This window comes from Botryllus schlosseri, chromosome 2 (assembly GCF_051294905.1).
Source record: "Botryllus schlosseri isolate E-star chromosome 2, Bs_hap1, whole genome shotgun sequence".
In the NCBI taxonomy this organism is placed as follows: Eukaryota; Metazoa; Chordata; class Ascidiacea; order Stolidobranchia; family Styelidae; genus Botryllus; species Botryllus schlosseri.
In genome coordinates this window covers 37,660,250-37,786,360 of record NC_137237.1, presented here as the reverse complement: position 1 = coordinate 37,786,360, position 126,111 = coordinate 37,660,250, and the positions used below count along the sequence as shown (strand labels likewise).

General features: G+C 39.8%; 3 protein-coding genes and 1 long non-coding RNA gene across 5 annotated transcripts; 2 read left to right on the top strand and 2 right to left on the bottom strand.

Moving 5' to 3' along the window:
- The first annotated feature begins 11,034 nt into the window (after positions 1-11,034).
- LOC145459898 (uncharacterized) lies at positions 11,035-88,003 on the top strand. The gene is made up of 55 exons (XM_080338408.1): positions 11,035-11,306; positions 14,165-14,275; positions 24,828-24,974; positions 25,037-25,127; positions 32,109-33,653; positions 34,658-34,737; positions 35,449-35,559; positions 35,859-35,999; positions 37,595-37,682; positions 37,748-37,795; positions 37,960-38,150; positions 44,292-44,405; positions 44,463-44,609; positions 45,733-45,820; positions 45,879-45,938; positions 47,841-48,043; positions 48,818-48,928; positions 49,005-49,151; positions 49,265-49,352; positions 49,959-50,012; positions 50,319-50,461; positions 51,282-51,392; positions 51,448-51,594; positions 51,655-51,742; positions 51,808-51,855; positions 52,683-52,757; positions 60,103-60,165; positions 62,078-62,143; positions 62,946-63,023; positions 63,163-63,225; positions 63,381-63,475; positions 63,736-63,849; positions 63,913-64,059; positions 65,754-65,838; positions 66,356-66,415; positions 68,318-68,511; positions 71,722-71,820; positions 72,751-72,897; positions 74,464-74,551; positions 74,614-74,682; positions 74,831-75,318; positions 75,543-75,653; positions 76,574-76,720; positions 78,366-78,453; positions 79,749-80,134; positions 80,914-81,027; positions 82,735-82,881; positions 83,586-83,673; positions 83,737-83,778; positions 84,776-85,080; positions 85,583-85,690; positions 86,854-87,000; positions 87,067-87,154; positions 87,217-87,252; positions 87,766-88,003. Exons 1-55 carry the CDS (start codon positions 11,157-11,159, stop codon positions 87,852-87,854), a joined length of 8,079 nt encoding a protein of 2,692 aa, XP_080194534.1. The 5' UTR covers positions 11,035-11,156; the 3' UTR covers positions 87,855-88,003.
- On the bottom strand, positions 53,712-57,204 carry LOC145434590 (zinc finger MYM-type protein 1-like). The gene has a single exon (XM_080311930.1). The coding sequence runs from the start codon at positions 56,883-56,885 to the stop codon at positions 54,810-54,812; it is 2,076 nt and encodes a 691-aa protein (XP_080168056.1). The 5' UTR covers positions 56,886-57,204; the 3' UTR covers positions 53,712-54,809.
- A 3,493-nt stretch (positions 88,004-91,496) lies between the features above and the next one.
- On the bottom strand, positions 91,497-96,194 carry LOC145434599 (uncharacterized). 2 transcript variants are annotated; one of them, XR_013913481.1, is made up of 4 exons: positions 95,977-96,194; positions 95,794-95,909; positions 91,924-92,012; positions 91,497-91,727 (listed from the first exon to the last, which is right to left on the bottom strand). It is a non-coding gene; the product is annotated as an uncharacterized LOC145434599 (long non-coding RNA). The 2 variants fall into 2 exon arrangements; XR_013913482.1 differs by lacking the exons at positions 95,794-95,909; positions 95,977-96,194 and adding an exon at positions 92,114-92,263.
- A 3,702-nt stretch (positions 96,195-99,896) lies between these two features.
- LOC145434588 (uncharacterized) lies at positions 99,897-125,852 on the top strand. The gene is made up of 21 exons (XM_080311927.1): positions 99,897-100,103; positions 101,137-101,259; positions 102,054-102,200; positions 102,270-102,357; positions 102,541-102,633; positions 103,838-104,046; positions 104,316-104,426; positions 108,189-108,338; positions 108,419-108,509; positions 108,571-108,630; positions 108,766-108,872; positions 110,123-110,239; positions 110,312-110,458; positions 112,486-112,576; positions 113,259-113,294; positions 114,658-114,758; positions 115,424-115,534; positions 118,394-118,543; positions 123,794-123,881; positions 125,146-125,223; positions 125,650-125,852. The coding sequence occupies exons 1-20, from the start codon at positions 99,939-99,941 to the stop codon at positions 125,217-125,219; spliced, it is 2,259 nt and encodes a 752-aa protein (XP_080168053.1). The 5' UTR covers positions 99,897-99,938; the 3' UTR covers positions 125,220-125,223; positions 125,650-125,852.
- The last annotated feature ends 259 nt before the right edge of the window (positions 125,853-126,111 follow it).

The following is a 126,111-nucleotide window of genomic DNA, read 5'->3' as shown; positions in this document are numbered from 1 at the left end:
CAAAGCTCTGCGTCAGCGCGGTTGCAGCAACATTGCCAAGACCGTCGGCATCCGAGCGATCGGAAAATATCGGTTAGTGATACGTGAGCCTACTATACGACGAAATAAAGGCACTCCAGAATAGCAACCTTTTTTTGATTATGGCCGACCTAATTAGTGAAAGATAGTGTTCAATGAAAGGCACCGAGTTTCAACAGTAAAACAAATCGATTTTGGGATCAAGTTACAACTCTTGCAGATTTAGACTCGAATAAAGTCAAGTGACTCAATTTTTGAAGGTAAGTCAAGTAAAGTCAAGTCTATTGATTTGAGAAGGTGACTTGGGAGTCAAGTCAAGTCAAGCCAAGTCAAGTCCCTGCATCTGGCGAGATGATTGAACTACAGATTGAGTTGCCATCATGTCTGAATCGAGTAACGAATATCGAGTTGATTATGCGTTGTAATGCTCACATATACTGCTACAGAAATCCTTGCATTCCTCTTCTGCAATTTTGCTGGAGGCTATAGACCAGTGGTTCTCAAACTTTTTAGACACCCCGCTATATGATAGTGAAAAATTTCGCATCCCCCTTATCTCCATATCACAAAATGCAACCAGAATGCTGGCAATACCAACGGATAGTTTGATGGCATAGACCAGTGGTTCCCAACCGGGGAGGAATTCCCCCCTTGGGGGGAATTTTGGAATTTCTAGGGGGGAATTTGGCTTCCCGATGAGTCAAACTTACACGGTATATAAAGTAAAGTACGAATAGCTTGTGAAATGTACTGCATTATTTAAGAAGCTTGGGTTTGCAGTTTGTCAAATACCACAGTTTCAAATTATACTCAGGCGAAAAACTGAATGAGTTTTGCTTGCAAAAACAAAGTTGCTGTCATGCTGACCAGAATATCACACGCGAATTCCCTTCGCCCGAGCCCTCTGAAATGAATCAAGGCTTGCGCAATGTCTTCTCTGCTTCCGGAGAAAAGCAGACACTATACGGCACCTGTATGACAATCCAGTGTTCAAATCGACATTGTCTTCGCAATAATAGGTGAGATATGAACTCCATTGGCCTTGGAAGTGACAATCACATTTACAAACTCATATTACCAACACAACCATTCACATTCGCGATTGCTAGGTAGCTCGCTGAGCAGTGTCAGTTTAGCGCAGCGGTTATTACCGCGGAAGGATTTCGTGAATAGTAACGGTAACCAATTTACAATTTACTCTGTTGCTGAAATTGTTTTCCCGGTTAGTAGGAGATGATTGAACCATGCCTGGCTGCCTACAGAACAATTGAGGTATTCATGGGCAGACGCCTCTGTATTTGCAATTGGTGGTCGTGGTTGGCTGCTCCTACGCAATTAAATTTGGCTATGCGAGAGTGCGCAGTTGTTATTGATTAGTTACAAATCAAATCTTGAGAAAACGTTAAAACTGGCACCAGGACGTCTTTGCTTGCTCAATACTTGATAACGACGAAACATATAGATCAAAGTGAACCCCCTTTGCTTTCGTCTGAAACGCCCTTGGTTGAGAGTATCGAAAGGTTATGAGTATATTGAACTGGGGTTTCACGATTACAAATTCATCGCGAGCTCCGTGTCTTGTCTTGGTCATCATCTAATCTTAATATTACCAAACTTTGAATGTTTGTACAAGTACACATTGTAAATAATATGATCACGTTTCCAACTGTATTTGTGACAGCTTTCAATTTTGTGCTCATTAACAATCATTGTTGTGTGTTCCAACTTTCGTTTCTGAATTTTCATTAATAGGAAGTAAGCCTAATATTGTTCAGCAGCGTTAAAAAGAAATATCCCTTTTACGTTTTATCTAACATGAGTATCAAAAAGAGAAAATACGTCAATTCATATATTGAATATGGCTTTATATGTATCAATAAAAATTGAGAGAGACCTCAATGTGTGTTATGCGATAAAGTTCTGACAAACGATTCTTTGAGACCAACAAAGTTGAAACAGCATTTACAAAATGTTCACTCACAACACAAGGATAAAAGTAGAATATTTTTCGAGCGTCACAGTTGTGCTTTGAAAAAGATGAGACTAGATTCAAATGGGCCATACTGAAACAAGCAGAAATGCAGTGGAAGCTTCTTACTATGTTGCTTTGGAAATAGCGAGGAATAAAAAGCCTCATACGATTGGTGAAGATGTGATAAAACCTTGTGCATTAAAAATTGTTGAACTTGTGCTTGGAAACGAAGGGAAAGAAAAAGTTGCTGCCGTTTCATTATCAAATAATACAGTTCAGAGAAGGATCGAAGACATGGCGTTAGATATAAAAGATCAAGTTATACAGGAGATCAAGTCTTCTGCGTTTGACGTCTTTTCGATTGAACTGGATGAATCTACTGATGTTGCATCGTGTTCCCAGTTAATGGTATTTGTAAAGTATGTCCATTCAAATGCATTCAAAGAGGAGCTTCTTTTTTGTTCCTGTCTGGAAACAACTACTAAAGCTGTTAACATTTTTGAAAAAGTTTCTTCGTTCTTTGAATCCGAAGATCTTTTGTGGAAAAACGTATGTGGGTGTTGTACAGACGGAGCCCCTGCTATGCTAGGATCCCGATCTGGATTTCAAGCTCATGTTAAAAGACAAAGTCCGAATGTAAAAGGTATTCACTGTATGATTCATCGTCATGCGCTGGCTTCTAAAACGCTTCCTGCTCCTTTACGCGAAGTTCTTGATCAGGTAGTTAAAATGGTCAACTTCGTTAAAGGAAGTGCTCTTAACTCCCGATTGTTCAAGAAACTGTGCAATGATATGGATGCAGATCACCAGGTACTTCTTTTTCATACGAGTACTCGTTGGCTTTCAAGGGGAAATGTTACCCAACGTGTGTTCGAGCTGAGAAACGAGCTTAAATTATTTTTTGAGGTTCAAAAGAAATCGGAATTTGTTGCATTGCTGAATGATGATGAATGGATTAGACGTCTTGCTTATTTGGTAGATATGTTTGGTCAATTGAATAAACTAAATCTGAAGATGCAAGGGAAAGCACCAATATAATACTATTTAAAGACGGTTTGAAAGCTTTCACCAGCAAACTGGACAACTGGAAGAGAATAGTTCGATTGAGCAATGTTGCAATGTTTGAAGTATTATCATCAGTCCTGGTTGTTGATGGCAAGGAACAAATTATTCCACAGATGGAAAAAGAATTGATTTTGCAACATCTGGCGTCTCTGGAATCAGAATTCATTCGATATTTTCCCGAAATTGATGACGATGAGCTTGATTTAATCCGATGTCCATTCACATTGCCGGTAGAAAAAGTTCCTGATAAGTTGCAGGATGAATTTTTAGAACTCAAAACGGATTCTCGCGCAAGAGACTTGTTTAGGGAAAAGTCAATTACCGAATTTTGGCCATTGATGTGTGATTCATATCCCAAAGTAGCCGAGAGAGCTATTAGAACTATCCTTCCGTACGTCTCCACTTACCTATGTGAATCAGGATTTTCAACGCTTTTACAAATGAAAACAAAGCAAAGAAACAGGTTAAACGTGGAGAACGATATTCGCTGCGCTCTGTCCAATACTCTTCCACGCATTCATGAGTTGTCGAAACAAAAGCAATCACAAGCTTCACACTGATTGTTATATGGAATGCCTCTTATATTTTGCACACATTCCTTGAATAAAATTCGTTTCAGCAACGTTCATGACCATCAACTTTAGAACAAAGAGACTAAAGAGCTTATAACCACTGAGAAATACATTAAGATATTCAATGCCAACCACATTTTAGCAAACTAAGTTTTTAGGGGGGAATTCCATTCGAATATTGCCGAAAAGGGGGAAAACCACAAAAAAGGTTGGGAACCACTGGCATAGACGTTATGACTGTTGATGACCGAATTCTCAAATATGAATTCGGGACTATACACAGAGCAATAACTATGAATTGGAGGTAAGTCGATTTTTTTTGCAGTTCATCGCAGTTTCGTGCCCCCAGTTTAAGAACCACTGCTATAGACGATAGCAGTGAGCAGGATTTGTCAGCATGAACATCACGCGCGTAGCACAATCTAAACGTTATGCTCAACGGGAAAGAAAATACTAACTTTTACAATCACGACGTTGGAATTTGTGCTGATTTGTAAATATGACAAGAACTACTGGATCTAGAATTCAGTCATGGTGACACCATCTTAGAATAGGGTACGACATCTTGAATCGCTTTCTGGGCAGATTATAGTTCATCTTGCCAGTCGTCAACCACTTGCCTAACATCAACACGAAATGGATTTCTCAGTAGTGTGGAATCATATTTGCCTATCTCTGTAAAGTAAGATCTGAGCCCAGTTTGTAGTGAACCAAGATGGTTTGCTACAATTTTAGGCAGACCGAAGTCTCAAACGAAACATTGGGTCAATGATGTTTACTATTTAACTGTCGAAGTCTTATACTATCATAATAACATGATTTCAGATATTACTGTCTACCATGCTCTAGGGCCGGGGTGGCCAACTTGCGGCCGTAGAGGGAAATTTGTTCGGCTGTGGACATACGTAATTCAATTAGTATGACTTGGTGGCCGTCCTCATGCAAATTGTATTTACGTATTCACTCCCGAATATATCTTGAAATTTTCTTAGCGCCACGCGACTTCATTTTTAGTATTTAATATAGTAGCACCTTTTTCAACGTGGGCCACACAATACATATGCGAACAGCAGAGGGAAATGATGCACCCTATATAGAATTACCAACTTGGAATCGTGTGCTCCTCAAGAAGGAATTTTTTCCTGATTCACTTGGGCGATTCTAATATATTTCCATTATACCGACCATCCTGATGGGAGGTCAAGAAATAACAACATGCAGCAAAGTGACTAATAAAAATTGGTCCACCCGAAGATGCATCATCATGTATAACCGAATTGAATTAACTCAATTTACACTTAATTTTCGAAGATACTCTTTCCATCAATTCGACCGGTGAATCTGATCAAATCGACTGAGAAAAGCTGAATATCTGGTAGTAACATGCGAAAGTCATTTTTGAAGTTAAAATCTTTATCGCTTCGCGCGACCATAACCGATTCCAGTAACTCTTCATTACATGAACACTAGCGACATCTGTGCGTATAGTAAGTCGATATGAAAAAGTGGCTTAGTCTGCAGTTCGCCGGAAATGGACATGGACAGTTTATCATGAACATTTGGCGTCCAGTTAGTTCATTACGACTATGACCTGGAATGCGGCCGTGAATAACAAAAAGGTTGGCCACCCCTGCTCTAGGGCCTCTGAAAATAGCGCAGTGGCCCGGTACTGGGCCCTGGACAAAGGATTCAAAAGCCATGACCTATAGAAAACCCTTATGGTGGTGAATAATTGCTATGCGGTTACTAAAAGTCAATTCTGTCGCATTTCTCTCGTCAGAGCGCCGCGATCCGACATGCGAAAAAAACTGCGTTTTTACTTCCTCCGAGGTAGCAAATATATTAAACTTGCATTCGATCTTAATTACTTCATTACTTCATTACGTCATTTCACTACGACATGATACAATACGGGATTCTTTGCTGGGTTACTGTCGGTAGGAATGCAATTGGTCGACTGCAAAATATACCATCGGATTCTTCGTATCACCTCCAAACGAGAAAACCCATGACGTCAATACAAGGAATATATTCGAGAAAAACAAAAGCGACAAGATTCGCAGTCAAGGGCGGGATATTGATCACTAATGATAGGCAAGCCGTAAAAGGTTTTTTTTATCACTGGTCTACTTGGTAGTGGCCGCAGTTGCACCATCCGCACATTCCGCAGTAGTCTGCGCAACAGCAGAGCCGAAACGCTAGGTAAAGAACTCGCGCGCATTGCTCTTCAATAGCTTCACTTCCTTGTTAATGTAGGCAGATGCGAAATAGTACAAAAAAGGGTTAACACATTCCGTCACACGGAGCACCGCGTGTGGCACGAATATCAAAGCAAAGAACGTGTTCTGGTGGTAATCAATTTAGAAAAAGTACAATATTAGCCCGCCGTAACCTATCAGAAAATTAATAACCGTTGCCTTTAGTTGGGAAATGGCTTGGTTCTTCTCCTTTGACGACTTGCTGACAGAATCGGCGACCGAGGATATTCTGCGGCGTATTAAGACGATTACTATCACTACGGGCAGACTGACAACCGTAACATCGGTATTATTATTCCTACCGATGCCGATATTCCAGCTGGCAATGCCAGTCACATGGATCCGTGTTTCCCGAAAGTGCACAATACATGCTACTGCCATCATCATATACGTGTTCAGATTGAACGATAATTGGAAATATCACGACGGTATACGATAGAAACCATGATCATATGATCAGTTTGCGATACGACTCCACAATAATACAATCACCTCGAGAATCGGGAGCATACACTATACTACGGAACCGTATTACTCTCAGAAGCAGTACGTGTTGTTCCGTCACCATTGTGGTCGCAACGTCACAGGTAATGATCGTGTAGCAAAAAACAAACAAACACGGTAATTCAAAACTATCTCTGTATGTGGACTGATATAGCCTACATAACAGAGGCTGTTGTAAGCTGATAGAAGATCACAAAAACATAGTCCGGTCACGATCACGGTGAATATACTGGACTTGATTTTAAGCAGGACAATGACCATCGCTGTGTTGTCAAGCAAACCTACAATCATCATCGTCATTGGTTTATTAGCAATTTTATCAGTTCAATACACCACAAAAAATGCGATACAATGAAAAGACAGGAAGATGTCGAAGCGACTATAGGAGTTGTCTATGGAATCAGACACCCACCTTGGCCTAGGCGATGTAAAGAGGAGGCATGCACACGGAATGAAAGTAAAGAAGATAGTATAGAAAAAGGAAGCGACAAGAAATAGGGCGGCATGTCATAGGAAGCGAGATCGATAGGTCAGTCGTGGTCCGGTAATCTTGAGGATGGACTGTATTTATTTAGTAATTATTGCTTGTATTTCGACTTGAATGTGGACATGCTCGTCGACTGCCGGATGGCCATCGGGATACTGTTCCACACAGTGGTGGCTTTTGGGGTGGGCGAGGTGGGCGGTCGCCCGGGGCCCCCCTGGTCGAAGGGGCCCCCCCTATTTGGATTTTGCGCTTTTTTCAAGGAGAATGACGAATAAACATGGAAATCCGAGTACCAAGCAAGAATATGATTCAGTACAGATGTGTCAATCATCATCAAATCACTGGATTTGTTAGAAAAGTCCCGTATCCCGATAATCATCACGCCTCTGCATGCGGTAGAATTACTTAGTTTTGATGTAGTCTATCCTTGCACACATGCAAAACAGACATGGCCGAATCCAGGACCTGGGCAAACCTTTTGCGGTGGTGAAAGATAGATAGCTAATAATAACCGATGCGGAAGGTGGGCGGAGCCCCCCAGAAGTTACGAATAGATACTTATAGCCCCCCCCCGGTAAGTCTCGCCCAGGCCCCCCCCGTTCGTAGGGCCACCACTGGTTCCACACATCAGGTCCGGCATATTTGATAGAGCGATGATCTTTTCGGTCGATCATATGATATTTGGACGACGTGGACTCGTCAAAATCTCAGAAATACTCCATACTACAGTAAGCGTAGTCAGGCCGAGATCGAGGGATGTTTGATTGCTTGATGGTGTTGCTATGTCTTGAGGAAACGACGAAGGTAGGCTGGCCATGATTCCCAGGCGTGGCTGATGCACGAACCTACAGCCTGCTAACAGATTCTGTTAATATAGAATTACTGACATTACGGTGCTTCCAATCAAAAAATCTGGGGAGTAAAAATACTTACGTCAGATTGATCATAGTTATCCCATCTTATGCCATGCGTATATAGTAGCCCACCCGAGTTTGAGATACAAACGAGGGAGTCTTCGACATCGTTGCGAGCTTCATATATGGCAAATCCTCACTGGAGTTAATGTAAAATCAATCACAGAGAGCTATCTGTTGAAATGTTGATATGCAGCTGGCCCAATAAATACTAATGCTTTAAGATTGATTTGGAAAATGCATAAATTGTCAGCTCCATTAAAAGCTAATGTGGTAGCCTATATACACATCTCTTAATCCCATCAGAAAGTTCGATGGAGTCACACTTCCATGATTCGAATGAGATTTTGAGATATCGACATGCTAAAATCCTTTCAAGCTAAATATGATCACACTTGTTCTGTTGCATAACATTCGTCGTCGCATGTCAATTGGTGCCCACTGCCCAGTTTCCTGGCCATGTATTATACCTTTATAAGGGCGGTTATTAAAGTATGGGTCGCGACCGCGCGATCGCCTCATAGATAGGTATGTAATATTTTCTGAATTTCCTGTGAATGAAGATTTTTCTTCACGCATTGCGGGATCTCCTGATGATAATTTGTCACATATCCTTGTGAGGGGGGCTATGGTACTATAGTCAAATCAAGCAAAATAGTTGGACCAACTAATCACTTAACAACAGAAACACGCCTTCATATATAGAGGCCGCAAATCATAATTAGCTGTGGTGTTTTATCGCTATAACGAGGTATTTGAAAGTCAAAATGTCGATTTACGGATAATATGTATGTGCCAATAATTGCATAAGTTTGGGCGTAAATCGAAACGTGATTTTGCGCCAGAAGTTGAGTTAATATAATCCAGTTTATTCTTGAAGGTGGCGACGAAAGAGCCTCCATTGGCTAGCTGTAGCTTAGATGACAGTACACAACAAAACAAGATGAATAATTCGAGTTTATGAGCGTATGTCTCATAGGTCCCATGGTCGTGTGCCTTTAGACCCACCGGGTGGGGACCAATGATACGTTCAAGCAACAAATTTGGAACGTTCATAACTGTTTCATGAAAATGCGGATATTCATGTAAATATCCGCGATGGGTAGAGCTCGGATCAAAGTGTTGTGAGCCATCAAAAGATCTGCTATTCTTGGCTGAATATTTGAGGGGCAGATATCATTTTGCAATTTTTGATCCATCGGTTCCACGTCTCTCCATACACAAATTTCAGCACGACAACATGGAATGGTCATGGAAATGCACTGATATTTTTGACAAATGTCATTCATCTATACTTCGAAACATTTCGCTCTTTGCGCGACTAGGCAGTTCATGCTAAATGATTTGAAAAAAAAACATTGATACTTGCAATGTTTGTACGTAGTAAACCTATTGAAACAAACAAGTCTTGCGTTCGCCGTTAGGCACACTGAATCGCATCTAGAAGTCACGCTGATGAAATGACTAGAAAAAGAAATGAGGTGAGGAAGATGAATCTCCAAATAATTTTACTTGATTCCTGCAAGGGGATGGGAAGGCACGACAAGCGCTTTTTGAGGGTGTGATGCAGTGGAGACTGACAAAATATTGTTTCGAACATGGGGTCAAAGTGACAGTGTCTTACTTTCTGGTGTCTAACCACCGATAATACGGAAATATTTTTCAACTTTACATAAGTCACAAGTCATTACTCGAGTCGACCTATCACTAACCGAGCGTGAAACAGGGGCTTCCCACTCAACTGTGCTAGCGGGCCAATTTCCTAGCTTCTGAAGGCGCCGCGCGCCGCAGCAACAATATGGGGGTATTATATGTATTACCAAGTATGGCTTATTAGAAGGCACCTTGCAGGCTGGCATTACAACACGTGTATAAAATGTCATTTGCTATTGTGAGTTCACGACAGATATCATATTTCTAAATATTCGAATAAAATTGTTGGCATAGTTTGTCAAAATAATTAGTTATAGAGACCATGCAAGGTTACAAATGCATCGGGTCATCGTAAAAGCTGTCGCGTCACAATTTCACAGCTAGAGAACATTTGACGTACCAATATTATAGGTAGATGTTTTAGAATTTAACAAAGATTGATCTGATATCAGATCATTTGTGCAGTGTAGCCTAATCCGGGTCTCAGGCATATACCGATAAGTAGGCTATTGACCATGTCATTACGAAAATCAAATTAAATCAGCGTTAGATTTACTTTCGAGTATTGCAACAGATCAAAAACAAATTTGATATATTGATCAATGTGCCATAGTAATAGAAATGTCGATTCGCCGAGGAATCCATTGGTGTTACAGCTGTGAATCGTGAAGCGTGTACCACTATACCTACTCGTCACCTTTAATTGGCAATAATAACATGGATAAAGAGTGCCAATATGACGCAGGTTGTAACTGACCAGGGACTATACATCAATAGGGTTAACAGAATGCCAATGGTTGTCATACCGACCTGCTTAGACAGCTTAATACGCAACTCAAGCTACGACCTTTTGATATATTACAATTCCCCATCCAAGTTTGATAATAATGTTACGTCCGTGGATGTACGAAGTCACGGCGTTCCAAGTCACAAGTCCGTTTCTGATTATAACGGGTGGCCCGACTGAACTCCAGTCATTTTTATTTTATCACCCATTCAGTCCGAGTTCGAGTAATTCTACGAAAGGTCGCGCCGTCATAAACAGGCAATGCGACGCAATTGCTAATCTTCCACCGCATGGTACCGTTGCTGTGATAGGAGACGGACAGATATACCAGTGAATGGGAATGTCAAACAATACTGGCCCAGCACCAAATGTTCTTTTTCCATATAATATTCTCTCAATTTGATTCAGTACGTCACCATACGTGACAATATATGTGAGTTGTGACGATATTTGTGGCGTATTGGTGCGAAAAGGATAAATGTCACTTCAATTGTTTCAATAATGGTAATATTTTCTTCGAAATTTATCCTCGCCATTAAAGACGCACATTCGGAACGAAGTGGAGAATCTGTCATGAACACAGTTTTAAATTTTGTGTGGTGTGGTATCAATTATGTCATTAAAACTTATTCGATCATACATGTCGCGACAAAGTATGGCCTTTGGTTAGTAAAAAGGACGAAGTCTATGACGGCTTCCGCATTGAATTCTGCGTTCACGCTCATTAACGAACGATTACTTAAAAATTGCTAGAATTCGACGCCTATTAGGGCATATTTACGCAGTTCGATTTACAAACTTTGTACGTCATCAAAACGACTCCACCAAAGTCCAGGAGTAAGATATTATGGCATTGTGATTCCTACGGTGAATAGCAAAGCGCATCGGCTAAGGAATATACATGATAGATTTGATATCGGCGCAGAATGATTTGGAGGTGTATTTTTTTATTGATATTGATAAAAGCATGCGTTGCAAGACAAAAGAGTACGAGTTCTACCTTTGAGTATATGGAAGATTTGAGTGAAGATGTTGCCATACATTGGATAGTCAACCGCAATGAATTGCTCATTGAGGTAAGTTTGTTTGATTTCTTCGCTCAGCCAGGAATTACTTTCGTTACATATTTGAGCTAGCGCAAATTTCCTTTTGACGCTGTTTTTATCCAGCAAAATACACCATGTAGAGACCTATATCATTCGTAGAATGTACATTGTTGTTTTATACTCTACTGTTACATTTTGATGTCCTAGTTTGTAATATTTGTGAGAGTGGTACGCGACCTCAATATATATATATATATATATTCGAAGAGCTTCTTGGAGGTACAGAACTTCAATATATTGTAATAGTATATTCACATTGAAATGAACCAAAATACTTTCGGCTGACACTCTTTAGGGAAAATCGTCCACAATTAGTAAAGGATAGGAAACAATTGTATATCAAAAATAGTATATTTAGAATCGAAGGTGAGTAAAATTCGATTAGCATTGCGAAACTACGAGCTTTAAATTTAATTGACATTGTCAACTTTATAGCAGTTTTTCACCTTGTTTAACGTTTTGTTCAAGGGGTCAATGAAATTATTTTAAAATGCATCATATCTAAGTCTACTCCATTAAAACAACAAAAAAATTATATTATAAAAAACAATGGTAGAGCAATCAGCTACTTCTTGATCTTAACTTTTCTTTCATCCTTCCGCCTCCAAACCAGCAAAACAAGATCAACCATCACTTTAACTGAATACGTTATAGCTAATTAATCTACAATCATGTTTATTAGTTGTTTTATCTTTATCATTTCATCATTTTAACTACTTGTTATCGTAAAACTATTTGTCTTATTAAAAGAACGTTTCTTAATTCTTTTTTAAATATTGAAAATTGGGGCGCAATTATTTTTCGAATCTTTTCAAAGGGAGATACGGCGTAAAAATGTTGGATACTCGTTGTCTACAGGCTGTCACAAATTTGGAAGTACGAAACCTATTAACCTCTCCGAGATTCTGCATTAGTATTTATTAAAGATAAGCAGTGATCACTATTTGTAATTGGACTTGGACATGAAATTTGTAATTTTGTTTTATTGAACAATTTTGGCGCTTATAGCCTAATCAGGTTATTTGAGCCATGATAATGATTGTTCTAATGTTCATTGTCTTTCGCGTTCTGTACTCTATTCGAAAGACTTCAAGCCACGAACCCATTCATCCTCTATCTCTCTTGCTTGCATGCGCGCTCGTAAGTGTATTTTGGTGCCGATATTCGAAGCTCGACTTCGCTTTATCATCTGGGCTTTTCGTACTGTATATGCATTGCGGTCAGCGATGAGGAGCCCAGATCCTCTAACACAGAGGTCTCAAACTCAAATGTGCTCGCGGGCCAGTTTCCTATTTTTGATGGCGCCGCGGGCCGCAGCACCAATAATTGGGGAATTCAATGTATTTCCAAGTAGGCCTTATTTGACGGGACCTTGCAGACTGACATTCCACACGCACGTAAAATGTGATTTACTATTGTGAATTCACGCCTGGCACGAAAATTAACATTTTTAGATATTTGAATAAATTTGTTGCTGTACCTGGCACAAGTTGCCAAAATAAGTAGTTGTAGACACCGTGCGAGAGTACAAACGCATCAGGACATCGTAAAAGCTGTCGCGTTATAATTTTGCAGCTGGCGGTAGAATTTTAGAATTTTACAAAGAGTGATCTGATATCAGAGCATTGGAGCAGTACAGCCAAATCCGGGTCTCGGGTATACTCCTGATAACTAAGCTATTGATCATGTCATTACCAGAGTCAAATTAAATCAGTGTTAGATTTCCCTTCGAATATTTGAACAGATCAATAACAACTTGAATATAATGATTACTGTGCCATAGCAATAGAAATGTCCAATCGCCAAAGAATCCATTTGTGTTACAGCTGTGAAGCGTAGATTACGACTACTTTATGCTCGCCACATTTAATTGGGGATAATAACATGGATAAAGATACCCAGGATGACACAGGATGTAACCAACTATACACCAAGAGGACAAAATCATGCCAATGGTTGCCATACCGAGCTGATTAGATATCTAAATAAGCTACGAAATGCAAGCTACGACCTTTTGATAATTTACTATTTTCCATACCAGTTTGATAGTTTGTAGCGTCCGTGGTTGTACCAAGTCACGGCGTTCCGCGTCACAAAATTCCTTCTCTGATTGTATCTTTTGACGCAACTCAACTCGAGATATTTTTATTTTATCACCCACTGAGTTCGAGTTCGAGTAATTCTACAAAAGGTCACCCCCAAATCCAAATCACAATTTTCAGTACGGATCATCAACGGGTCATGTGTAACCAATAACCACCATAAACAAGTAATGTCACGTAATAGGTAATCTTCGACTGCGTCGTAACTTTTGAAAGTGATGTAATAGTGAAGTTGATGAGTAGTTTCTGGCCTCTGGAGTAGTTTCAGATCGAAAGTTCTCGAATCAAAAAATAAAATGGTAGATAAATGTTGTTGAAGACTACGAAATCCAAAATGCCGTCGCGGGCCGCACAAAATGGTCTCGCGGGCCGCGTGTTTGAGACCTCTGCAGTCTAACACATAGAAACTTGGCAGAGCCGTTACTCGAACAACCAACCAATGCTGTCGTAACCGTGTCACTTAGCACACTCCGCCAATCTTTTCCCCGAAAATTTGAAAACATTAACAAAGTACTATGCGATATTGCAATGAATCCTGATTCATTATTTATGGATTCGATCTTGGATTTTGGTGTGATAGTTAATGGAGTATAGGATCTACATTTGTAGTAGGACATTAAACTTACCCTTAAAAATTGGGAATACATCTAAAAATATATATACGATCATCTCTATTGTAGTTATGCTTGATGCACTAGATGTTATCTGAATTTGTGAACACTTTAGATGACTGCTCCCACAAACGGATGGATGGGTTTGGGTTTCGCCGAGTCAGGGACGATGGAAGAAGCCGATATCATCGTTACAGGCGTGAAAGATGGTGACATTTATTTAATTGTGAGTACTGATTGATATCCGCGTTTCGGACTTATGGGCAACAACAAAAGAAATATTAATCAGAGCATAATTCGATCACATATGGTAGTGATGTATGTTGCTGATTTGGATTGCGTGAAGTTTTTCATACTAATATTCTGTACAAGTTTGTGTTGCGTTAGTAATGGCAATGCATTGTCTGTAAGTGAAGCTGATCCTCGCGATATATGAAGCGCATAATGTTAACTTCGACATTAGAACAAATAATCCGTTGGAAATTGCCACCGTTATGGGTAGGAAAATTGTGAAGCTTAACAGTTGTATGTACCTTCATATATGTGGTTTAATCGGCTAGTATCCGTTAGCTACACACACATATACACGCCGTATCGTATGCCGACGTAGGGAATTTGAGAAATCGGGTAAAACAGCCAGTAAATTGAACTGCATCGATGCTGATAAATCATGCAGTATAGGATAATGCTATACAGGACACAATAAAATTATGAATTCATTATTATATATAAATAAATTTCTGGAATGTTACCGCGCGCCCACAGCAAATATCAGATATTATTTTATTGACTATTCATATTTTTCGACATAAATTATAATTTTACAGCAAACCAATACGAGCACGGTCAACTGCCGTTCTAAACGTACTAGCAACCCATACATCAATTTAAACTGAACAATCCTTCAATCCTGTGACTGTAGTGACTGTTTTCCACTTATCTTTCGTACGCAAAACTAAGACGGATCCAAATACATTGCAATGAGTATATTTATGTAAAATGAAAGAACGAAAGAAAGCTCGCAATATGCAAATTACATTGAATCGTACTTTATTTAAGGTTATAAGAGATACGATTGTTGATATACAATGTTTTTTCCAATTAATTACTAGTTGCTGACGATTACCCGTCACGAGTGTCAGCTGAAGGTATTCGGTTTCATTTCAATATGAATATACTATACAAGGTTATAAGCACAAGCCTTATAATGAGCTGGGAGTTTTATCATATAATGGCTTCATTATTTTCGACCATACAGCATGATCATGACATCTACGTGCTCTAGAAATAGCGGTAGTATGCAATATGGTAACCCAAATATCCCTGGTTCAAGTTACGCAACAGTGACGTGTCTTCATGGATTCAAATCGACATAATCAACACATAACGTAGGCTAAAAGTGGCATAGTTTTCAGTGATTTCATCGGAATTGACAATTAAATATATCAAATTTCAGCAGCTCCTTATTGACATCAGCAAAACTATCTTCAAAGTCATGCAGTTGAACGACGGATGTGACTTTGGTCACATTCAACATTATATGAACCTTACTACTAAAACAACGACACGTGTCGATTTGTGATATCATAACATGGAATAAACCTTCGCGAACTACACAGGTGCACCTGTGATATCTAAACAGGTATTATCATCATCATTATGACACATTTGGAATATACACTATGCGTAATAACTCTCGGTATCTTCTCATGATGCAGCACAACCGTTTATAGATAGCAATAATATAGATAGCGAGAGAAAAGCGGTTCTCAACCGGGAGTTCGCGAAGCATTTTCAGGGGATCTGCGAAGCCTCTAAATTTGCAAAATGATTAATTACTTAATTTGTATTTCTTTAAATTGGGGAAATCACGAGGCACTTTCACTTCATCGCTGCTAAACGACTCACATCAACAGAATGGACATTTTGCTGGGCTTGTAAAATATATAAGTCGCAGTCGCGCAGGTCAATCAGGGTGACTTCGAAATGTTTGCAAAACCCATTTTCTCCTGTGATAGCCTATACGTAGCCAATATTCCGGAATAACTTATAAAGATGAGCTACATCCTTGACTATCATACCCAAATGTCTCGTCGGAATCGGAAGCGTTCGCGTTATTATTATGTTCGCCATCATATATATTGGCGGAAATGTATTTTCGGCACTCGTTCATATCAAATCGAAAACGCAGATTTTCGAGACAAAATCACGGATTTCAAGAAATGCAGCTACACTGCTACAGAAATCGCCTTCAAATAATAGTCCACCCAATTTCTACATAAATAGTATGATGATTTTTGAAGAAAAGACATTTTGCTGCTGTTTATCACTAGCCTATACGGTTAATATTTGCACAAGACATATGATGGTTTCGCGATAATTGAGCAAGACGTGCTCTAAAATTTTGGGGGTCCGGGGGGAAGGGGGGTGTCCGTGAAGGTTCAAGAGGGGTCCGCGAACACAAAAAGGTTGAGAACAACTGAGTTACAGCTTAGTAAAGCTCATGTTTATTTTATCACGATAAAATATTTATTTATTACAAGGATAGAGTAACTTACGACGATTCTATGTCGTGTATGTATACATAGATAAACCAAATATTGTAGTTGTGAATGCTATTTTTATAAAAATGATTGATTAAACACGGTCACTTTTCATCTTCCGTGTTTTAAATTCAGCCATGGACAGAAAAGAGCCCATTCCCGTGGTTCAAATCGATCATTTACGAAATAACTAACTTATCTCTGTGCTACTAGCAGTGGCCGTAGTATTAGAAGTGTTTGCAGCAGGATATATCCCAGCGCAAATGAATCGTTTCCTGAAGAATTCGATCGCGCTACGTCTGCAGCGTTGCACTTCCTTCTTAATTTCGGTCGACGCAAAATAATACAGGAACGGGTTGAGACATTCGGTAACGCGAAGAGCTGCGTGCGGCGCGAAAACCAATAACTTGAACAAATTCGGCCCATGACTTCTATCGACGAAGAAGGACATTTGTACACCATAATTAATGCCGTAACCCACCAGAAAGGTAATGATAATGGCTTTTAGTTGAAAAAGGGCGTGACTTTCTTTTCTCTTTGACGACTTGCTGGTAGATTGGGAAATGCAGGACGTTCTGCGGCGTCGCAGAAAGATTACAATCGCTATGCAGATGCCGACGACTAAAGCCATAGGTATTAATATTCCTATTGTCACCGAAATTATAGTAGCCACATTCAACCACACTAACCCCTTCTTTCCGAAAGAGCACATGCTGCCATAACTATCATATATGAGCTGCGCTTGCAAGAACATTGGCAAAATCATGACTGAAAACGAAATAAACCACGATCCCAGGATTAGCTTGCGACACGACTGTACAGACATACCATCACGGCGAGAATCTAACGCGTACACTAAACTTCGAAGTCTGATTGCGCTCAGCAGTAATACATGTTGTTCCGTGACCATTGAGGTTGCGGTGTCAAAGGGAAGTGTCGTGTAACAAAATATCCACGGCAATTCGTACTGATGCCAGTTCAGATTAGAATATACATAGAAAGGACTGTTTAATGCAGATACAAGATCAGAAAAACTGAGGCCGGTTACGATTAACGTAAAGTTACTGGCTTTGATTCTAAACAGGATAATGATCATTGCAATGTTTGCAATCACTCCAGCGACTGTCAGCATTCCAAATATACTCCATACTACAACGAGCGCATGCGGGCTAATGTCTGATGATGGTGTTTCAATGCTCGAATTTGTCGTGATATTTTGAGGTAACGAAGGCGAAGTCGTCATGAATCAGCCACCAAGCGGAAGAACGAATCTATAATGTGCTAATGGAATGAGAAGTTAGCGCCTTCACAGTCAGTACCTTGCTAAGTAGCCTAATCGAAATACTCACACGATATTCAAATTTATCGCCTTGGGCCGTCTCGAGTACCACATATGCGCTGAGCTCCATCGGCGAAGTATGGCATCTTCAGCACGGATATCAGCTTCATTTACACCCTCATCGGAATATATTTAAAATCAATCAGCAAGAGTCATGCGCTTTCCACACTCCTGATATAATTAGATATCTATAGCTGAATTAGTGTGTTGCGTGATGATGTCTTGGAAATTGTATCTACTCCAGATCACATTAAGCTAAATTAGCACATGTCAATAGATCAATCCTTTCAAAGATTTTGATAAAATCGAACATCAATGATTTTGATGCTATTCTTATGCAATTGGTGCTGGCAATGCTCTCAAGCCAAATATAATTACATCTATTACCATAAAATTGCATTCGAATGATGATTACTGCGAAAATACAGATTGGAGAGATATCGAAGCGATATATGCAATTAATGCATGATTCACACTTCAAGTCATGGCTTACCAACTCCAAATGGGTATCGGACCACTTTTTACAGCTTGGTATGAACCGCCGGCTGTGAAGCTGGGGACATGGGAAAAAGTCACATCTGAATAGAAATGGCCAAAATCGAATCACAGCAAACTCGAATCGGATACCGAATATGTGACTTGAGTCTTATCGATCACCATGTTCCAATGTCATTTTATTGAATGGAATTTCTCGTTGGACATTAATTAATCAAAACGAAATTAAAATCCGTTTGCTCAGATTGACAAACTTTGATGAAATGTCAATATGATACATGTCTATAGTCATCATTCCTAACTGCATATAAAACTGATTTCTATCAGATGGTCGAGAGCAATTCAAGGAGCATATGTGACATCCAGGCTTGCACGTTAAACACTAAGCCGATATATTTGATGACTCGTGAGCAACTGACATTAGCATGGTCATGTTTTGCTTTAGTTTTAGACTAGACCAGGGGTTCTGACACCGGGGTACGCGAGAGAATTTACAGGGTTAAGCAGAAAACTTTTCTACAATAGCGAGTTTAACGTTTACGTGACAAATCAATTCAATTAAATACAATTCAATTTATTGCTAGGAATTCCATCATTTCAATACACCATATAAGACTGCGATACAATGAAAGATAGGAAGGTCACGAAGCGACTTGGAGTAGTCTTCGAAATCAGATACATACCTGATCTATGCTATATAAAAAAGGCATCCACACTGAATGAAAAGTAAAAGAAGATATTATCAACGGACAGGTGATACAAAAGATGTCATGTGTCAGAGGGCGAGATCGATAGGTCAGGTCGTGGTCCGGTGAGGGCTAACTAGTATTGATGCAGCAGAAATGATTTGTATTTTGACTTGAACGTAGACATGTTCGATGACTGTCGAATATCCGGCGGGATACTCTTCCACAAATCAGGTCCGGCATATTTGATAGAGCGATAATATTTTTGTCCACCGTATGATGGTTCGACGACGTGGACGAGCGCCGTACTGATGCACTTTTGATACAGACGTAAAGAAGTCATTGAAGTTTTCGGGGCCGTGGCCGCCGTGGAACTGATACATAAACTTGGGAATTTCTAGTTTCCGAAAATGGTTTATGTTTAGAACACGGAATCTTTTGAGGAGTGATTTGTGGGACACACGTCCTGGTCCCGTTGGGGTCCTGGCTGTGATACGTAGAGCCTGATGTTGTAGTTTTTGCAGCGGTTTCAGTGTAGTTTTACTGGCAGCCCCCCACAGATGATGTCACATTCTAACTTCGATTGGAATTATGATTTAAGAGTATCAGAAGGACTCAGACTGGCATGTAGTCTATGAGGCTGTAAAACCGACCACAGTTCTGGGATAATTTATTTTTGCGATCGCATCGTTTATAAGGCTTAAATCGTTATGCTTTTATATTGCCGTGTAACTTTATTCACTTTATCCTCATTAATTGTAGCGAATTTCTATTTCTCTACTTTCAAGGTGACGAGACTTATTCCGTAGCCTACTATGTACTTCAAATTAGTTTTACCAGAACCAACCGCAGTCGCCTACATGTACAATTATATGATTAGCAGGCTATAGCTTATCGGACTGGTCTAGTATGGTAATAGCGTATCCAGCATTTACGGGTGTGTCTTCCCGAAACACTTCCAAGAAAAGATTTACTTGTGGAGTGGCGACCAGTTCATAAATCACAGTGAAATAATGTTTGGAGTTGTAAAGACGTAGGTTGTTGTGTTAAGTTTCTCAGTTGCTTGCACTTTATGAATCATTATTTTAAGGGGTACGCCATACAGGCAGATAATTTCGAAAGGGTGCGCGCTGCGCAGTCACAAAGAGTTTGAGCCCTGGACTAGACTATTCTGAGCACCCGTGTGTTTGGATCCTTTCCCACTATACGTCAATTTACTACGATAAATCCCTCAATCCTGTTTCACGTTGTGCAGTTGTGCAACGGTGGCCTTTTCCATCCTAGTTTCGTTCCCAAAATGGGACACACATAAATACATTGCAATGAGTATATTTATGTACCATGAAAGAATGCACTTCACTTCACTTCACTGCAATATATAGTGAGGGCATCATTTAAAATATTTTGTATTTTAAATCTTACCCGATTAAAAATGTATAACAATAAGGTTATAAATATATGCATTTTGAAAACCGGTCATAATAGAATAATTCATTTCGACCATGTACCGTGACGTTAATTTGCACAAGAAGTCATTAACACGTAATTACATATTAAATGACACTGGCATAATAATCACGAATAGGTAGGCCTACTTTAGGACAGATTTTAAAGAAATGTGTTTCAATTACAATTCCATTTTAATTCCAATCCATCTTGCTCTCTATATCAACAGATAGTACCTCTTCAATATAAGTATACAATATAGCACTTGAGCAATGTATGTCGTAGACATGCGTACAATTGAAACAAATATTGTGGCCTCAAGTGGTCTTTTTACATACAGGTGTTGATTATGGCTAAAATCAACAACCCTTGAATCAGGTTTTAAACAAATGTGTTTCGAATACAGTTTCATTTAATTTTAACCCTATGTATATAGTCAGGAATAGAAAAAGGAATCGTTTCCGTAAAACAAATTCATCAGTTAATAATTGCTTAACCAGTCTCTTCATTACTAGCAATAGTTGTGATAGTAGTAGTAGTATTAGTAGCAGTCTCATTTGCAGCAAAAATGAATCGTTGTCTGACGAATTTGACCAAGTTTCTTCTGCAGCGTTGCACTTCCTTCTTAATTTCGCTCGACGCGAAATAGTAGAGAAACGGGTTGAGACATTCGGTCACGCGAAGCGCCGCGTGCGGCACAAAAACTAATGCCAGGAAGAGGTTCGGTGCGTGACTCATATTGACGAGAAAGGACATTTGTGCACAATAATTGATGCCGTACCCTAGCAGAAAAGAAACGATGATGGCTTTTAGTTGAAAAAGCGCTTGATTTTCTCTCTTCTTCGACATCTTGCTGGTAGCCGGAGCAATGGAGGATGCTCTTCGGCGATGGAGTAAGAAAACGATCGCTACGCAGGTGCCGACAATCAAAAGTATCGGTACTAATATTCCTATTGTCACCGAGATTGCTGTAGCCACATTCAACCACACTAACCCCTTCTCTCCAAAAGTGCACATGCTACCATCATCATCACTCACTTGCTGGGTTTGCAATACCATCGGCAAAATCATGAGAGAAAATGAAATAAACCATGATACCTGGATCAGTTTGCGACACGACTGTACGGACATACTATCACGGCGAGAATCGAAGGCATACACTAAACTGCGAAGCCGGATTATGCTCAGCAGTAATACATGTTGTTCCGTCACCATGGAGGTTCCGATGTCAAACGGAAGTGTCGTGTAGCAAAATACCCATGGCAATTCGTAGTGATTCCAGTTTAGAGTCGAGTAGATATAGAAAGGACTGTTTAATGCCGACACAAGATCAGAAAAACTAAGGCCGGTCACGATCAAAGTGAAATTACTGGATTTCATTCTAAGCAGGATAATGATAATTGTGATGTTCGCAATTATTCCTACGAATGCTAGCATTCCAAATACACTCCATACTACAGCAACCGCATGCGGGCTGATGTCTGCTGATGGTGTTTGAGGGCTAGACTTTGCCGTAAAGTTTTGAAGAAACGATGGCGAGCTCGTCATGATTCACCCGTGAAGCGGAAGCAAGAATCTAGAATTTTCTAAAATAATGGAAAGTTAGCTCCTTCGCACGCAATAACTATTAGTAATCTAAATACTTACACCCTATGACATTCAAGTCTTCGGGCCATGGCTGAGTACACCATAGACGCTGAGCTCTTTCTTCAAATTATGGCTTCTTCAAATTAGAAGTGCTTCATTTATACCTGGATAGGAATGTATTTCGAATCAATCAGTTTTACTCTGTCAATAGCGACATTCGTGAGATCATTAAATACATCTTCTGGCTCAATGATTATGATTCAATATGATTGCTTATAAATTGTATCAACTACAAATTCACGGATGCAGGTATCATTTATACCCAGATAGGAATGCATTTAGAATCAAACAGCAACACTGCAACAGTCACCCGTAGAGTGTTCGCATGATCATTAGATACATTACAGCTCAACGAATATGATGCATGGTGAATTGATGATGGCTTAAAAAATTTGTCTACTCTAAATTCCATTAAGCGACTTTAGCACATTTATTTGATTTATCCTTTCGAAGATTTAATGAACCCAAACATAAACGACGTTGATGCTATTGCTACCCACTTGACCCCTAGAATGCTTCAATAAAATTGCTGGTGTTACTCTAAATGTGCCGTTGAATATTCATTAGGGTGAAATTACATGAAAGTAGATTGGGCAGGAATGGAGACGATGTTAGCAATTAATACATGCAATCACACATCAATCGAGTGCTTGCCAACCTATGGCCACTTAAGTAATTAACTTGTGCACTATGCTCCGAAGCCCCATTCCCCACCTCTAGTCTCTAGAACAGTGGTTCTTAACCGCTGGAGATTTTGAAGGGGGCGGAAACGCTGAGTGGGCGATATGGGGGGCGCTGGGCTCAAGGGAGCGATATGGGCGGTTCTGGTCCACAAAGCCTTGGCAGCTAAGCACCACTCAACTCAAATACCCACCCATCCACACTAAACATTGGTTCTCAAACTTTTTTAGACACACCTCTTTATGATGGTGAAAAATTTCGCGCCCACCCCCTTATCACGATATCACAACATATTAAAAAGAGCAACCAGCATGCTAGCAATCCCGACGGATAGTTTGATAACATGGAAGGTTATGGTTGTTAATGAGAGAATTCTGTAATATTAAAATGAGACAATAAACAGAGCAATAAAGTAGAAGCTGGGGTTGAATCGTGCGAAGCGCGAAAAATTTTTTCATTTATCTTCAGCTTCGCGCCTCCCTTCAGATGCATTCACGCCCCTCAGTTCGAGAACAACTGCACTGTGATGTATATGGGATAGTACAGAGCTTGTCTTGATTGCTGCATTCCGAACAGTGTGCAGCTCAAATAGCCTTGATATTGAGCGAAGTTTTCTTAAATTCAGCCAGACAGAGTGTTTCGTGCTCGGTAAAAACTAAAAGGACGGGTTTACCCCAACTCCAGTATACAAATATTTAGTGCTCTAAACCTTCTTTGAATTTCAGCTTTCGGCTTTCTCTTTTTGACATTCATCCTTTATCGGTTATCGATATGATGAGTCATATAGTAATCGCGAGCACTGATTGACTTGTTTTCGAATTAGGGATTTGGAAACGCCTCACGTAACAATTTGAAACACGTAGCCTATCCGACAATGGCCACAAAGAAGGTTTTACCTAAACTATATTGAAATAGTGATTTCTTGTGAATATAATTGTTACTCAATACTTTGCCACATTGCCTTTATTTTGCATCTGGATTACGCATGCGAGGTAGCTTACGTATATAGGCAGCGTAATCGTGGCATATGAATGAACAGGCTTCAAAGTAAACGAATTACCTGTTTAGGCTACTGTTTAGTTGGTACAGCCTATGGTTTTAGACCATTCATGAACATTCAAAAAGCAGGTTTAATTTTATGAATTCCAAGCAACCTTTCGCGGGCCGCACAGAATGGCTTCGCGGGCCGCATTTGGCCCGCTGGTCGCGCTTTGCCCAGGCCTGGCTTAGAAGATGTATCTACTTCAAAATCCATTAGGCTTATTAACACATATGGAATGACTATCATTTTCAAAGATTTTATTGAACACAAACAATCTATTTGGCTTATATACGGCGCAATTGCCTCTCAACATACTCCTAGGCCGAATTTAATTACAAGTGTCATTTCACTTTTGCAGTTGGCTATCAATCAGGATGGAAGTAGATTGCACAGTAGGTGAAACGATGTTCGCAACTAATAGATGTGGTCTAAAGACGATACAGAATATTGAAGCGGAATATTTATATCGAACCTATTTTTGCTGTCACCAAGAAGCTGAGTAACAGCGACTCATAATTTTGATTTCACTTCGAACTCCGAGGATCTCTCATATAGGCGACCTCCCATACCCGAAGAGAAATCCAATGCTTTCCGGTAATAATCCCGGATCTGGAAACTATTTTCAACAAATTACAGCACCAGATGTACGTAAAAATAAAATTTGTGCTGTGCCACGTACAAAGGTCTACGTTTGTATCAGAAATGCCCATGTCGATCGGATCTGATTCCTTTTATTGATATTTGTTCTTCCATATTGTAAATCCACGTATGCAATTCCTTCAATGAATTCTATGCTTGACTGCGACTTGATTAAAAAATTGGCGTCTTCAAGTTATATTCTGTATTAGCAAGATGAAATGTATGCACTATTTCATGTTCGTTTTATTCTATTCTGTAAGGATGCTCACTCCGAACGAAATGGGGTACCCGCAGTGGACCGTGTTCCGAATGTCGAATGGTATGACTTTTCTGAAAGAGGCTCCCGCACCACAGTGACTTTTCTGCGGATACTTGATACGGGTGACAAGGATGATGCTATGATTAAGGCATGCCAGAATGCGTGAAAATTGTTGCAATCGTCACATTTCGTACATGTCTGTCCATTTAGGAAGGAGCTACGACTGTGATTTGGGCGTATGGAGATAATGACTTACAGGATGGAACCATGTCACCGAGAGATTACCACAATCGGAACAGAGGTATGAGAACGATTCATGATCAATTGATCATTAGGGATGGTTCGAACTCCTGAGAGGTTTCGGTTCGTGTGAAAATAACCTTCGATAAAAGTTGTGCTCTTGAGACGTTACAATGCTAATTGCCACACAAAGCACTGTGTTGCATCTCTACCTGCAAAATATGTTGTCCGGGTAGTAGTTGCTAACGTGAGTAGTCATGTGTCACTGGTGTCAAAGCCCCGTGAAATTCCTATAATATCTTGGCGGCTGAATAATATTGGGATACAGTGCCGGTTTTCGGTTCACAAATATCTTTTTCGTACCCAGTTTTTTTGTTTCTTTGTTTATTGAACAATGTTTGGCGTCTGTTCAGGTCATTTGTGCACGATAATGAATGTTGTAATTTTCATTATTTCCATGATTTTTGTACGCTTTACGGACGACTTTCAATCAAGTCACTATCCATTCACCATTCTCTCTCTCTCTCTCTCTCTCTCTCTCTATTTCTCTCTCTCTCTCTCTCTCTCTCTCTCTCTCTCTCGCTCTCTCTCTCTCGCTCTCTCTCTCTCTCTCTCTCTCTCTCTCTCTCTCTCGCTCTCTCTCTCTCGCTCTCTCTCTCTCTCTCTCTCTCTCTCTCTCTCGCTCTCTCTCTCTCTCTCTCTTCCATGCGTACCCGTCGGTGTCTTTTGCTTCCGATTTTCGAAGCTCCACTTTACTCGATCCGTCTGGGATTTTCGTACAACATTGCATGCGTTGTGAGATCAGCGATAAGGACCCCAGACAAACCTCCGACTTACGGAAACTTGACAGTGCCGAGACTAAAAACAACAACCATTGGTGTCGCGACGGTGTCGCTTAGCACACTGTGCCACTCGGTTATCTTCCCACCCAGTATAGTAAGGATGTTTAGAAAATGTTTTGAAGCCAGGAACAATTTGACAGCGCTAAAACCAAATGTCATTTGCAGTTTGTTCAGGAATGACTAACTGTAACAATGACTAACTATGCGCGAGAACAAAAGCTCACGATCTTCTTATGATAGCCTAATTCCAGGTCAAGCCGTCAGCGGTCATGGAGGTGAGACTATATACTATTAGCAGCCTTAAGAGTGTGATATCTCCAGCAAAGTATCCAGAATCAATGATATCGTAGTTTCTTTTAGACCGCCACCAAATTTGTCTTTTTTTGGCATCTCGCGACCCAAGCATAGCACATCGAAATAATGCATTTTCAATGTTCGTATGATACAGCTTTACGGTTATATATAAAATGATAGATTCAGATAACCAGTTGTACGCAACGGGTAGCGAGTGACGCAGTGTGCTAAGCGACACCTATGCTTGTTGCTGGTTCGAGCATCGTTTCTTCCCAATTTCTATGCGTTGGAGGATTTTCTGGTCTCCTGCAATTCACTGCGATTCCAGTGACCAAGAAAGCTCAGAAATACCAGTGAGCCGAGCTATAAGTCGGAAGCAAAGATAAGATGAAAGACGCATGGGAGAGAGAGAGAGAGGAGAGTGAGAGAGAGAGAGAGACTGAGACTGATTCGTTGAAGAGAAAGCGTACGGTCTCATATTAATAAAGAGCTGTACGAAAAGCAGTTCTGAGAAACATGTGTGACGAAGGCGATTTCAAAGTGATGGTATAGCGATTATTCGGTTTTGACCATTTCAACAATCGTGATTATTAAGATCGAAGGTTTTGGCCAGCCAGCAACGGTCATTTACTGCTTAGGTTTTAACATCGCCGGTTTTTTCGTCACCACACTTTGTCCAGATGCATGTTCTCATGCTCTCATGCCATGTCTTGGCGTGTAAAGGGTCGGCCTGAGATACCTGTGTGTAATAATCCCTCACCTGCATGTTGCACACTCCTACGTTTGGGTCGCGGTCCATACTTCAAGAACCTCTGTCACCCGGGATGTGTAGTCGGTTCCTTTCATCACCGACTCCAATTCAGACTCCGATTTAGGGAACTTCAAATTCTCCGACTCCAGCTCCGACTCCGTCATTTTCAAATTCACTGACTCCGACATTCCTGTAGATCTACTTAAAAAATCACGTTTCTATTCAATTTTTAGACATGTTAGTTGACAAAAATTATGAAAGCTGTAGTCACAAAAAGAAATTGACTTTGTGATGGTCCGAAAACATAAAAACTTGATAATTTGTGCAACTGCAACGGCACTTTTCGGTGATATTTGGTTCGATTTTAAGGCCCTAAGGTGCAGCTAGACTCGCAAAATTTTCAAATTGCGATATTTTATAAACAGACAATCCTAGATTCTCAAAAATTGGTGTGTAAGTTGTTCATACCCAACTTCATATACTGTATAAATTTCAGCATTTCACAATAATTCCTTGGGCCCAAATCGGGGGGGAGATTGGTGAATCGGACGGGTAGCACGGGGAAACGCCTGTCTCATCGATGGATGCTGAGAGATTCTAACCAAGGCTTCATAAAGTGTCCTGAGATCTCTAACCACCTGCTGAACTGCTTGAAACTAACGAATTTTCGAAAAAATTACCAAAATATTTGTTTGGTACCAGTACGGTGCCAAATTTTCAATTTCTTTTCATAAAATTCAGATCATAAGTAACATAGAAGGTACACCTAAACTCCTATAGCAAAAACAATAAATTCAGCAGGTAGAACAGTCTTACTGCTTGTACTGAGCCAAGTTTGATCAGGATTGAAGGTCTTCTGATATCAAAATTTCCTGTCCCCGTGACATCATATTACGAAAAACTAGAAATGGGAGAAAATCAACTTTGAAAATTGAAAAATATTTTGGTGAAAAAGTAAAGCAGGTATTTGAAATTTGTTGCTTTCAAATGCTGCAGGCATGCTTTAATCAGTATATAGCCAAATTTGAAGACAATTGAATGTGCCTAAATGCAAAATAAGTCGTATAAAGTATGATTGATTTGATGATTTTTTCTCAAAACTGCCATACCATAGTCGAAAAATTTGCAAACCTTGAACTAAACATCAGTTAGATGTTGTGAAAATGGAACAACATGTCAAGAATATTGTGACATTGTCAAAATACCCATTTCAGTTGGTATGAGTCAAGATACTACACACATATTTCCCCCCAACATCTTCCAAACATACAATTTTTAGCATCAATTTCATCATAACACTGCGACACTAATTTGAGTTGCATAACCCTTATGCAAAGCCTGTGCAGTTCCAATATCCTTTGCCGGATGAGCAACAGTCAGGCAATTCACAGTGTTGAGAACAACTGCATCAAAAATGTAGAAATTGCGAGGAAAACGATTCCGCTTAATCCTAACCATCATTATCAGATGTTGAAGGCGATGAAAGCTCCAATCTTTTTCAAAAGATTTCTTCGATTGTTCAGCTCAGGTTCTTTTCTACCATGGTTTTATCTTTCCCTATGCCAAATGACTTCGTAGTGTATGTCTTTGTCCTAATCGTCAATTAAGCGATTAGCTAATAGCTATCAACAATATACTAATACAATCTTGAAAAATATACAATACGATAAACAACGCTCATAATATCAACAGCTTTCAGCTCTTCCTACGAAAACGGGGGATTTGAAATCGTATTTTAACATACTTCAAATTCGAAATCAGACAAGAGCAATACATTTTTGTAAAGTTTCATACTTCAAGATTCTGCAATAAAAAAGATTTAGAAAAATTTTGTGATACCAGCTGCACCTTAGGGCCTTAAAATACGTAGAGTCAGAGTTGGAGAAAGAGCATTTTGGCAAACTCCGACACCGACTCCAGCCAGTATGTGCCTCCCTAACTCCGACTCCGACTCCAGATCCACGGAGTGCTACAGATATTTTGTGACTCCGACTCTAACAAGAAAAAATTCAACATAACCCCGACTCCGACTTCGACTCCACGGCCCTGCCTGTCACAGAATATGCTTGGTGTACTTAAGTTTGTGTGCTCGTTCTTATCTAATAGTAACAATCATGAGAAATTACAATTAATTGCATTTCTATCACATGATTATGATATTCCCGTACAATAGTGCCATTTCACGAAAATGTTCATAGTGCAGAAGCTTCGAAGTAGAGCTTGGGCGTCGATGCAGAATTTTCGTTTTCGTTCGTTCTCGTGCTTGATGGATTCGGAGTCACAGACCTTTTAAAACACCCCTCGGACTGGTAGTTTGTTTGTGGTATTCATGGTGTTTGTCGACTACTATGGCCATTTACATCGGGCCGATATTCTACCTTTTTATTCCGTAGCATCCGACTCGCAGCACGGCCACTTCTAGGATTTTATAAGACACAGCCCGCGCGGTTGAGATGGCGAGGAGTAGCCTAGATAAAATTTCAAAACTTAACTTAGGTAGGGATCCTGGAGTCGACCTCGATAGGACTCGAACCCGCAACCCATTGGTGTTCCAGCTATGGATTATACCACTAATCTATATTGCCACTGGAGTGGCAGTTGCAGAAACATATATTTACTGGTGTCAGAGTCGGAGTATGTTATAATGTTCGTAATCCGACTTTAACTCCAACTACTGAAATGTGTTAAAATGTTACTAAAAGTCCCATTGCAGTCAATAAAGTTATCATTTTTTTAATTTTAAACGCATAATTTATTATTGCTAGCATACGAAACATACGTATCTACTTCCGCTAGTCTGTGGGTTGGCGGGTATTGTATGGGTTGGTTTAACTCAGGGCTGGCCAACCTTTTCAGCCAAAGGGCCACATTCGATTGACGAAGTTTTGCGCGGGCCACTATCCGCGCGAAGCGCCAAAATTTTTTGAAGTTCATAGGTCAATATATTGTCACTTGACTATATTGCGGGCCTGCTGTATATCGCTGGGCTAACTTTGCGAGGACTGGGCTATTCGGCGCATGGACATATCGATATCGAAAGCTGCGACCAACATGCGTCAATCATTTCGTGCCTAGGTTTCATAGTCGACGGTCTTACTGCAGCGCAAACGCAAGGTCGCATATGTTGAACGACACTTTGTCTCGTAATCGCGAATATAGTTGGACTCAATCTGATACATCAGGTGTTATTCCATTTTCACAAAAAGGCAACAATATTAAAAACAAGAAATCGAGTGACAACATGTTGCGCTAAGCTTGTAGAAAATTTTTACCTTCGATTACTCTATCGCAAATTATTCTGCTTTATTGTAGTGTACGAAGATATACCAATATGTGAATGGCTGATGGATCTGTCAATGCGTCGTAACTGATATTTTAGTCATCACATCTCAAGTGTTGCGGCCAGACTAATCAAATCTTTGGTTGGCCTTGCAAGTTCACAATCAGTGCAATCCATTTTTGATGATATTAGAAATTTCGGAAAATACCTCGCGGGCCACTCAAAACCTTCTCATGGGCCACGGGTTGGCCGGCCCTGGTTTAACTGACATCTATGGGTTCTGAGTATGAGTACTACTTCGGGTTACATTTAAAACAAAAATCAATTTAAAACAAACATGTTTGAAACAATGGCCTCGTTTAAAACACGATTTTATTGTTTATATATAGTATTTACACAATTATGACATGATTTTAAAACAAAAAACACAATTTTTATTTTAAAAAAAGGCCTTTGTTTAAAACAATGTTTAGAACATGTCTTGAACAGAGTGTTTTAAACAGCCATTTGTTTCAAATGCAAACCTAGAACTAATATTGAATAGAAATCTGACTATTGTTTTCAGGGTTTATTATTGGAGAGGGGATTTCTAATTATAAAGTCCCGACAAGCTCTTCACTCACCTGAATCATTAGTGCAAGTTGTAATTTGCAGTCACGGAGTTGACTTTTCCACGGGTTTATTGTATTGTACAACCTACCGACGACAAATGGTGGAACAGTTTGCTTAGCAAATATTAACGTTAACGAATCCTGGCCCAGACGAACTTCTACATGTCGGAGTTTTGTCTCGACTCCTCATCGATAACCTCGCTGCGATTGCAGTGTATACAAAAGCCAAGAATGAAGGTGAGCCGAGCCAGAAATTCGGCAGCTATGACTCCAGTTACGGACGCAGGGAAAACGAGACGGACTGATGGTGGAAGAGCGCGTAAATAGAAGTCGTCCGTAATACGATTTAAAAAGACCTTACAGAGAATTGAAGTTGTCGAACCTAATGTACGGGCTGCAAATGACCTTAGAGCAGTGGTTCTCAACTTGGGGGTCGAGCCCCCGTTGGGGGGCGTGAAAGCATCTGAAGGGGAGCGCGAAGAAGCGGTCAACGTAAAAAAACTTTCAGTTTTAGTTTTTCAGTTTTGAGTTCGATTTATCTCCAATTCACGCGTGTTTCTTTATATATAGACCGTATTTCATATTTTTAATTTTCTCATCAACAGTCATAACAACCTTCCATGCCATCAAACCATCTGGGAGGGTTACTAGCATCCCGGTTGGAATTTGTGATATGACGATAAGGGGTGGCGCGAAATTTTTCACTATCAGAAAGGGGTCGTGTCCAAAAATAGGTTGAGAACCACTGCCCTGGTGTTTAAAAGCGCCAATGCCTTGAATAAAAACAAACAAGCAAACTCTAATTGGAAATAATGTCGTAAATTTCTCCTTACGGAAGTAGCAATTTCCAAGAAAGTAAATAAAACAGTCTTTTACTCCTACATTGGCTTAGAAAATCGAAAACTGTTTTGCAGAAGTTGAAGTAGTCTGAAATAGGAACTACTTGAACAGTCGCCTCTTTGGAGTTGACGAAAACGTATAAGCAGCCGCCTACTTCGTCAGTAACCACGTATTATGATAATAATAATAATAATAATAGGTAAATTGCTATAACGTTATACTATTTTGAGTAGACCTAAAGAAATGTTTGATTCAGAGATTGGACGCGGAGTCAGCGTGTGTTAAATTTGATCAGTTAGGGTCCGGTTTGGAGTTGGAATCGATGATAAAGCGAACCGACTCCACAACCCTGCGAACCCGAAAGGAAACAGCATTCACCCAGTACCGATTCTTATTGTAATAATTTCCATCCTTACACTGACAGGTTCAAAGAAAGTCACGTTTCTGGAAAAGGGCGAGGGAAAAACGGATAGCAACGCCGACACCAGTGGGCGCACAGAGGACGAAAACAGGGACGGGGATCAGGACAACGATGACGACTTGGATGATTGGGATGACGACGGCAGCAGCAGTCAGAATGGGGATGATTTTGACGATGTCAACGACTCGACCGATGGCGACGACAGCGTTGATTGGAGTACAGATGACAATGATTCCGACTGGGAAGATTGGAATGATGCAGATGCAGATGCAGATAGTGACAGGGATGACGAATTTGACGACTGGGACGATTGGAACGACGTTGACGACGACGACGACGGAACCGACGGAGTCGATCACAGCAGAAATGACGATGATGTCGACAGGGATGACACAGAGGATGATGAGAGTCGAGATGACGACGACGATATGGATGACATAGACGATGGTGATGATGTTAGAAATAGTCGAGATGACACAACTGATGATTGGGATGACATTAGAAATAGCCGCGATGACGACGACAGAGGACGTCGCGACGGGAACAATAGAGATGAAGATGTAGACAGTTGGCGAAAGGATCTAGACAACGACAGGCGTGATCGAGATCGTGACGATTTTCGGGATGATGAGGACAACAGACGTGATCGTGACGACTTTCAGGATGAGGACGACGACAGACGTGATCGTGATGATTTTCGGGATGACGATGACGACTTTTTAAACGATGATGACAAGGATTTTCTAGATGACGATGACGACGATTTTCAGGATGACGATGACGACGATTTTCTGGATGACGACAGACGCGATAGTGACGACGACGTTGACAGCTGGAGGAGCGGTTTGATAGATGACGATAAGCGAGACGAGAGGGAAGAAAGACGGACGCAGGAGGATATTGAAAGCTGGAGGAAAGAATTGGATGATGACAGACGGGATCGGGGTGATGACTTTGATGATGACTTTGATGATGACTTTGATGATGACTTTGATGACGACAGAAGAGATCGGGATGATGACTACCGTGATAACAGACGAAATCGGGATGATGACTTTGATGATGACTTTGATGACGACAGAAGAGATCGGGATGATGACTTTGATGATGACTTTGATGATGACTTTGATGATGACTTTGATGACAACAGAAGAGATCGGGATGATGACTACCGTGATAACAGACGAAATCGGGATGATGACTTTGATGATGACTTTGATGACGACAGAAGAGATCGGGATGATGACTTTGATGATGACTTTGATGACGACAGAAGAGATCGGGATGATGACTTTGATGATGACTTTGACGATAACTTTGATGATGACAGAAGAGATCGAGATGATGACTATCGAGATGATGGACGTGATCGGGATGATGACTTTGATGATGACTTTGATGATGACTTTGACGATAACTTTGATGATGACAGAAGAGATCAGGATGATGATTTTTACGATGATTATCAGGATAATAGACGAGATCGGGATGACGACTACGATGATGATTTCCCAGATGATAGACCCGACCTGGATGTCTCCGATGAGGGTAAGCTTATATAGACAATAGACTTACATATCAGCGAGTAGAGTAACCAGCAGCAGTGTTGGGATGACCCCAGTCAAGACCTGACCCCATTGGCTGTCATACGAAGACCAGTTTTGATGCGTATGAAATATATAAAATATTTCTTACTCAGGTTCAAATTTCCGATTCAATTTTTCGAATGTTGCAAAGCATATTAAGGTGTTAGCCGAAGTAACCACGTCATCAATGTTAGTGCTTTATTGACGTGCTCCCAGTATCATTTACGTTTTCGACGTGGTTAAAATTTCATCAGCAGCGAAATCGAAGGCAAAGCAGTTTCTACATACCATTAATTTCCGTTATAATGGCCGTGAAATTGTAATATTATTACAATCATACATAGGCTATATATTAATAAAGTATCGTTAGGGTGAAACTTGCAGGAACTATGTAGACATAAAACAAAGTATCAATTGCATATTGACAAACATGCCTCAATATCATATATTTTCACATTGCGTATCTTATCATGTACTTTGATGATTCGTACCCCAAGGGGTACACGTAGCCTTGATTGGGAACTTCTGGCCATACTATTGATTTTATTAATAGAGATGCACGAATCGACCAGAAAGCACTCTACTTGTCAAATTATGACATTAATACCCGAGTAAATGTTGAAATATTATCAGTAGGATATAATAAAACGAGATTAGGCAACAGGTAAAACAATTCATATGAGCAATATACATTGGCCAACATTGTGTTATAGTGCTATAATTCATTACATACATTCAGAGGTGGCAGGTAACGTAGTATTATTTCGGAGTAATCAAGTACGTTTTGGCTACTGACACTATAGCTACTAAAATCCTTGTTTTTTACATTACTTCCTGTTACAGTAGAGAGCAGGTAGTACTGTTTGAATGTTTTCAACGTTCTTATGAGTGTAATTATGATATGTGGTTCATATAGCCCTTTCAAGACAACTGAAAATATTTCAGAAAATGCTTCGACTTTCACAGGTAAAGGTGAAGAATACCTGAACTATGAAAACACACTGTTTCTTCAATGGATTTATGACAGCGAATCGATTACGTTCAGAGTAAGAGCAATTTGCAATATTTAACTCTTCCGAGTATTATTAATTGGCCTCAATGAGAATTACTCATCATGTCAATGCTAGACCGAACTATAGTCATTCAATACACATTAGACCAGCGATCACCAGCACGCGGTCCGCGACGAAGCTTTGGGAATAACGCTTACTAACGCATTTTTTATTGCTGAAATTGATTTCAGATTCAAATATTGATAGTAAACGGCTTGGGCGTCCCCACAAGATCAAGATTTAGGAGGGGATATAATTTTCCACCGAATACCATGTCTAGCTAACCCCTATATCAATTCGCTGAAAAGTGTCAGGTGAATTGCACAGCTCGTACTTCAAAATAGAATGAAAGTGATGATCATGATATTTTGTATTGTATTTGTATTTATTTATTTAAATAATATTTATTATGCGGTAACTATACCCGTCGCATATGTTACAGAGCATGACGTTGTACTGACGTCAAGTTTTAAAATATGGGTTGTTAAATGGTGACCTATGTTATCACGATATCGAATTCATGCGGCTTATGGCCTCTACGGCCCGTTTTGAGTTGGCGACTGCGGCATTTAACCATAATATGTGCTGGGCAATGTACAATTAGTAAAGTATTATTGTTTATAACTAGTAAACATACTAGTATGCGAAATTCGAATTTATATTTATAATTGTATATTGTATATGGCTTATTATATTTTTTCACAGCTGACCGCGCGTACGATAGGATGGGTTGGATTCGGGATCTCCAAATCCAAAAGCATGATCAATTCAGACCTTGTAATGGTGGGCGTTCATCGCGGCAAAGGATACGTGATAGTAAGCATCGTCTTAATCGAGTTATCAACATTTTGTGTCCTTCACGTCCCATCGCGGACTCTTCAAATGTAACTAAATTATTGTACGACCGACATCACGATATGTCTCCGCCAAATTTCATTTGCATGTATACTTTGCACGTCTGAGCTTCGCCATTTACCTCTTCCGGCCTGCTTTAAAATGTAGCAGAACATCAGCAGCTGGGTAGGCTATACGCATCATACACATTTTTATTCCCATAATCTCGTGGAATCATTATGACCACGCTACTATACTCTTCAATTGTGACGTTTCTACAGGATATGAGCGCGAAACGAAATGGAGTCCCGCAGATCGACCAGCATCAAAACGTAACCCTGTTGTCTGCGTCGGAAAATGATACACATACAGTGGTCACATTTCGCCGAGGTCGACAGGCCATCGACGACATGGATATCGAGGTGTGAAATTCCCTTCATCAACCTGATCACCTGTTACTAGTTTCACAGCGAAACTGCAGCATCGACAATATATCCAAAGTGACTAGTACCATTTTTCCATCGTCTTCAAACGAATTTATTTTGCAAATTATTTTACAGAAGTTGGTCTTGCTGCCTTGCTTTCAGACCCATTCTAAACAGAGAAAATTGTAATATATCCAGAGGTGGTCAAAGTAGTCAAGAAATCTACTCAAGTAGAAGTAGAAGTAGCAACGAAAAATCTACTCAAGTACGAGTAGAAGTACTTCTTTCATAAGCAACCTAAAACTACTTGAAGTAGAAGTAGAATTGACTGACTTTAAAAGTACTCAAGTAAGTAAGTAGTTATGAAAACGATCCTAATTCGTTCACATGGACTGTAAAAAGGTGCAAATTGAGCTATGCGATAGGTGACGAGCTTGATTCAGATTGATTCATACCAGCAGGTATCCAATTTTCGCTAGCATGAGTATTCGTCCACATCATGGGATGAAAATAATAGTATTCATATGGAAATGCGATGCTAATCCTCTGTTTTCTCGAACAGCACGTTTCAGAAAATAGTATGGTGTGGCGCCATTCCCCATATTATAAGGCTCGTAGTTTAGCCGAAGAGCAACACGGAGAAGTTGTATAGGATATACGGTGTAAACACTTTGCGCGATTAGTAAACGTTAATAAAAAATATGATGGACCGTGAAAATGCCATATTGTGTAGCTTTATTTCCAGAAATTAAAGGCATTACTACACTTGCTTTTATACTTCAACATGTATGTTATCCAGACAAAAGAACTGATAATAATTATAACTCAAGGTATATGATACTGGGAATTGAAAGTGAAGTATACATACTACTTCTAAAAGCAGAACATGTATTTCATGTTTTTAGTCCAGAAAATTTCAAAGGTGGTATGCTAAAACAGCTCTAAAAGTAAATAAAAGTCAAAGTCCACTTTTCCAGATTTGGACACGCCATGGTCATGCTAGATTACGATATGAAAAGTAAATGCTAGATGGCGAAACATCAATTTCAAACGTTACATACTGTGGTGAAATATTTGATATGGCCGAAGGGCGACAATGTGTTGTGAACGGAACCACGCCAACCCTCTACCTAAATTATATTCACCGATACTTTCGTGAAATCATACTGGCTACCCCGTATCCAGCAATGCGCGCGAAGCGAGACTAAAATTCTGGGCTTTACTAAACTTTTATGAAAATTAAATGTTGATACTCCGTGAAAACAGCCCCGAAATTCCTCAGGGTATCTTCCTGATTGGAAGATTGAACTACTTCTACTTGACAAACTGAAAATAGCGAAACGTAAGTAAGTAAATCACACAATATTTCGAAGTAGAAGTAGAAGTTGCGAAAATCAGATCTACTTGAGTAAGTACCAGAAGTAGAGGAAAACTACTTGAGTACTTCGAAAAAGTAGAAGTACTTCGTTACTGACCACCTCTGAATATATCCAGTTTACATGTTTTACCGATTCACTAAAGAACGATTTCTTTCACAGTACCAGTATCGGTACAGTGAAACACGCAGTCAAAAACTACTTTCCTCGTTTCAGGAAGGTCCCATGAATGTAATTTGGGCCTATGGAACAAGCGATCTCACATCATTGCCATCTGTCACGAATTATCACGGGAAAAACAGAGGTCAGGTGACGAGATTGTAATTCTATAACTTTGTTCTAATCTCATGATTTATCCCCTTGCGACAGGCTGGACAAGAGTCGAATTTATCAAAAAAATACTGAAATGGGGAACAGGTAGCGTATTTTAAAATATAATACAGTCGTAGATTTACCGACATTCCACTGGTGGACGCGATGAATCGCGAGAAAAAAATCTCGAGAAGAAATTGACAACGGCACCCAAGAGCTCCACACTGTTCTCTGCAACAGTCACTAGCACCTTTATTTTCATAATACAGACGAGCGACGCAATTTGCAAAGTCCCGACGACGGCCCGGACTACGATTACTCAAACAGACCCGAAGTATTTTCCAGGCCACGTCCAAAAACGGAAGAGTTCCGGCTCAATTTACCGTTGAATGTCACACTAGATGAAAAAAGGGGAGTGCAGCTGTTCTGGGTCTACGATAAAACTCACATCATAATGAAGGTAATTCTGTATATTTGTGTATGGCTACAGAGTAACAGACAAAGATTAAGAATAGTATTTTATTAGATGTTTTACACATTGCTTCATAGGCACTCTATCTTTGTGACAAAGTCTACCAGCTTGTTTATTTAGAACAGTGGTTCTTAACCTTTTTTTGTCCAGCGCCCTCTTTCAAAAATTTCCTCGGTCTGGCGCCCCCTATTTTAAGTACTGTAGTAAAAAACAATGGGTAAGTGCTCAAAGTCCAGTTTCGGGTTGGGACTTCACTATTAGACCACTCGACTAATTAACGGTATAATTGTATGTGCTATTTTCGGGATCAAATCCAGGTTGTTATAACAACCATCGGGTAAGGCCTGCGGAGTCATAAGAGTTCGTTCGATGTACACATTGCGAATTTTCCTCTGCGATTGGCAATACGGGGAATTTAATTGTATTGGGTTTTGATTTATTGTTTTGTGTGAACACTAAATCAGCTGAGAATTTAGTAAAGATTTGTTCACATTAAATTTAGTACTGCACCAAGCTGTCAACTTAATATGAATGGGGTAACAACACTATAAGCATTAAGCAGTATCATCCTTTATGATACGATGAAGAAATATTATGACGATTACATTTTGTAGCTCTCAGATACAAGTATATTCCAGTGGCGGCTCGTGACAATATCGGGTGGTGGGGCAAGGGCCGCAAGCGACTTGTTATCAATATGACGTCACAGTAGCGTTTTTCAACGTTCATGATGGCCACATGAATTTCCCGTAAACAATGATTTTTAACGTAGGTGCCGCGAGAGGTTTGCCGGTGGCGTGACTTGAAGTGCGGTAACAAATGTTTTATTCATTGTTTTTTATTCAAATGATTATTTTACAAAATGTACGCGAACTAAGAATCGTTCCCATGCCACGAATCAATCATCAGGTTATCCTTAGTAGCATGCGTTATGATTTCGTGGTAGAGATTACGCAAGCGCCGAGTAAGACTATACCAAAAATACACAGACCAACTACCTACAAAGAGCATTCGCATGACACCTTGTGGTGTTTTAATCGTTCCATGCTCAGCAATTCTGTAAAGTGCTGCAGCGCCTCCGACCCGATTTGTACATGGATTCTCGTCCCGAAAGCGAGTCAAATCGATTTGCCCTCGTCCGAAAGTGTTTGGTACACGATCCTGATGCGTTACGACCAGGGGATAGGCAATCAAAGCGGTGGCACCCATAAACGTAAAACATTATAAAAAGCCAGCTGTTATCCATGGAAGATTAATTACGAGTCTGCCTGCCATCATTCAAGCAGGAATCAAAGCATTGTGTTAAATTGAAATGCGAGCACATATCGCATTAAACAATTTCATGAATAAATTATTTCATCTTGATGAATTTTTCACTTTTTTTCCATAGCCATAACAAAATATATCGGTAAATTAACTGTCAGTGTGCCTCGAGTAATAAGGATGAAAACCACTCACTTTTCCTTAGCCATAGACATGGTTGAGTTACCTGGGCTCACTTGATTGAAATTATTCGGAAAGAACATGATGTGTACAGTCGTCCGCCCACCAGCATTAATTTATGTATTGTATAAGTATTGTGCGCGACGTGATTTCTTATTAGCAAAATGTTCAATAACGAGTTTATTGAAATCTGGAATTCCCAGAACCACGTCGTTGTGAATCGAGAGAACAGCCAACGCATTAAGCCTATCTTGGCCCATCCTGTTTCTGAGAAAGGTCTTGATACGTTTCAATGTGCTGAAACTGCGCTCGGATTCCGCGGATGAAATCGGGGTGGTCAAAATGATATTCAGAAAGCTAGTTACTGTAGCAAAGTTGATCGAAAGCGAATTTTCAACTAGGAATTTTGAAAGGTCACTAGTGGTTTTAATTTCCGAAAAGGATGTGTTAGAATACAAACAAGTCAACTCGCTCTCCAACCGAGCAATGTCGATCATCGGGTAATAACGAGGCACGCTGCGCAGTAGTCCAGAAGGAAAATGAATTTTGTAGGCAGGGAAATTTCTCGGATTTAACAGGGCGAAAGTAACCAACTGGTCACTATTCAGACGATGTTGGATTTGGGACATCAGTATATCGCAACATTCGTAAGCCGCAACAAGCAGGTTTTGCACACTTATCCCACGACGTAAAAGCGCTGTGTCACCAGCGAAGTGTACATTCGCCCGGATATGCGAAATTGCCTCACAAAAATGTGCAATACACAATTGCGCAGTAGTACCATCGGCCATACGCGACTGAAAAGTGCTGTACAGTGTATCGACGTGCATGAAGATGTCACAAAAAAGCTTCAAAAAGAACAAAAATTCTTCGTCTTCCAGGAGTCGTTTCAGCCCCGCCGCTTCACGTATGGAAGAATCATCCCAGACAGGAGAGCTCTCATTCACTGAGAAGCATTCCAGAAGCTCCACCCTACTCTCTGACACTCGTTGCACAACTCTGGATTGGAAGTTCCACCGTGTTGATACGCATCTAGGTAACCGGTGCTTGCATATGTCGCGCAATAGATCAGATCGCTTTGGCGAAACAGAGAAAAAGGAGGAGAACCCTGAAAGATTTGCAAAGAATATCTTGACAGAAGATATTCCTAAGCACATTTTTTTCACTACAAGATTGAGCTGATGCGCGTAGCAATGCAACAAATGCGCATGCGGGTAAACTTCTTTCATTAAAACTTGTACGCTATGTCGCGATCCGCTCATGACTGCTGCGCCGTCGTAGGTTTGCGCAATAAGTTTCGACTCAACTGAATAGGGCTGTAATGTTTTTTTAATGCGTAAGAAATTCCGACAGCAGTGCGATCGTCAACAGCCACAAAGCTGTGGAATCGTTCGACTGGCATACCAAATTTCGTGAACCGAAAAATCACGACTAGTTGTGACAAACACGTAATGTCAGTTGTTTCGTCAGACTGAATAGATAGAAATTCAGCGTGCACTTGGGATTTTTGGTGCGTTTTCAGACGCTCTGACAAATGCTTCAGATCGCGATAACCAATTTTGTTCCAACAAGAGCCACTGCTTCCGGTACCGGCACTGTCGAATAAAAGACAGTAAAAGCAAAACAAGGCGTTTTTATCCTCGCCATAAGTAAGCCATTCATTTTTATCGAAATGCGCTGAAGAAAAGGCACGAGTGCGCTTTCCTCCGGCGTACGATTGGATCAATGGGCAATTTCTAGGCTGATACGGACCTAGTCGCTTTACCTCTAATTTTTGCTCTAAAGGCAGCTGGCTAAACGGCGTGCGGAGCAAAGATTCAACACGATTCATGTTCGCACTTGACCTGACTACTTATCTGCAGAAATGGAAATGACTATAAATCGAGAGATTGCGTATGCCTAACTGGAAAGGTCAACGAGTTCGGACACATACGCAATTGTTATCTCATAGATTGGACAAGGAAATGTCATATTGAATCCAAAACATCATTCTGAAGAACTACGGATAGCAGCCTCGGAAATTCGGTCCCGGTACAGCTTGGGAGATTCTGGCCTTGAGGCTGGAGACTGTCACACGACACATACGGCTTACGGTCCATAGTGTCTATATGTCTGCTGCAAAATCGCCTTCGGAAAATATATTACTGAATAAATACGTGGATGAAAGCCGAAAACTTGGTACACTGTTACATGAAATCATCGAGAAGTATAGCCTCATTACCGTTTTCGGTATGGTACACTGTCAAAATTAATACGAACAGATCAACGCCGAATTTTGCGTAATATTTACTGAGGAATCGGCTGATCAAGCGATCAGCTGTTAGCCGCCATCGAAAACGAAACAGCTATCGCGCTTGACAGGGGTTGTAATTGTGAGCAAATGGCCCGAAGGCCACCATTCCACGGTGAAATTGACATTGGAGAATATAAAATAAAACTAAATATTTGAATGCAAACCGAGGATGTTAGTAAACTGTTTCATGATATCATCATCTCATCACCTATCTCAGTATGGAACACAGATACACCGGCTTTTGCGTGAAATCCGCAATGCGTTAGGTAGGCTTAGTGTCAGATCAGCGCACATCTCTACCATACTCGAACTTAATAACGAAATTGCTGCCCTAATCATTGAGTGTCAACCTTGAGACTTGGCACAGCGTTCGATACTAAAATCAAGACATACCATGTAAAAGTTCATGACAGATCTAGCTAAGGAGCATCGTTAAAATCAATGGAGACCAATACCGGCTTTGCGTGAAATATGTTTGCGATACATGACCGATCAGCACACACTCGACTTTGGAAACGGAATTACTACCCTAAACTTTGACTAGAAACCCTGAAACTTAGGACAGTGTTAAATACCACCATCACGACATGACATACCAAGTTTCAAGAATTATCATGGTGTGAAACACCATCAAAATCGACCTGTACCAGCAACGGTCGACTCAACGCATATCACGGTATCCGAGTTCAGATATAGATACGATTGTTACATCACACCTTAGGGGCGAGCAAGCATATTTGCCCAGGTTGCTCGGCCATTTTACGAATAGGAGAGAGTAAAGCAACGTTTCTCAATTGTGCGCAGCTTTGAGAGAATAGATAGTGAAAGCTTGTTATGAGCGCTACCGGGGCAAGCCCCGGCTAGGCATTCACAAAGCGAAAACACAGAAGAGAATTCGATTTTCGCGGAGACTTCGCTATGTATGGGCATTTGCAAGCGAAAGCACAAGAAGAACGCGGGTTTCGCTGTGATCTCGATATATATTGAGCGCTGTGCGTCTATAAATGGGTAAATTGTTATTGAACAGAATTTTAGGTGGGGCAATGCCCCAGTTGCCCTATAGGACGAGCCGCCACTGGTATATTCAGTTAATCATTTTGGCCGAGAAGTTTCAAAACATCTTTAGTGTACAAAGGGCACATTTGAATAATATTTTCGGCTGACACTCGCCAGGTTCCGGCTTATTTCAATATGAATATACTATTCAATTGTATATTGAAGTTCTGTACCTCCAAGAAGCTCTTCATAGGGCACACTCAGAAAAGTAGTACAGTATAGTGCCTTTTCGATTTCGACACGCAGTGCGCTGCAGGACACAATACCTAGATGAAAACATTTTGTGGAAAATAACCCGAGCTAGCAGTATAAGTACCAGTTTATCAATATTTTCATCATTTCAAAACATCACAAAACTCCGATACGATGAAAAGATAGGAAAGTGTCGAAACGACTTGGAGTAGCTAGTGTGGCGGGAGTTTTTCAACGTGGAATTGGCATTCCATAAGTACGCCAAATTCAGTTTTCATGAATTAAAATAAACCACTGCATTCATGAATCATCGTCGGTGGATATTGCGCGATGAGCGCAACAAAAAACGTTGTGATTTGACAGATTTTGTCGAATGTTTGTTTGCAATGATGATGGCAGTGATATCAGAACTATTGTTCTACTATATAATAATATGTCCTCATTACCGCACCATCTACTGCGAGGCCATTTTTTTCAGCGCCCACTATACCGCCCCGACGAGCCTAGCGCCCCCCATTTCGTCCCCTGAGCGTTTCCGCCCCCTTCAAAATCCAAATCGCCCCTTGGGGGGCGCTGGGTACAAGGTTAAGAATCACTGATTTAGAACGGCCGAACAATAAATCAATAGGAGACCACGTAACTTGCTCGCAAAACTCATGTACAAGTGAACAATGGACATAATATTGTTCAACACGTGCCATATCTGGCTCCAGAGAGATGGAATTGGACGTCGAGTCGCAAATTTAGTTAGTCAATCGACGGTGACAGTTTTCAAAATAGTGTGATGCTTCTTTGCGCGGAACGAATCCCAGAAGTCGTCCACAATTGCAAATTATATACTCTTACCGTTAAACACAATAATTTCTTTAGCGAAATCACCCAATCGGAACAATCCTTTCGATTATTTACCAAAATTATAATCCTAAAATCGAGGTATCATCTATCATGAAAAACTGAATAGGCGGAAGTGAATAAAACCAAACAAGTCTAAAGTATTCAATTCATTTACACTATCTTTTCCCGAGTAGCCGGGAAAGATAGCAGTGCTTTTTTACTGACCTCCTCCGGTATGAGAACTTGCACATTTCGCTATGGATGATGAATGCACGTGATGTCATCCATTTTAATGTTGGTTGAAATTATAGTTGTCTGTGCCGACGCTTGGATGGATTGGAATCGGGTTTACGGACCGCCATACAATGATGGACTCTGATTTGTACATTATGGGTGTGAGCGATGTTGGTCATCCATACGTGATTGTGAGTAGCTAGTTTTATTAGAATAGCAAATTGTAAGACTTTGATTCTTGTGACCAGGATGCATTTGGATTGTCGAACGGAAAACTGATGAAAGACCAGAGAAAGAACGTTATTCTGCTTCAAGCGTCAGAAAATGATACGCACACAACGATGATAATATCTCGCGCGAGGGACACTCATGATCAAGACGACTACAAGATTGAGGTAACGAGATGTCATACGGAAAATTACCATCTTAACGCAGAATGAGAATCCAGGAGTCACCTTATTTCGAGAGGAATCATCGTTTCATATAAAATCGAAGTGTTTATGATATATGCGCTGCCTTCTTATAGCACCACCCGTTAAGACCGCAGCCACAGTACTTCACCTTACATTGATATATCCTTCAATCCGATTTCGAGTCCAATATTTACAGACCCAATACAGTGTCTATTTTCCTTTCTTTATTCGTTGGCAAAATTAGACTGACTAAAATACATTGCACCGAATAAATTCATGTACCATGATATAATTAACATTCACTCGTGGTCAGACGACGGTGAACTGTCGCTTCCTCAAATAGAGTGAATCAATAGCTTACTTATAAATGTTATCCATATTTAGTAGCCGTAAGTGGTGGTAGTATAGTAGTCTATTTCACATCTTAATTATGAATGTCTTGGACATATAATACGCACTGCAACGATTGAGCGTGACTAGTAATAACCGGAGATAATACTATGTTTTTACTACTTCAATTCCTTCTTAGGGAAAACCGCAGAGTCTTTTGAATTTGTTTGCGGAAAAGTATAGTTTTGGTGTGTGTTTCCATCACGATTACACTAAAAATTGTCAAATAACAGGGTGGAATATGCCCTCTCAGTAACAGCGGCATTAGTCATTTGACACTCAGTAACAGCGGCATTAGACATTTGACGTTCGTAGTGAAAATGCACGCTACAATTTCGAATTTCGTCTTTGAAAGGGCCTAGAAGTGTGTCGTGCTAGAACTCGACATATACGCGGACTAAAAGAAAATGAAGAAAATTGGCTTTGTTCTAATAACCATTGTAGGCGACAAACACCATGAATAGCCTACCACAAATAAATATAACAAACTTCTATAGTCCTACTTTGGTAACTTCGACGACTACTTTGAAAACCTCTGGTTATGAGCTTTTGGTATATGGCATATAAAATAGAGTGCAAAATAATCAAGCACACTTAAGCCCAAACCGTGACATTCCCATAATTCATCAGTTGGTATCAATGAATCGATACATTATAGAAGTGTTTGAAAGGGTATGCATATCAATAAAATCATTTTAATCTGTCTACCTTATAGGACCGGGATATCAACGTTCTGTGGGCTTACAGTCGGTTTGACATCATCGACGAAATTACAGCGGCAGAATATCATTTCAACAACCGAGGTTTGAAATTGGAACATTTTAAATTTGATGATGAATTTTTAAAAAATGGTATCTTTAGGTTTGGTGAGAATGAACATGATACAACCGATACCGGAAGGAAGCTTATTTGAAACTGAACGTGAGTACCATATAAATATCATGTATATATTTTAGTGGGCAAACAATCAGTCAAAATCAGCTATCTGTTTTTGTATTCCATTTTATTAGAGAACATTTGGGTAATATAATGCAATATCCCTTTACATTGACAAATTGACCGGTACCGCGGATCAGATAGAGGTGCTTAAGATAGAGACGATTTGTAATAATGCAGCATATGATACGGTTATATCAGGACTGTAATCGCTCGACCCCTGTCCCATTTTCTCGTTGACTCGACTTGATTCGAGTAAATTTGTGTATTGACTCGACTTTTACTAGAATCTTTGCGCATGACTCGACTCAGCTAGGGTTGCATTTAAAACATCAACCAATTCAAAACAAACATGTTTAAAACTAGGCCCTTGTTTAAAACATGTTTTTTATTGTTTTTATTTTATTTTTTCAAGCCATGACGTCCCGAATATTCAATTGTGACATCATAGTGGATTGACTTTGACAATCGAAAAATATAGGGTAAATATAGCTCCTTTGACGAAATATCTGTAATATTGCTATTGAATCGACTATGTTGAGCGCTCCAACCATCCCATATCGTATACGTCGGCCCTATCGGGTGATAATTCTCCGTATGCTCATTAGGGCTGTTCAAAAACAACTTATTTTTCTGGATTTCAGTCATTCAGTGATTAAATTGTCAGGTTACCCTAAAAAGCGCTGCACACCAAATTTGGTTCAATTCTAACAAGTATAGGGCTCCGCAGATCCAATTGAAAATTTTAATTCAAACAGGAAAATTAAAAACAAAATTTTTCTATCAACCCCATGAAATTGTTGAGCTGTCTTCAGAGACGATGCAAAACAAATTTGACTCAATTCCAACTAGTAGAAGCGGAGGTATTGTAGTTTTTCGTTGATAATTCTCCGACTATCCTTGATTGGTGGATAATCCAAGGATTATCAACGAAAAACTCCAATAACTCCGCTTCTACTAGTTGGAATTGAGTCAAATTTGTTTTGCATCGTCTCTGAAGACAGCTCAACAATTTCATGCAGTTGATAAAAAAATTTAATTTTTTTTTTATTTTCCTGTTTAAATTAAAAATTTTAATTGGATCTGCGGAGCCCTATACTTGTTAGAATTGAACCAAATTTGGTGTGCAGCGCTTTTTAGGGTAACCTGACAATTAAATGACTGAATGGCAGGAATCCAGAAAAAAAAAGTTATTTTTGAACGGCCCTAATGCTGATACAAAACGTTTTTTGTAAAGTATTCACACAATTATGGCATGATTTTACCACTTAAAGGCCTTTGTTTAAAACGCTGTTCAAAACATGTTTTGAACAAACTGTTTGTTCTACATGCAACCCTAGACCCAACCATATGAGTCAAGACATTCTATAGTCTTGTGTAGCAGGACCGATAGTTGAAAATTAGGCGCAGAAACCCAATTTTATCCGTTTTAATAAACATGTTACGAGTGAGAAAACAAGTATAGCCTTCGTCATCACCTGTGAATCTCAAAGATTTGAGTTGAACGCGTCTTGAACTCGATGATGAACAGCGAACATTATGACTTGAAGTCAGACTCGAGTTTCAACACTTTGGCTCTGACGTGAGTCCCAACAATATGACTCTAACTCAACCGGCATCTTCTTGAATTGAACTCGGAATTGACTCGGCGCTGAAGTTAAAATGACTCGACTTGAGTTGAGTCGAAACTATAATTGTAAAATAGACTAGCTACTTGGTTACAACCCTGGGCTTCGTACTCGAGTTGAAGGAGACGTAAGCATAAGCGTACACTACGTTTGTTTTCCGTTCCACTTGGAAGTCAACGTTGAAAGAGTCATCCAATCCCTATTTGCATTCGAAAAACACATAGCATGGGCTTGGCTGATGCACAAGCTTTCGTTGTAGCTGAAGCTGATGAAAACGAGTTCGACGACTACGATGACGACAGGGACTTCGATGATGACAGAGACTTTGATGACGACAGAGATACAGATTATGATGATGACAGAGACGATACATCTGACAGCAGACCCAGATTCGAATATTTGGACGACCGCAGGGAGATTCAGCTTCGCTACAATACCGTTCAGGACGAAATGGTATTTCAGGTGAGTGACTAATTCTTCTCATAAAATTACCACCGACCAGCAATATTAAGACTATTTGTCAGCGGAATTGGAACTTTAAGCACCTTAGTTTGGTAACCATCCCCTTTTCGTTAGAGGGCAGGTCATCAAAATACTCAGTGATGCTATACTCGCGTACACGTACAACAAATGGTTGTTTCAGAGGCATGTCAAAACCACTTGCCCGGCATTTGAGCATGCGACACACAAGAATTGAGCATAGGACACGTTAACATACAGTACTTGTACATGGTGCTTTGTAACTCGAATCCAAATCTCAAATAATCCGAGCCCGTACCGTGACCATGACATTGGCTATAACCATAACTATGACCGAACGCGAACCCCAGCTAAACCCTGTTGTAGACTGTATCTTAGCATTGCCCAAACCATGTAGTCCAGCACTAGCTCACATACTCAAGTATCGCCTGCTTAACGACAATGAATACTAACTCTATCACATTGGGAAGGGTCCGACGATATTGCGGAACGGTTCAATCATGCGGAATCGGTTGGTACCGGCTGGTCGCGTATTGTAAAGTAGTCCGGATACTTAGGTCTCTCCCTTTATATATATGTATACAAGAAAATTTCCAAGCATGGTACACTACAAATTGTCTTGATGATTTATTTTTAAAGAATCAAGTTTTATTATATAGGCCTGTGGTTCAGTACACTGCACTTTTTCAATATCTCATGTCAATCTTGTAGAAGGGTGAATAATTTTGACACATTTCAGTTTAATTTACTTTCCAGATAACTGCGCCTACACGAGGCTGGGTAGGACTTGGCTTTTCCGAGGACGGTACCATGAGGGATGCCGATATCATAATAGGGGGTGTATATCGGAGCAGACCATACTTGCATGTAAGTTTACTCATTCACAAATTCATATTGAGTGATATGCAAGTTTTCTACTATGTGGAAATAATCGATACTCCAGGATGCTCACTCTGACTCGAACGCTGCTCCCGATATCGATGACGAAGAGAATGTCGAAAGTTTATTAATTCGAGAAAATAGAACCCATACATCGGTTGCCTTTAAACGGATGCTTGATACCGGAGATAGAGACGATTTCAAAATTGGAGTAAGTATGTACTGTAGCCTAAAGCCTACTTGAAAAAAGCCTTCACGTAGTGGTGGCACCTTCCGCGTATGATTGACATAAACACTTACATTTACCTTTTTGCAATTTCCCAGGCCGGTATGATCCACGTGATATGGGCATTCGGGGAGGATGACATGCCAAGGGATCCGGACAGATCCTTGTATCATGCCAGGGACCGGGGTAAGATCACGTGAAACGATAGATGCCAGTGATTGTAATGGTTGCTGGTATTTCTATTAAAAAATACTGTAATATTTAATTGTTAATAAATTACATTGATGTAAAATATAGTTATAATGAATTTAAAATAAATTTATTACGTAATTTATTTAGTTGTAGATTCATTTGACGCACGAGAATGATTACCACAACACCAACAATTTATAGACTTCAACATTACATGCACATATAAACGATTATTTATCGATCACTGCCGATATGTGGGCTTTGCATGTGGTATCACTTAGTAAAACAACAATATTCGTAAGACTCTCATCAAATGTTTTTGTATGAAATGTTATGTTATGTAATCGAGGGTAGAATTAATGATGAAACTTCGCATTAAAAATTTTATTTACTTGAAAGAGTACTTTTCTTCGTTTTTCGTTGTACAATTCACATCAATATGTACATTTCGAATTTTCAATCAGCCAGATAGCTTGCAGCACATCGGATGTATTAATATTTTCTACTGATATGTTGCTGACAATCCCAACAAGGTTTTACACATGTCCCTGAAGTACAATGTAAATCATTAATATTTGTGATGTTCCATTTGTATTGCAGGCTCAAAAAGACTAATTTTACGTCCAAGTTTGGAGTCTAAAGACGACAGAGACGGTACTGACTACTTTTTTTCTTGTGTTTCATAGCGATGGTACCTTACTATGGTAACGTATAAGCTATGACCAATTGCTCCCTGTTGGGGTGTTCATAGTCTGATATCGAATTCGATTGACTCTGGACATCCCCGTTGTCCACTACTAATCAGATTATGAGTAAAAGAAGCCGAAATGCGTCCATCCGTTTAACGTCACCCTTGTTTCCTCTGCATTAAACACCGCTCACGTCCATTAATTATTTCGGTTCAACAGGTATATGTAAAACGGGGGTGGATTGATTTTGAACAATCTCTCAATTTTATAGATTTTACTGACAATAGAAATAACGACGAGGATGGCGCGCCAATTCGTCGTGATAGAGACGGTTCTTTTTCTACGTTCCTGGATGAAAGGGAAGATTTTCATCTGAAATGGAGAGTCGTGAGAAATAAAGACATCATTTTCACCGTAAGGAACGCAGTCGAAACCCACACTGTTTTAGATAACTCATTGTTTTCTACTTATGTAATCAGTGCTATTCTGGATCTTCTATCTCGTAGCTAATGGATAAAATCCCTTGGTGAACCTAGGCAAATATGGCAATTATCTAAATTCGATACATGAAAATTCAAATCCTAATATGGTTGTTATCCAACATTCGATCGTGTTGTATAATGAAACAGAAAGTTGAGAATATGACAATTTAGCATGCTATTTATAACCCTAATCCCAACCCAAACTCCACGCTACCACCAGCACAAAATACGAAGCATGACTCTTAGTCTACCCTACTCCGCGGTCTTAAGTATCACATTATGGACTGTGGAGTCGGGCTCGGTTTCATGGAGTCGGAGTCGTAGTTTCATTAAATTTTCTCTTGATCGAGTCAAAATCAAAATCAATAAAACAGGTAACAGCCTCTGCAATCGGAGTGAAATTCAGAGTTGAGGAAACACCTACTGGCTGGAATCGAAATTTGTTAAAGTTATCTGAATCGAACTCCAATTGGGCTAATTTAAGATCGAGGGAAATGTCCACTTCATATACCATTCGTAGGTATTCATGGACCATCATTTTAGATTGGTAGTGAGGTAATCTGTCAGTCCGTATATACGTTAAATCAGAATTCATGTTATTTTGATTTCAACAGCAAGTATGCAGATCATATCATTGATGATATCGATGCTTAATTCCCTTGACAGTTTCCCCTCTATGTATGTTGCATGGTTTACGAAACGTATACCACGAAATTGATATTGTGACACACGATAAATTTGTTGTTCATCAGATTTCGGTGCTCACGCGAGGATGGGTCGGCTTGGGAATTTCTAAAAGACGAAACATGCGTGGCGCTGATATCATAATGGTGGGAGTGAACAGAGGAAAGCAATATATTTACGTAAGTAGATTGTTCACCGTAGCTTTAAAACCTGGTTTCGCGCTGTGCATTGCAGGACACGCACGCTGCTGATAACGAAGCGCCCATAAAGGATCGTTTTCAAGACTCGAAACTATTACGTGTTAGGGAGAACGGCACACACACAATCGCTGAATTTGAAAGACGCTTGGACACAAGGGATGATGATGACAACATTATTGAGGTTTGATGCTAGCGCATCGCATTCTTTGAAATTGGCACTCTGACAGATATATTATTACAGAGCGGTGGAATAAATGTGATTTGGGCCTTCGGAAGGGACGACCTGTCGCCCCGAATCACGCGTGCAGATTATCATGGACGATCTAGAGGTAGAAATGATAAATTCAAACCTTCTTCACGATTCGAGATCAAGGTTGAAATCTTAATGATGCAGGCGTAAGAAGATTAAAGTTGATTCGCGCAGACGACGATTTTGATCGAGGTTCGTTGCACAGATTTTATGTATAACAGTATTTTGCTGATAAATATCTGACTGATTCCTTTCCGAATAGGGTGTTGATCTACGAGTCAAGCCAAACGTTCGCATCACATTTATGATGACGTTTTCTAAAGTAAAATTGAATTGCAAACTTCCAAACTGTACATTTCACACGACCGGGATGCATTTGATGCCAATTATATATTGTATAGTCCAGTGTTGGGATGACTCGAGTCAACTTTATCGTATGACTTGACTTGACTCGAGTCACTTTGCAAAAATGACTTGGCCTGACTCGGCGTTTCAAAATGGGGATAGACTGGTGACTCGGAGAAAAATTCACGAGTCAATTTCTAGTCGCCAAGTAACTGTGTCGCAAAAATGGCTGATCTTGAATATACTAGGACAATCCAGGTTTCATGATAGATGATTTTAATAACAATATCAGATCTGTTGCTGTTGTATGCTAACCGTGATGTCACCAACGAAAGCCGAAATTTGATTAATTTACGAAAATGGGAACAATACATATGGAAAAAATTAGACGTGATAGAAAAATTCTGAGCACAGAATCGGATTCAGCAATTTAGATTATCCTCAATCAATCATTAAAATTTTTGGCGCAAATATTCTTTTCGAAATTTGTAGACCAGTGTAATAGTAAGATCTTGGATGCTTTCACAACTAACGCCCACTTGCAAAGTAATAAATAAAGCAACCAAGATCTTTTCATTATATATATATATATATGGAGAGCGAGAGAAAGAGAGAAAGAGAAAGAGAGAGAGAAAGAGAGAGAGAGAGAGAAATTAATATGTTTACTTTTGTAGATGATGGTGACGATTTCAGGCGAGGACTCACTGACGAGCCAGATACGACTACAACGTTCTTCGATTTTAGAGATTGTGAGTGCTGCACTTGTTGGCGTAATGCATCCGAACGTATAATGTGGACAGGACAGTAGCTGGCACTGATATGTCACTGATGATCACTAGGTCACTGATTTACAGTCGATCGATATTGATATATGTTTACTTTTTCTTCCCATGAATCTTTGATTGAAAATCAAATCGAGTTCCTGTTTTAACATGTGATTAAGTGACTGCTAAGTGACTATTTTCGAATGGAAATGGTCGATGCCAGGTAAGCCTATATCAAGCACGTGGTCCGGGTCGAAAGCAAGTTCAAAAACAAGTTTGGTCAACTACTGTGATCTTATTTGTGCAGCGCGTGAATTGCCACACAGTAAATCACATTTTCACGATGGGTGTGGAATTCCAGGTCCAGTCAAATAAGGTCTTTTCGCCTACTTGGAAAGACATAGAAGACCCCTATTACTATTATCAACACAAAATTTCCAGTTTTGACTTTGAATATTGAATTAGACTAATTTGGGCTCACTGATTTCAAATCTGCAATTCTTTTTGTCCAACACCTCAGGATTTTGAGAAATGCGACAAATCTTGAAAATGATATTGAAATTTTTAGTCAAAAAATGTAAAAACGTTTTAAATTCCACTACACAATCATCTCATAATTTACGCCATATTTTGAAGTTTATGAGAAGCTAGATGTATTCCGAAATATAGTTCATGCGCGTAAGTATGCCAGATCCGTAAACTCCAAACGTAATTAGGTGCAAAATCGCTATTAAAATGTTGCCAACAAATTTTCTCTTCAATGCTTTTCTGTATCATAGGGCTTTTGTAATACCTCTATCTAGACTCCAGCAATAAGTCTGCCAATATATCACAGTCCCATCGCTCTTGGTAGCGCAATTCCATTGTATTATTGTCCTAGTGCAAACTCTTCACCTGCTACTGACTGATAATGCCAAGATGTTGGAAGTCTATTCATAGGCGCCGACTTTTATTTTTGTACGAGGTGGCGGAGTGTTGTGACGTCATAAAGATTCCGTATTCGTGACGTCATAATCGTACTCGACGGTACTTTACTATAGGCTGCAGGCGTGCGTAATGCAGCGTTAAACCACTGATGGTTTTAACTCACTCATTAATATCAAGCTACAGTCTGAATAATGAATGGAATCTTAAATCATCATTCAAAAGATTAACTGCGTCACCAATCCGTCCGAATGCAATCAATTTATTGGCATAAAGAAGGTTCCCGTTCAAATGCATGAAATAGCGTCAGAATTTATGTCCCTGAGCATTTTGTGTTGCATCAATCTAATCGACGCAAAATGCGCCGTGTGAATAATAAAATAAACCAGCACTGTCAAGTTAGCAAGTGACTATGACAAGCGTCAACTCTCGAATGCGGCGTTTCAAGCTGACTAGAGTGATGATCACAAACTAGAAAGCGCGCAGACAAGAATGATGATTACAAACGAGAAAACGCACAGGCAATCGGTGATTTTGTCTTACGGCTAACGCTTCGTGTTGAGCAGCTCGCATAACGGCAATGTTAAGCAGATAAACAGCGATCTGGCCTACATTGCTTCATTTTACGATTTACGTTAGCCAAACATTTCTGGAGTATATGATATACTGTATATCGATGTATATGCCGCTAACAGATCATTGACAAAAATATATGACGTCCTATTCCCATCTAATGTTACGATGACAGGCTAGAATTAATTCCAATACCAGTCGCAAGGCGCGATCGTATCAAAACGCCCAATTGTTTGAAACTCGATATTGTTGCTCTCGATACAAGTCCGTCCAGCAATCAAGTTGATTGTAACATAGAAGGTTTCCCGTTTAAACGAAACGAATAAATTCAATCGGCCGGCAGCATTTCGCCGATAACGAAATTGCAGGTATGCTGCAAACCCGCGATGATTACATGGTTCGTGCGGTATACCTCGCATACCCAGGTTCGGCAGCGAGCAATGAGCCTATTTAGTTCAGACGCGGAGAGTCTGTAGTAAGTTTTCAATCGATAAGAAACATAATCGAAGCGAACACGAACAAGATCACAGGCAGATGATATTACAGTTTAGCAAAAGTGTTTTTACGGACGGTAGCTCTATCTATCCCCTCGTTCATCAAGGGCTCTAGCGGCATCTTCGCAGCTTCCTTTTGGTGTACATTCAATACGAGCACATGATTCAGTCGCTGTTGTGTCATGCTTGACCTTAAATAAGTTTTCAAGCGTCGAAGCGCACTGAACGACCTCTCTGCTTCGCAGGTAGTACACGGCAGGGAGAGATACATTCTCAAAAGTTGAGCCATATTCGGCAACATCAGCGGAAGTATTTCATTTTTACTGAAGAGATTGTGCAGCTGTGACATCGTTGAAACTGAAATATTTTTTTGCTGGGTGAAGCTTCTCAACTGCTGCTGTTCCATTCGCATCATATTTGAATCCAAGTCGCTGTAATAAAAAGTAGTGACTTTTTCGAAGGCAGAAGTATCATCTGATTTTGAGGTTTTGTTCAACAAAACAGTTTCAATGTCGTTAATCATTTTCATATCGTGCTTTGAGTAACGTATCAATAACGAATTAGAACATTCCGTAAAGATGTTTGAATAAATGTTCTGGTAAAAACCTTCCACGGTCGAATTGCGCTGCTGGCCTTGCGATCTCATTGCACGTCTGCCTGTGGCGCGCGGCAAAGATGGCATTTGCAATCCTATTGCAGTAGCAGACTCCTTAGTGGCTTCAAACATCACAGAAGCCTCACTTTCCGTTCCCGCGTTCCACGAAATTGTTGACGATACGCTTTCCAATAGTTCACGAACTCGTCCAACGCTAATGCCGTGTTTTTGAACTTCTATATGTACTGGGTTTAAAATGAATAGAAGCTTTTGCATGATGCGCAACAAAAAGTACACATCAAAATCGTCCATCGAATGAAGATGACTGGAAGCTTTGCTGCGACTAATGGCATCGAGGTTGCCGTCATTTAAGGTTTCAGCAAGCCAATCCAGTATGGCTTGGTACTGGTCCAGGAAGGCGTTAACGGCAGGTAGCTGCATTATCCAGCGAGTGGCACAGAGAGGACGCAGAGAAGACGAGACCCGATGTTCACTTGTGAGCGAGAATTTCTCGAAGCTATCCAGTCTTTTTGGAGACGACTTGATAAAATTAACAACAGCGTGCAACACTGAAATGGCATGTAAACCTTGTCTGGTTGCTTTAAAGCAATCATGTACAACCAGGTTTATTTGATGGCCTGCACAATGTAAATACAGCATGGTCGGGTAGGTCTCCTTGAAACGAGCTTGCACTCCTGATAACCGCCCTGCCATGGCTGCAGCTCCGTCGTATCCTTGCCCTCGGCAGAGGGATAGATCAAGACCAAGCGAAGTTAGTCCATCTGATATTAATTTATGCAATGTTGCAGCATCCGTGCAAGGACACTCAATCATACCAAGAAATGATTCGTGGACATCAAATTTTTCATCTGTGTAACGAACGCATAAAGATAATTGTTCCTTTGTCGCTACGTCTGTAGTTTCGTCTGCCATTATGCAAAAGAATTGGGCTTGCTTGATTTCGGAAATTTCATTTCTAAGTACTTCTTTCGCCATCATTTCAAGAATTTCGTTGCTAATATCATGACTAATCCATTTGTAGCTCTCTCGATTAAGCCATGCTGCAGCGTCCTGGTTGTATTTCCCCACAAGAGTCATGATTTCGTAAAAATTGGAACGTTCGTCTGTATGTCCACGAACAGAAACACCTTGTCGCCCCAGGAAGAGTAGACAGTCGAAAATTATTTTGAGAGCGCCACTGTTTTCTTTCAATCGTTTAACTGTTTTTTCGTCTAATGTGATCCTAGCTTTTGGCCCTTGTTCTGTAATCAATTTCATCTGTGTACTGTCTTTGTGAAAACGACTCTCATGATGTATTCTTACACCTTGCTTTCCCTTCTTCCAATTATTATAGCCTATTACAGTCCAGACTTGGGCCGAAGCCTGTATTAAATTCACTTTATTATGTTCAACTGCCCACGTGCAAGTTGGACAAAATGCTCTGTCTCTGGCACTATCATACTTCAGCCATGAATACTCCTCTTCCCAACTTCTTCTGTAACTCCTACCCTCAGCGGCCACTGGCATGCTTGTTGTCGGAACTTCTGCACTTACGTTACGTAATACATGATCAGTATTTTCTTCACTAGGCTCTTGTCGTGAATCCTGATTTGGAGCAAAAAAACGAACGAATCGTAGGTTGCAACTTCAGCCGTTTCTTATTCGACATCCTAATTCTGTATTTCGATTCAGAAGTGGGAGTATTAGAGCCTGTTGTCAACATTCTGCATTTATGGTCATGAACTGATCAAAAGACCCGCTAATAGGCTACACAACATTGACAAATCTTTGATTCTGTGCTATGTCTTGCTCGGACTGCTTCTGTTGTTCTTAACTACCATGATCATACGAAGAAGCACCGTTGTCTATCCATCTATATGTTTTCTATACTCGAAATCTGGTGATCGCTGGTTTGATTTATTGACCCTGCCTGCTACTTCTCTGGCTTACAGACAAATAGAAAAACCGCATTCGCCATTGTCAGCCAGGAAATGATCGTAATACGCGCTACCGTAATTAATTATCAAGTTCATTGTTGAACACAATGATTTCACCATTGTCAGCCAGGAAATGATCGTAATATGCGCTAACGTGATTAATTATCAAATTCATTGTTGAATACAATGATTTGTCATTATTGTCCAGACCATGCACCATTGTTGCGGGCGAAACGTTAATCTGAACTCGTTTTAAGAGTTCAAATGCAAAGTTCCGACCCTGTAGTGCAGTGCATCCTTTCCCTACGTTTTTCAAATGTTAGGCTACGTAAACCATCAGGAAAGAAAGAACACCGAAACGATACGCATATTGTTAAATGGATAGAATGGATCAATTTAAAATCAAGTTAAACGTCTCTAGCAAAATGACGAAACGCATGTGTACATGAGCTACAATCAAAGGCTTTCCTTGCTGTTCCTTGTAAACAGATAAACTGGTTAACATCGAATTCGCGAACAGACTCCTGCCGGCGTAATTGATTCGCGCTAATTGAAAGACGACAGAAGCCTGAATTAATAGAAATTGGTGCCATTACAGAACAGATTCCATAACACGCTTAGACATACTGAGTTGTGAAAGCAGTTCGTCGACATCACGGAGGTTGCGTTGTTCCTTATTCTCGCGCGTACTTCTTAATAACGAGTAGTCAGTATTCACGCGAGACGGGAATCACTAATTGACAGCACTGCTGGTCTCGTTGGGCCGATGTCGTATCCGATCGTGCACTTGGGAGTGATTAATTTTTGGGTGTCATATCAGCAGAGATACACAAATAGTAAAAACTGCTGATGGGAAATTCAGCATTTTGCACGAGGTGGCCGCCACCTCGTAAATTCACTTACGAGGTGGCCGCGCCACCTCGTAACCTCGTAAGTCGGCGCCTATGAGTCTATTGACATGGGCATGCAGAATGTGAATCCTATTGCAACCCAGAGCTTAAAAGTTGGCTAGTAACTCTTTCAACGGATCTTCGTAACAAAAGATTTCCAAGCTGTAGCTTCTTTTGAAGACATACTTAGATGATATTAAATTTGTATTTAATACTTTTCGAATCGGAGGTAATTCAAACATCTCAGCTTTTTGTTTGGCTTCAGCTAACCCGGGAAATTTCAAGCACGTGTATGCGAAGCCTTCTCCACGAAAGTTAAGAGCTTAAGAGCTAGTCCGATGTTGCTGTTTGGCTCTTAAATTCCCTTAGCGAAAAATGCAGGGATACCTTGTGTATTCAGATTGTTGGCCAACGACTGAAAAGTCCAACATGTTCAAGTCGACACAGATTTGCCAACAATACTCTGCTCATATTAGTATTTGTTCAAAACAAGCTCGATCTTTTCATATAGCTCTTCTCGATTAATTGATTGTTCAAATGGGCCAGGGTGATTGCCGTTACGAAATAACCCATTCCACTATTTGTGTTCGCAGCTATTCATAAATAGTCTCCTTTGCTCCGGATTGTATTCAGGCAACTCCACTTCTAAAAAAATAATTGGAATATCATTGCAATACACCAAACAGTCCCGTGAAATTATATATTTACTGTACTATGTATGCTACGCTGTTTTTCTTGGAACTGAAAATTCAACAATTCTGCATAGTTAATATGAGAATCCGGGTGATTTGCCTGTAGCTGATAAAGAAACGAAGGCTCCGAACTGATGCCTCAGACTACAAAGTCTATAAATCTTCATGTTTGTCTCGTAATCAATCTGAATCGGATGTTTATAGATTTCCTTGATCAATTTGAGAAAAAGGACTAAAAACAGAAATAGGAACTTGGTAACAATGCAGAACCCAAGTTCAGGTTTAAAAAAAATGTTCAGTTTACCAACTTTTTCCTGGCGAAAATAACAGTCATCCAAATGATTTCTTGGTCTTCTTCATACCATCGTTTTTTCGAATGGTACAAGCGCCATTTCGCATTCGATCAAACATCTTTAATTCTCCACACAGGTCTTATATACTCTTCATGCGGGGCCAGCGTTTAATACCAGTCACTCCTTGGCCACTCACTCGGAATTAATGTGTGTTTATAATCTAATGTGACTAAATTTACTTTATTGCTTTTTACTAAGCTAATGCCCAAACCCGAAATGCGGGAAATTTTAAAAATTCATTACTTGAAACCTGACGCAATATAGCAGATCTTAGTTCATATTTGGATTCAGGGAACCGAAATTAGATAAAACCAGGTGACAAAATCAAAACTGGAGAAAAACATTTTTTTGTAGACCAGTGTTATTGATGGCATGATATCTGAGTAGACTGCGTCGCGTTCCCTCTAGGGTCCTCAGGGTCGGCGAATACGTTGGCCAGCACTTTATTGTACAACAGAAACATCAACAGACTAAGGATAAAACATCGGATAAAATAAACTGCGTTGGTATTACAGCGTCGGTCGATCGTCAGATAAAAAGGCGGCAGCACTTGTCTGATAAAAAGGTGGCGAGTATCAAGCGGAGGTCTTCTTTAAATAGTCGGAATCCAGACAGGGTCGGGCATAATGATTAGCAATGATTGGTAGTTGATGATCCGACGTCGACGGCCGTATACCAATCCACCATAAGGACCTATCAAAAACTAGTAAATTATCCCGCGAACAAATTTGAGTTTTGAGATCCCGCACTCATAGCGAACGAAGTGTGTATGCACGTAGTCACGAAAGATTTATAGCCGCGATGTAATCATGATTTCGGTTCTGTTTCCGTGTACCTTAATTTGCATGTGCTTCTCCATGCTTCTCCAACAGTTTCAGATGATGTCACCACTCCGGCAGGGGTTCAAGCCGAAGAGTCAACGGCTTCTTTTGATTGTAAGTAACTTGTCAGAGATGTACAACATCCTGTGATGCTGTAGTGCAACATCAGTGGTTGATGCTGTATGTTTTAAAACTGTAGTGCATATATTTCTTCTGCGTGTTTCCGAGTTCGCCACTTTTCTCGGATGAAAATTTACGATGTCATCTCAATTTTAAAACATGCTAAACGAGTTAAGCGTAGACAGTTTGGATAAGGAATAATCGCAGAAGAAACGATTTAAATTTCTAACCAATCAAAAGTAGAGTTGTTTTTCTAAACCATTTCAGGTAGAAGTGGAAAATAAAAGGTCTGATGAGTAGGGAAGATGTGGTACCGATGGATCACTGGGACCGAAAATACTTTGAAAATTCTCCATGATAATTCCATGATTGCACTCCGTGAACTAGTCTACAATTGCATGCTGGCAAAATCTTTCCTCACATACAAAAAAATTCGACGTGCGCGAGCAATGGGGTCTCTCACAGATGATTTTTGTTTTAGGGGGTGTAAACTAAATTTAGATCGACATATAGATTTTTCTTTGTAACCTTCAACACGAACAAACCAGCAATCATTTTTATTGTGAAGTGTAGGGCTTGTATCAGGCTATATAATGGCACCTATTATTTTTTTCAGTACTTTCCTTGAGTGGACTTTTTTTCGATTTATGTATAAAATTCGTAGGGTGGGGACCGATGATATGATTTGGAAGTCACACTGTCGATTTTCATGCAATATGTATGTACCCTCAAATTTATAAGTCCGAGCCTAAATCGAAACGTGATTTTATGACAACATTTGAGTTAATATTTAATCTATTTTTTGACAGTTGCGACCAAACATTCTTCTCTTAAATTATAATACTGAGAAAGAAAAGTAGTCACATTTGAGTTTTTCAGGGTATATGTGACATAGGTCCCCGGGTCGTGTGTCATTGGACCCACCGGGTGGGGACCGATGACACGTTCGAGCAACAAATTTTGAACGTCCAATAATATTTTTTGAGAAGACGGATATTCATGTATATGTGCGCGATAGGTAGAGCTTGTATCAAAGTGCTGAGCCAGCAAAAGATCTGCTGTTTTCGGCTGAACATTTCAGGGTCAGCGATCATTTTCCGATTTTTGATCCATCGGTACCACATCTCCCCTACTCAACTAATTAGATTCATGAAGCAATATTGGTCGAGGGATCGCGAGATGGTGCAATGGTGATGCGTTCGGCTTGTTGATCGGTAGGTCGTGGGTTCTATCCCAGGCCTGGTTAGAACAAAGGTATCCACGGCCATACTGCTAGGCACACATCATCCACAGGTAGCATGGAGGAGAAGAAGACGGGAGTGCAGACTAGGTGACCTTACGGTCGTTTCGCATCTCCATTGACGAAAGCACATCGATGGTGCAGGAGAGACAAATATCAGCGCTGTCTACCTCTTTTAGCAGTTACTAGGATGAGGTACCTTAAAAATTGAAACAATAATGTTCGAGACTAAGCGCAAAATGATTTATGTCACTACGAATAGGTATAATTTTCGAAAATATAGAACTAAGATAATACAGGAACTATTACGCGCGATTATTACAACGTTTTTTTCACGAAAGTGAGGCTAACTGGACATAAAACTACTTTATACGTAAAAAAAAATCAAATTTATAAACTTTATAAACAGTAACTCGTATGGCCAAAATATATTTAACTACAGATTATAGTAGCCTAAACATGATCAATAAGGGCACGAAGGCATACTTGAGTATACTCCGACAAAGTTGAAGTACTTAATTACTGACCAACTCTGATTAGATCCTACCCGCAAACAGGATACTTTGTTGTAGGCAGATAAATATTGATTCTTTTTAATTGCAATATCCAATATATGAGCCTTGTAGCAATATTACTTGATGCTGTATGCTTTCTTTCTTCCAACAGTTTCAAATGATGTCACCACTCCGTCACCACTCGTTCAAGTCGACGAGACGACCGCTGCCGTTGACTGTGAGTAATGCTGTCCAGAGCGGTTTAGTCCATCATACCGTCATACTGTTATAAGTCGTGTTGATGCGCTATATATTTTTGACTGCATGAACTATATTTCACTTGGTGCGATGAAATTATTCTATGCCATTTCATATTTCCGACATCCCGTCATACTGTGCCAACTGCAGTGAAACGGTAACGGTTGGTAATTTCGAGACATGAACGTCTTCCTCTCCACTTGCCTGGCGATATCTGGGAAAAATAATTACTATCTCTACAAATTGTTCTTCAATTCATTTTATAAACTTCAAGTTACAGCTCGGACGGAACACGAATGACAAGGTTGAATGCTATGAATTCTCAATAATAATATTGTAGGCGATATCAAATAAAAGCTGATACAACGCTGTATGCGTCGGACATTCCCCTTAAAGGCCAAAGAACTGGTCTTGGAGTCGTCAGGCACGGGTGTTAACTGCGTCGACAGATGTCTTCTTAATCACTGGCGGATACATCCCATGCCTGACCGTTCATAAGCTCGTGCCAGTGGGTAGTCATCCAGCGTAAAGCTCCTGTTAAACTATGATGCATATCACTGATACGCCATGGCAACCGCTACCTAAAAGTAAAAAAGTGAAGCCTCTTCTAAATTTGGCTTTTATTTATCTTGTGACCTCTCCGATACTGCACGCGGGCGTATGATACACCCGGAAATAAACTAAATGTGAACGATACCAAACTTTCCGGTCCAAACAACGAATATCTACTCGAACTAACCAATATTTTCGAATGCCGAAACGTTGCGTCTTGTCGTTTACAGATCGAAGTGATGTGACCACAATATCGACGGGTACTACCAGGGCTGTGGCTATCCATACGACAACAGCAAATATTGACTGTGAGTGATACATATATGATTCTTTGTTTGTAGGTAGGCTACTAGGTAGATCATCACTATTGTTGGTATTTCATCTGATTAGGATATTAGCATCGAAACATTATTAATTTATGCTATATGTTCTCAATCTTTGTAACAGTTTCGAACGATTTCACGACTCCCGCATTGGTACAACTCGAAGAGTCTACCGCTGTCCTTGACCGTGAGTAATGCAGCCCCAAGATGTTCAATGCTTATATCGAGCTAACGACCTGAAAGACGTCCTCTGCTTAATTGCTGTCTACGCGCTGCCCTAAAATTCATGTAGGCTTACGCCTGTAAGATTGCCTAAAACCGACATCGACAATCCTATTTTAGATGACCAAGATAACAGCTCAGATGTGTTATTTCTCGATCAAAGACGGAGGGTTAGTGTGTCATGGAAAATCAACGGATCATTTATTATAATTCAGGTGAGTGGTATCTGGGATACCTGCTTACATCGCCGAAAACATAGAGTTTGGTTGTAGAAATCTTATCACACGCGCGCCTGCTCTTTAGGCGGTTAATTGAGAGGGATGACGGAGAAAGTCGTTTCAACACTTATTATTTTCGTTTGATAATTTCACAATTATTATGGTATTTTGGAAGGATTAATAACTTAGAATAAAATTACTCTGATTCGGAAATGAATTGGCACGTGTAACGTGATTGAGCAATAAATGTATTCCAGATTTCAGCGCCGACAAAAGGTTGGATTGGCATTGGTTTCTCGGACACACCGTCTATGGACGACGCCGACTTCATAATCGCAGGAGTAACGGAGGAGGGCCAAGGCTATATTTACGTGAATAATTGTCAAGTAATTGAGACGATAAATCAGATCCTCATGTTTCATGCGTCATTGCAGGACGTGCATGTGAATGACTACAGCATCCCTACCCTCGACGACGAACAAAACGTCACTCTCTTGGACGCCGAACAAATCGGTGATAATACGCAAATTACGTTTCGAAAACCTATTCAATCTACGGATCCAAATGATAATTCTATAAAGGTAACTTGCAGCTGTAATTGTATTTCGTGCACAAGGTAATGAGAGATGTGAATCTTCGGCATTTGAACGAAAAAGAATACCATTTATTAATATTTCGAGGTAGTGATTGTCACCGGGATGTTATGATATCAACTAAGGCTAAGTCAGGGCGTCCAACCTTTTCGGCCCAAGGGCAAGATGGGAGTTACTAACAATTGCGCGGGCCACTTGAATGTTGGTGACATTTTTTAGTCTTCCGATAGGAGAAAACCAGATTAGGTAACGTTGAAATCAAAAATGCATCAAAATCGATAGCAACTATGTTATGAAAAGGAAGGGTGTATTCATATCATAACCGCTCAAAGCACGAAAGTTTTTCAAAGTTAATAAACGAAGTCGGTCAATAATAATGTCACTTGCATAGATTGCGCGTCAATTCTGTACACCGCTTGGCTCATTTGGAAACGACAGGATCACTCCGCTTTTGGACATTTAAATATCGAAGATATCGACGAAGATTCGTCCATCATTTTGTGCAACGGTTTCATTTGCCGGCGATCTTTCTGTGAGCGCACATGCAAAGTCGGATGTTGGACGACACGTTATCTCATAATTGCGAATATAGTCAGACTCAGGACCGTATTCAGAGACACGTCTCTATCTCAAACTCAAGTTATGTTATATTTAATTATATATATCTAATTTCGATAATTACCATGCGGGTCACGGGTTAGCCGCCCCTGGTCTAAGTGTACATGTTTAGAATAAGTGTAAAACAATAAATTCGATGTAAGCAAGAGCTATGCCACCGACTCCCGCAAGAATCAGAAAATCGTAGCTCCCATGCAGGAGAACGATTAGTGCATTCATCACGTTAGGACTGAATCAATCAACAATATTCACGTGTATTTTTAAGGAGCTATATATTGAATTATGACCTTAGCACACATATCACCACCCAAATATCATGCACACTCCAACACCCTGTAGTACAGGTTACGGCTACGTTCTTTAGAACATGGGCTTGGTGCAAATCTAGTTATTAGATTGCTCAATGATCAGCCACGATGACACATTGGACATATAGAGTCGATTAATAAGGCAACGCTCTTGTTCGTGTCACCTTGAACTTTAATAACAGTTCTCTGTGAACACGATCCTTGATCGTCACCATGCAAACACAAATCATATTCCTCTTCACGTCTTCACCCGTCTGCATAAAATATTGCCGATGCAGTTGTTTTAGTAAGTATTTTCTGCCAGTGGTGTTTTGAGTGAAATTTCTACCACGATTTAATAAAAAGTTGTTGCTCAGCTACTTTGCTGCGTGGTGTTATTTTGGGATTTCCGTCTGCAATCAATAGTCGAAGGATATTGGAACCGCCCAATGTCAACGAAAAGCAAAACAAAACTTTTTTGGGGGCACGCTCGATTCAAACGTGATATTTCTTCATGGGGCATCATCATTTGCGCATTCGAGTGGCACTGTGAGTTTCTGATTGCAATGACAGGACTATTCGGGTGCTTCGCCGGCCGAAAGAAATCGCAGGACGGTCCGTATGTTTGATGCACTGGTTTAGAGCCGTCCAGGGTTCCTATCGAACACCAATGTCAAATACACGTTGACACCGTCCCTTGTTGTTAGTCTACTTGTGTATGATAGAAATTAATTTTGCAGCCTTGCGATAAATAAAATGGCCTTGGATTCTGTTTAGAATGGTCAAACGAACGTACATTGGGCGTATGGGGAGCGGGATCTAAAAGAGGAGGACATTCCATTTTATGAAGCCAAACGGGAAGGTATGTCTGAAACACGAGGGATTGTAAGCAATGTTGGGTACTTTTGATTCGAGGTGGTTTTACGTAAGGAATATATAGCAAAGTGTTGTACCCACGAAGGTCGCTTTATTATAATAAAAATAATTTATTCAATCACGAGTGCTATGGTTGCGAATGCCAATAACGCTACGTTTATAGGAGATGGTAACCATATAGGGATGGTGCGAGGGCTATGATGAAGTGCGTGTTCTCAAACGATCGTCTATTTCATGACGGTGCATGAGCCGTTGACATTGATAGCGACGATATTTCTTAGCATGCCTATTACAAATAGACTTCTACCTATCTTTAACATATATCGAGTGGCAGTAAGTTACTGCTTTTGTCTCGTTTCAAGTAAACTTATCGAACTATCTGCATTCGGAAATAGTACTAGTCCCGTAATTAGGTACTCGCTCCAGGTAGATGTACTAATCATCAATAGTTTAACAATATGAACTGAGAATTAATCCATGCCGTTAATTACTTCAATATTCAGGTTCAACTGTGGTTACTTTTATACCCCAAGAGGAAGGAGAAAGTAACGTAAACACAGAAGGTACGCAGTTGATTGTGTGATGAATGCGGATCGAAGGATGATGTATTTTGAGCTATAAGATCACTACGTATCATCCGTTCTCCGGAATTCATGATCCAATAAGTTGACGACATAGGAGATGTCGGATAGTCTTTCCCACACAAAGCCTTCAAAGCAATGTGATTATGACCCAATTATCAACAACATGGGTGGCCAACCTTTATGCTATTCACAATCGTATTTCGATTACCTATGCAGCATACGACCACATTCCTGGACATAGTACCTTGCTATACTCAGCGAAATCGATTTATAGTGGTAATGCTATGAACAGTCACTGGGAACGGCTATGATGGTCGCGCGAATCACGAAAATATTTACATGAATTTTCACGAATGAATTTCTTGATTAATATTCATAGTTTCACATATTACTATCAAATAGTTATCCTTTCTCAGCCCATATGATCAGATTAATCGGTAGAATTCATGATTGATGGAGGGTGTGTTTTCGAAACTTTGGGGCAAGATTCAAACGATGATGCATGTTCGGGGGGACCCATTGTTATTATTGTCACGTTGTTGCATGCTGTTATTTGTTAACCTCCGATCAGGATTGTCGGTATCGAGGAAATATATTGGAATCTCTCAAACGTACCAGAAAAAAATTTCTTTCGTAAGAAGCACATGATTTCAAGTTGGTATTTCTCCATGGGGTGCATCATTTTAATCCACTGTTTGCATCGGTATTGAGGGGCTCAGATTGCAAGGGCCCTACGACTATGTAATAAAATCGAAAATATGGCCGCATTGAATCGCGCGTGCCGCGAAGAAAACTTCACTTGAGATTATTTGAACAGCTTCTTTGAGGTACAGAACTTCAATATACAATTGAATAGTATATTCATATTGAAATGAACCCGAATATTTTCGGCTGACACTCGTCAGGGGTAATCGTCAGCAACTAGTACAGAATTCGAAAGAACAGCGTATATCAACAATCGTAACACAAAATATGACGTCACCGGCACGAATACGAGAGCGTTCAATGTACTATTTTTAGATGATACACGAACTCTTTTTGTTGACACAGCCTTGGCTGGTGTATTTTGATAAAAGTCGACTCCAAGGCACACAAATGAAAGTGTGAGCGACCCTTTCCGAGTATGCGAAATCTGTCGTCTCGATAATTTTTCGCACAGGCGGGATTATCGAACAAGTGTTTGCCAATTGCAGAATTTATGGCCTTTGATTGTTCCGCATCAATCTTGAGCGGATGAGTTAAGGGTCGCTCACACTTTCATTGTGTGCCTTGGAGTCGACTTTTATCAAAATACTCCAGCCAAGGCTGTGTCAACAAAAAGAGTTCGTGTATCATCTAAAAATAGTACATTGAACGCTCTCGTATTCGTGCTGGTGACGTCATATTTTGTGATACGATTGTTGATATACGCTGTTCTTTCGAATTCTCTACTAGTTGCTGACGATTACCCCTGACGAGTGTCAGCCGAAAATATTCGGGTTCATTTCAATATGAAAATACTATTCAATTGTATATTGAGATTATTTAAACTCTCAAAAAATCGGGAGTTAGTTCATAAATTAAATTTTTATGTTGACGGACGCCAAGACGTATCAATTGAATTATGTGTTCATGGCCGCCCAAGTTCCTTCCGCCGGTCGACATCCCTGCTCTACAGTGTTCAATTCGCCTGTATCCACCGTATACCTTATTTTACCCCGTTATTAATTTCCGCTTCCTGAGTATAGAGAAACAACCTAACCAAACCTTGCGTAGCTATTATGCTGCTCGCCTTGGTTAGACACCAACTCGCAATCAGTTAGTGATGCAACGTTTGGTGCATGCTACCACGGTACTCTCTAACTCTAAATATAATGTTTATAACAATTGCCTTAATTGCAGCGACCACCCTTCGAATAAGCGTCGAGGAAACAACGTTTCCTACTGGAATCGAATACGGAGGCCAATATGAAGATTACGAATATGGGGACAATGACGACGACAGTAGCCAAGATGGCCTGGATAACATGTTTCTGGATGACGCACGGACGGTTCAATTGAAGTGGGCTGTTTTGCGAGGTACCATAGTTATTGAGGTACGTCTATCTCTACTGTTCAACAGTATTTCTCTTCTGCTCCACATTGAATAATGAGAGAGAGAGAGAGATGCGCAGTTTGCATTAATGTATGTCACAATCAGCCATGGGTGGTATACGTCGCCAGTGATAGTACTCAAGTGGAATTCTAAGACACTCCATGAATCTTTACTCAACCACAATTAGAACTAAACTTTAAACAAGGGGTGTCAAACTCAAATTGCGTCGCGGGCCCGATTCAAACCTTCAAATCTCCCACGGGCCGCAGGCTACCAGTGAAATGTTTCCAAAGTGTAACCTCGTGTCCTTGCTTTTCACTTGAATACTTTATTATCAAGTATATGTAGATAATATTACACGGCTAATATGGGTTTTATTCTAGCAAGTCGCAACACCTTCATTTGCTAACAATGGAATGGGCCAAATACGATGATTGACCGGTTGAATAAAAATAAGAAACGATGAAACAGTGGCGCTAACGACGATATAAGTAGACATATTTATATGCTCCCTTTGCTGTAGTCGCAATTCGGCGTTAGCCCAACGTATATGCGGTATGGAATACAAGATATTTAACTGTGAACAAGACGTTGGAATTTGGGTTATATTAGGGCGATTTTATTTTGACCTTAAAAACGGAAGATTAAGACTTAAAAAATCACAATTTTGACATTTTTTACCTTAAAAATCTTAATTTTGACCTAATGTGACCCAACGTATGCAAATTAGATGTTTTCCCACATAATGTTAGAATTTTGCCACTTATCTTCCTTTCTGGTTGGAACTGTTTGTCCTTACGAAGTAGTTTGGCCTGAAAAAAACTTTTGCGCCTCAAAAACCGACACGTACTTACGTGAAAAAACTTTATTTTAACGAAATCTGGCCCTATTTTAGAAATTTTAGTAGTTACATTACGCATTATGGTAAAGATAAAAATATTAATAAAAAATTTGTAGTACAACGATGGGTACTTTCCTACGTGGTTGGGTAGAAAGTGTCTGACCTTATCAAGTAGCTTGCCAAAAATGAAAAAAGAACGTTCAACAGCAGCAGCTGTTGGGCTGACAACAATGAAGTTGTGCGTACACTGCTGGTGACAAACCGTGTTGCTTTATTCTGGCAATGGTGTCTACATTACAATTTTTCATCATGCGTTTTTGATATAAGAACCATATGCAATGCTCTCGCAGTCTTGCTTCAGTTGGTATATTGCGGTGCGTGGAACATAACACCATGTCAACCTATTTGTTTCATTTGAATGTTTATGCTTCACAATGAGCAGACAATGGGCCGTCTACAACGGTAGTCCTATAAAATAGGCTACATGCTATAAAATGTCAAATGATAAGTTCCCTTACAGTGCAAAATCTACGATACAAACGAAATGCATGTTGCAAAAAAAGTTTTAACTTTGTAAACAATTTTGACATTTTTGGACGTAACGCTAAAATTTTGACCTAATTTTGACTTTTTTTGACATGTCAAAAAAAATCGCACTAGTTATTATCATTATATGAAAAGTCGGATTTTTCTTAAGTCCGGGGAACTATTAGGTAGGGTTACCATATTTTGGGAATATGAAAAGGGGATACTTTTTCAAAATTTTCAGACTTACAATACCGGGGTAAAATCCGTAAAAATGGTAAATTAAATAATAGTTTGTAGTTGGTTGACAAAAAAAGAGGTCAACTCTACGGTTCAACTCCTGAAATACCCGCCGGAATGATGCTTCAGTTCTAATTTCCTTTATCTCAGTCGAATTTTAACAGGCATTTAACGACAATTTTCAAGAAAGAGGAAGTATGGTAACCCTACTATTGGGTAGGAAGTGGCATAGCAGTGCTATCATTGATACTTGAATGATACATTTGTGTAGCTAATATATTTTACAGGTAAATTGCATATAACCGTTCCGCATTGGCGTTTTTGCTTCTGTGAATAACTACTTTGGTCCATTTTTCCATAAAACTCAGTGTGCAATTTTGCATTCTCGAATTAGAGAGAGTAAAACCACAGCGCCGTAGTCGGGTGGTTATAATGTGGCCTGTGAATATGCTCGACATTTTCTGTCTTGAGGGAATATTTACTGAACGTATTTCCTGCAATAAATTCAACATTTGGTACGCATGTTTGGTACGCATGTTCGGTACACATTTGGTAGACAATTTTCCAATCTAATCAGAATTGCTTCGAGGGCCGGATGAAATCGTCGCCTACTGTAGACGGATACTGTGTGTTTTGCCGATTCTTACCCTAGCGTAGGATGTAAATCATGTAGGCTGAACCAAATTCTGTTTTCACCCCCTTTCAACGGGTAAGAATGAGGTAAATACGCCTATCTGTTATGAAGATATCCGAGTGGCGTACGGGGTTCTGTTTATTGTAGGCCTACATCCCAAGATAACCTTAAAAAGTGGCGCATGTAAACAGAATTCAGTGCTTCCCTGGGATATATCTCGGTGAGAATTGGGGTATTTGGATCATTTGAAAGCATCATTTGGTGCCTGTAAGTGACGATTACCTTATTTACGACCCAGGCTATATGGTGGAAATCCGGTGTATGCATCTAGTTTCCATGCATGGATTAAACATGGTAACATCTGCGAAGATCCCTAAACTAGAAGTAGAACGAGAGATGTCGTAACATTAGCCAAATAAGTAGTTTTAAAATGGAGACATGGTCAACTCGACGCATACGGTGAGTATTCCATCGGAGGTGACTAATTTCGAAATTGACATATACGTATCACGACAAATACAAAACGACTAATGCTAATGACAATAGGCACAGATAGACATGTTTTCTTCACATGATACTGGTGGTTGTTGTCTGTGGTATTCATGGTTTTTTCGACTATACAATGGTCATTTACACCAGGTCGATATTCTTTATGTTGATTCGTATCTGCCGACTTGTAGCACGGCCCACTTCTAGGAATTTTTAAAGCAGTAAGTATGATAAAAGAAACCTTAAGGTTCGCTTTGCATATGTACCTGTCAAAACATTGAGCAAGTTTCAACCTCATCAATTCAGACTGATGAGTCAATGAAACCAGGAGCACTGAAAGTTGATAAAATACGGGGGGGGGCATAGACTTTTCAAACTTTTCAGAGGGGCGCGGTGTGAAAAAAAATTGGGAGCCTCGGATATAGACAAGGAACTATATATTCTTTTATATAATATTGAATCCTGTTCCATTTCTTGTCTAGTTTCTTGGACCCACAAGCGGATGGTTCGGAATTTTCTTCTTGCGTGACGGTCAGCTCGACGGGGCAGATGTAGTGATCGTGGGTAATGGATACGCATACGTAAGTATAGAACTACAGACATCGGTGATACTGGATCCGCTGTATGTAAATCTAGTGGGCTCCATCGATGTGAAGAATATATATTTATCCGATGTAGAAAAGTGCATTATACTGCGAACTCTATTCCTAAGTCAACATGGAACGTGTACTTATCTGCAAATACATTGTCCACTTGAAGTTGATTTCTTAATGAGATTATTTGAGATAGTTATAACAGCGTGACGAATGGCCATGTCATTATCGACTGAACTCGATCAAAGTCGTTATGAAGTATTTCTGAACATGCGCGCTGACTTGATCTGAAAAACAAAAGCGGTAGAAACTGCACGAGAACATCTGTCGGATCAGAATGCAGCATAGTATGCCTGGTGGCATGACCGAAACCTTTTATTTATAATAATTGTTCTATGCCCCATGAAACGTATTGCTACCTTTAACTTTGACAGTATAGTGAGTCAACAGGCAGCATCGACTCAGCCAGCAAAATACATTACGAATGTTATATTACCGTTACCGTCAACGTGAATCAATGGGCGTAAAAGGATCAACTATACACCAATTAACATGGATATATATATCCAAGGGGATGAGTGACTGCATCTTTCGTGTATCATGCCAAGTATACTATAGGTGCAAAAAGTGACACACTTTAAACATAACCTACTACACCCCTGGCGTACATCTCCGTAAAGAGATACGAGAGATACATCTCCGCAGTGTTTTATTACTCGTTTTCGCGTAATTTGGGAGAAGTATTTCTATCAGGAAGTTCCAATGACCTGATTTTCACCCTACACAATGGTGAAAGGTATATTAGTACATTTTATTCCGACCATACAATTATTATGCATGAAACGTGATAGTTAACCTCGGTGATAGCAACTTATCCTAATGTTCTCGGAATGAGCAATGATTCCTTCCTTTTGACAGGATGCCCACTTCAGCGAAGGAAGATTTCTAATCGATAAATCACAAGATTCGCTCTTTGTCTTTGCGAGGCAAGAGAATGATACCTATCTGAACGTAGCTATTAGCAAACCGATTACCGCTTCCGACACCAATGATGTATCAATTAAAGTGAGTTGACGTCAACTTATAGTATTGAAACGGACCCCTCATTTCTCTTGCAGCCAATGGATCTATTTAAGTCTCGAAGTCCAATCGATAGACAAAGCTCAAAGTTCCAACACGATAACAATGGCCTACTGCAACTGTCTCCATATCCCGAGCATTTATTCCTAATGGCGTAACCGTGAACACCCCTCGTCACACATCCGGGTTAATTTCAAGTAGCAATTTCCAAGCAACTTTGAAAAATCTCGACTACAGGCAGAGTTGGTCTTTAATGAAGTATATACCTCAACTACATTTCGGAGCAATCAAGTAGGTTTCGCTCACCTGCACTACCTGTTTGAGCGATTTTGTTTTTAGATTAACTCCATTTCTACTTCGTCAATTTTTGAGATAAAAAGCTAAATTTGATACTTTGGATTTCGAAAAGTGAGAAGTAATTTCCGGATAAGTTTTCATCACTTTCATGAGTGGAAACGTCATAAGAACTGCATGACTGCATTGTACACTGTACATTAGAGTTGTTGAAAGCTTTTTTCAAATTTTTGCAGCTTTTGATAAAATGTGATGTTGTCTGAAAAACGCTGCAGACCGAATTTGGCTAAATTTCGACTCAATTTGAAAATTTGGAATTTAATAAAATATCTGATGAAATTGCTAAGTTGTATAAAATAACGATGCACGACAATTCTTGCCTAATTCAAACATCAAAGTTATTACAGTTGAAAATTTTGGATTTGAAAACATAGCATTGATGGTGGTAATCCCAGAATTATTATTGAGAAACTCAATTACCTTCGCTTCTACAGGTCTTAATGGCGTCGATTTTGCCTTGTATCTGTTAAAACTCAACAATTTCTTGGAGCAGAGAGTAAAGTTTGAAGAATGAAAATTATCTTTTTTTTAATATTCAATTTTTTCAAATTCTTGTAGCTTCACATCTACTACTTTGAATTCACCAAATGTGGTGTGCCACGTTTATGTGTGCACTGTGCAACAATACTCCGGATTAGAAATCTATGCACATTGCATTGCGCAAAGCCCGTATGTCACGAATTAGTAAATAATTACCTACATTCAAATAATGAACCATTCCGTTTAATGACTTGGCCAGATAGCGTAGTGGTATAATCCACAGCTGTCACACCAATGGGTTTTGCGTTCGCGTCCGAGCGAGGCCGACTCCAGAATTCCTACCTAAGTGTTAGAGGTGTATCTATGCTCCTCCTCGCCATCTCATCCGCGTAAGCGGTGTCTTACAAGAAGCCTATAGAAGTGGGCAGTGCTACAAGTCGGCGGATACGGAATCAAAAATAAGGAAATCGACCAGGTGTAAATGACCATAGTCGTCGACAAACACCATGAATACCACAAACAAAAACAACATTCCTTTTGACGGACGCGTCTAATCTCAATCACTATGTATTAGAGTTACGCCATCATTGCGATTATATCACGTTAATATGATCGGAGAAATATCTTTGTTTTAGGCCTGTATAGTTTTTCACGCGAAGAAGTAATGAACCGGATTCGTAATATTTTCTGCAAAAAACATACAAACTATTTTTACAGCCCGGGAAGACTTCTATCTTATGGCTTATGAGCAAGACCGCCATGCCGGACGGACTGGACGCTTCACAAATAAAATTCAGCGATTTACGTAATAACTATTACTCGGATGTGTGACGCATTTCATGCAATAACTTTCGTCTTTTGTCCTAGACCCAGCGGAAGTGAGATTCTTACCGGAAGGATTCACAAGTACCGACGAGAGTCACCGCGATATTGGTAGTACATCAACTTCCTTTCACAATTTCACCTTAGACTATGATATTGTGCTCGAACAAAGCCTGTATATATAATTCATAATTATAAAGGGAAATCGATAATTATGTTGATAGTCTTTTGATGAAGTTTTGTGACTACAATATCTATTTAGATACGACCACTGCTGCTGATATAATAACTACATCAATCCAAGATCTCGAAACAACGGACTCTCTGAAAAACTTCCCTGTAACCAGCGCAAATAGACAAACGGAAAGTCAGAATACAGTTATTGACGCCCCACGCCGAAATCTCTTAAGCAAGCCACTGGCTGTAGTAACCACGACACCCACAACAACACTTCCAGCCACCATGCCATCAACGGTATCAAAGACAGTCATGGTACCAACGTCAGCAACAGTCTCCGCCACCCAGTTCTCAAGCTCTCAAACGCAGACCACATCCACATCATCAACGCCAGTTACCCCACTGCTGATCCTCTCTATATCTGACCCAACTGGGTCAAGTCAATCGGCAAACCCAGGTTCTGTTGCTACCACGGAACTAACTGACACCCAGCAGCCGAATTCTGTGTTCCTCGACATTGGCAAGACAGTGCTATTTCGGTGGAGAGTTGACGATGATTTCATTATAATGGAGGCAAGTTTACGATAGAAATACATACCCATGGTCGGTTGAATGTGATTCGGTAAAGTCAATCAAACTAATGATGACCGAGGCGGTCAGGTCACCACGAATCTGATGACTGAATGAATCCAGGTTCAAACCACTGTCTTTCAACGCTATGAATTTAAAATATATTGGTATTCACGGACCGGTACAAGTGTGTGTACACCGGATACATTCAAGTTTATTTTTTGCAGATTGCCGCGCCAACTCTTGGCTGGGTAGGAGTTGGGTTTTCACTGGACGGAACGATGAAAGGAGCGGATATGATAATTGGTGGAGTTCGAGGATCTGAGATCTATTCCTTCGTGAGTAGGCTATATAACTTTCCCTGAATTGATTACTTACTAGTTCTCTCGGCAAGCTTTGTCCACTACTATATGATCATATTATTTGCTATATGTTACGTTTCAGTTTGATTGTTTAGTATAACAATATGATTATAACGAATAAATCTGTGCGTCTGTCTTTCTATCATAGTATACTGGATCATAGGAACGCTTATGACACTCTCAAAGAATCAATACACCGCCGTAGCTATTATCTCCATATCTATATGTAGCAACAGAGCATTATATGTTCCTGGTAACAGTGACGTGCGGCGAGGTTCATAGATGGTGAGGCAGATTCGTCTGTGCCTCACTTGTGCCTCATCTCTCCTATCGCGCTGTATTTATGGAAAATAAATATGTAAATCGTTGATGTTGAGTTATACAGTATTCACATTGGGTTATTTATGAACATTGGCAGAAATATCAATAATTATTTGAGGTTTCTCAGTTTTATGCTACTCGCCCTGACGACCGGTGAGACACGGCCTCACTTGCCTCCCCTGACCGCAAGTCACTTCCTGGTAGACAGTGAACCAAAGTATTACAATTTCTAGGGTAATTTTATCTCTATGTTGTCACGGGCAATCAACACGACAATAACAGTAACAAGCATGTTTAAATAGGGGCAGTGTTTCAGTTCTATAAATCCATTTTCATTTTTGAAAGCTCCTCTCGTGATAAATAGTTTACGATTTGCGCGCAGCTACGGACATTTTATTCACGACGGGTATCAGCCGATATAAAATTAGGACCGCAGACGAGATATTTCTTTAGCCCAGCGGTCATAAGCTGTCTGTGATGATCCGATAAGTCGTCACGAATGATATCAGCAGCATATAGCTCGGCATCTAGCATATTGTAAGCGTTTCGAAATCAGTGCAAACGTCGATTTACAGGACACTCACTCAAGCATGAATGGCGCTCCGGAGCGGGACGAAATTCAAAACGCAATCTTAATTGACGCCTACCAGAATGGTACGCACACTATACTTGTACACTCGCGATTATGCGATACGAAAGACGATCAAGACATTGCGATAAAAGTGAGTCACTTCGGCAATCTTTCAGTCTAATCAGAAACTTTTGACTCTGAAGTATTGTGATACCAGCAATATACTGTGCAATAACATTTGTTCCACATTGGAGGTGGTAAAAGGAGTCGGCGTTGGTAGTCAAGTAGATGCAGAAGTAACCTCTAACATTCAGGGTTGTAATGACTCGACTCACCCGAGTCACGATTGTTTTATGACGCGACTTGACGCGATACAGACATTTCATTGTAACTTCGAAGAATAGAAAAATGACCACATTATGGATATTTCGTCTGTCAATACTGGTACTTGGAAAATAGGGCCAGAAACTGTTAAGAATGAGAAAAATTACCATATTATAAATGTGAGCCATTCTATATCACTCTAGCAGAGTTTAAAAAAAGGGTTGAACCGGATTGAAATGAAAACTCAACTGTAAATATAATGAGTTGAATTCGAATCAAAACACTGTGACTCGAGACTCGACCCTCTACTAGCTGACTTGGACTCTGACTTGATTCGGTAGTGAATTGAAAATGACTCGACTTGACTCTAGTCTAAACTATAAAAGTGAGATTGATTTGTGACTCAAAACCTTGTGACTTGATTACAGCGCTGCCTAAATAAATAGCCTACTCTAGTATAGATTGAAGTAGGTATTTTCAAGAAATATCAAGACAGGTTTGAAAAGTACTGAAGTAAGAAGTAATCAAAAGCAGATTCTTCTTCACAAACACAAAATGGCTAATAAGACTGCAAATTGGTTCCGTGATATATCCGTCATTTCTTGCTACTTAATGACAACTTCATTCTAAAAGGGATCTCAACTTATGTTAAAGCTAATCCTATCGTTTTACCTATTAACTTCTTGAGTAGTACGTATTCGTCTCAAAAACACACGAAAGAAAGCGGTACAAGTAGAAAGAATTTACTGGAATATTGGAAAAGTAAAAGTACTTCTTGACTGACGACCTCTCGTAAACTTACACCAGTAATGATAAATCTGTATGATCTAGGGTTGCATTTGAAACAAACGGTGTTTTAAAACACTTCGTATAAAACATGTTTTAAACAGTGTCTCAAACCATTGCCTTTAAAAATAGGATTTTAAGTTGTAAAATTATGTCATATTTGTGTAAATACTTTCCATAAAAACATGTTCTATGAGCCTACGGACAATTAACACCCGATATAGCCGACGTATATAGATATGGAATGTTTGGAACCCTCAAAACAGTCGGTTCAACAGCAATAGTACAGATATTTCGTCAAATGTGATATATTCACCGTACATTTTCAATTGTCAGAGCCAATCCACTTTGACGTCACAATTGAATGTCCGTGACGTATTGACTTTAAAAAAAGAAAAAAATGTTTCAAACAAGGATCATATTTTAAAAATGTTTGTTTTAAATTGATTTTTGTTTCAAATGCAACTCTAGATATTCATTCAAAACCATTTCTTGAAAATTATAGTTTTAGTTCTAAACTAAACCAATGGGATTGAATACAAGCGCATATTAAAATAGGAAACAACGATGTCACCCGTTAAATCCAGCTGGAGTTATATCTCCAGAATTAATGTTCGTGAAACTCCTCTTCGGACTCCTTTGATTTACGTTTCATTATAATGCTAAGGATCACTTCTGCACTTCAGGCAGGTTTGATGAAAGTATTGTGGGCCTACGGCATCGAGGACATGAAGGACGAGCCGAAAAACACAGATTATCACTACAATAATCGAGGTAATAAACTCCATAATTTGCTGGAAACATATTAAAGGAGTCGGGTCAAGTACAATGATTTAAGTACTGGAATCTGAGTGTTAATTCCCTTGATTCGAATCGTGTATGAAGACACCAATTTTTGTTATAGTGAAATTATATGCTCCTCGACATTATGAGTTAATTTATCAACGAGATTTACAATTCCGATACTATATTCCACTTTAGAAGGGTTTAATGTACACCTCGATTGGGCGTATCGTATTATACGAAAATCTAGTATGATTCTACGCTAGTTAGTCGAAACGACATATATTTGAAATCTTGATCAATCCACAGCATTTTCGCAATGTGTAATGAAGTACGTATGGCTAAAAATCCCAAATCGTTTTCAATGTGATGTGGAATTGACATTATATTCTTCGTGGTCGCGTAGAATGTAGGCCTACTTGTACATATTTTAACCTTCAACTTCATTCATACTACTCCATAACTTCACAATAAGTGAGACATGAACTATAGATAACTAACCTACGGATAGATACGCAACACCCGTCGTCACGCTTGCTTGCCCAGAGGTAATTACTGCTCAGCAATCTGAACGCAGCACAATTGCTAATCCCATAGCTGACGACCTGAGCGCTTAATTTAAATAAAGTTGATCTTATTCGAAAGCTACTGTCGCACTGATTTTTAAAATATACATTAAAATCTGATCAGGGCAGCGGAACCCACTCAAAATACACCTCAAAGTCTGAAAATCTGCATCGTTGTAAACAATCGCAACGATGCAAGGGCCATTGTTATGGTTATTGTGCTGCGTTGCTGCCATGGCTAGTAACAATGCCGATTTTCATACTTTTAGGTGTATTTTGAGTGGGTTCCGCTGCCCTGGTAAGATTTTAATGTATATTTTCAAAATCAGTGCGACAGTAGCTTTCAAATGAGATCAACTTTATTTAATTTAAGCGCTCAGGTCGTCAGATGGGATTAGCAATTGTGCTGCGTTCAGATTGCTGAGCAGTAATTCCCTCCGGGCAAGCAAGCGTGACGACGGGTGTTGCGTATCTATCCGCAGGTTAGTTATCTATACTCGAACGCTCCAATCTACTTGAATTTTAATGCTCGATTGAAAATAGAATCAGTCAGGTTCCCGATTTCGCTCGGACCTTTAAAAGAATGTAGTATTTACTTCGTACGTAGGCCTATGTAACGTAGTCGCATGGTATGCGATGGAATGCTACGGATGAAGAGTAGTTCATGTAGCCTAATTCAAGTAGGGATTTGCCTCTGATTACTACCGTGGTATTTTACAGGATACAAAGAAATTGAACTGATTGAGTCAGATGGATCCAGCAAACAAGTCCCAACTTCTCAAGAACGAAAAAAAGCAATTGACACATCCGTTTCTGAATTGCCCGAGACTGCAAGCCTAATTTCTTCAACGACTCACATACCCGATCAAAGTCTGAACGGTCTACCGGGTAGTGGGCGGACCCAAGAGAAGCGCGTCTCATCAACTACCAGGGACATTACCAGACGAATCGCAGTCACTAGCACAGCTGCTGCTGCGTCTATGTCTTCGACAAAGGTTCCAGTTAGTACAGCGAAAAGAATAGCATACGTACCTCCAATGTCCACTGCCCTAGAAAAATCTGTTTTCATGCAATGGAGTTCCGATGATCAATACATGACGATTCAGGTTAGTGTTTGAAAATTTTCGTTGACATCGTTGTGCTTCATTGAGAAACTTTCTGATACTAACTACAAAATGAAAAGAGGACGTATGCATCATAAAAGCTCTTGTGATCCATGAAATAACGCGTGTGGCAATTGTCTGTAGCTAGGAATCCTAATTTATGCATTCGTTGATAGCAACATGCAAATCTTCTAACACTGACCAAAGCAAATATTTGAAGAGCTTCTTGGAGGTACAGAACTTCATTACACGATTGAATGGTATATTCATATTGAAATGAGCCGGAATATTTTCGGCAATTCTCTACTAGTTGGTTACGACTACCGCTGACGAGTGTCCACCGAAAATATTGGGGCTCATTTCATTATGAATATACTATTCAAAGCAAATATAAACTGCCGATATCCCCGCATGTGACTTGACATCGATGTGATCATCTTCATCCTCATGCCGGCGGAAGCAGAAGTTACCGCTATTTTATTCGATTCGTTGTATCATATTACATTGGATTCGTATTAAGAATGTATCAACTTTGTTCCTTTGTCACATTTTTTCTACTATAAAATTATAAGAAATTACTGATAGCGTGTTACGCTGAACAGTGCAGATCTCTTATTCGAACTGCTTACTTGGCTGCTTGAACATGAAGTCCAAGAACACAAGAACTCGACGCATCATGGATCTAACTCAAACCATCATCACCACATGCGGCGTTATTATTGACGCGCTATCGACTTGGTGAATTACAATCAAAAATCATGTTATATCCTTTCCATATTTAGGTGGTTGCAGCCGGTCTGGGATGGATCGGAATCGGGTTTGCAGAAGACGAGATGATGACAGGATTGGATATGATCATTGCCGGAATAGATGAGCAGCGTCGGGACTATATTCACGTATGCTTGCTATTGTCAATTCAACGCTTCGTTGACTATCGTTTACTGGCATGCGAATGAGCAAGGAAATCAGGAAAACGATGGATGCAACCCCTTGAATGTGAATTTACAATTTACAAGGACTAAGTCTATACCTCTATTCCTGACACGCGAAATACCCATAACTAACGTGCTATTAGTATTCCATTGAGTCTTATGCTTCCATACCCAAGATACCCAAAATGTACTCATTGGTTTGTTCGTACAAGATCCGGTTCAGCTTGCATTATCATCTTCGCATGAGAATATTTGATAACTATCTTAATTGTTATCGGTAAACCGGTTTATGGATTGAGTACACATCACGTTATTATATACCAAGATTCTGAATTTGATGGAGGGTTCGAATTAACAGTTCTGTATATTTACTAAAAAGCTACTAGTTATCGATGCATTTATTAACATTACGTAGTTGATAACAGACATGGGGTGATTACTTCATGAATGTAATCGATTGCGATTACGATTACTTCCGAATGACGCGATTACGATTACGATTACGATTACAGCAAAATCAGCAAGTAGTCGATTACGATTACGATTACATTGGAAAAGTAATCACGATTACTCACGATTACATTTATTTTGCATCTTCGAGATTATATTGGAAGACAATATATGGGTTGCGCTGAAAAGGCCTAATGAGATGACAAACTTCCTTGAAAAAGATGCGTCATTTGCTTGCTACGTCATAATGTACATATTGCCCATTTTTATAATGGACGATTATTCGCACCCAGCGATTTGCATTCTTGCCAGGTCCATGACTGCCGTACCCCAAATTTCCCAATAGGGTGGGAAGCGAGCTCGAAAGGGACTGAAAAGTATTTCGTAACCAACATAAATTATAGAGTATTTTCGAGAGATTTAATTAACTTGAAATAGTGTTTTTTCAAGTTGTAAAATTATGCCATATTTGTGTAATGCTTTCGAAAAAACATGTTGTATGAGCCTACGGACAATTGCCGCTCGATTTAGCCGACATACATCGATATAGGTGGGTTGGAACCCCTCAAAATAGTCGGTTCAACAGTTATATTAAAGATATTTCGTCAGAGAAGCTATATTTACCCTATATTTTCAATTGTCAATGTCAATTCACATTCGTGACGTCATTGCTTAAAAAAGAAACAATAAAAAACATGTTTTAAACAATGGCCGTCTTTTAAACATGTTTGCTTTAAATTGTGTTTTTTGTTTTAAAAGCAGCCCTAATTTATAGTAATAGGGATTTAGGTTCCAATCAATAACGTTTGTGCTATCACATAACTGGTATAACATCTCTTCCTTGTTCACGAATATTCAGTTCATTTCATAGTCCTTGTACAAATAAAAAGTAATCGTTCTTTCACAAAAAAAATCGATTAGATGTGGGAAGTAGTCGATTACGATTACGATTACTTCGGAATTTTTTCGAATGTAATCGATTGCGATTACGATTACTTGAAAATGCTGTAATCGTCGTAATCGATTACGATTACTAATCGCGATTACCCCATGTCTAGTTGATAATAGTTATGAGAAAACCCTGCTTCTCGCAATAGCAAGAACAATATGAGACAAGTAATTGCCTCATATGGTCAACTACAAAAATGTTGCTAATTCCTATTTTAATGAAGCGCTATGATTTAATCACCCATAGAAATAATGAGATGATGTTTTCATAAGGATACGCACGCAAATGAGAAAGGATTGCTGGAATTGGATGCGTTTCAACACACTGAATTATTAGTTGCGTTTGAAAACGAAACGCACACAACCATTGCTGTTAGGAGAAAGATCATTGCTGAAAATACGGATGATCTGAGTATCATCGTGAGTATATCATCAATTAAACTGTCGCTTCTCTTTATTCGTTCCCGCATCTGAAAAATACGTTCACATAATCAGTTTTGCTTCCGAACACTTCAACCTTAATAGCGTTTGAATTCAAATTAGCTACTGTTGAAGTTTGGCGATCCGAAAATATAGTTTTTGTGTTATTTCTTATCACTCTCACGAATTACATCATCATATGCAAGTGATGTATATTTGTAGAAAAACAAATTCAGTGCTGAAACTCGGTGGCTGAAACCTCTCAGAAAAGGCCCGCATCCCAATACGTCACTGTAGATGAGTAATGTTCCGTCCTGATAAACATATTTTCAACCGCATACCATAAATTTTCATGGATATCGTCAATTTTTTTCCTGCCTCTGCCTACAAACGTAAGTGTATAAATTAAATATAACTCTTTACAAACTCGTAAGTTGTCGCAGTGACGTTCAAAAGTAAAGAAATATATCACACTAGATGATTTTCTGAAGGTTATTATATTCTTGAGGGAAACCTTGAGTTGTCTAATGACCGTCAAGTATGCCCTAGCTGTTGCCTGGCTACAAAATAAGTTCCCACCCAAGCATACACATAAACCGTTCTTATCACCTTTTAATACGATCCACTGATACAAATTTCAATGTATAGTTGCAACCTGATGTTTTTTTTTTTATATGAAATTGAAATATTCATCGACATTTCAGTCTGGACCTATCCACATAGTCTGGGCCTACGGTGTACATGACTTACTCAATATGCCGGATGATTTCGACTACAAAGTCGATCGCAGTGGTAAGTGTCTTAGTTTCAGAAGCGTAAATATTAGACTTACTTAGACAATCATATTAAATTCAGGATCAACAACTGTGGAGATGATTGCTTCATCAAAACAAGCCGGTGAGATATATGGTTCATGTCGTCTTCCTGACCTATGTGTAAGGATTTGCAGTGTTTGCCCGATTATACCATTATTCGTATTGGTACATAGACTTGAAATGTGCCGAGAGCCTGAGCCTTAGTAGAAAAGTGGAGCAGCCGAACATTATGCGTTATAGGCTATGTAGAACGAAAAATACCGATATCGGATTTTTGACCCTATACCGATAAAACCGATAACCAATGTCCCTCTTCTTTTTAACGAGTCTGCGCGCACTCACCAATCCACTGCGTGGTCCCTTCGACAACAGTGCGTAACGACGTAAAAAAGCTCATCACTTCGGCTTTCTCGTGCGCGGCCCACGTTTTTCTGTGCGCTGCGAGTTTGTCAGCAATCCGCGGCCGCGCAAGCGCGCAGCTTAGAGGGAACATTGTGGATAACTAATACCTTCACCGATAACCCCGAAATATTCAGACGATTTAAAAAAATAAATGACGCTCGGTTCAAGGTTCATTTCCAAAACTTTAGATAAGGTATTTGAGCAACTGTTCAGTGTTCAGCCATTGCTATGCTTGACCATGAAATAAACTAGAAAACCGGAGTCTGTACGCCTGTAGACTATACTAAATATAAATATTCCTAAGTATCCAACTCATGGATTATAGTCCGCTGACTCCTTACTATCGTGATATTTATTTTTACCTCTAATGTGCGATGCCGATATGTATTTTAAAGAGTGATATTGGCTCGACATTTTCGGCGAAATGATAAGCGACGGCTCTATGTGTAAGTATAAGGCACCTCGTGTTGCATTCAGTGGTGCTATTTTTGTCTATTGGCATATCTGATTACGAGAAAACCGTGAAGGATGGAGATCTAGGACATGTCCGTATTCCTCGTGAAAATTAGCGGGAACATTGGGCGTGACACTGTTCGTACGAATGACAGGTCTTGCCGAGCCCTGTTCCATGCCCATATAAAAATTACCAATAGTGAAAAGTCACAAGTATATTGCAGGTAGTCAAGATGTTCGTGCTCACACAGGCCAGCTGTCTTCAGACGCTGTGATGTTGAAGCGCGGATCGGAGCACTCAGTTAATGTAAACCACGCCGCGGCAGCTACTTATGTATCAACCAATACCACGACAAACAGGCCCAACGTATCGACAGCATCTCACGAGTCCCCAAAGAAGACTAGCAGACAGTCGCTTATCATTGAGAAAAAGTTCGAACTGCCCGAACTACCAAACGACATTTGGCTGGATTCAGCACGTACAGTAAGGCTCAAGTGGGTTACAAATGAAGAAAACATCATAATGGAAGTAAGATGTCGGAACCTGATTATACGACTTATCGCCTTATCAGTATCCCCCTCCCTTGTCCTTGTTGACTGTTATAATTTGGTTATCGTGTAAGAAGATCGAATAACCATAAAAACACACAGAATTAAAAGGTGTTCAAATTTTTTTGGAATTTGATAATTCATGAAAAACTCTGTGACGGATAGCAAAGTGTAACCTCTCGGCACTCTGCGATTGACAATACGCGCTAAGGCCATGGATAATTTGAACAGTTATATGAATGCGATGTTTGTGTTTTCACAGACCCGCAGTATGACTGAGTATGATGAGCTTTTGGAGTGATAGTGATTGTTTCCTTGTAAGAATGAATAGTCCAGTGCGTATGACGATTGAGAGGCTAGATGATATTTCATTCCATCCGGTGATTCTGACTTGTGTGGTAATCGAATGTTAATAACAAGATGTGGAGTGATATAAAAAAAATGCAATATTGTTTTTAATTGTGAACGGCATCGTGTTTCAGTTATGTGCGCCAACATCTGGCTGGATTGGAATCGGCTTCTCTCCCGCTGGAACGATGGTCAAATCGGATTTAATAATTATGGGAGTTAATGGAGATTCGTATATCGTGGTAAGCTATATGTCCTACATGAAAATCTCTACCTGGTATTGAGAGCAAAGTGCATCATTCCCGTCACATACGCTTCTTAATCACGTTGGCATTTTTGTCCTGATATCAAGTTATTGTAAAATCGGATTCTACAGAACAGCTTTTTGTGATCATGTTCAGCGCAATTGTGTGAATTTACCGCTACGATTAGTGGGATACATTCCGGTAAATTCATTTGCAGTTTGCCATTAATCGCCGCGTGAGCCAAACCATTGTTTATATGCTGCACATCAGCATATCTGAATTGAGAATTAGTAATGTCTCGCATTTAGAATAGCGACTTAAAACAATCGAGTAACGCAATAGCGAGGCATTAAATATTGTTAGTCATTCAGAATGGCCAACGTCACGTTAGCATTCGAAATAACCTGAGCTAGCGTTAACCTTTACACTATGGCTGGCAACTTCTCCGGTCGGTCGGGAAATAATGAAGTATACTTGCCGGACCAAATTCCCGAATCGACACAATAATCGCGTAGTTATTCACCTATAAAGGAATAAATCGTATTTATTCTAAGCTCTAAGTTTGAAGCATAGAGACCAAAATAGTATTTAATAAATTCACTATGTACTTTGATAGCTGTTGAAGTCAATAAGACATCTATATGGTCGATCAAAGTTGTTAAAATTTCTTCGAACTCTGGCTGCATGTCGGACGTAAAGACTACACGTCAACAACAGTTAGATTGGATCGCAGCTTCGTCTTGTGAATGGTAATGAACCATCACTTTCAGTTGTATCCATTCCGCCTTTATTTATTACACTAGCCAGCCCAAATTTCACTAAGATATGTTTCCGGCTTAAATGGAAGGGTCCTTCGTGATGGAACAGAACATGCATGGCACTTGCATAAAAACCGTTAATAAACCGAATAAAACAACAACCGAATAAAATAACATAGAGAAAACAAAGGACTAAAAGAATAACCCACATTTACCATAACCTGACGCATATGCAAGTGTGGTCGCGGACCACATTGTCATATAAGAGCGGGAAAGGTCTGCTGGCCGCTCAAAATCCCCTCGCGGGCCGTATGTTGCCTGTCCCCGCTTTACATCAACCCGAAACCCAAAAATTCATATACTTTCTCATCACCCATACACTTAATCTGTGTTTATCTCAAGGACGCTTCCGCGAAAAGAAATGGAGTACCGCGAGTAGACCCCTCGCAAGATGCCTACGTGGTTATGCATCAAGAAAACGGTACCCACACCAAAGTCACTATACGTCGAAAGACCGACACGGGCGACAAAAGAGATACAGTTATAACGGTAAAATACTGCGGTATAAAACTTAATGGAATGATCTGCTGAATGTATCTCCTTCATTTTATACAGAATGAACCAACTACAGTGATTTGGGCTTATGGCGAGTCTGACATTGATACCCGTCCACGTGGATCAGATTATCACCGCAACAACACAGGTGATTTTTCAGAATGTATATCGGTTATGTAACTTTTGTTACTAATTTTGTATATGTTACAGGCTCTACTGTGATCAACTTCTTCGATACAAAACATGGTGAGTATCAACTGTTAAAATGTATTATGTATGTGATTGACCTCCTATCAAGCCTCAACAACGCAGTATGCTTATTCCTGCCACATCCAGCCGTCTCTAGACATATTATGCACGTTTCTGTCTTACGTTCCACGCCAGTGTGAACATCGCTGGGAGCGCACAGTTTTAACTTTTAGCCCCCTGCAAGACTTAAAGAACTGTTTAAATATCAGTTGAAAGTTTGCTTCAAAATGTATCATACAGTCAAGTAATTTGTTTCTACTACGATGGATTACAATCGCATATTCTCGATTCACGACAGTGTGATCCAAGATTAACTTTGTAACCTTTAAACTCATCATATCAATAGAACTGAAAGTAAGTCAATGAGGCACCGAAGGGACACCAAATGAAATCTATTGCCTAGTGATGACGTTACTTAAATACTGCTGATAATTGACAACAACAGATATGGTGCTACCTCTTATATATATGTCCGACACCTATGTATTCAACATATTCTTTTTTACACAGCGAATGGCAGTAATTTGACCTATGCTGGATTCATAGCAGCAGCCGCGGCCATGGCCTTTATACTAGGAATGTACAAAATCAAGAGATAACGTATCCATGAAAGGAATGGTCACTGAACAAAAACTCGAGCATACCAGAAGGATGTCTGAACAGTAGCTTACAAAGTTTTAGGAAGTATTAATTTTCCGCGTTACCATGATTTCTGAAAATACATATCTATTTTTTGTCGGTTGATATACTAGTGACCATCGCATTCACGCACAGCAAATATTTCATGTAGCTTTGATTTTCCAACAGAAAAGATGACTGGATGTTTTAACGAAACATCGATATATTGCGTGAAAAAAGTTGCGTTCTGATCATTTTGCAACACATGAGCCTGGTAACTTTGTGTCAAAATTATTGTGGGATTAGAGATGATGAGATGTGTGGGGAGACTCCAATATTCCTTCATCCATGTAATTGTTTATAGCAGGGCCGGCCAACCAGCGGGTAACATGTGGCCCGCGAGAAGGTTGTGAGTGGCCCGCGAGGTAATTTCTGAAATTTCTAATATCATCAAAAATGGATTACACAGATTGTGAACTTGCAAGGCCAACCAAACATTTCATCAGTCTGGCCGCAGCACTTGAGATGTGATGACTGAAACATCAGTTCCAAGGCATTGGCAGATACATCAGCCAGTCACATATTGGTATATCTTGTTTGTTTGTTTGTTTGTTTTTGGGGTATTCATGGCGTTTGTCGACTACTATGGTCATTTCAACCGGGCCGATATTCTTCTTGTTTTCCGTAACTGCCGACTTATAGCACGGCCTACCTCTAGGCTTTTGTAAGACACCGCTGACGCGGATGAGGTGGCGAGGAGGAGCCTAGGTAAACCTCCAACACTTGGGCATCGGAATTCCGAAGTCGACCTCGGTCGGACTGGAACCCGCACCCATTGGTGTTGCAGCCGCGGATTATACCACTGCGCTATCTCGCCACACTGGTGTATCTTCGTTCACTACAATAAAGCAGAATAATTTGTGATAGATCTATCAAAAGTAAAAAATTTCTACAAGCTTCGCGCAACATGTTGTCACTCGATTTCTTGTTTTTAATATTGTTGCCCCTTTGTGAAAATGAAAGAACGCCTAATGCATGAGATTGAGTCTAACTATATTCGCGATTACGAGACAAAGTGTCGTTCAACACATGCGACCTTGCGTTTGCGCTCGCAGTAAGACCGTCGACCATGAAACCTAGGCACAAAATGATTGACGCATTTCCTATACCCAAGTGTTTGAGGTTTATCTAGGCTCCGCGCCACCTCATCCGCGTAAGCGGTGTCTTACAAAAAGCCTAGAAGTGGGCCGTGCTATATACCTCGGCAGTTACGGAATGTAAATGAAGAATATCGGCCTGGTGTAAATGACCATAGTAGTCTACAAACACCATGAATACCTGAAAACCAACTAACTAATTGACGCATGTTGGTCGCAGCTTTCGATATCGATATGTCCAGGCGCCGAATAGCCCAGTCCTCGCAAATTTAGCCCAGCGAAATACGGCAGGCCCGCAATATAGTCAAGTGACAACATTATTGACCTATGAACTTCAAAAAATTTTCGCGCTTTGCGCGGCTGGTGGCCCGCGCAATAGTTCGTCCACCCAATGTGGCCCTTTGACCAAAAAGGTTGGCCACCCCTGGTTTATAGTATCAAGTGTAGGGATTCGCAGACTGGGACTGTCTGCCACAAATAGATCTGGAACGAATCATCTACAGAATGTCCTGATCGCGACAAGGAGGCATCGTGGTTCCGTTCTGCTTCAGGATTTCTGCACATTCCCCGGGTCAAGATCGCGTCATCAATCAATCACAAAATCGTCGAAGTCAGGAGAAACTATTCAAGCCAGAGGAAAGGTTTAGCACCATATTGGTATTATCAATAGTTGTTGAACATGAAACAATGCGGCGCTTGTCACCTTTCCGGTCCGGTGAGCCGCATTCAGTATCAAAGAGAGAGAGACTGACCCTGAGTGAAAACAGTGTATTTCCACCTGTGTACCAAACCGATATACGGATGTGAATATTAATATACAGTATCCACTCATTGCACCAGAAACCAGAACCTACATCAGACTTATACCGCGGTATAAATAGATTAAAACATTTTATGCACGTAGGCACGCATGATTTATGGTCTCGATCTAATTCAGAGTTGGGTTATGTTTTAATGCACCACCCTTTTTGGCCTTTTGGGTGTGACTACACAATCTTATCGATTAAAGTGTAAATTTAAAGTTGAGATGCCGAGTCCAATCCAATTATAATACTGGTCAACACCTATTTTTAGGCAGACAAAGTAAGAGTGGTTTTGTGGGTTCTGAAGGCCACTGATTCCCAACATGACCTTAGTTTTTTTTTTTCAAATTAGCTCCTGTCTTTGAGATAACCCATGGGGCTATTTTGACCAAAATCTCCCATTTTCAAACTGCAGTCCTGTATATAAGTATTTACTTAGATCCTCAAATAGCGTGGCATTAATTCAATCAGTTTTAGGTCAACCACATATTGTGAATTTGAAATAATCAGTTGGAATATAATATTATGAATTTATTCCAAATATAAGATTGGAATCTTTCATCTATCAAAGATACCAGATTCAAGCCCCTCATTTGACAGGTATACTATAGGTATACCTGCCCACTTTGTTGACTCTGCGGAATATTATCCATTTACAAGTCAAACAAAATGAGACGCATAGGAGTAGGCCCTATTGTAGTTAGCTCTTCGGGGAAAAATTTTATAGCTTCATACTCCTCTTTAATCTTGGTAGAAAGACCAATTCATACAGGAGAATATGTATTTCCGCTTTGCAAAAGTACAGTTTTTAGGCTTGACAAACTGCTTTTTTGACAAAAAAATATTTTGCACCAGGTCATTTTAGAATGACGGAGAACGACATGACAGTTTTTCATAGTCAGTTATCTATTTATGCGCAGTTTAGAAATTAGAAAAAACTACGATTTTCTCCCTATCAAGTGAAATATTCAAGGGTAAATACAGTAATTTGGGTCTTTTTAGGGTATTGCAGCTATTCCGCTGTGTTCACTCGTCCATGATATTCTGCAATGTCTCGCATAAGAAACTACTTCTTGTGATGACTCGAGACCACGGAGCTGTGGACTCGTATAAAAGTGTATGTAACACGTGTTAGAGATTACTTTGATTATGAGACTCTATACGCTACTACTGTATAACGTTCTGAATAAACCATTGTATTGAGTATATATCTGTTGCGAAAAACTTCGCCCAAGGAACAGCTTCTCGAGATAAGTATTGTATAGCCGAGCACCAAAGACTATTGGTTAGCCATACTTTTATACAGATCACCAGACACAATGAGCTTTAATTCCTGCAGTATAAACATCTACTGAAGAAAACCCAATCTGGCAAAACTAATGTCATATTTGTAATCAGCAACCTCGAAAACCCCAGAAACGGCTCTCAGATGTTCTGTCAAAAAACATCATTTTGTCGACCAGTGTGATCCATTTTCATTCGTATTCCAATATTTGGTAATACCTGTGCTACCAGGCTCTGGTCTAAGGAGTCGGTAATGCTGTCAAATGAAATATATATGAAAACTGGATCACAAGGTGGACTACATAACGCTGCACAGAGTATTGATACTCCGATAAGATACGAGCTGAATATCCACAATACTATCCCAATGGCTGCACAGTGTGGAAATTTGGTTTTATTTAATGAAAATCACTAGTCCGGCTAATCTGCACACAAATCCTATCCGTTTTCACGACTGAAAATATTACTAGCGTTCGAGAGCCCCAACTCATACCAAAAAAACATCAACTCGGTAATTTGAAGTTCAAAGTTATCAGAATCCTCGGTTTCATGTGATTCACGCGTGACATATGTCTTCATTGTTCGTGTTGGTGGTGATCCAAATTCAAATCTGTACGGAATGAATAAATTAATACAGGCATAATACACTTGCATCCTCATGTAACAGATACAGAAACTACATTCCCATGATTCCGAGATATATAGTTTGGTTCGAATACTCTGCGAAGTTCTGTAACCCTATATCTCCGTAACTCACTAATTTAATTCATGACAGAAAACTATTAAAATGCTTGTCTTTCACAAACCTATAGAGTCATCGTCAAACATTGACATGTCGTCGGCATCGTCTGCACCGTCAAACACGATTCCAGGAATAACTTGATGATTGGGAAGCCTGTCAAGTATAAGAATTATTTCAACGTCATTCACCAACGAGGTTAAAATGTGTTATTTCAACAACGACTCGTTATTATTTTAAAATACTTAACCACTTACGCTCGAATCGCATTTGATGTCCTTGTCAGAAGTACTGACAAAACGAAAAGCGTAACCAACTTATTGATCAACATAATATCGGTTTGCACTTTTGACCACTAACTCCACAAGCTACAAGATAAACGATTGAATAAATCTATAATTTGCTGCAAGCCTGATATAAACGATAGGAGTTCCTCTTTACTCCTACGAAATCCAGTCAAAGTTCCAAGAATATAGTAATAGACCTTTGTGTATGACATATCCCATACGTTATTTATAAGCCGTTACCGCATCAAAAACGCTATCTCAATTGTCCGATTGTAGAATACTTCCTGTTCGATTGGTCTTGCCGTATGTTACATTTTGATTCAAGCCGTTGATCCAATAAATTTATAAAAGCGTGCTTCTGAATAAAAGAACTGCAATTACTCTCACTGCGGGTAGCCGATTGGGATAAGTAAATTACTACCTTATTACCTTATTATGTGATAGTCTTGAAATTTCGTACATCGCTAGTAGCCGATATAGTCAAGATATCACAGGCGAAATCTAGTCTCCCAAATACGTATAGAACACCGTCAAAATCAAATCATATACATACAGAGTTTTGCGTAAAATATGCTACGCCAGCTGTTCTCAACCGCGGGTCCGCGGACCCCTAGGGGTCCGCGAAGCAATTTCAGGGGGTCCGCGAGACCTCTAAATTTTTAAAATGGTTGATAACGTAATTTTTATTTTATTTTTTAATTTGAGAAAGCATGAGGCAGTTTCGCACCACAACTGCTAAAACCTCATGACTCATATCATCATCATAATCGTCTGAGATGAACTATCGTAGTGTGGAAATTCATTTTCATTGCCAATTTTCCAACAACCTGCTGATACAAACATATTGCTGTTTAGAGACGTTTTGTTGATGTTTGTGGAAAAAATGAAAATATGGAGATAGTAACGTCTATCAGGGTGACTTCGTAATGTCTGCAAAACCTTCTCGATTTGACGTTGTCAGTCTCATCAAATTAGAGAACAGTCGTTTGAAATAAAAATTTCCGAATTATTTCCCTAATTTGTCCCAATGCAGGGATTGAAGCCTCGCCACTAAAGCCAATTTATCCTGTGATATACATAACCACTATTTGAACAGCTTCTTGGAGGTTCAGAACTTCAATATACAATTGAATAGTATATTCATATTGAAATGAACCCGGATATTTTTGGATGACACTCGTCATAAATCGGACAACGATATACCTGCTCTTAAAGCTCGGCTATCGGATTTGGCGCATTCTTATTGCAGATGCCCTATCGACAAGGCTGATTTTTTGATGAAAAAGGAGTGTTTCGTTACTATCAAAGCATTACGCCCCAACCCTGAAATTCATATCACCAGTTATATTGGTATGCAGTCTTGTTTTGTTAATGTTCAATTGTTCATGGTCGAAAATGTTTGCTCGTAAATATATATGTAAGCCCGAACAGAAGAAGTCGTTTCATGACAGTCTTTCTCAGGTTGGAAAACTTGGATCCATTCTTTGGCGCATAAAATTTGTCTATACTTTTTTATTATGATTTCACTTTAGCGGTAGAAACTCTCTGCGGCCGAATCCGGACCGCGGTCCGTATGTTGCCTGTCCCTGCGCTAGATCCTGGACGTGATATGTTCATAAAATATATATTTCTTCATGTTTGTGCTATAAATGTTGCGATCACGCCAAAGTATCGTCGGAAGTGTTATGCGTTAATATTGCATTAGCCTCCATCTATCTTTGCGGAAATGGTTATCGGCACTCGTTCATATCAAAACGAAGACGCGGATTTTCAAGACACGACCACGTACTTCAAGAAATACAGCAGCAAAATTAGCTTTGAAATAATAAAAGTCTACTAATTTCCACATAAATAGTATGATGTTATTTAAAAAAAAATCATTATTTTGCTGTTTATCACAAGCCTACAGTTCTTATTTGCACGAGACAGATGAAGGTTGCTCCAAAATAGAGCTAAAATTGAACTAAAACTTGAGGGGGTCCGCGAGGGTCCATGACGGTCAAAAGGGGTCCGCGAAGTCAAAAAGGTTGAGAACCACTGTGCTACGCGGTCAGCTATAGTTTGAGTTTAACGCACAGCTATTCATAGTCGATTTGGATAGGGCAATTACCATCTTAATCATTGCGTAATAAACTTAAAACTCGGTACAGTGTTCGATGATATCGTCATGATATATCATAATCTTGAGGCCGATCCCGGTATGCAACATCGCGTCAAAATCAAAATATAGCGATGCTGACTTTTGCGTTAAATACCGCTTCAGACGGATCGAAAGTAACATACTCGACTTTGAATTACGAAATTTCTACCCTAATCATTGAGTGAATACCTTGAAACATGGCCAAGTATTAGATAACATCATCACAATGCACCATACCAATTTTCTCACCCATCTCGATATGAAACACCGTCAAAATCAACCTATAACGATACCGACTTTTGCATTTAATCAGTGCGTCGACGGAACGACAAACAAAATCTGTCGAAGCCGAAGTTACAATTATCACATTAACCGTACCGCAAGGAACAAAGAATCATTGCACATGTCTCAGACTGTCATAAGCAATGCGTGATGGCGCATTTATGTTCATGTTCACGTCTCCGATACTGTCGCAAATTCATGTCGGTGAACTGTAAAAAGGTGTCATGTTTTAATAGAGTAAGCATCTAAGCAGGCACATTCGCAAAGTCGAATTCATCAATGTTATCGGTTTGTTGACACAAGTATATAATGAAAGCAAAGCTATTTAAAATTGGTATTCGATGCTGCAAAAACACTTATCGTCAGCCATAGCGTGCGATTTCAACAATTCACAAGCTTTCACATACATACGACCGATAAGAATGCGTGTACTTGAATTATGAAATGAATGCATGAGCTGTACAATATGACTTACCGGCATAAACAACCTATGGGTAACCGTAATCTACGAGTTCGGAAAATATACCTTCTGTACAGTTTTTGGCGATGCAGGGCCCAATTCACATGATGTAATGTCTTGCCCTATGGTGTCCGTTCATCAAATACCTCTGGCTATCATTTAAATGCGTGCTCGATTGTAGGTTCTATAAAAAGAGTCAGATACACCGTACGGTGTTGCTGATTTTGTTATCCATGGTGTTTCTACTGCTATGGTCATTACTAGGTAAAGTTTTTGTTGCACTAAAATCGCGAGAAAGTTGCATTTAATTTTGCCAAAAGTTGCAGTAAAAAGTTGCATTTACAATTTTGTTGAATTATCAGGGTATGAGATACTCGAAAGGTTCTGCTGCATAACCTAGTTCCTGCAGAGCTGTCAAATGTGTTACTTTATTGCCATTAAACACACGGTCGGGCGAAACCGCAAAAAATTACATTTTTCCGGCACGTAGCAAGAAAATTACGCAATGCGGATATAATTTCCCCAAAAAAGCCTAACAGCATAGCGATAACCCCCTCCCCCTAAAACAAGTCAAATAACACATCCCAAACCCCCTGGGTTTGCAAACTTGCCCCAAGGCATTAAAAAACTCACTCTCTGCGACTTTAACAAAAGCCATAGCCTAAAAAAGGTGACTCAGAGAAAATGTAATTTTGGGCGGTCTCGCCTTGGTAGCTGTAAAAAAAGTTGCGAAAATTGCAAAAACTTGCCCTAGTCATTGCACCAGACCTGTAGTCTTTCTTGTGATTCCTGATCTGCCGACTTGTATAGGAAGGCAGTTTTTTGTTCTAGGATGTAGGCCTTTGTAGGACACCAGGTACGCGGATCGGATGGCGAGGAGCAGCCTGGATATGGATAACAGCACTTGGGTAAGAAATCTTGTGTCGGTCTCGGCTGGACTCGTACTCTCACCCCATTGGTGTTGAAGCTGTGGAACGCACCAATGCGCTATCAGCCACTTGAGTAGATGTTCTGTTGGTTATTTAATCGAACCACGACAACCCCCCGATAAACGACCGAATATCAATGCAGAATAGGATAAACTTCTGGCAAGAAGTCGTAAACCTATTGCAGTGAAGTGAAGTTATCGATTACAATAATCACTACCCGAAACATCACGATTTTTGAGGTAAGAAAATGCATTGCCTAAAAGGCCCGTGATTATGTAAAATGCCGTCAGTTCTCACTTTTACGTAAGTAATATATCGTGTCTTGTAGTGATTGGATCGCGATTGTCTGTGAATCCAGTTTGCTTACGTTCAGCGTGGCCTGCGGCGTTAACTGAACTCAGCCTGTACATACCAAGTTAGTTCTGTTGTGAGTCAGCACTTTAGATGCAATGCGTAGCATCGGCAAACTGCAAATATTCTGAGAGCTATCTTCAGTTGCAGGCAAACAGAATTGAGAGTCAATAAAAATGATGTAATAATTCATGATTCAACTCAGCGCGAAATTTACCAATGCATATTAGATAATGATCAGCTTACAATTGTGTATGTTGCTCTGTCATTATTTTCAATACCGGGTCGTGTATTTCATTATTAGTGATTAGATATTAGGAAGCTAGAAATCCTATATACTGAAAGGGAATTTCAGGATTGGTTTGACTCGAATTCCTGATGAAATATTGTATGAGTAGTATAAGGATTTTCCGAATGACTCAACTTGATTCGAGGTAGAGACCTCAAATTACTTGACTTAACTCCGACGCGACACATGTAAAATGTCGCTTGTGACTCAGAGACGAATTTACGAGTTTAATATCAATTCCAATCTTTTTTCGTTTACTGAATACCATTTGCATCTACGCTTTCGATATGATTAGTCAACAGTGACATTGCAGTCAAAACAGCTTCGAGATTTACTTCGACATGACACGGCTTCGACAGCCGTCATAATGGCCCCGGCAGTCATTATGTAATCATTACAATTACGCGCAAATAGGAACGTATGTTGGTCGTTTATTGTCAAGCTCGACAAAGTTCTTAGAAATTTCTCCTACACGATCAAACATTATTTTTCTTTAGCACATTGAATTGGTTCTGTCTGTACAGACTTAATGCATAATTTAAATCAGCCACCGCTGCTTGATAGAATTATACTCCTACGCTGTTTTGAACGGAATATACCCTGTGGGCAACATTCTTATCAATTTACATAAATAATTGCGGTGTGGCTAATCGTGTTAGTACATACTATATAAATTCGAAGAGGTATGGCACGAAGTCTGAATATATAAGCGTGGTTTATTATACACATACAATATAAATCATATCCAATAAATTGAGTCGCATTATATCAAAAGCAAAGGAGTCATATTATATGAATTGTTTTAGCAATCAATATGATTAATGTAAAACGTACCGACACAAACTTGCCACTCAATATCATCAAAGACGACGGCACCAAGATAGTGAACCTTGCAGTATCTCACAGTCACTCAATGAACATTTCGTTTCGATAGGCTACAAATTGGCTTCTTCTTGTGTCAATCACCCGCATATATCCCCATTGGTTTACTGCAGGTCATGCATAGATTCGTTATTTTTTTTATAACTGACAAAAGTGAGGAAGAGATCTATAAAATAGTTAGAGATATGAAAACAGGAAAAGCGGAGCGTCATGATAAAATTTCTACCATACTACTAAAAACTCTCATTCCTGCCATTGGGCCCACGTTAGCCCATTATTTCAACCAATGTATAAAATTGTCAATTTTCCCAACTGCTTTGAAAATTGCTAAAATTATTCCTGTTCACAGGTTTGGAGCTAAAACCGACATGAATAGTTACAGGCGAATCTCAGTTCTTTCTTGTATTTCTATTTTATATGAGAAACTCATCTTTGAAAGATTGGTGACATTCTTTGAACGAAATTCCCTGATATCGAGTAGCCAATTTGGCTTTCCATATAACACCGACACAAATCAAGGCATTACTCATCTCATTACTAAACATTATTCAACTTTTGGCTCTAACGATGTTTGCTGTAGAATATTTTTGGATTTGAGAAAAGCATTTGGCGTGGATTCTTTATTACTTTAAAAATTACAGCGTTACGGTATATTAGGTAAATCTCTAGAATTAATTCGATCTCATATTTCAGACCGCTCACAGTGCATTGACCATCATATGTCATCTTCCTTTCATTATGGAAAAATCGAGACAGGTGCTCCCCAAGGCTCAATTTTGGGACCAATTCTATTTATAATGTACATTAATGATCTGCCAAATGCATCAAAGTTCCACACGACTCTCTTTGCAGACGATGCGTGCTTATTTGCCCGCAATTATGACCTAGCTTCTCTCCAACATACAGTCAACTCTGAAATGGAAACATTGTCACTTGGATGAATGTCAATTAACTACTAATATACCCTTTCAAATCTCAGCTGTTGATTAGCAACAATAAGACACCGCCCAGACAGACACCCACTTTTGCAATAACTATACATGGCATCACTGTGAAACCAACCTCCACTGTGAAATATCTAGGGACACAATTTGACAATGATAAATCTTGAAAATCACATATTAAATTAAAGTTTCAAAAGTTTCTCGTGCTTGTGGTGTGCTGTCACGGGTATCTCGTTTCCTTCCCAGATCAGCTCTAAAACCTTTATACTTTTCCCTAATTCATCCTCACCCGTTAATATGGTAATATTTTTTTGGGCACAATTTTCAAAACGTACTTCCATAACTTGTCAGTGCGACAAAATATAGCTATCCGCTCAATATGCCGCCTAGGGCCACAGATAGTGTTCACTGTTCAGCAAGCTTACAGATCCCTCAACATATTACCAGTTCCTAAAATGTGCTCTTTAGAAATTTCTCAGTTGATGCATAGATACCATAATGTCAATATTTCCGATGCCTTCTCTAAAAGGATGTCCATATAGATATAATACCAGATCTGCATCCTCTAACAACTACTTTATCCCACGTGTGTCTTCAATGGCTCAAAGATCTATAGTCTTTTCAGGCCCAGAACTCTGGGGCGAGTCTCAAACTGAATTCAAAAATATGTCTTTAAATGAATTTAGATATCGTTATATAAAGCATCTCTCGCAATCTCAACCTGATTGGTCTTGTTTTTGTTTCTTCATTTCCATACCGTTGGTACCATTTGCACCGTTTACTTCTTATTTCACCATTATAGATATACAATATACATATATGGGATATATGTAATTCGTCTTGCATATAGGCCTATATGTGACTGTATATTGTATAAGGTGACCAGTTAACTTGATGACCTGATGGTCGTATCGCAGGCCACCATTTCACCGCAATACTTTCTTGTATCTGGAAATAAACTTCTATCTGGCAGTCTGTCAGATGCATCCGCACGTTGAAGGCATACGTCTAGGGCAGTGGTTCCCAACCTTTTTCGATTCATCACCCCCTTTTCAAGCTCAACGCCGATCATCGCCCCACAAATTTTGTGAACCGAAAAATCGGTATACAAACTGGAATCACCGGCGGGTTGACTAAAAAAAAAAGGTCAACTTTTCGGCTCAATGTCGATTTTTACGCTTTTGCAACTAAATTTTCGTGGGTTGGCTAAAAAAAAAATAGGTCAATTCTCCGACTTGGCTGCAATATAGCCGTTTTAACGCGTCATCGCCCCCTTCGCTATTTTCGCCCCCTGTCGCCCCCTTCGCTATTTTCGCCCCCTATCGCCCCCTTCGTCATTTTCGCCCCCCTAGACCGCCAAATCGCCCACGTTGGGAACCACTGGTCTAGGGGTTGCATATAACCCATGATTGTGTTTTATACCCTGATGTGTCAGTGGTCATCCCCAATCCCTGACGAGCGGAAGAAATAATGTCAATTGCTATATTCCTGTGCAGATTCAACAAATATCTCTAGAACATGATTTTCAAGGCAATTCTGGTCTGCTTGCTTTTGGCCAACTGCCATGAAATAGTAGCAGATACAGATCCAATCTCGACTTCGACCTCATTCGAACATAAAGTAACTCTTATGAGCGACTTCGACTTGGAATGGACTGCAGGAGCTGGGTACATCATATTCAAGGTATCAGCCCCAGAACAAAAACTACGAACTTAAACGCGCAACTCAACAATGTTAGAAGCTTGATGTTTTTGATGATCCGCCGTAACGAACGACGTCTACTTTTTTGAGAGTAGGCTACCAGCAATTTTAATCTGCGTACACTATATTTATCAATTTGTTATGTGTTTTGGCGATTTCGATTTTAACGAAACAGTCTTTAATAAAAACTACCTAGTTTTACATTTCGTATTTTGTATAGTAGAAATATATTGAAGATATGATTTTACGGGTCAAAATGTCACGGGAACCGTGTTCAATCAAACCGTCTGTCACCGTGACTGAAGTATTTTCGAAACTTTTACCTATATTTGTAGTGTCATCAAATTCCTCGGTCACTTGACGACGAATCTTACAGTTATGTGTATGGCCGCATTCGATTAACTGCTCCCCAACAATCCGTTGATGAAATCTACTATGTGAAACTAATTACTTCAGTACCGCTCATACCTTCGTTTTGTACTTCCTCTTACAGTGGTTTCGACATGATTTGGAAGTCTCTATACGCCTATACCTTTAATTGCTAAAGTGGACATTTACGGCATCGCGTGTACTTCCAATTTAATACCCACGCTGGCTAATTATCTGGTATGTCGAGTTCTATCGTAATTCAAACTATAAGTCAACCATTTTTAGTGAGCCACCAATTCATTCCACGGGGTTGCTTCGAACCTAGGTTAGTGCATGAGGGTACATGCTGCGTCGAGACCCAGAGGGGGAGTCGGGAAAATACCATCAAATTTGTGATCACATACAGTTGGGCGCATAAGTTATACCGATTAGATGTTTTGTATTTCGCGACACGTGATAGACGTGTACGTATATACTAGTCCCCGTACCTGAGTTTGCCCCATCCCTAGTGTCCATCGCAGAAACTCTGTCTCGTAAACAGATAACGTTGCTGCGCGAACGATTCATATTTTCCGCTATCAAGCGGCGCAACACCTTATCCAACAGAATGTGTAGTAGTGAAAACAAATGATTACGTCAATTTCAGCTTCGAGCAAAAACAACAGGATGGGTGGGACTTGGCATACACAAGCCAGGAGTCACCAGGGGTATGAGGGGTGCGGACATTGTAATGGCTGGTGTTTATGATGACGGAACGAATTACATTTTTGTAAGTGCGCATATTTGTATTTGCCTAATCATGTGAGGGTAAAAGTGTTATGATACTCACTCATACATGTACAAACTATCAATCTCGTTAGTTGAAGGTCGATTAATTACTGGTTTTTTAATAGTTCTAGTTCTAGTTCTAGTTGTGCTCATAAAAAACTTTACTTGTAGATCAGCTAGAAAACGTCGTCGTTTTGCAAGGATCGCATCACAGTTAATATGTTGTGTCATGCTCTAGCAGCCGTTGCTGGCTCAGAGTCATAACTACTAACCATTTAAAACCTTAAAAATCTGTTCTTTTGAAATTTCGATTCTATCTCTCAGATGTCTTCGGTCAATTGCAATTCATAAATCGCTATTATCAGTTATTAGTTAGCAGTGTTTTAGTCGATTAGTCGCGGATTTTTTTTAGGCCCTCAGTTCCAGTTATCGTTCTAGTCGCGCATTTTGACAACCCACTAAATTGAAGTAAAAAGTGCGTAAATCGGAAGACGAACGAAAGTGATGACCTTTTTTTTAGTCAACTCCACAAATTTTCCAGCAAAAATATCAAAATCCGCTGATTTCAGTCTTGACCAGCTAACTTTTCCGATTTGGTAAAAGTGACCTCCTTTCCCGATTCCAAAATATGGTGACCCTAATATACAGTTTGTGCAAGTCTGAACTCAGCATTCGGCTGGGATTGCCATTTAGTAAATTGCAAACTTTAGAGTATGCACTACCTATTTTAGGAAAGCGCCCATACATCTGCTAATTAAGTTCTTAAAAGTATGTCAGGTGACATAATATTCACAGGATACAATTGGCATTGGAAATACTAGACCAAAGCTTGATCAAAGTCAAGATGTGACACTACTTTCGGCCGACGAAAAGGATGGATACACCACTGTTTTGTTTCGACGAACGCTAAGTGGAAACGGAGATGATGATGTTGCAATTACGGTACGAAATCACTTTTAAAATTATAAGATATCTTCACTTTCTTCAACTAAAATCGAGTCCTGATTACAGCCAGGAATGGTCGGAGTCCTTTTTGCGTATGATGTATCAGCGGACCCTCAAACAGTACAGCAAGCCAAATACCATTTTAGAAAACGGGGTGAGTTTCTTTGACGTTTGACGCATGGATCATGTGTTTTCTGGCAAACTTTGAGCCGGCGATGTAAGCCTCATGTAGATGGGCCTGTATATTGGTTATGCTGAACACAACCTTTCTAGATAAGTAAATCTGCTCTATGATGGGTATGACAACAACCTTTAGCTGCTTTATACTTGCCTACAGGTATAATGTCTCTGGATTTGTTAAAGAAGCCGTTCATGCCTGACACCTCAATGCCGGTAGCAACTGTGGCTACAGCAGAGACCGAATCGATGGGTAAGCTTAGCGCATTATAATTGGCAAACCATGCCGCATTTCGTATAAGAGTATAAGAGCCTTTAAATACAACACCGATGCTCATTGACTCATTATACGTGAAAAAAGTTCAGAATCTTGCCAAACGAGCGGTTCGAGACATACACATTCTGAAATATGCTATTCTTAATGATTAACTCCTCGCGATGTCGTACAAATCTGTGTTACATTTCCTTTTGACTGCTCATTTAGGATGATGGCGTGCGCTTATTCGAATCCCGCCATGCTAAGAAACCAATCTCTTACTTATATCGGACAAAGGATATCATACCTCTCTCGCCATCTCATCCGTTTAAGCGGTGTCCTATAAAAGCCTAGAAGTGGGCCGTGCGACAAGTATCCCCCTTCGGAATACGAATGAAGAAAATTGGCCCAGTGTAAATGACCATGGTAGTCAACAAACGCCATGAATACCACAAACTACAACAACGACAACAACAAGGACACCATACATATGAGTATTATTGATCATTGTTGACTATTTGAACACACATTTTAGCGCAATTTAAAGCGACCGGTCATAATATGCGACTTGCATGTGTAACTTTACAATACTAACTTTTTATTTCGTCTCTTTAACTCTCACGCACGTCGTATTTATTGGCTTCTTCAACCCTAACCGAGTTATTACCAAATCGTATACCCAACCGCGAGTCGACCTTAATCCTAACCTCAGGGGTGTCAAACATGCAGCGCGCCAGACGATTATATCCGGCACGAGAAGCAAGTCTGTGTAATGTAAATTGAAAAATGCTCATATTATTATCCAGAATAGTTCCGACACATTTTGTGAATTTTAGAAAGATATACTTTCACATAAATGTTTCCTCGACACAGCAAATGTATAACATGTTCATTTGACACGTTATAACCTTCCGACGGCATTGTTTCGGTTTCACTCTGTAGTTACCACTAGGAATGTTTCTGTGACGTTGACATCACAACTTACGAGACTACAAAAATGTCGGATCTATTTCACACTTTTCTATAGAATTGGGCCAAAAGTATTTATTAAAAGTGGCGTAAACGTCAATGCGAACCCGTTGTATGCAGGTTTCATGTTGCATATAATAGTAACACAAACAATGTATGGTCAGAATAGGCTATCTGTATAACTTCTAGTACCAAATGTAAACGGTAGCAACACAAAGTTATTCATTCGCAGGCGAGGAGCTTGACCACGGCGATCACGATCATGGTGGCGAAGATGGAGAAGGGGATAGTACAGACGAGGAAGGAGAAGGAGAGGAAGATCCAGTTGAAGGGGGAGGAGAGGTTGAAGAAATGGAATTACATGTTGAAAGGAGCTTCACATCGGGAACAGGGAGAATGAAGATAGATTGGAACATTACAGACGGAAATATTACGTTCGAGGTGGATAGACGCTTAACTATCGCTACGTTTGAGCTCGGCATGAGCAGTTACTATTCGTATCGGGGTCGCTCGCACCTATAAATTAGCTACAGTTTTGGGCGCTTCAATTGCAGAAACGCGCGAAGTTTCGGAAGGCTATTTTCTCTACTTCTACTGATCTTGAAGACCATAGAGTTGGTCAAAGTACTCAGCGTGGCTACGCTATTGATTAGACCTCCACCAATGTGTATCATTTATTTATGTTCGCAATGTTTCCGTCTATCGAACAGGTATCTGGGCAGACTCGCGGTTGGATGGGCATAGGATTTTCAGAAGTAAATGGAATGACGAATGCTGACATTATTATGTTTGGGTATGACGACAAGGGACCGTATTTGTACGTAAGTACCGAATCACGTCCTCAAAACTATCAACACCTTACCTGTTACCACGACCCTACGCGCGATTTACAGTTACTTTCGAATAATTTGATAAAGCTTCAGGGTTGTAATGAGTCGAGTCGTAAGTCGACTAGAGTCGCGATTTTTTGGTGACTCGACTTGTACTCAAGTCATTCTGCATGACTCGAACCAAGTCATATGACACAAGCTCAAGTTCAAGTTTATTCATAAAATTTCATCACTTGAAAACATCACAAGACTGCAATACAATGAATGATAGGAAGATGCCGAAACGACTAGGAGTAGTTTTAAGATCAGACACCCACCTGGGCCTGGGCGATGTAAAGAGGAGGCATGCACACTCAATGAAAGGAAAAGAATATAATATGAAGTGGCAAGCGACGGATGGCGAGATCGATATGTCAGGTCGTGGTCCGGTAAATGGTGAGGGCTGACTAGTATTCATTCAGCGGAAATTGCTTGTATTTCGACTTGAATGTGGACATGCTCGACAACTGTCGGATAGCCGGCGAGATACTGTTACACACTTTAGGTCCGGCTTATTTGATAGAGCGATAATCTTTTTTGTCAACCAGAGGATAGTTCGACCATAGTGTCCTATATGGTGTGGACACAGCGAGAATGAACAGCTCACTGCATTTGGGTTACGTCATACTTTCCATTTGACCAAAGGTAACTTTAAGGCCATTTTCGACCGGCTTGCCGAGCGCAAAATCCAATAAAACAGGTATCAATGGAAAGCTGCTGATGTACTGATCACAAAAATATAAATTTTATTCTGTTCATATTCCTGGCACCCCTGAAATCAGCCTAGAAGTATTCATTGTTATTGAGTTTTGTCATTGTGACGCAACAGGTCTGTCTGGCTCTTTCTTCTCAGCTTCACTCTCGTTTTGCCAGACAGAATTGTTGCGTCACAATGCAAAAACTCGAACACAATGCAAATTACTAGGCTGATTTTTGGGGGTTGCAGGACTATGAATAGAATAAAATTTATATTTTCCTAATCAGTACAGCAGCAGCTTTCCATTGATACCCGTTTTATCGAATTTTGCCGTCGGCAAGCCGGTCAAAAATGGCCGTAAAGTTGAATTTTCGTCAAATGGAAAGTATGACGTAACCCAGCGGTTCTTAACCTTTTTGGACTCGCGCCCCCCTTGGGGATGGTCGAAAATATTGCGCCCCCCCTGACCCCCCCCCCCCCCCTACACTTTTCGTCATGTCTAAAAGAGCACATCATCTAGTACAGAGGTAGGCAACCTTTTTGCTAATCACGGCCCATTTTGATTAGCCTACTTATGTAGCCCAAGGCCGCATTCCAGGGCATAGCCGTAATGAACTAACTGGACGCGAAATACCTAATCTGTCCATATCCATTGCCGGTGAACTCTGGAATCCGGACTATTATACTTTTAGCAAAAGCCTTTTGTACGTACCGAAATCGCGAGTCGCAATGTTATGAATAGATGCTGGGATTGTTTATTGACACGCTGAGCGCGAAAATTTTTCAGATTCACGAATGAATTCCGTGATTAATAGTAGCAGTATCACATATTATTATCAAATATTTATCCTCTCTTAGCCCATGTGATCAGATACACAGGTAGGGTTCATTGAGGGAGTGTATTTTAAAATGTAGGGCAAGTTATAAATGACAATGCATCTTCGGGTGGGCCAAATGTTATTAGTCACTTGGTTGCATGCTGTTATTTCTCGACCCCCGATCAGGATTGTCGATTGTATCGGTAGTCGAAATATATTAAAATCATCCAAATGTACCATAAACAAATTTCTTTCGTGAGGAGCACACGATTCCGGCCCAGAGTGAGAAGGGCGCTACTATATCAAAATCGAAAAATCAAGTTATGTTGAATTGAGCGGAGTGTGAAGAAAATTTCAAGATGAATTAAAATCTCTCAAAAATTCGGCAGTGAAGTCGTAATTTCAATTTGCATGTCCACGGATGCCAACACATACTAATTCAATTAGGTGTCGACGGTCGTACAAATTCCCTTCTACAGCAACAGGTTGCCCTTCCCTGATCTAATAGTATAGATATGGTATGTCTTGCGCCCAGTTTGAATCCGCATTCCAGTTGTTGAGTCTCTAACATTTCTGGCAAATTTCCCCAAACTTGTTTGAAAATAGCAAAAAAACATTGAACAGGACATCAGATTATTTCAAGGTAGGTTGCACTGAGACTAATCCTAATGCTGGTAGTGACTATAGAGAGCACGGCATCGTTCTGTACTGCCATGCTAAATTTGATCACTTTTGGAATTGAATAAATTGTGTTTATTTAGGGTAGCTTAACGGAGGGCGAAACCGTGCAACTTGCATCTAAATCTGTCTTGGCCAGTGAAGTTCGCCAATTATTAGCAACAGCTACCCAGCGCACCGAACTTTAGGCTACTGCCCAAGCTATGAAGTAATGAATGACCTGCACGTGGGAATTGCTCCAAATTTTGAAAGAATATCAAAAATTTGCTCAAATGAAGTTGAAATCAGCTTATACTCCGTTGAGCGCGACTGCTGGAGTTAGAATTTGGCGAGATTTCTTGAATACGAAATAAGTTTCATCTTTAACAATCGTCTTCTCAGAATGATTGAGAAGCACATTCTTAGTCAGAATTCATACAGACGTGGTCAATTTCTCGCCCCCCCCCCTGAGAGCTTCCCGCGCCCCCCAAGGAGGGCGCCCCCCAAGGTTGAGAACCCCTGACGTAACCCAAATGCAGTGAGCCGTACACTCTCCCTGTGTCCACACCATGGTTGGACGACGTGGACACGCGTGTGTCGTACTTATGCACTTTACACAGCGAGGTAAAGAAGTCATTGAAGTTTCCGGGGCAGTGGCCGCAGTGCAACTGATACATAAACTTTGCAATTTACAGTTTCCGCGTATCTTTTATGTTTAGGACACAGAGTTTTTTGAGCAGTGATATGTTGGACATACATCCCGGTCCCTTTGGGGCCCTGGCTATAATGCGGATGACTTGATGCTGTAGTTTTTATAGCGGCTTCAATGCCGAGACTAGGACGGCCAAGAGAGACATTTCATTGCAACTTCGAAGAACAGTAATGTTGCAACATTATTACTATTTCATCTATCAGTCCCGATATTTGAAAAATAGGACCAGAAACCGTTACGAGCTAGGATGATTGCAATATTATGAAAGGGAGCCATTCTCTATCACTCGAACAGAGTTGAGAAACGCGGGTTGAACTGGATTGAACTGAAAACACTAACAGTGAACATAATGACTTGGACTCGGACTCGAGTCAAAACATTATGACTCGGACTCGACCCTCTACTAGCCAACTTGGACTCGGACTTGACTTGGTGATGCATTGAAAATCACTCGACTTGACTCGAGTCAAAACTACAATAGTGAGATTGACTTGTGGTTCGGAACCTTGTGACTTGGTAACAACCCAGTAAAGCCTCATATGATTTGAAATGATTATGCTCCAATAAACCATGCAAGTTTATCGGAACACTTTACTATATACTTCGCGAAAATGAAAAGTAGAGGTAAACTTCATCCTGGGCCAACTGAACATTCGCTACAGGGAAGTAGAAAAAGATCTAAAACCAAAAACACGTCATACAACAGTGCAACTAGAAAACATTTACATAACTGCTTGCTTACTAATACATCTCATGTGATGGATTTCCGACGAGGAATTGGATATAGCCCAGTAATTATGCATATCATATAATCGAAATTGTTTATTCAGGATGCTTTTGCAACTGGAAATTACGTTCCGATCGTCGAAGCATCGCAAGATGTTCACTTGCTTTCCGGCATGGAAAACGGCACTCACACGACGGTGAAATTCACCCGATATCTAGAAGTATCGGATCAGTTCGACATTAAGTCTATTAAAGTAAGCATGCCGTGATCAGACTATATTTATCACCCCCAGTATGAATGTTAGGTACCACTATAATGTCGAACTGCTTGCAGACTGCGGGAAAGTTATTCTTTATCTACGCCATGGGAATCTATGACTTGGTCGGAGGTCCAAGTCCTGTTAATTATCACTTTCTAAATCGCGGTAAGACTGCGAAGAGTTAATCGTTGTACGTAGGCTTTCATGACCTGACACACATCTACAGGTAGCGTGGTCACGGATCTGACGCATGAAGACGGCAGCGAAGATGATATATATTATACAGGTGATTAAGCAGCTCTTCGTCGTTATATCAGATGTACGCATTTCGTTTGATTGAAATGACTTGTATGACTGAAATAGCGTCATTATACTCAAAAGTTTTTGAATTTTGATACCACCAAATGCTTGTTGATTGTAGGCGACGATTTTGACTCCAACACGTTGTACGGCGGACAGCAATATCTTGACGACGATAAAACGGTTCTGCTGAAATGGGGCAATGACATCGCGAGCGTCAACATCACCGTGAGTCTGATATTGACACATTTGAATCACACAAAACTTGTCGCGCAAGTATCGTAGCTCCGGGTCTATAAGCAATTAGCGAAAGAGTGGGTATTACCAGCCCCACAGACTGTAGACGCCAATAGATATCACTTCACCACGAGGTATATCTATATATGGGCTTGTGCATTCGACTTATTCAATTGAAATGGGTTAGGAAGCGAAATTAGTGGAGTGTAGGCCAACTTCCGACTTCATTTGAAAAGCTTCAATTATAAACCACTCAAGTTTGCTGAGTAGTTTTGCATTACTCTTAGAACCGAAATCGTCGTAAAATTTAGCCAAGTAGCTTCAGTAATAGCTTCGAATTGTCAAAATAAAATCCACGATTCGGTTGGGTTACAGTGTTTAAATATACCACTACGTACCAATTTGTGGGGATATTCGTCTTTCAGTATTATAGGCAAGAGTTGTACACTGCGATTGGCCTCGTGACAATCCAACAGTAAACAATACGGACTTGAGTGGTTCCCACACCTTTCTACTTCTACTAGTAGTTTTTTTGTCATATTTTTGGCATTGGCAATTATACACTGCACCTTATGGGCTGTAGTAGCAACAACTAAGCCACTTCGATCAACTCTGTTGGAAATCATTTTGAATTATGTCCTAATGTTGATGAGAATGTTACTATATATATATATACATTAGGGCTGTTCAAAAATATTCTTTTTTCTTGAATCTTGCTGGCTAAGTGATTAAATCGGTAGGTTGCCTTGAAAAACGACGCACACCAAATTTGAATTCATTCCAACCAATATTCGCGGGTTTCGTACAGTTTGAAAATTTTGAATTTGCCCAAAATTGCCCAAAATTGGAGTTATGTCAGTTTTTCTTTGATAATTCTAGGATTATCCTTGATCGGTGGATCATCCCAGAATTATCATCGAAAAACTTGAATAACTCCGCTTCTACAGCTTGGAATTGAGTCAAATTTGTTTTGCATCGTTTTTGTAGACAGCGCAACAATTTCATGGGGTTGGAAGAAAAATTTGAAAAAAAACTTTTTTGCATTTTTGGGCAAATTCAAAATTTTTAAACTGTACGAAAGCCGCGAATATTGGTTGGAATGAATTCAAGTTTGTTGTGCGTCGTTTTTCAAGGCAACCTAACGATTTAATCACGTAGCCAGCAAGATTCAGGAAAAAAGGTTATTTTTGAACAGCCCTAATACACATATATGTGTTAGTAACGCGTATCTATACTTTCAGTTGATGGCACCAACCACTGGGTGGATTGGATTTGGTTTGGCCTCGAAAATGAACAGCATGGCCAATTCCGATATAGTTATGACTGGCGTCAGACCTAATGGCGAAGCCTACATCGTGGTAAGTAGAGCATGTCCGTATGTAATTGGTCATTTCCGGTTCCATTGAGCTCATGTTCGTACACTCAAACAGGATACGTTCGCTAAGCGAAATGGGGCTCCTGCCAGAGATAGAAGTAAAGACGTCGAGTTATTGTCTCACTCACAAACAGCATCGCACACAACTGTAACGTTCCGAAAAAAATACCTGGCGTCCGAAAAATCAGACCGAGACATTACGGTAAGACCGGTGCCGCGAAACGAATCCCTGATTCGAAGTCTATTCCAAGGGTGCCAAACATACGGCCCGAGGGCCGCATCCAGTCCACCAGACGCTTTCATCCGGCCCGCGAAGCAATTATGAGTAGATTTGAAAATATTTGTATTGTCCGGAATATTTTTAACAAATATTTAGATTTGGCAGTAAGAAATGTTTCCTTTATTTAATCCCTCACACCTACATATGTAGAGCACTAATAATTGCTCATGGGCCACATGATAACCATTTGACTGCCGTATAGTCGTTTTACTCTAGTCGTCGGCATTGACAGGAGGCAAGGATAACGCAAAAAAGTGCACACTGAGTACAGAGTTTTATGGGAAAATGTACCTAAAAATAATTTCTAAGAGAAGCGGCAACGTCAATGCGAAACTGTCATATACAGGTTATATGGATAATATTACGGTGGTCGCACTGCTGAAACAATTCTCGCTCAAAAGGACCGCGACCTCCAGAGATACCTGAATCGCGATTAGGCAATAATAAGTAATCAAATTCCATTTACAGTTAAATCGCTAGTATTACTCACGACGCATATGTATAGTATAGGGCTAACGACTAAAACAAATAGAGCATTGAATTATACCACCATATATCGTCATTGGAGCCCCTATCTTACCGGTTATCACTGCATTCAATCGGGTAATTATCGTATGTTCGCAAATTCCGTGGTTTGCGAATAAAGGTATTGCTAGAAGAGAATTCTTAAGAAAAGTAATGTTATGTAATTTACTATCTTGTACATAGGCTTGATCATAAAGTATACAAGACAAAAACAAGGGCATGGATTTGACGTGATATTTAAGAATCATTGAACTGGTCGGTATCGCGAGCGATCTGAAGGTTTGAATCCGACCCCCGACGTAAGTTGAGTTTGACACCCCGGGTCTATTCGAACCATTATTCGAATTGCCCGATTAAAAGTAACGGTGTCGAACCGGATGAACACGATTGATCTCAAGGTCGTCTGAGATAATTGGGATGGCATCCGCTAGTAACTGTCTACCGCCTACTGCTCCGAGATCCTTTTTACCATGAGGCGATAGCGCATTTAACCACGTCAATTGCGTAAGCAATCAACGTATCATTCAAGAATAGTGCTGAGTTACCAATAATGCTATTGCAGACATGTGATCAATCTTGAACAGCAATGATTAACTCCAGAAGCCGATATCATGAATCATCGTCCTGTTGGCTTTGACGTCACCAATCATATTATGAGACCTAGGCCTATCCAGTTTACTAATTTTTATTGTGATTAAGAACAGTTTGAAGATCACTGCTAGAGGGAATCAGTGAAAATGTAATGTTACGTTTTCTCAGAGTAATCAAGCAGGTTTTAACTACTTGCACTATATACACTATAGGTAGATGACTTCCACTTCCGCTTGAATAGTTTTCACAGATTTTTTTCACTTTTTACAATATAGATCTGTGAAATTGGAAAGTAGTTTTTGCGTAAGTTTGTATCACGTCTATGTTTTTCGCGAAGATATTACTTGCAAGTACTGAACCTGCCACATTCAATTACCTGCTAAAACTTCATGCGATTCCTTGAACACCTCTACTTTTTGAAACCATTGATAAGATAGTGAGTACTTTTCAGAGTTCAATTCTTCGCTTCCGCTTGATGTAGTCTTGGCATGTCTTGAAAAGTGCTATTTCTACATGGGAATTTGCGGGCTTTCTTTTTATTTACGTTAGCGCAAACGCTGAGTACTTTGTCCATCGTTGATCACCTCAGCATTCGCTGAATATATACACCGTAACTGTGGTAGTATACGCTGTCAGGTTCTGTGTACATGACTAGCTTTGCGGTTTGACTGAATCGATTGATGCATTCATACTAAGTTTTGGTTGATATGAGTGATTCTGCGCGCCAAAATAAATGTACTTGAATGCCGGTTTCGTTAGTAATCACTGCATAATGGACTTTGATATATTTTCGAATTTAACGTTTCGAGATATTCACGGAATCTATTTTGCAGGATGGGCCTATGACTATCATATGGGCGTATGGTCCAAGGGATATCACAAATGGAATTCCGAAAAGTGGAGGGTATCATGGAAAGAATAGAGGTTGGTCGTAGGTTTCTTCGGTTCGTTTTCCTCGAGTAACTTGACTCTACTGAATGTGGGATTTCTTCCGCATAAACCAGTGTTTCTTACCCGGTGTTCCATGGTACACTAGGGCTACCATGAGCCAGTCTCAGAGGCTCCGTGGAATTAACGACACACACTCAAGTCATGCATGATTTCTGATGATACGCCTGTCTTGACGACTATCATTGTTTGCAGAGAATTTAAGCACGATCGGTATTGTCTAACTTTGACTGGTGTGGTTTTGTGCATTGTACGTGACGCAGGAAAGTTTGGGGTTCAAAATGCAAACTCTGTTCAGAAATAGAAATTATATTCTCATCAACTATATTTATAACCGCATTTGTGAGTACGCAATTAGTATCACGCTGTTGCCTTTGGACCGAAAAATATCATGACACTGTCTAAAGTGAATCCTCGCATTGCTGAACTGAAATTAGATGTCTAATTAGATATGTATTGTGTTAAATTTTGTTACGACGCAGCGAGAATTTGGGATTCCGAGAAGTGTTCCGTAAGCTAGTAAAGTTTAAGAACCACATGGTATAACCCAATATTGATCCATACTTTACTCTCACTATTTATCTTCAATATTTTTCAAACGATTTCATTTCATGATTAAAAAATTATCAATAACCAATTTATCCATCTTGTTTTCCAGGATCAGCATCAGTGCAACTTGTGCATCCGTTTTTAAGTAAGTCACCATCCATTCGGTTCAGAGCATGAATAGACGAAAGTAGTGGATAGCTATAAATACGTCTTTTTGGGCACGACTAGTTTGTATCCAACCTTCCACGTGACGATCCACCTCATTTCACCGTGTATAAATCCGCCTCACAGCATTGTTCCCTCTAATTTTTTACGAATCTGCGCGCACTCACCAACTCACTGCGCTATTCCACGGACAGCAGTGCGTAACGTCTAAAAAATAAATAAAAAGGTCATCACTTTCGCTTTTTTGTGCGCGGAACTAATTTTTCTGTGCGCGGCGACTTTGTCCACTTATAGAGGGAACATCGCCTCACAGTATGCTTGGCGCAGATCACTAATCCTGGTGTAATCTATGATTGCGTAACATATTCAATAGGGCGTACTTTACAAATATTATCTTTCGAGAAAACACTGTTCTCAAACGAGTAAAAATTTTAATATCTGTAATCCCATTATTACTATATATATTAGAAGAGCTTCTTGGAGGTACAGAACTTCAATATACAATTAAATAGTATATTCATATTGAAATGAACCCGAATATTTTCGGCTGACACTCGTCAGGGGTAATCGTCAGCAACTAGTAGAGAATTGGAAAGAACATTGAATATCAACAATCGTATCACAAAATATGACGTCACCAGCATGAAATTTCGAATGAGAGAACGTTCAATGTACTATTTTTAGGTGATACACGAACTCCTTTTGTTGACAGAGTTTTGGTTGGTGTATTTTGATAAAAGTTGATTCCAAGGCACACAAATGGAATTGTGAACGACCTCGACCTACGATTCGAAATCGGTCGTCTCGATAATTATTCGCACAAATCGGATTATCCAACAGATGTTTGCCGATGGCATCCACTTAAGATTGATGCTGATCGATCAAAGGCCATTAATTCTGCCATCGGCAAACATCTGTTGGATAATCCGATTTGTGCGAATAATTATCGAGACGACCGATTTCGAATCGTAGGTCGAGGTCGTTCACAATTCCATTTGTGTGCCTTGGAATCAACTTTTATCAAAATACACCAACCAAAACTCTGTCAACAAAAGGAGTTCGTGTATCACCTAAAAATAGTACATTGAACGTTCTCTCATTCGAAATTTCATGCTGGTGACGTCATATTTTGTGATACGATTGTTGATATTCAATGTTCTTTCCAATTCTCTACTAGTTGCTGACGATTACCCCTGACGAGTGTCAGCCGAAAATATTCGGGTTCATTTCAATATGAATATACTATTTAACTATATATATTAGCATACGCATCCTCAAAAGAGAGTCATTCGTCGGTTCATCGGCATTAGCAAATGTATTGATGTGCAATTTGTACATTTTAGGATCTGCCTTCTATCCGAAATCTGGGAAGGTTGTCCTAGACGAAAAATCGGAAATGATACTGCAATGGTCCGTCGACTTTGAAATGAATATATTTTACCAGGTAAGATTCGCACGGAAATTTTAAATACCTGGATATGTCTGCAAAATTTGGCCCATGCCATTTTTTGAAGGTTTTTCCAGGGTTGTATTGACTCGAGTCACGATTTTCGGATGACTCGACTCGACTCGAGTCAATCTGTGTATTGACTCGACTTGGACTCGAGTCATTGCGCATGACTCGAAGCAAGTCATTGACTCGAGATTCAGACGGCCAAGACCGATATTTTATTGTAATTTCGAAGCCAACACACTATTGGGATTTCGTTTGTTGGTACTGGTGCTTGAAAATGCGACCAGAAACTGCTAAAAGTGAGGAAAATTGATATATTATAAATGCGAACCATTCAATATCACCAAACAGAGTTAAAAAAGTGGGTTTAGGAAGGATTTAACTGGAAACTGAGTAGTCAACACAATGACTTGGACTCGGACTCAAGTCATAATACCATGACTCGGACTGGATCCCATGTTCGCTGACTTGGACTCGGACTTGACTCGGTGGGAATTGAAAATGACTCGACTTGACTCGAGTCAAAAATATAAAAGTGAGATTGACTTGTGACTCGGAGCTTTGTGACTTGGTTACAACCCTGGGTTTTTCATTGGTATATATAAGCCATGCGTATGCGTATGCGTATGCACTAATATAAACGTCATTTCGTTTAGTTGGGAGCACTGACAAATGGATGGGTAGGATTCGGAATTTCACCGGGTAAGAACATGAAGCAAGCCGACATGGCAATGATGGGAGTGAGAAATGGAAAGAGCTACGTATTTGTGAGTAGATGCTGATTGAACTAGAATCCGGTTTGTATCCAGAAGCCTTGCGTACAATCAGTTACAGCAGGGCTTTTCAACCTTTTTGAGCTCCATTCGTACTTTTTTGTTTCAAAAAAATTTCATTCGCACCAGCCAGCCAGAATTTATTACACAAAACGAAAATGAAGAAACTTCTCACTTTTGTATTCGAAGAGCTTCTTGGAGGTATACAGAGCTTCAATACTTTCCATTCAACGTATCTTATTATTGAATAATCAAGTACTAAAATCACTGCACTCGAAAAATCACAGATATAGCACTCCCGTTGTTCTCAAGGTATTCGTTGTTTCCAGGAGTATCGTGTATTTATTTCCTTCGAAGTTTAAAGGGCGAACCCAAGAACAATATCCACTCGCAACATTATCACTTTTTCGCTAAGTCGACATGTCACGTCATCGCGATGTGATTGAGTTCGCATTTAGAACGTACAAAGTAGTGAAACTGCACTTGAATGGTAGCATCAATGTTGCGACTAGCACCGTTGGTTCATTTTCTGACAACATTCGAAAAGATGTTTCACCGTACTAAGGTATGTTAGCCGATTGGATGGTACGGTGGGCGTTACAATCACGAATGCATTTCTATACAAACCCACACAATCCGAATAATTGATGACGATTATTTATGGACAGGCTTAGGCTTCATTCGTTTCTTATCTATCCAGCACACAATTCAACATATCTTTCAAGAACAACTTGCGCTATCCTTGTGTTGCCAAAGCCAACACTTGCACCATCTTGAATGATTATAACTTCTATAAGATTCATGATTACCACACAGTTATATCGCTCCGGGTTGTCAACTACGGGATGACTCCTAGGGGTATCGTACAACATTGTCAAACTGACTGAAATATTGCCAAATTATATTTACTATCCCCAATATCTATATACATAACGAGTAATAAGTTTCAACAGTCGAATTAAGCCTAAATTAGGCTGCAGAAGGAATATCGTAAGACATACGTCTGGGTAGATTTGATTTTGCTCTGCCGAGGGTGCTCAAGTTAACTCGGTAGAGTTCAGAATACTACAAAGTTTGTGGTACAAAGGCGGCTCGAATACGAACTAGGCAAACTTTTCCTGTGGATCAGCAAGCTTAGTGGCATCACCAATTAATTATATATAGGCCTATGTCTTTACGAACTAGACCCGACCTGAGATCAGCAGTCCAAGAACCGGAAAGCGTGTCAGAGCCTAAATGGTGTAGGTAACATTACAAACAAGCTATTGCAATGGTCCGTAGATAAACTGCCCAGTGACTTAATAATTCGATGTAATGCATGATAACGATTCATCGCACGTAAGACACTAATGTGCTTGCACTAATTTTATTTTTAACAACCGCTATTACTTGATTAGGTACACGAGTAGGCTAAACAACACTTTGTTACATATTTAATTTGCTAATTGTTATAGTTGAAGAAACGCAAAATTCTGCTGTTAACCAACATGAATATGTGCCAAAATTCCAATAATTTGCATTCAAATATGCCAATGCCAAGACTGGCATCGGCTACTATTACCTACATTCCTACACGGTCCGTACACGGAGGATGACTCCGAGTCCGAGCAACTGATACCGATTCCACTAATTCTTTTTTCCAGGCGGAAATATTCTCTCAAACTTCGCAATATACACGCATCGGGAGCGTTCCTCGCTTGTGAACTAGAAAAACCAGGGTTACCAGACGTCCTCCTTTAGGAGGATTTGTCCTCATTTTTCGGGTTTTTGAAAATGTCCTCCGAGGACGCCGAAATGTCCTCCTTTTTGCGATTTTGTCCTCTTTTTTGAGAATTTTGGTAAAACATAGGGCAAAATAAATTCGACCGAGATACCATAAAATAGCACTGAACTAACGCTCAGTATTTTTTTATTTTAGTGATTGGGCGTTGAGCGAGAAGGTTGACCTTTTTTTTGGTCAACCGACCACGAAGTGGAAAAAATACACCATTTTTTCAGGATTTTTCACCGGCATTCAAGTTTGATAATTTTGAAAAATTGTCCTCTTTTTCCCATGCCCAACTACCAACAAGTTTTTAGAATTGCTTCCAAACGACAGAATTAATGGTCTCATTGTTCTTAGTATCGCATTAGGTTTATTTGAATTATTTCACGTCAAAAAAAGTCAGAAACATGGACAATTTTCATTCGCACCATTCGCACCACGCTTGTCATTCGCAGTGAAAATTTTCATTCGCACAAGTTCGAACCGTCACACAGGTTGAAAAGCACTGAGTTACAGTAACACCAATCCACATAATTTTTCAAAATTTGAATAACTGGATGTCCCAAACACTGTTCCCTCTAAGCTGCGCGCGTGCGCAATTGCGCATTGCTTTCACGGTCTCTGCGCACCGGAAATCTCAGGTGAGCACAAAAAGCCGGAGTGATGACTTTTTTTTAGTCGCTACGCACTGTTGTCCAGGGGACAGCGCAGTGAGTTGGTGAGTGCGCGCAGACTCGTGAGAAATTAGAGGGAATATTGCTCCTGAATTTGTTATATGTTATAGGATGCCCTCTTTCTAGAAGACTGCCGCAGTATGAAAAGGATGCATTAGTTATCACGATATTCTCAAGTAAAAGTTATTATGGCAATATCACTCGTAGTAAGAAAGTAAACTAAACCTACCACATGAAACATTAAATAATATTTTCTTCAAAGTGTGTTATCATATTATATTTATTATGTAGTGAAAGTAGGCCTACTTCGCTACCAAATACCTGTTTTTATATCATGTATGAGAGTCGATTGCAATACCATTAGTGCATATAGTGTCTCTCAAGTTGAATGACAGTATTGAACCTTTCGATCAGGACGTCTGGGCCGGCGGAAACAGGGTGCCGCGGGTGGACAAATCCCAGGATGTCGAGGTGCTAGTTTCGCAAGAAACCGATGAAAGAACGATCGTATTCTTCAAGAGATCGTTGAAAGCTAAGGAAAGGAAATTTGACCGAATGATATCGGTACGTCATTCCTGAATTGGTATTGTTTTCAGTATTGTTTTCGAGTTGCATGACTATTGCCCTTCTACGGTTATTTGACCTCGGGCGTCCATGATATTTCATAATGTGATCACCGAAAGCACAGCCCACTTTGTGTTTTGACTTTTGTATCTTAATGCTTGGGCATATGGGAATCAAATCCGGTAATCATGACTTGTTTCACTTCCATCTTGCATCGGGCATGTATAGCAAATCCCATGGAGTGTGTACTGGGTCGTTTGTACCACCGTTATTCGGCATGCTCTCGCTGGACTATATTCCTACAGAATGCGTCAATTCCCTTCGCGCATTAGTATAGATCAGTGGTTCCCGGCCTTTTCGGCTTCATTCCCCACTTCAGATTTAATCCGAGTTTGCATTCCCCACTATCCAAAACTCCTGAATACCCTTTATAAATGCTCATCCATAACATTTGGCCTGACGTTTAGCAGGGACTTGCTATTGGAAAACCACACCATTACGCGAGACAATCGCCTAATATTGTCCATGGTCTTGGGATATATTTCTTTGACGATATTACGTGAATTCTCTCTCATTCGAGACACTCATGTAGCCTCCAACCCACATAGGCTGTAGCTATTTGAATAAACGAGGATTAGACAAATGTGTGGGTTAATATCTCACCGCGGACTTCACGACCAGCAGGTAATGAGTGAGTTTTGCTTAGCCCGTATCTCAGTTACAGACATGGCATCCGACAACTATGATAACCATGATTCCGAATGAAACTACCGTAAACCGGGGTAACTTTGGACAATTTTCAACAATTCCGCTTTGTATCTTGGAAATGCTAGGGTGTAGGGTAGGCAAGTTTTGTGTTTTTCAGGGGTCGTGGAGCAAAGATTAGAATTATCTAAACACAAATCGTCATGGTCATAAATAAGTACCTTATTTTTGTAAGTTATCCGTGTACAAAGTTACCCCTGCATGTGGGGTAACTTTGGACAATGTAGTTTTTTGTATGCCTTTACACTCTATTGGTTATGAAACCTCGTCAATGAGGCTTATTTGGTAAGAGTTAATGAGAGCAGTGGCTAAAACAGAAACAAAATAGTATATGTCTGGCCTATTGCATGATTTTTACCTAATCCCCTCTCCCCCCCCCAAAAAAAAATTCGGTAGTTTATGAACGGTAATGCCCCCTTATTCACCACTTATCCAAATTTTCCGTCATGCCTTCATCAATTGGGACCTATAAACCTTAAAACTTATAACCTTCTCATTCCATTTTAAAAAGCCATCTGGCCGGTCATTAGGAATAAAGTTGACGATACGCTTTGACACAGATGAAGCAGCCACTTTCCAGAGCTCTAAATATCATATTTTCAACTGTCCAAAGTTACCCCGTTCTGATAAAATCTGACGGGGTAACTTTGAACATCACATTTTCTTGTATTGATCTAAGGGTGAGCCCACTGAGATTTTTGCCATGGATTAAGACTACTTAGAGGTATTTGCTGCCAAGTTTTGAATCTATGAATCACATGCTATCTATGTTTGGTTGAATGAAGTTTAATGGCCATCAATTTTGATGAAATTGACCCCGCCAATAATTTATCAATGTTGAGTCAAGTTTATCTGGTAGTGAAATGAATCCACCTTTTATCGAGATTCGAGACTACTTGTGGTACTGTTGCCTCATGAAAAAGAATTGGACATCCAGCGGCAACCCTTTTCCATCAATAACCATTTATATCTTTTACTGCTTAGTGTCCAAATTTACCCCGGTTTACGGTAGATCAGTGGTTCCCAACCTTTCTCATCTCGTGCCTCCATTGGCGGAAATTTTAGCCAAAATCATCCCCTTGGAAGAAATCTGCCCGATGATTAAAAAAGGTCATTTTTGCCCAAACTCGAGTCTGACTCGAGTCACCATTTTCTGATGATTCGACTTGACTCGAGTCATTTTATCAAAATATACAATTGAATAGTACATTGAAGTTCTGTACCTCCAAGAAGCTCTTTATCAAAATACGGAAACGACTCGACTCGACTCGAGACAATCTGTGTATTGACTCGACTTGGACTTGAGTCATTGTGCATGACTCGAACCAAGTCATATGACTCGAGACTATAAGACGACAAGACCGACATTTCATTGTAATTTCGAAGAACAAGTGACGACCCTATTGCAATTTCGTGTATTGGTCCTGGTACTTGAAAATGAGACAAGAAACTGCTCAAAGTGAGGAAAATTAGTATATCATAATTCCAAATCATTCAATGTCACCAAACCGTGTTATGAAAAGTGGGTTTAACAAGACTTCAACTGGAAACTGAGCAGTCAGCACAATGACTTGCACTCGGACTCGAGTCATAATACCATGACTCGGACTTGACCCTCTGCTCGGTGACTTGGACTCGGACTTGACTCAATGGTGAATTGAAAATGACTCAACTTGACTCGAGTCAAAACTATGAAAGTGAGATTGACTTGTGACTCGGAGCCTCGTGACTTAATTTAGGGCAACCACTAAGTTTCGACAACATTGCAACAGGTTTAACATGTCTTTTTTCGATCGGGTAGCTGTTCATTAAAAATAAAGCTAGGCTAGCGATCTCTTTGACTTGAATCGATGACGTTGGAACATTTTATCCCTGTCTGAAAATGTTGACTTGAAAATATAAGATAAAAACTTTCACTAGAGGCCTTGTTGTGATAGATTCGGCACCACATTTGCTCGCTTAGGATATATTTCATTGAGAGGTCGACGCCGGCGTAAAAAATTGTCTTTCAAACTGCAACACATCTGAACTAGTTTTAAAAAAGCAAGGGGGAATTGTATGTGAAAAAGAGATTTCAAACAGCATTTGAACATACTTCCAGCAAAAAATCAGTCATAAGGAGCATACGTTCGGATATAACTGGTTGACCACATGACAGTTCGGACATGAACAATTTGGGAATCCGTTACAATTCTAAAGTGAAATTCCTAACTAAAAATTGTAAAATTCCCCCCAAGGGGGGAATTCCTCCCTAGTTGGGAACCACTGAACTAGATAATCCTCGGTGGTGTAGTGCGGGACCTATTATATTTCCTCGATGAGTAAAATATTCTCTTTTATCCTAAATAATAATATTCGCATCTCTTGTTTTCGCTTCCAGCGTATCTTACCATGTGATTTTATTGATTAATAACAATGTAACTAAAAGCGATATCGACATACTACCAGGGCTGTGGATTCGGAGTCGGTGGAGTTGGAGTCGGAGTTTGGCTAATTTTCGCTGGATTGAGTTGGAGTCAGAGTCGGAGTTTGTGGAAATGACTCTGACTTCGAATCCGACTCCAACTTTTTATCATGAAAACAATTGCTTTCAAAAGTATCTTTGAATTACTAATCTATAATAGGATTTTTATGTACCATCAATCACTGTTATTAGTAACGATACAGATCAGGGGCGGCCAAACCGTGTCCCGCAGGCGAAATGTGGCCCACGAGAAGGCTTTGTGTGGCCTGTGACGTAATTCTCGAAATCAGATATATCATCAGGTAAAATTGCAAGGCCAACCAAAATTTGATTAGCCTGACCGCGAAATTTGATGATCACTAGATCAGCAGTTTTGACGCATTGGCGTAACCAGGGGCCAACCACATTCATCGTACCAGATTTGCTTGACTTGAAATTTTTCTCATCACTTCGCATGATTTATTGTCACATTTCTTGCATGTAGTATTGGAACCCCCCTGAAAGTTATAAATACGCGTAATTTTCATAATTGAGTCCAACTATACTCGCAATTTGGAGATAACGTGTCGTCCAACATGCGACTTTGCTTGTGCGCTCGAAGCGAGATCGTCGGCGATGAAACATTTGCACAAAATGACAGAGGCATGTTCACCGAAACTGTCGATATTACTATGTCTAAAACGCCAAATAATCCTGTCCTTGTCAAATGAGCCCATTGCTGTATGGAGGCACCCCTATATATGCCAGTAATATATTTATTGATCGAATTCATTCATTACCTTTGAATAAATTTCGCGCTTCGCGCGACCAGGGCATGACTGCACACTGTACAATTGCACACGTAGCTTTCATGGCATAATTGTTATCAATTTTAAAACGTAGTCATCTAAGTCTTGTTTACAATGTTACCTTATTCGGTTCGTTTGTATCGGACGACTAAAAAGAGATTATCAACATTCAAGTTGCCCACACAATGGTTCGTAAATCTCATGTGGCCCTTTGGCCGAAATGGTTGGCGACCCCTGACATAGATACAATTGGACAATATTTGCAGATTACAATTCAGTTGCACAGAGGAAGAAAGGAGCAATATGCATCTTCGCGACGCAGTCACAAATTGATGCAATTTTTGGAATTATAACAAGATATCGTGACAGAGCAAATATATCGCCTGGTTGTAAAATTGATGTAAATATAACCAAACGCTCATTCCCACTTGACAAAATTAAAAATATTTGTAGTGTAGCTTAGCTGCTTGGGTCGAACAAATGATTATGAAAGACTGCAAGTCCTAGTCCTTGAATACTTGATCAAGTGCATGTGGACTAAACATATGCTAATTGACTACTTCCTAAATTTCGTTTTTGACCAATGCCTATTAGTAGTGTGAGAGTGTGTGTGCTTGTAATCAGTACAGTGTGTAATAAGAAAATTAGTAAGATGTATCTCTGTATTAGTTGCTGACTCATACACAAGAGCCACACTACGATTGTTTAATCTACATTTTATTTATACAGGATCGGATATATGTCGTGTTTGAATGATTCATACATATTATAGGTTTTTAGAGAGTCCATGTCATAAAAACTGAAAAAAAAAGAAAAAGGAAGGATATTTAGAAAGGCAATCTTTCATACTTTGTGAATAATTTGAGCTGCGCCAGAATGAAACAATTTTGCATGCCATCGTTAATCATATGTTTACATATGTTCATTGGTTATATGATAGCCATTTAACCGTTACTGTGGCATATAATTTTCGAAGGAAATTGGTAATACTGTTGGAGTCGGGGTTATAGTCGGAGTCGAAGTCGGATTCGGTAGTTTTAAAGACTCAGGAGTCGGAGTTGGTCCATGGAAAATGCGTGGAGTCGGAGTCGGTGGTAAAATTTACCGACTCCACAGCCCTGCACTTAGATAAACATTGCTTATTATTAACAGCTCGTGCCTATGTATTGCATGCCGATTATAATTTACATTTAACATGACAAGATCTGAATAATCCTATCCTGTTCGCAACAGGAAGGGCCTCTTAATGTGATATGGGCGTTTGGGGAAAAGGACGTAGTCAATCGACCGTTGCGAAGTAACTATCACGGACCTAATAAAGGTAAACATTTTATATATTTTACTATGAAGATAAGGTTGAACATGTTAAGCGCACAACACCACAGCATCATTTTTTCTATTACTAAATGACGATATTGGTCGTTTTGGTCAATATTGTGAAATATCTAGAGGTATTAGGAGTAATAATTGTTAGTACTTAAGTCGAAGTACATTTCTCGCCAGAAGTAAAGTTAGCATTTTCCAAGTCAAAGTAACTTCAAGTGAGAGCATACACTCAAGATCAAAAATTATATTCATGTTCTCCCTCATACGACAACACGTTGTTTGTGACGTTATCGAAGATAAATCTAAGCATCCAATTTTATTTGTGTATTCTTTTGATAACAACAATAACATAAAAAAGAGATACGCATTAGCGCAATCTTATAGTTATATTGATCCAAAAACGAACTTTTTTTCCTAAAATGATCTACAAAAATCATCATGGAATTTAGCAATCCTTGACCAAGAAATGCCATATCGGTTAAATTTGCCCACACTCTGATAATCAACGTGCTTAATGCGTTGTTATATACCTCGGCTGTAGGATTGTGGTATACATAATATGTTCTCTATGGTTTTCAATTACATATTAAAACGCACGAAAATCTTAGGGTCTTCACCGGTAAAATGATCCCATCTAATAGCTAAATCTCTCCCACCGCAAAACCTGTTACGCGCAGGTGCAGTGCAGACATTGAATCCATTTCGTGTACAGGTGAAGTCGCTATGGCATGATATATAATATATATTTAGTAATGACCGGTCTGTGCGTTCACGGAAATCGGATATTAATTTTAGTTATAGCTATTGAATTTAGTCTGGGCGATATTACCGAAACACGAACTAACTGTAACGAGCATTGAAAGAATGAATTGAATATTATAGTAACATGATTAGTTAGTTGGATTAACATATATTAATCGCGTCATTCGCACACCAAACTATAGTCGTACATTCCATGCGAGGTAGCCTATGGGTTCACAAGAATTCTGTTTCTACGTGTCGCTCCAGTCAATTTTACCAATTCAACTAAACTGTACTGCGTACTGCAGCAGAGACGCTGTCAACGCAAAATTACAATCGACAAAAATGCTAAAACTGACGCTCCAAGGATAGCTTTTCTTGGTGCGAGGTTATGTGTGAATTGCATATCGCGTGATGGCCAACGGCCTATCTGATGATGTAGGTATATATAATCGTGACCTTAACGATCATTCTATTCCAGTGGTTCTCAACCTGAATTAACAATGCACTTTCCCTAGGTTTCATGGAGATCCAGTTCATACCAAAAATGGACGGGAACACCGAAGAAGATTTTAGCAAGCTGATGTTTTAACTTGGTGAGAAGCTGATTCACGCGATAAGCAACAAATCATGCTCACGCTGATATTCACACGATGATTCTTATATTCTTAAAGGTCAAAATCAAAGTCAAAATAAATTCCTGATGTGCCAACTCTTAGCTCGCTCCACATTTGGTCCTGGTGCGAGATACGGTTTTATCAACCGCTTATATCGACCTCCAACTCCCATCTCAATAACGTTAATTTACGAACGCGAACCGTCAAATTAAGCAGATTATCTGCATCATGGCTGAAATACTTCGGACATGCATTAATATGCATTGTCGATTATTTAATATTTATTACAGTCCTGTAGGGCTTTTTCGGATTTGCGAAATCATGAATGCAATTGCCTCAAACGTTTCTGTAATAGTTCGAGATTACTCCATGGTTATACAATACAATTTTATTTTTACTTCGCAGAAAACCATGTTATGGAGATTGCATCTGAAAGAAGAAATACGGATTTGCTCTGATTACCATAATTTTTGGCAAGAAGGATACGCACAGATGATTTATTGTTGTTTGATTAAACTGCGTTACGTAACGTGCCTTAAGATTGGCTGATGGTGTTGCAGGTTTTTATTTGAAATCATGATATTGAAATATAATCTTGACTAACAATATCAGAGCTTTTTGCGATTACCCAGACAACCGTTTTCTTTGTGGGAAGTTCTAATAATAACCAGGAATCATGTAAGTTCTGCGGAAATATATGTTGACAATTTCATGTTAACCGACCACGTATGAAGTGAAGATACATCATATTAGTATTAGTCTAACCGGGATTAAGGCAGTGGAAGCGTTCTCAAAAGTCATAAACTAGTCTTACATCATCAAATCGAACGATATCGTTGATCTTGCATGGCCATAACGGTTGTTCAA

Coding starts and splice junctions, on each gene's coding strand:
- LOC145434588 (XM_080311927.1), top strand. CDS start 99,939: ATGATTTTCAAGGCAATTCTGGTCTGCTTGCTTTTGGCCAACTGCCAT. Junction 102,358..102,540: donor ATACCATTTTAGAAAACGGG/GTGAGTTTCTTT, acceptor ACTTGCCTACAG/GTATAATGTCTCTGGATTTG. Junction 123,882..125,145: donor CTATCACGGACCTAATAAAG/GTAAACATTTTA, acceptor CACTTTCCCTAG/GTTTCATGGAGATCCAGTTC.
- LOC145434590 (XM_080311930.1), bottom strand. CDS start 56,885: ATGCCAGTGGCCGCTGAGGGTAGGAGTTACAGAAGAAGTTGGGAAGAG.
- LOC145459898 (XM_080338408.1), top strand. CDS start 11,157: ATGATTTGGAGGTGTATTTTTTTATTGATATTGATAAAAGCATGCGTT. Junction 71,821..72,750: donor TGGGTAATGGATACGCATAC/GTAAGTATAGAA, acceptor TCCTTTTGACAG/GATGCCCACTTCAGCGAAGG. Junction 85,081..85,582: donor AAGAAAACATCATAATGGAA/GTAAGATGTCGG, acceptor ATCGTGTTTCAG/TTATGTGCGCCAACATCTGG.